Source organism: Argopecten irradians, chromosome 5 (assembly GCF_041381155.1).
Source record: "Argopecten irradians isolate NY chromosome 5, Ai_NY, whole genome shotgun sequence".
In the NCBI taxonomy this organism is placed as follows: domain Eukaryota; kingdom Metazoa; phylum Mollusca; class Bivalvia; order Pectinida; family Pectinidae; genus Argopecten; species Argopecten irradians.
The window spans coordinates 39,157,256-39,286,239 of record NC_091138.1 but is presented as its reverse complement, the minus strand read 5'-3'; the positions used below and the strand labels follow the sequence as shown (position 1 = coordinate 39,286,239).

Genomic DNA, 128,984 nt, shown 5'->3' with positions numbered 1-128,984 from the left:
GACCCTAGTAGTGCATATTGCATTTTGGGACTGATCGGTCAACAAGATGGCCGCCAGGTAGCCATCTTGGATTTTGATAGTTAAAGTTTGTTACCGCTATTTCTCAGAAAGCACTGAAGGGATCTTTCTCAAATTTCATATGTAGGTTCCCCTAGGACCCTAGTTGTGCATATTGCATTTTGGGACTGATCGGTCAACAAGATGGCCGACCAGCCGCCATCTTGGATTTTGATAGTTAAAGTTTGTTACGGCTAATTCTCAGAAAGTACTGAAGGGATCTTTCTCAAATTTCATATGTAGGTTCCCCTAGGACCCTAGTTGTGCATATTGTATTTTGGGACTGATCGGTCAACAAGATGGCCACCAGGTAGCCATCTTGGATTTTGATAGTTAAAGTTTGTTACCGCTATTTCTCATAAAGTATTGAAGGGATCTTTCTCAAATTTCATATGTAGGTTCCCGTAGGACCCTAGTTGTGCATATTGCATTTTGGGACTGATCGGTCAACAAGATGGCCGACCAGCCGCCATCTTGGATTTTGATAGTTAAAGTTTGTTACCGCTAATTCTCAGAAAGTACTGAAGGGATCTTTCTCAAATTTCATATGTAGGTTCCCCTAGGACCCCAGTTGTGCATATTGCATTTTGGGACTGATCGGTCAACAAGATGGCCGACCGGTGGCCATCTTGGATTTTGATAGTTAAAGTTTGTTACCGCTATTTCTCAGAAAGTATTGAAGGGATTGTTCTCAAATTTCATATGTAGGTTCCTCTTGGACCCTAGTTCTGCATATTACATTTTGGGACTGATCGGTCAACAAGATGGCCGACAAGCAGCCATCTTGGATTTTGATAGTTAAAGTTTGTTACGGCTATTTCTCAGAAAGTATTGAAGGGATTGTTCTCAAATTTCATATGTAGGTTCCCCTAGGACCCTAGTAGTGCATATTGCATTTTGGGACTGATCAGTCAACAAGATGGCCGCCAGGTAGCCATCTTGGATTTTGATAGTTAAAGTTTGTTACCGCTATTTCTCAAAAAGCACTAAAGGGATCTTTCTCAAATTTCATATGTAGGTTCCCCTAGGACCCCAGTTGTGCATATTGCATTTTGGGACTGATCGGTCAACAAGATGGCCGCCAGGTAGCCACCTTGGATTTTGAAAGTTAAAGTTTGTTACCGCTATTTCTCAGAAAGCACTGAAGGGATCTTTCTCAAATTTCATATGTAGGTTCCCCTAGGACCCCAGTTGTGCATATTGCATTTTGGGACTGATCGGTCAACAAGATGGCCGACCGGTGGCCATCTTGGATTTTTGATAGTTAAAGTTTGTTACCGCTATTTCTCAGAAAGTATTGAAGGGATTGTTCTCAAATATCATATGTAGGTTCCTCTAGGACCCTAGTTCTGCCTATTGCATTTTGCGACCACCATCTTGGATTTTGATAGTTTAAAGTTTGAAAAGCAGAGAAAAGAGATCCCTCTTTCATTTGTCAGACATAGATCAATCTTTGGTGGGCGCCAAGATCCCTCTGGGATCTCTTGTTTACAGTATACATTTTAATAATTGCTTTATGGTGTCATTATAAAGTTAAGATATACAGCATGATTATCTTAATTGATCTGTGTAGGATGTCATATACTGCCAGCTTGTTAAAAAGAAATGACTTTGATATTGTTCGCAACTATTTTTATAAATCCAAGTTATGTGATTATCTGTGCTTTCCATTTGTGGATTCATACCAATTGTACTAAAGTGATATGGCACCGCCAAATGAACCACGTTAAGATTTTTCCATGAATGCATCACCCACATGAAAAATATGCTTCCAATATAAAAGCTGAGTATTTTCGGTGTTAACAATAAAATGGATATAAAAAACAATACCTAAATAGTTTCAGCACACATTGAAATAAATGATCCATGTAATTATATCGGATATAAATACGCTCTGCCTTGTTTTCAACAAAGAAAACATTCCAGTGAAAAATGCGAAAATCTTTGGTTCGCCATCTTGGATACAAGTAGTACGCTTTTAAAAACGAACCACTTGTACCGGTAGTTCTGCTGGTACGGCTTGTTCCATTTGAGATACAGCAGATTTGTACGAATCTGCAAATAGAATGCACGGGAACATAACCTTGTTGATCACACCATTAGATGGCAGGTGATGAGTGGTAAGAGTTCTTACTTTCATCGGGATGTTGCTTAATGTATACATGACAAAATGATAATTCAAGTACCATAGTTTTATGGTATGGCCTTTCATTCCCTTATTTCTGTTTAATGTTATATTCATTATGAATCACTGGTTACTTTCTTCACAAAAAGTGTAAGTTCAGCATGGGTCATAATTGGGTTTCCAATCTTATTGAATTATTTAAACTTCATTTTTTAAAGCTCTCCTGAAGATATAAATATTCTAGTCAATAGTTGTATTAAAATTCTTTTATACTTTTAAAAGTTGATGGTTTAATGAACAAATAACTTTTAAGTTAATATTTTTGTACATGTTTCGTTCACATTTGAAAGGATTTGTATTCAGGAGAAATCAAACTTGGATAGACTATGATAAATCAATGTCAATTGTGAAGCCAGATTATTCTTCTCAAATGAAGGGTATTTGTGTTAATTCCAAGATCTGGTTTTAATTAGATTGCCAGATGATAGGCACTTCAAAGGTTACAGTGTATCTTATATGTATACATAATAATGGAAGCAGTTTCTCAATACATAATTTTGATTTATGTAAAGGCATGGCAATAATGCAGAGTGGAATTTTATTGCCTTTAAAGTGCATAGTCACTTTTGTTTTGCAGTATATGCTCCGACAATGTTAGAAGTGCATAAAGGGCTATGTATGGTTTGAGCTCTATTTGGCCCCAAACGCATATTTTTTAAACTAAATGTTCACAAATGAAGTTGTATTTGAAATAGTACATACCTGATATAATTATAATAGTTTTAGTACTCTATGTACATTTCTATTACATATTGCAGCTCTAGTTGCCATTGGTAACGCATCTGAAATAATGCATTAATAAAGTAAAAAGAACACACTCAATCATATATGACCTTCGATAAAGTTCATAGATATTGTGATAGTTTACATTTGATGTACTATTAACTTAAAAAGAACTATTTTAACCTGATAGATATACAAATGTAATTTATGAAATTGGTTGTAAGCAATACAACTTCATTATAAATATTAGTTATTGTGTGACTTTGAATTTGACAGTGAAGGTATTAAATAAAGAATTATCATTTTAAGAGACATAAAGAGTTAAATTTTTTACTGCTTCTGATTTAAATAGCACGAATCATTCCACTATTGTTTTCTTGAACAACTGAAACAGTTTTCTGTGATATACTGTCATGTAGGATGTAGTTTGAATTTATTAGATATTGACAATTATTTAAAAGGAAAAACATTTTCAAGAGACTTATGGTGCAAAAATGTACATAAGACAAAATTACAATTTAAGGATGTATTCTTCTGAGGTTTCAGTCCCGTTGAAGTCTCGTTTCAACATAAATCAAAGAAGTTATGAGATTTTCAAATATAATTTATCAGTATCTGTAGCAAGTTGCCAGATGCAAATTTTGTCAAAAAATTACATTTCTATTTTTAGTAGATTTTTTTATACAGGGATTTTAAGAAATGGCCCATTTAGCGGCCATTTTGAAATTGTGTCTTTTTTCGCTTCAAGTAGAGCCACAGTTTTTTTCCATTTTTTACTGAAATTGTTTTTACTAAAATCATCACTGCGCCAGCATTTTTAGCTGTATTTAGCTAATTTTTGCTGCAAATCGTTACTAGGTTCGTAGTAATTAAGATATTGAGCATTAATATGTGAAACGATACACGTTTGTGAGTTTATTTTTACATTTAATGGTAATTTGGGCACTTTTATTTTTTACTTTAAAATACTGAAAAATAACAAAAATTAAAATGGGGCAAAAAAGTAAGCACACGGACCCCCAATTTTTCTTCCTGATTTAGAAAGAACTACCGTTTCCCTATTGATATGCAAAATAATAACAAAAGTTTAATACCAGAACTTTTCCTATAATGGGTTAAATTTGGCAAAAATGGCTGAAAATGGTGCATTTTGTAGCTCAAAATTAAGGGGTAGGGGTAGCATATGTTGTTATTCTGAGAAAAAATATTAATCTAATTGATCAAAACTGGTATATTTTTAAAGAAGACTACTAGAAAATGAATTCTACAAACATTCATTCATATCAAACATCTCATTAGGAAATTATGGCTTTAATCGCTATCTCATATGGTCAAAACGGCAAAATTCCCATAAAATCCAACATTTTGTCAACTAGGTGTCTTCGAGTGACAAAAGCTCAAAAACGAGCACACGGACATATGTTTTTTCTTCCATTTTCTTTTTATGGTACGAACTCCTTTTTCCAAAAATCTATATGAGAAAAAAAGTTTAATACAAGAAAATTTTGACTTCTCAGAGGTGTACACCCTTAATAGGTAAGGTTGATTAAAGTGATTGGGGCAGCCGCATGGGCATACCAGGCCCCAGTTTCATAAACATTTCTAATAACTTTTAAGGAATTCCTTAACTTAAAATTTCCTATAGGAATGCATTACAGAAGATTTTTGTAATTCTATGGAGAATTTTAAGAGTTACAAAGGGATTCTTTAAAGTTGAGGAGTGATTGTGAAACATAAGCTCGGTAATAACACTTAACAGTTTACAAGTTTAAAACCATTTGTCAATTATGTGATCTTGAAATTAAGTATCATTGCCCTTCATTCAAAGGAGACATATTAGCTGGTGGATGTAACTACAATGAAAACAAAAAGCAAACATTTGATGTAGATGTATTTTATAAATTTCTGTCATTACAGTGTCTTTACATATGGGTGATATCCTCTTCCAAATGTTGAAATGTTTAAGCTGATATAGCATAACCAATCAGATCTTCTATACAGAAACACTAAGGAACACTTTTAATTCTTTTAGTTATTTTTCACTTTAGTGTAGGCAGTCTAATTCAGCACTTATTATCCAGATTGTCTCCCCTTTCCCCTACTTCACCAGCTTCAAGTTCTTTGTTATCTGAAAGAAAGAAATTTCACCAGGTTAGGCATATCCGAGAAAATAATTGGCCTTGCATCCAATTAACAGCTATGGTTATTTAATATGTGCCTAGAATCAATGACTGGAGACATCGTAAATTTCTAGTGTAAACCGTTCCTAAGCAATTTTATCAAAAAAAGATCTCACACACTTGTGACCAAGACATGACGTAGAGGTGTTGCCTACAAGCAATTTTAATTAATATGTTAATTTCCATAATATCATAAAATATGTCTCCAAATGACTTTGTCAAAAACCACAGTAGCTGTAAATTTTATAATCATTTGCTCACAATGTATGAATAATATCATTTTATTGAAAACATGACTATTCACAAAACACATTTTTCCATAGTAAAATGCCTTTGAAAATCATCATTACACAAAAATGGTTGATGTTGAGGGTGATGTATGGTATTACATACCTCCTCAAACTTGTGGATCTGTCTGATAAAGAAATCTCCATAGCGACGGGCTACCTTGGTGTCGGCGATGTGGATCATGTCCTAGAAACGTAAAACAGATTTTACAAAATTGCTTTCCTGAGTAGAAGAGACGGAATAAAAAGTGTTTTCTAGCTTAAAAGGACAAACCCAATTCTTGTTTAGGGGTACTGCCCGTAGACTTTTATATCAAAATTTATTCCAAAGTCATAAAATGGAAATCCAATACTGCACTCGGTGATTTAGATCAAAAGCCTTGGGTCACAGATATGAAATGGACTAGCACAAATATATTAAGTTACATGCATTTGAAAATACTGATTTTTTTAAAGTTACATATAAGCCACCAGCAAACCATACTTAACCAAGGTATATTTAAGGAATTCCTTTCCAGGAAAACTCCCCATATTTATCAATTTTCAAATGATAACCAATACAATATTCATGTTTGTACCTTGTCAATATAGAAGTCCACTTCAGAAGCTGATTGGAACTCCCCATCTAGACCACTTGTTCCTCTTGTCCACACCAAGTTTTTCATCTTGTGCTATAAATATGGTTAAAATCAATTTAGAAAGAACAAATTCCACAACAAAAGTACATTCAAGGCCAGAAATCCCGAAAAACATCAATATTACTTTTTATGGATGCTGTGAAAACATGGCCATTATTACAAATGATTTTAAATCATCAATGACGTCACTTTTTGTCTACAATTACTGCCATTACTGATATAACATTTTAATCCTTCTATTGCAAAAGTGAACTAGCCATACCAAACTACGGGTATTTTTTTGTATTTTCTTCTTATAATCTTCATTTTACTGAAATACATATAAAATTTTAATTTCCTTTGTCTAACAAACCCTACCTTGAAGCACATCAAGTGAGTACGCAGCTCATCTTCAGACTGCAAAGAGGAAAAAAAGGTTTTAGTAAAATATCAAACTTAAATGCTTGAACATAAACAGTAAATGTAACTTATATATAATTAAGAAAAATACATATAACTTTTTCCTCTGTGACTAAAACTCCCACATTTGTAACAATATAAAGCTCATGGGGTAAATCTGTGACATAGTTTGGCTTGATTGGTCTAATGTCCTTGTAACAGCGAGGGCCATTTGAGTACGTTTATTGGTTTATTGTTGAAGAAAAAGCCAGAGTACCCAGAGAAAACTACCGATCAGAAGTTATGATCAGGGCCCGGTACCATTAAGATGGAGGGATTATGGTAATATGTCGGAACATCTTAACCACTTGGCCACTGCGAACCTCTAATCTGATAGAATGACCTTTATATGTACTTACAATACACCCAGTATATCATACATCACACTTTTCAGTTATCATACATAACAGAATGTTCAGCACCTGTCAATCAAACTGCCCTGATAATGCACATCAGTTTACATTTTGCATTGTTAGTCTGTGACATTGAATAAGTAGGTGTATGAGTGATAGAAGGGACCTGGCTTCATTACGACTGGTGATATTGGACAAATTTATATTCTTACCATGTCCATAAAAACAGCTAGTTTTGCCAAAGGTAGAGTGGTGTACAGCTTGAGGTAACTGAAAGAAGAGCAAGAAAAAGACACTCAATATCTATATGGTTATGAATAAACACAAAATTGAAGACTCAAAGTACAAATAACTTACAACTAATATTTAACACTCATTGTGATTTACAGTAAAAGACAAAGAATGCAATAATTACTGCATCATTCGAAGCCAAATAAATATTACATAGGCAGTCTAGTGAAGATCTACATTTGCACATGAAATTTTTGTATATTTATGTATATGATAATCTTTTATCAAATAATATTACAAAACTTATTGGAAATAACATATTTTATAATAAGTGGAATATATTAATGCTTCCTTTATAAGAAAGTCAACAATACATAGTGCACAGAAAAGTGTACTTTACTATACAAAGAATTATGATGAATATAAAGGTACATTGAACCCTCCGTAATCAGTGCACTTGCAGCTCCAGCTCAAATCATTTGGAGAACAAATTTTTTTGGTTTGTTGGATTCCGTTTTCAATAATAAAATCTGTCCTTGATATTTCAATCTGGATTGTAAGTTTTCCAGTTTATCAGTGTCCGTATTATTGTTGGTCCAATGAAAGTCAAATCAACTTGTATAGTGTTTGTCAGCATTAGTATACATAGTGGAGCTGGGGAAAGCTTACCTTCTTATGGTGGGCAGTACTATCTGTTGTCTCACTTCTTCCAAGAAAACCTTCAGTTGAAGCTGGAACGGCTCCTACAATAATTATAATTCAGTTTTCATTAACATCTGTGGAATACCTTTTGAGAAAATCAGTCAACACAGAAATGAGCTTAGATAAAAAGAACTGAGGTAAAGCAATAAGTATTGAAATGACCATGAAGATTTATCAGTTAATTCTACATACAGCAAACCATTAACTTTTTTATAGTGGATTCGCCTTCTAGACGATTGACCCTAGACGGTACATCAATGACAAATAAGGAATGATGTACTTCCTTTACATTTTCTGTATTAAAAATTATTTCAAGTTTGTAGTCTACAGCTCAAATAATTTTAAATATATATTATATATCAATAATTTTGTATTTTCTTTAATAACCTGGACAGACATATCTGCAAATTTATTGGTGTGAGAATTTTCTATCTCACCCTAGATTGAAGACAAGCTACAAGAGATCATTGCACGTGAGCCACATAGTGGTGTACATGATAAGAGAAAAAGAATCATTCAACCTCTTATCCCCCCAGGTGAGCTAAAATTCTTACCCCTCAGGTTGAGATTCTCCTGTCTCACCCCAAAGGGGATGAAAGATTCTATTTCTCTCTTACCCCAGACAGGGATATTCACAGTTTTACCAGTGTGAGATTTTTCTATCTCACCCTAGGGTAAAGACAAGCTACAAGAGATCTTCGCACGTGCTCAACAATGGTATGACATCACGACAACAGTATCATGATGTCGCGGTAATAGTATTATAACGTCACGACAACAATGAAATGTCGTCACGAAGACGGCGACTCATTGAGGTCACGTCATCCTCGCTTGCTTAGGTGACACGTTTATTAGAGACACAAAGTGGTGCACGGGGTAAGAGAAAAAGAATCATTTACCCTCTTTGGGGAGAGACAGGAGATCTAAACCCTCAGGATAAGATTCTTAAGCTGTTAAACACTCCACAAAGCCTAGTGTTCGACAACTTAAGAATCTTACCCCTCGGGTTGAGATTCTCCTGTCTCACCCCAAAGGGGATGAAAGATTCTATTAGTCTATACTGTCAAAACGTTCTCCGGTAAACAATTTACTGTGTACCTTGTGGTTGATTACAGCCATTGCATCATAGTTTGGTGGCACGGGTGACAGGAACTTAGGACAGGCAAAGGAAAAGTTCTGTTGGAACTCATCCTGGTCACTGCAATATAAATTATACCTTGTTTTTCTGATTCAACATCGTAATCTTCTATCCATTCTATTTAGTATGTGGTCTAGAAAGCAGCAATTACAATAAGATTACCATCAAATAAAGGAATGGAATTTGGATCTTGATTTGGTCATTGGTATGACAAACATTATTATCACTTGATTTCAGCAGGGAAAGTAAGAAATTTTCATCAATTACTCAGGATATTTCATCATGGAAATTAAGAAATTTTCATCAATTACTCAGGATATTTCATCAATGCATTGTTAATCATTTCCACATAATATGTACCGGTAGGTGTATACTGTTAAATCTTGTAAAATTGAAATATGAATTGTTTACCCTTTCTGCATGCGTAACATTTTGTCAGCAAATTTCTCCCGGAGCTGTGAGTGGACACTTTCATCAATCCTCATTGGGTGGAGTACCAGGCAGATGGCCAACAAGGTGTACATCTTGTCGTTCATTTTGGAGATCTGTTTATAGTCAAACAATTAAGATAAAGGACTTAAAATACATAATATATATGTGTTACATGAATGTAAAACGCACAAACATTGACACTACTGGTATGTTTGAATGTATGGGGGGAAGGAGATTTTATATAACATTTTGATGAATACAGTAACTCTTGTACAAATAGCAATGTCATGGGGAAGTCCAATATGAGTTTACAAAATGTCCAATTCTATATTGTGAGACTGGCTGACTTTTCATTGAAATTAACTGATCATCAATTTATAAATCACAAACTAACTCATATTTACTTGTACTCTTGTTTTATTCTCATCAAACTTATGTAAACTAGCATATTTTCACATGCCAATAAATTTTTTATTTCTTGATTAACTTCATCAGATTGAAAATATGTTGTTTATCAGATCCATTGTTATGCATGACTACCGTACCTGATCGTACAGCTGGGTGCGGGTCTGGAACATCTGTTTTGTTCTCTGGATGTACAGCAGGATGTTAGACAAAGTTCTTATGGCGTCCTGGTAACGCCTCATCATCAGGTAGGCAAATCCCACGTAATAGAAAGTGGTGATCTGACAGGCCGGTACTCGGGAGTACATGTTCTGAAAAGTGAGAATTACATTATAGAGAGTGGGAACTTAACATGCAGGCACTTGAGATTACAAGTTCTGAAAAGTGATAAGAAATGAATAGTTTATTGTTATTTTTCATTATAGAAATGATTTTTTTTTAATTTCTTATTTAGAATAGTAGACGAAAGGGCAGAATTTACCAATGGGAGCTATCATCCACCTACCTTCTTGTTGAAGTCAATACACTCGAGACACTTGAGGGCCTGGTAGTAGTCACCGAGTAGTGAGTGTAGCCTCAGTAGTCCAATAAGACTGAAGTATCCCAACATTTTATACAGTGAGTGTTGTCCAAACTCGCCAGCCACGCTGTCTGGGTCACCTACAGAGTAACAACGTAAATAGAATTAGATTCAGGATATTCTTAGTATCATGTTCTTTCTTAGCTAAAGAGTGGTTCTTTTTCATTGTTTTATCTAAATTTAAGAGAAATTGAACTCAAAAAGGGTTTTTTTTTTTTAGAAGATCACAACACCAGTTTATCCAGTCAGGGAGATGAAAGTGCTGATTGATATAAAGTATACAAACAACAACCGTTAGATTTTGTATTCAGACAGTTATAATACAGATGAATGAGAGAAAGGTATAATTTATACAGGTTAGATAAACTGAAATACTGTAAACGAGCTTTCTTTTGAGGCTACTAAGTTTTGTGATTTTCATTTTGAAAATATCTTCGAGGAGATTTTTTCCACATATTTAAAACTGAATGAAGATATCTCTGAATTTAATTGTGCAAGAATTCTCTAAGAAATCAATTAGCAGAGATAAACTTTTGCGAATTAAACATGATCGAGAAATTCGCAAAAACAAATCGCAAGCGAAAGTAATAGAGTTACAACGAACGATAAAGAATATTACCTCCACTTGTATAGACCTCCAGTTGTCTGTTGATACTGGACTTCTCCACTAACGAGTGTAGAACGTTCAGCACACTGTGTACATTCCATATCTAAACAAACACACATTTCATTACACATAATCATAAATTATCAATCCAAATATTCATTCATTTGTTCTAGAAGTTGGATATTAAAATTCAACATAAATGTCAATAACATACTTGTTTTAAAATAATTTTTAAGAATTGTCTTGGCTAATCACATAATTAAAATGGCATCAATGGTAAACCAATTATCCCATTCCCATTATTCTGGGCACTAAATCAATAAACACGTACCTTCGGGTTTGCACGAAGATAGGCAATTTCTTCTTCTGATTTTTTGGAGACTTTGCAGCGATAGATGCTGAAACACTGGAACTAAAAGCAAGAAAAAAGATTTTTGTTCAAACAATAAATTCCAATCTCCTTTCGGCCATAACATTTAGGGGATTAATGCAGTGAAATTCAATGCAATATTTTCGCTCAGAGAAAGCTTTTAATCCTGTGTTTTGGACCAAAGAAAGTTCATCAGTCAGCAGAACTTAAATATATCAGATGTATAAATGTCATCATTTCAAAACTTTTTCCTACTGCATAGTGGGATAACATCCAATTTAACTTTCAAGAAACTCTTAGAATGGTTTTTATTTCATTTTCATTTTACTCTTCACATTGAATTTTTTTTCCCATCTAATACCACCATTAGGAACAGCTACTTTATAGTTAATACCACTGCATAATATTATGTTAAAAAGTAATAATGTGATTAATAAATGCTAATCAATTTACCAAAAATTAAAGGGACATGGGCACCTATTGGGTTGAATACAGTACCAAAAATTGAGCAATACAATTTAGGTATGTTAGAGAAAACAAACCTGGTAGATGAATTCATCAATGATATCCCACAACCACTGGTTAGGGAGCTCTAACGGGACAGGACCCTCCGCATCTAGGGTGAAATCAAATTCATTTACATTCACATGCCACTTCTACTATATAAAAATGTGACCATGATAAATTTATATGTCAACTAATCATAGTCAAAATTTCTGTTCAATTTTGCGGAGTATATTGTCGATGATAAACAGTTTTCCTTTAACAATTCGTCGATGATAAACAGTTTTCCTTTAACAATTCAGTGACCTCCAAAGTTATAAATTTAATTGTAAAAATAATACTTCTGTGCCATATTAACTAACACAACACTGAAGTATAAAGAGCTACGGAGATCAGATCCTCAACATCTGTTTTAAAATCATTACAATTAATGTGTATAAGATTGAATAACATAAAAATAGTTATATAATAACAAGCAAATTCGTGGAATTTCCATCCCCCGCGTTCAGAACATATTGTAGGTTAACATTATTGTGGTTAGATTTAAACTTGGTTGAAACATGCCATGGCAATCGAACTTGACCAAGCCCTTAAGGCATTTGACCTTGTTATCACGTTTGAAGAAAATGGGTTACAGTAAACCTTCGGTTAGTTCGAAGAAAATTAAATAAATACTGATGGACCAGTTCGAATCATCCAAAATTAAGCGTCAGGAAAAAATCACGAGTTAGAACTTTCCGAGTTGAAATCGGTAAAAATCAGTTTTGAGTACCGACATACCTGGCATAAGCAATGTAAGGCAGAAAATCAATAGGAAATGTATATAAATTGCTTATTTACCCCAAAGATAATGTTCAATCAATTTCTCGTAAAAATGAGCATTTATTTGTGAAATTATAATTTATTTGAGTAGCAGAAGCCACATGCATGTGTGCACGTGGACCAGGCCCCAAAACAGCACAGTTAATATTTATTACAGTTATTGTACGGAAGTGGCAGAACTTACTTATTTAAGTAAAGGGCCATAACTCTGAAAAATAATGTCTGTTGAGAGTCGTGATCAAACTTGACCAAGTCCTTAAGGCATTTAACCTTGCTACTATGTTTGAAGAAAATTGGTTTACAATTGTTACACTTATTGCACGGAAATGGCAGAAAATGACGTTTTTAGTAATTCAAAGGGCCATAACTCCGTTAAATAAGGTCCATCAACAGTGGCGATCAAACTTTGCCGAGCCCTTAATGTATTTAACCTTGTCACCAAGTTTGAAGAAAATCGGTTTACATTTGTTACAGTTATTGCATGGAAACGAAGTGTTACAGACAGACAGACGAAAAAAAACCATATTAATATCCCTCATTTCGGAGAAAGCGGAGGATAAAGATAATTAACATAATATGTATCCTCACTGAATTATTTCTTTTGAAAAGTTTTTAACTAATTTTTAGATTTTGACGTTTTTCTTGCTCATTTAAACAACTAGTCTCGACAAAGTACAATATTAAACTCTTTCTATCTAAAAACCTACAAAGCTAAAATATCATGTCCAATGAACTTGAATATTGAGATTCTTTAGTTTGAAATATAAACACTGTCTAAAAGATGTTGACATTGCGAGGTTTAGCTGGATTTCTGGTTATAAGTTAAGCCCTGGTGTACTTACTTAAGATGTAGTTAAATAAATTACAATAGTTGTAGTAGGATTCAAATCTTTGTTCCAGTGTTGGCCCATTCTGCAAAATAGAAAGATGTTATATGGGTTTGGTAACATCACCATATGTTTTTATACTTGCAACACAAATTATGTTGAAAATCGTAACTTTCAGTTATACAAATGTACTTTTCAAATAAATATGCGTAGTATAAACTTAGTGCAAACATATATGAAAATAACTGAAAGACAAAGAAATGTCAATAACTTATATCATAACACTTACTGTAACCCTGGCATAAATATGTCGGTAGTACAGTTCTTTGTACAAGATCAGAAAGATGTGATCTGGAAAACAAATCAAAATCAGTGAATTAATATGTTTGTAATATTTCAGAGTATCTGGTTGAATGTTTGATACAGTTTATATCTAATTGATAGCTTGTTATTTAGGCAATTGTGTTAGCACTGCATGTCAGTGCTGAATTAGAATAATAATTCTGATGTTGGGATTTTATTCTGTTTGTACTGTGTCCAATTACTTACATTGACATGACATTCTTGGTGATAACTACATGCACTTTTACAGTTTACAATATGATAGAAAAGAGGCATTAAAATGCTAAATAAGGAATCATGTTTTTTGACATCAAGCATCAATCTCCAACTTTCATTTCAAATTTTTTTTTTACATTTTGTTTTACACTTTTGTTTACTTATGCTGCCTGGTCGTTTGTTTGAAAAGGTGACAATGTACAGATAGTACTAGTCAATGAAAAGTCACATATTAAACATTCACTGGATGTATAACAAATATCATTACATATTACAGCGCCGTGACAATAAGTGTTCCTGTTTACATTCATTCACTCGATAGACACGTTGGCTGGTAGCTGATCTAGTAGGCTGGTAACTGATGCAGTAGATTAGATTTTAGGTGGCATGTAACGAAGGCACTGATTGGCTGAAGCATCGGCAGCCCGACTGATTGCTCCCTGACTGACAAGATCGCCGACAACATTGAGAAGTAGGCGGAGCCAGAGGATCTTTGATGTTCAAACCCGATTCTGTTGTGCAATGTGTTTGATCAGTATCACGTTGTGTATTATTTAATTGTTTACAATGTATACATTCAATCACAGTATTCAAAATTCATTATTATTTTGTTTCACTTATTAAGCGAAAGTTTTGAGGATGTTTTGTTCATAAGTTATTGGTCATTCGGTAGTGTATACATGTATCCACAAGTAAATACGCACAGGCCTCTCATCCAGCTTAACGAAACCGAATGGCTAGTTAGCTTAACCGATCTATATATGATCAACAATGCGTCTGTATCTACTTAAAAACAAAACAAATATCCTTCAAATTGCATCAACATTCACTTGACTAGTATTTCTTTATTTTAGATATTTTAAAAAAACCTTCATATTTCTAGTAAAAATTGCATATGAAACTCCTTATAGATCTAGCGATGCTCATTACGGAGGGAACCGCCATAACATGTCCCGGCTGCAGGCTGTGTGCAAAAAGTCAAAACACACGTGGGATTTGTAACACGAGTCCTAAACTTTCCTAATATTTAGGATTTTCAATAATTAAATAAGTGGTTTGTAATATCATTACAGCAAAACTGACAAGCTACAAGGTTAGTGGCATTTTTAACCGTACTGTTAAATATAATTAGCCATCAGCTTGGATCTGGTGCCGCACAGGCAGTGAGTTTACTCACAATATGATTATTGCAAGCCAACCGTATCTGCTATCTGATTGCTATTTAAAGTTTGTTAATGATCTCAAACACACTTATACTTTATTGTGGCAATTTTAAGTAACTAGATTATAATATTTTCAAATAGTTCTTGATAACTATTCATGTGTAATATCTCCAGACATTGACATGTGTACGGAGTACGGCGGACTGCCAATGTTTTTGACATGTTCTGCAAGATATATTTCACTGTTTCAGTTACGGTGGCCAATAAAAGAAAACAAACACAGTGCAATTATATTATGTTATTTCTTCTTAATACAACACTTCTGTGTGCAAGTTGTCAAGCATTTATTGTGAATGTTTTGCAATGAAATTACCACCTTTATAACATTGAATTTGTGGTTCCCCGTACATCGTTTCCCCCAAAATTTGAATGCTCAAAATATACCGATAGTAGATTTTTTTCCAGCATTTTCAGCCCTAAGAAAAAATACATGTGCAAAGTACACTGGTGTGTAAGTAACATAAGTTTTTACGGTATTTGTAACAATTACGATTGTGTTTGGTACAGCTAATGTAGCCAGAGCGCCCGAGATTTACCTGTGGATTGGCGACAGTACTCGAGTCTATAAATAACTAGCTTCACTCATTCAATACATCGATACAAGTAGAGCGGTAGGGGTTTACATGCGTCGTTCTCAGTTGGGGTAGCACGGCTGTAAATACTGGTGACAAAGCTAAAAAATATACGCCTACAGCTGGAATAGCATCCCCTACTATCATCCAGGTATGTGCCAAAGCCTTGTTTTATTGGAATATATTTTGACAAGACACGATGGTCGGTCGTACATTTTGTACATTGTACCCGATTTGGTTTCCCACACCTTGCGGTAAAGTTATAATTAGTCAGAAGCAGATGATATCTTTTCCGTACAACTTCCGAGCGTCTTTAACAGTAGCTCTTTCCATACGTACTTCACTGAGTAGCGCTGATTCAGAGTCTATACATGAGGTAATTAAAATGTTTTTGTGTAATCTTTTTACATTATGAAGCTTACAATGCTGATCATCTTCAGTACACGTTTCTGATCTTTTGGTAATCGCCGACAGACGTTTCCGACTGTTTAGCTCCGCCCCTACATTGATGCGACAGCCAATGAGAGCCGTGCTTACACAGCTTATTGAATGTCGTTGGCAAACTGACTAGCTACCATGCAAACTGACTAGCTACTAATCAACGGAACCACCTACTAGACTGACCGTCAAACGTACACTTATTGTAACGGCGCTGTAAATCCTATCTGAATTGTCAAAATTATCTTACCATTCCCAACAATGGGGGCCACAACTTCTGCATCAGGCCATGGGGAGTTCTTGAAGAACTTGTCTGTTAGTTTGTTAAACCTGAAACAAAGTCAAAAGAATAACAAAAACGCATTGACATCTCAGAGTTGGCATCTTGGCAAGGCTTTGGAAAATATTAAAGTACAATAGTATTTGAGTAAGTTTGTGTGTTAAAGACTGAGTTTGGCAAGGACCACTAGATTGTCCATATTTCATGAAGTTGAACTTCTCTGTTAGATGTTTTAAAATTTTCCAGACACAAGTTCAGTACTTCATCTATTCTTTTCAAAATTAAGATCATTTTTGTTTCACTTTTACTCAATTTGAAAATATGTCAAGGTAAATTTGAACATGATCCTTAAGCTTGAAAACCTTAAAGAACCCCTTACCCATTCTCATATGCATTTTGTATTTCAAAAATGTTCTGTTCATGGACGCTTTTATGAAAATATTCAAAAAAGCTCTTGATGACATCCGGGATGATGTATGTCTGAGCCTGGTACTGTCTCTCATACTCTAAGTCCTGTCTGGGGTCGCCTGTTCAAATTAAGACAGCATTCCATCATAACATTATTAACATTTAATATGTTTTACGACTGCACACAAAAAAGACAACTATTCTGTCAATGGAGTTTGGCAATTAAAATTAAAAAGATGCATCAGCATCAAATTCTATGAATATAAAGTACAGAACTATACCGAAGTATGGAAACAACATCATTTTCCCTCATTGGATTAAGTTATTCACTTTTTTTAAATTTTGATTTTGTTTTTGCTGGATCCAATGGAGAAAAACGATGTTGTTGTCATGCTTATGGCACGGTAATGATTAATTCATATTGATTTCTAACTAGTAAGCTTATCTATTTCTTGTTTTGTTGTAAATATTCAAATGAACTATTGGTAGCTCTTAATTAACTCTAGATCTGCATCACCATACCAGGTAATTATGAAGATCAGTGGAATCTTTTTACAACATACATGTTTAAATTTATGATCTATATAGCTAGCTTATAATGACGTGATTATTATTGTGACATCACAATTATCATGCCAGCGATCACGGATGATGGCTGTTCAAATGGCTGTTCAATCCATGACAATAACAAATTCAACATGAAGCGCTAACGCCGCTTTATGGATTTTGCCTCTGTCAAGTTAGCATTCATATTGGATATTAATGCCAACTGAAAGACGTTCAATGATTAAATGGTAATACCTACCTGTGTGTTCATATTCACCAGCAGGGTAGGCTGGATAATACTGTTTAAAAGAAAAAAAAAATCATAATATTATGTAAACTTAGGAAACACTTTCTGATTTAATATGATTGAAGCTAGCTAGGGGAAAATGCTTGTCTTTAAGCTTGATGCCACAGAGAATAGCCACTTATTTTGGTCTTCACAAAAAATGAATAATTTATATACTCATAGCCATCCATTTCATCATGCATGCACGTTCTATTGTGTTAACACAGTAGTTTCTGTTCCGCAACCTTAAAATATCCCTCGTCGTCGTCGCCATTTTCTCGTAGTATGCAAATCACCTTCTCAACGGATTGCTGTATTTGGATAGATATAATATTCATTTGTTGAATAGACTGTATAAGCTAAGCCTGACCCTAAGTGGTGCTTCTTGGTGGTCAGACTGAATCGGAGATGACCTGGACTGATACCAAAGGGTGTCGGCTTATTCCACGTTTTGATATAGCAGTGCGCTAAAATACAAGTAAAAGTAAAGGCAGATCAAGCGTTTTGGGGACTTTGCAATTCGTTTTTTTCTATTTACTGGCCGGATTGCTATCAACATGAAGTTTTGTCTGGGTCATGAAAGTTTATGTTCGAAGTTGTAAATATTTGTTTAAGATGGATTTTAAGGCTTATTTTATTTAAAGATGCTCCACCGCCGACAGAGCATAAATGATGTTAATCATTTGAACAATAATTGGTGTTTAATCGTGTATATATATGCCTAATTAACACAAAAAATAATTCAAAATAATTTATTTCGCCTTTGGTGCATGCGCAATCAGTACTTCATTCCATATAAGATATAGTGTCACGGATTTTTTTCGGGATGCAATTAATTATTTTTCATATTTTTAGCTTGAAGTAAAATTAGAAGCTCAAACTTTTCAATGGTGGTAATGGTGTAAAATAAGTAACTTTTGTAACTGAATAAAAATACTAAATCGTCTGCTCCTGTTTTTTAATTTTATAGTGAAAAAATACCATTTGTCAGCGGTGGAGCATTTTTATGGCTTATTTTGTCAAAATACTTGTTAATCTATGAAAAAGAGGTAGGTTTTTGACATTGGTGACTTTTTAAATATGATTTAAACGTATTATATTGTCACAATCGAAACTTTGAGAATGTTTTCAACAGCATCGGGTAAATGGCCTATCGAAAGTTAGAGGTTAGACACGAAGTAATGTTCCAAAAGTGTCTTGTCGTGCTATACCTCTAATAATCCCTATTGAGATAATTCCGAAGAGAGGCATCTATCAAACGTCCGAATATAAAAGAGTCTAAGCTTAGAGGAGGAATCTCAATAGGGATTATACCTCTAACATTGTTGGGGTACAAATTACTATGCTCCCATAGACCATTATTGTTATAATTTCCGGCTATCTTCAAAGATTCAATCATCTTTAACAAACTAAATATCAGTAATTTAATTCACAAATAGCCATATCGGTTCATTGTAACTATTATCTTGCAATATTTTAAATGATTTGTGATGTCCGGAAAGCCGGTTCTAAAAATAGCAATGGCCGATTTCAATGGAGTCCATACGGTGATACTTTGATGGTAAATACTGAAATAATTGCCATCGTATCTATACCAAACAATCACTGAACATGCTAATGATAACTGAATATATATCTTTTATCATTTATAAACGATTTCACTTACATCTGGATTGAATTCTTCGCTCCACATGGCGATTACTCTGTGCCAAGAGCCCGAAGAAAAATTTACCTCCGAGTAAAGAAGAGTTCCGTGTCTTCAGACCACCAAGAGTTGCCTCGCTTTAGTCAATATTGTTGAAATGGTTACACGTCTGCAAAGTTTTTGTCGTCTGAATTTTGAAAAGTTAGAGCTATTATCCGAAAAAAAATCCATTACACTATGCCCTACTTCAGTATCTGATTGCTCAGACAACAAAAGAAAAACTAATCATATTGTATGCATTTTTGTGTTATTTTATTTTAGTAATTAGACATACATATATACACATGATTAAACATCACTTATTGTCCAAATTATGAATATCAAATAATATTTAATAAATTAAAAATCCATGCTCAAATGTAAAGTTTTTGAAATTCAACACATGTACATAGTTAGACAATTATTTTATAATCATGTATCTTAGATCTTATTCTGCATAGAGGACTTTAGATAAGCCTTTTATAAGTCCTGAACCAGATGTGTAGAATAATGGTGGATTACATAATGAAGGTCAACAAAATTGTTCGAATGAATGGCCTTCACCTTTATTTAAGGTCACATGGATAAAATGGCTGAAATAAGATTAAATTCTTATTAACAAGCCAACAAAGATTTGTAACCTATCACAAACATATATATATTTGTTGTATAGCCTATAAAACATATATATATTTGTTGTATAGCCTATAAGCCCTGGTAGGCTAGCTATATAGCAGCAGGTTTGGACAAGTAGGGATTATATATGTGAGTTTTGCATGGTTTCATTTATGGTCATAGATAAGTAAATATGGCTTAAATCATCTGAACAACTTTTTTGTCAATATGCTTAGAAATGAAGTTATCACAGTACCGGTTATATACAAGCATAAAGATGGAGGACTTCCAAGTTTGACATTGACATTGACTTTCATTAATTAAATATTATGAGTTCAAATATGCTATCTTATATTCAAGGTCAAAGAAATGTTGTATGCTGGGATAAAGACTGGCCCTATCAATTCATTCATAGAAAAAGAAATGACCTTGACCTTCATTTGAGTTCATATAAGGGTCAATTATACTTTGGAATCTTTGAAACAATTTGAACATTTTGACAATATCTATTGGGTCAAAAGACAAGCATTAGTCTGTTCAAATGGATGACCTTGACTTTCATTTAAGATCATTAAGGTAAAAAATATGAAATCTTTATATTGAAGGCTATAATTATCTCACGCTGAAGCCAATTATATAACTATTAAGCCTTCTAATACTTCTCCTCAAAATAAAATATGATTGAAAAAAAGTTGTAATGAAATCTGTAAACAACCACAAACATACCTGAGGTACAAATAGTAAACCTATACTGTACATGATAGAGAAAATATTGTATCATTTTTTGCTGTATGATCTGGCATTCAAACCTGACCAACAGCATCAGATAACTGTGTTATCTATCCTACTGATTTTCACTGTTATATTTTTGTTGTAATTCATTTTTTGTTAAATTGTATATCAGGTTTATCTGTCGTCTAGTTCCTCCATCCAAGGACGTATATGAGAAGGATAAGTCACACTGGGTTTTGGGGAAGTCCAAGGCAGGCGCTTTTGTGTTTGTGCACTGACCGTGACGTTGGGCGACGACTGACTTTCCTTTGATATCCGCCGGCGCAGCCTTTGATGTAGCTTGCGGGTGCGAGGGTTACCGTCTTACTTTCTGAAGCGGTGCTGTCATTTCATGAGCTGTCGATTTTTTTTAACGAAAATTTAAGACATATCCCCTAAATATTCCGTCTTTAAAGCAAGTTATAAACGTCGTGAAATTTAATAAACTTTACAATAGTGTTTCGTTTGACTCGATAAGACAAGTATTTGTTGAGAAAAACGGTTTTTATTCCCGGTTCATAGGCGTCTCGTGTGGTGTTTAGTAATGTAAAGAGACAGACACGAATCCTTCTCACTTATAAATCCTTGCTCCATCCTAGGGATAATGTACTGCATATGTGTTTCAGCAACTATACTTTCCAGTAACCTGACTTTGAAAAAGTTTTTGTCGTTTGAAATTTCTGTAAAAGGCTAAAAAGAATTGGAGTATGTATACATTTTGTATCTACAGGTATGCGCTTGTAATATCAGCCAATATCAGTTACTAAAGTCTTGGTGGCCAGGTATGCTGGATCAGATCGCAATTGACTATTTCCTATGCAAATCCAGGAAGATACAAAAATAACAAGTCCAATATTGTGTACTGTCATTATTTAATAAGACAATTAAAGTTTTCACTACACAAGGAAGGAAGGATTCGTAGTTATGGTTTAACAACAATGTAGTACATGTGTATGTCGTGGTCTCGGACAATGAGGACATGAAACCAATGAATAACAAAACAGTCCATAACAAACCCAATCATATTGGAACAAAAACATCACAGAACAGGAGTAAATTACAAATAAAGGATACTTCTTTAGCAATAATTACTGATAATAGGCACCAATATACAAACAAATAGATGCAGGTTCTGTGATCAAAAAATAAAAAGATATTTAGATATCATAAAATAGCCAGATAAATAATTCAAACTCATGCTTTACCTATAATGCCCTTACATTCTCTGTATGCGTGACCTTTATTTTCTATTGAAGAAACCTTAATTTTGGAACTTATTTCAATAAGAAAGGGCCCCCGCTAAAGTAATCCATGCATGCAGCAGTGATTTCCAGACTAGCAACTAGTTAAAAACATAACTTTTAGTGCTACCATTTTAACTTGTATACTAATTTTCATTGAAGTAGGATGAATTTTCAATTTTGACACCTTAATTTAAGTTGTATTTCTTGTAATTTTCACCATTACAAACTGTCATAAAACATACAGTATGTGAATATGGATGCTTTTATACATGTATGTTGGGAAAGATCCATAGAATCACCAATATACATGTACTATTGACATAGTGGAACCTTCCGAGTCGTATCACGTGGCTAACATTAGAAAAACATGTACAGATCTGTACAGTTCTGAGACTTCCAAGCTATTTTAAATGTGTTTACGCTAGAAATCAATATTTAAATGTAATTATTTAATAACTTTACGAATATGAATTTTACAAAAGTCAGGAAATATGGAAAGTTTAAAACTGAGAGAGGCAAAGAAAAATATGTAGAATACTTTACTAAATACTTTTTCTATGCCAAAAATACAGCAAGTCACAGATCATACAATTTTAATTAAGACACCATGCCATTGTGAACCTTTTAGATGTCATGGTGATCATCTTCATATGGATGTCTCAGAATAAATTGAATACTACAAAACTACATACAGCACCGCTAAATACCATCAGCTAGCTATTACCGGTACCATGTGCAGTTTCAAAACAATTTTACTATAGCAATTTGTTTTTGAGAAAAAGTGGAAACCAGTTGTTGACTGAGAGACAGACATGAAGCACATCAGGTACATACCTGTAATTACTAAAAGGCTACCTGCATCTTTGACACAAGACCTAATTATCATTAAATAGCTACTCATCAATCATAAATCACCCATCCATTTATATATAAACACCCATCCACATGTATCCATTCAGACTCACCTTTTATAACAGCTGTACTAAAATGCTCACACGACACATAAAAAGATACATTTGGACTAATTATTAGTCATAGCACAGATATGACTTACCTGGGGGTATTAGTCATTTAACAGATATGACAAAAAAAAACCAAAAAAAAACAACTCATCAATAGAGAGTCAATTAATATACTTATGATCACATGGCACACAAAAACATGTGCTGATCGAGTACTTCAACAAATGAAATTTAGTGATACATGTATACATATGTAATGTGCATGTACCACCATTTGTCTTTTTGCTCATGAAAGTAATGAATCAGTGTATAATCAAAATCATGAAGCGTCTAATTATCTTTGTAAAGACCATTCAGGAAAAAACAATATTCCTATGGAAAGAATGTTTCTTGATCAATTAAAAGGCAAGCATTGTGTTGACAGACCAAAATCTTACACTTAGGTTGAGATATCCTTGTCCACTTGACAAACATATGTACATTTATTATTCTATTAATATTATTTCTTTTATATGTGCATTCTTCAACATCCTGCAGACACATCTAAGTTGCACATTATAATTCATGGAAATGTACATAGTGAAACCTGTGTAATCTGACACCATGGGGAAACAACTCTTGGTCATATTAGACAGGATGTTGGAAAAGTCAGTTGTTCTACTGATGTTTATGAGAATATTGTTGTTTGCTATATTGTTGTTCACAGGAATATAGTACTGTCAGATTTTACAGGATGTCAAAAATGTCAGGTGTTGGATAAGTCAGGTTTCACTTCAGCTGGATTTCTCAGGAGGTCTAATCTGATTCAAACCAGATTTTCCTTTCCACCTCAATACTCTTCTCATTTGATATTTGTTACATGTACTAGGAATAGTTATATATGTGTTTATACAGTATTCATTGGTAATAACAGCACTTAATTGTATCAATCACAAAAATAATATAACTTCATAATATATAATTTAGTACACAATGTGTAAATCAAATACATAACTGCCGTATTGGACCAACTAAGAACCCTCATCCTATAAGTGTCCTTCCCCTTTTAAGGCCTCATTTTCACTGACCTCAAATTTTTAAAACGCAGATAGAAAATATGAAAACCAATAGTTTCTTTATTTGATTTCCTTTACAAATTGATTTATGGCTTTCTCTATGCAATACAAATGTAATTTTATGATCAGAAAGACATTTGGTTCTATTCAGTGTCCCATTCCTATTTCAATTTTTAAGTGCCCCGGGAGCTTATTCGTCGAATACGGTATATACATGTTAAAAAAAAGTATAACACGCGTACTGTAAATTCATTTCTTTGAATGTGACAAACTCATGTTCGATATCAATATTTTTGCTCATATGCAACATCATGTTTTATTTGGTAGATTGCTCCATTTGTACCATTAAAAGTAGATATTGCACACTCGATAAGAAACAGATACCTAGAGATATACATGGTGGATAATTCCATTTTGCTTTGAGTGAGAACAGTGATTAATTAACTGTCCAAGAAACTTACAACATGAAATGTTTGTGAGCGTAATGGGAGATAACTCTGTAAATATCATATAATTGATAACGTAATAACAAGCTGTTCCTAATTTCAAGGGCAGATAACTCTATAACTATAAGCAAAGATGGAATAACTATGCATGGACAAAAACGGAATTCAAAGAAGATTGATTGATTCATTCAATTCACAAAATTTAAGATGTGCATAATGAATTGGCTGTAATGTAAATGTAAAGAATATTCTAGTGTGACAGTTTATTAGCAAATGCTCATGAAAATAAACAAATAAATCACTTTGTCAAATACAGTACTGTACATATGATGTATATATAATTTGTAAATACATATTTGAACACTTAAGAAATAAATATAACTATAACTTCTGAATAGCACACAAACTTAGGCAAGTAGCTCAATATAAACAAAACAATACAATAAAACATCACATCATAAATAATGTCTCAAAATGTCTCATTCAATGTATTCTAGATACAAATAAAAATCTAAGAGGCTCCTACCAAGACTTGGTAGATAAACAAAATTTTACAACGGACCAAAACTGAAACTGCAAGTTTTTAGATAAAAGCTGATTTCTTTTCAATTTTTATTTTTATTTGTTTCCTCTCCTTTTCTATGTTTTAGAGGATCCAGGTAAGGGTGCACATGGTCAGTCTATGTTGCAATGAAATATTTTAATTGTGAAATTAGGATTAACTATGAATAAAGTAACAAGCAAATGATCAATAAATAAGTCTATGTCATAAGCATGATATGCATGACATGTATTGCACTTCACCCTTTCTAAGGAAAATTTGATAAGCATAATGAAACATGGCATGAAAGCACAAAATCAACCCAATTGCATTCTTCAATTTTCTTCTAGTACAATAGGTAGTTTTCTAACAGTAATATATCATTAATACAGACAAGGTCAAAATCAGAGACAGGTCTCCATAATATTTGTATAGCAAATGAGATATACACTGTACAATTTTTTAAAATTATATTGCTGTCAATTTAGGCTGCATCAAAAATGGAAAAAAAATAATCCATATGACATGTACTACAAAGTTTCCATACAATAATGAGTGTGAATTGTAAAGAAAGACTAGACACTACAAAAGTTCAAAGAAAACATCAAATTAACTAAAAAAAACAACCTCACACTAAATGTGTCCAACACCACAAAATATAATTACAGATACCAACAGTACATGTATCTGTTTGCCACTATTCAAATTCTAAACAGCAGTGTTGTGTCTCAATTCTTAAATAAACCGAAAGGCAGTATTCATGGTACATGTATAACACCGTTCTTATTCTTAAGTGGTAGTGAAGTCATGTCCCATTGCACACTAAAGTGGTAGTATAGTCATGTCCCATTGTACACTAAAGTGGTAGTGTAGTGATGTCCCATTGTACACTAAAGTGGTAGTGTAGTCATGTCCCATTGTACACTAAAGTGGTAGTGTAGTCATGTCCCATTGTACACTAAAGTGGTAGTGTAGTCATGTCCCATTGTACACTAAAGTGGTAGTGTAGTCATGTCCCATTGTACACTAAAGTGGTAGTGTAGTCCCATTGTACACTAAAGTGGTAGTGTAGTCATTGTACACTAAAGTGGTAGTGTAGTCATGTCCCATTGTACACTAAAGTGGTAGTGTAGTCATGTCCCATTGTACACTAAAGTGGTAGTGTAGTCATGTCCCATTGTACACTAAAGTGGTAGTGTAGTCATGTCCCATTGTACACTAAAGTGGTAGTGTAGTCATGTCCCATTGTACACTAAAGTGGTAGTGTAGTCATGTCCCATTGTACACTAAAGTGGTAGTGTAGTCATGTCCCATTGTACACTAAAGTGGTAGTGTAGTCATGTCCCATTGTACACTAAAGTGGTAGTGTAGTCATGTCCCATTGTACACTAAAGTGGTAGTGTAGTCATGTCCCATTGTACACTAAAGTGGTAGTGTAGTCATGTCCCATTGTACACTAAAGTGGTAGTGTAGTCATGTCCCATTGTACACTAAAGTGGTAGTGTAGTCATGTCCCATTGTACACTAAAGTGGTAGTGTAGTCATGTCCCATTGTACACTAAAGTGGTAGTGTAGTCATGTCCCATTGTACACTAAAGTGGTAGTGTAGTCATGTCCCATTGTACACTAAAGTGGTAGTGTAGTCATGTCCCATTGTACACTAAAGTGGTAGTGTAGTCATGTCCCATTGTACACTAAAGTGGTAGTGTAGTATGTCCCATTGTACACTAAAGTGGTAGTGTAGTCATGTCCCATTGTACACTAAAGTGGTAGTGTAGTCATGTCCCATTGTACACTAAAGTGGTAGTGTAGTCATGTCCCATTGTACACTAAAGTGGTAGTGTAGTCATGTCCCATTGTACACTAAAGTGGTAGTGTAGTCATGTCCCATTGTACACTAAAGTGGTAGTGTAGTCATGTCCCATTGTACACTAAAGTGGTAGTGTAGTCATGTCCCATTGTACACTAAAGTGGTAGCTGTAGTCATGTCCCATTGTACACTAAAGTGGTAGTGTAGTCATTGTACACTAAAGTGGTAGTGTAGTCATGTCCCATTGTACACTAAAGTGGTAGTGTAGTCATGTCCCATTGTACACTAAAGTGGTAGTGTAGTCATGTCCCATTGTACACTAAAGTGGTAGTGTAGTCATGTCCCATTGTACACTAAAGTGGTAGTGTAGTCATTGTACACTAAAGTGTAGTACACCCCCTAAAGTGGTAGTGTAGTCATGTCCCATTGTACACTAAAGTGGTAGTGTAGTCATGTCCCATTGTACACTAAAGTGGTAGTGTAGTCATGTCCCATTGTACACTAAAGTGGTAGTGTAGTCATGTCCCATTGTACACTAAAGTGGTAGTGTAGTCATGTCCCATTGTACACTAAAGTGGTAGTGTAGTCATGTCCCATTGTACACTAAAGTGGTAGTGTAGTCATGTCCCATTGTACACTAAAGTGGTAGTGTAGTCATGTCCCATTGTACACTAAAGTGGTAGTGTAGTCATGTCCCATTGTACACTAAAGTGGTAGTGTAGTCATGTCCCATGTCACTAAAGTGGTAGTGTAGTCATGTCCCATTGTACACTAAAGTGTGGTAGTGTAGTCATGTCCCATTGTACACTAAAGTGGTAGTGTAGTCATGTCCCATTGTACACTAAAGTGGTAGTGTAGTCATGTCCCATTGTACACTAAAGTGGTAGTGTAGTCATGTCCCATTGTACACTAAAGTGGTAGTGTAGTCATGTCCCATTGTACACTAAAGTGGTAGTGTAGTCATGTCCCATTGTACACTAAAGTGGTAGTGTAGTCATGTCCCATTGTACACTAAAGTGGTAGTGTAGTCATGTCCCATTGTACACTAAAGTGGTAGTGTAGTCATGTCCCATTGTACACTAAAGTGGTAGTGTAGTCATGTCCCATTGTACACTAAAGTGGTAGTGTAGTCATGTCCCATTGTACACTAAAGTGGTAGTGTAGTCATGTCCCATTGTACACTAAAGTGGTAGTGTAGTCATGTCCCATTGTACACTAAAGTGGTAGTGTAGTCATGTCCCATTGTACACTAAAGTGGTAGTGTAGTCATGTCCCATTGTACACTAAAGTGGTAGTGTAGTCATGTCCCATTGTACACTAAAGTGGTAGTGTAGTCATGTCCCATTGTACACTAAAGTGGTAGTGTAGTCATGTCCCATTGTACACTAAAGTGGTAGTGTAGTCATGTCCCATTGTACACTAAAGTGGTAGTGTAGTCATGTCCCATTGTACACTAAAGTGGTAGTGTAGTCATGTCCCATTGTACACTAAAGTGGTAGTGTAGTCATGTCCCATTGTACACTAAAGTGGTAGTGTAGTCATGTCCCATTGTACACTAAAGTGGTAGTGTAGTCATGTCCCATTGTACACTAAAGTGGTAGTGTAGTCATGTCCCATTGTACACTAAAGTGGTAGTGTAGTCATGTCCCATTGTACACTAAAGTGGTAGTGTAGTCATGTCCCATTGTACACTAAAGTGGTAGTGTAGTCATGTCCCATTGTACACTAAAGTGGTAGTGTAGTCATGTCCCATTGTACACTAAAGTGGTAGTGTAGTCATGTCCCATTGTACACTAAAGTGGTAGTGTAGTAGTCATGTCCCATTGTACACTAAAGTGGTAGTGTAGTCATGTCCCATTGTACACTAAAGTGGTAGTGTAGTCATGTCCCATTGTACACTAAAGTGGTAGTGTAGTCATGTCCCATTGTACACTAAAGTGGTAGTGTAGTCATGTCCCATTGTACACTAAAGTGGTAGAGTGTATGTCATGTCCCATTGTACACTAAAGTGGTAGTGTAGTCATGTCCCATTGTACACTAAAGTGGTAGTGTAGTCATGTCCCATTGTACACTAAAGTGGTAGTGTAGTCATGTCCCATTGTACACTAAAGTGGTAGTGTAGTCATGTCCCATTGTACACTAAAGTGGTAGTGTAGTCATGTCCCATTGTACACTAAAGTGGTAGTGTAGTCATGTCCCATTGTACACTAAAGTGGTAGTGTAGTCATGTCCCATTGTACACTAAAGTGGTAGTGTAGTCATGTCCCATTGTACACTAAAGTGGTAGTGTAGTCATGTCCCATTGTACACTAAAGTGGTAGTGTAGTCATGTCCCATTGTACACTAAAGTGGTAGTGTAGTCATGTCCCATTGACATTGTACACTAAAGTGGTAGTGTAGTCATGTCCCATTGTACACTAAAGTGGTAGTGTAGTCATGTCCCATTGTACACTAAAGTGGTAGTGTAGTCATGTCCCATTGTACACTAAAGTGGTAGTGTAGTCATGTCCCATTGTACACTAAAGTGGTAGTGTAGTCATGTCCCATTGTACACTAAAGTGGTAGTGTAGTCATGTCCCATTGTACACTAAAGTGGTAGTGTAGTGTCATGTCCCATTGTACACTAAAGTGGTAGTGTAGTCATGTCCCATTGTACACTAAAGTGGTAGTGTAGTCATGTCCCATTGTACACTAAAGTGGTAGTGTAGTCATGTCCCATTGTACACTAAAGTGGTAGTGTAGTCATGTCCCATTGTACACTAAAGTGGTAGTGTAGTCATGTCCCATTGTACACTAAAGTGGTAGTGTAGTCATGTCCCATTGTACACTAAAGTGGTAGTGTAGTCATGTCCCATTGTACACTAAAGTGGTAGTGTAGTCATGTCCCATTGTACACTAAATTAGTACCATTGTACACTAAAGTGGTAGTGTAGTCATGTCCCATTGTACACTAAAGTGGTAGTGTAGTCATGTCCCATTGTACACTAAAGTGGTAGTGTAGTCATGTCCCATTGTACACTAAAGTGGTAGTGTAGTCATGTCCCATTGTACACTAAAGTGGTAGTGTAGTCATGTCCCATTGTACACTAAAGTGGTAGTGTAGTCATGTCCCATTGTACACTAAAGTGGTAGTGTAGTCATGTCCCATTGTACACTAAAGTGGTAGTGTAGTCATGTCCCATTGTACACTAAAGTGGTAGTGTAGTCATGTCCCATTGTACACTAAAGTGGTAGTGTAGTCATGTCCCATTGTACACTAAAGTGGTAGTGTAGTCATGTCCCATTGTACATAAAGTGGTAGTGTAGTCATGTCCCATTGTACACTAAAGTGGTAGTGTAGTATGTCCCATGTCCTAAAGTGGTAGTGTAGTCATTCCCATTGTACACTAAAGTGGTAGTGTAGTCATGTCCCATTGTACACTAAAGTGGTAGTGTAGTCATGTCCCATTGTACACTAAAGTGGTAGTGTAGTATGTCCCATTGTACACTAAAGTGGTAGTGTAGTCATGTCCCATTGTACACTAAAGTGGTAGTGTAGTCATGTCCCATTGTACACTAAAGTGGTAGTGTAGTCATGTCCCATTGTACACTAAAGTGGTAGTGTAGTCATGTCCATTGTACACTAAAGTGGTATGTAGTCTGTCCCATTGTACACTAAAGTGGTAGTGTAGTCATGTCCCATTGTACACTAAAGTGGTAGTGTAGTCATGTCCCATTGTACACTAAAGTGGTAGTGTAGTCATGTCCCATTGTACACTAAAGTGGTAGTGTAGTCATGTCCCATTGTACACTAAAGTGGTAGTGTAGTCATGTCCCATTGTACACTAAAGTGGTAGTGTAGTCATGTCCCATTGTACACTAAAGTGGTAGTGTAGTCATGTCCCATTGTACACTAAAGTGGTAGTGTAGTCATGTCCCATTGTACACTAAAGTGGTAGTGTAGTCATGTCCCATTGTACACTAAAGTGGTAGTGTAGTCATGTCCCATTGTACACTAAAGTGGTAGTGTAGTCATGTCCCATTGTACACTAAAGTGGTAGTGTAGTCATGTCCCATTGTACACTAAAGTGGTAGTAATGTAGTCATGTCCCATTGCACACTAAAGTGGTACTTTCTGGTGTAAAATAGTTCTTATCATCAAAAGAGAAGGATTACTGTGGTTCTAATCCTTCGTTTTGCTGCACAAGTTGTAAATACCTCCTTCAGTCTTTATCAATAGAACTCCCAGTCCTTAGCAAACCATGACAGGATGTATGTATCTTTTTCCTGCGGCTGTAGCTGTTTGAACTCTACAGGGTCCGGGTAGGTATCAGTACCCTCCTCACTATTGATAACAGACTTGAAGTTAATGAGAGGCATATAGCCCTTACCCACGGTCACCATGCCAGATATACCCTCACCCTCCGAGTCACTGCTGTCGTTACGTCCGTGATATAACGGCAAAATGAGCTTCACAAAAAAGTCCTGGTTGTTATGACAACGGAATATAGAGTATGGCAGTAGAGTAGTGGCGTTGGCAACAATGATGCAGCCCCAGGTGGTTCCAGCGTAAAGATACTTGTCTAGGATGCTGAGGGCTGTCACCAGGTATCGACTCACTGTAACACACAATATACTGGTCAACTAAGACTTCCGTACCACAGTAATTCAATTTGCTCATATGTCAATATGTTTCAAGGTAAAACCATTGCTTTAAAACTAATGATCAGTTAAAATGATTTTGTAATGTCAGTGTGGTTATAAATGATATTAATGAGATGGAAATATAATAGAATTCACTACACTTACCTCCGGATCCCTCTGTAGAGTGGACAAATTGACCTTGACCTTCTGTAGCCGGGACAAGATGGCTACAGTCGAGCTGACACTCGGTCTGCCTACTCCATGTATTCCACTTATGTATAACGGTACCTAAGTCACAGAAAAAATAACTCATTATTTATCTGGTCAATCTATTCATGTTAACTATTCACATTTAAGTAAGTTTGGTCATGCTGACTTACACCATACTCTATGGAAGAAAAACACGGTCACACCACTGGACTTGATGAGCAAGGCATAGAGCAAAACATATGTAAATCAACACAAGGGACAAAACAAAAAATGGTCTCTAGAGCCAAGTGATTATAAACAAGTCATTTGTGCTGAAACGGCCAAGAATACATCAAGAAAATGGTCTTATTAAGCAGATTGTCTTTTTACAGAGGCATTAGCTAAGGCAGGTTATGTCTCAACTTACCAGGGAAGACATACGACCACACAGCATCGTTCCTGTGATCTGTGACGTCATGTACCCATTGTACACTAAAGTGGTAGTGTAGTCATGTCCCATTGTACACTAAAGTGTAGATAGGTCATTTTTACACTCCTTTGATTAGTCATGTACATTGTACACTAAAGTGGTACTACACTAAAGTGTTAGTGCAATAGTCCATGTCCCATTGTACACTAAAGTGGTAGTGTAGTCAGGATCATGTCCATTGTACTACAGTCATGTCCCATTGTACACTAAATAGGTAGTAGTAGTCATTGTCCCATTGTCCCATTGTACACAAAACTAAAGTGACTTTGTAGTGTAGTCATGTCCCATTGTACACTAAAGTGGTAGTGTAGTAGAAGTCATGTAATTGTATGTTTCGGTCGACCTAAAAAATGTACACTAAAGTGGTAGTGTAGTCATGTCCCATTGTACACTAAAGTCCCATTGTAAAGTGTAAGTAAGTCATGTACCATTGTACACTAAAGTGGTAACAACACTTTGTCCCAGTGTGTCAGTCATGTCCCATTGTACACTAAAGAAGTTAGTGTAGTCAAGATCCCATTGTACACTAAAGTGTAGTTTCGGATGTCCCATTGTACACTAAAGTGGTTGTGTCCCATGTACACTAAAGTGTCATTTCATGTCCCAATTGTACACTAAATGGTAAGTCCCATTGTACACTAAAGTGGTAGTGTGTTTTCAAGATCCCATTGTACACTAAAGTGGATTTGTAGTCATGTCCCATTGTAACAAAGTTTGTGGACCATGTATCATATCATGCAATTGTCCAAATTGCATGGTAAAGTGTGAATGTAGTGTCAAATGTGTTTTCAGATGGCCCTGTGGCGGCCATCTTGGATTTCGGATCAACCCGAAAAATAACAAACTTTGTAGGTAGTCATGTCCCATTTTGCAAGTTTACACGTACAAAAGTGAGAAGAAGTTCAAAATGTGTTTTTCAAGAGTGGTGTGCGGTCATGTCCCATTGTACACTAACAACACTTTGTGGACCATGTGGATCATATTTCATGCAAGTTTCACTAAAATGGTGGTAGAACATGAGAAGAAGTCAAAATGTGTCCCATTGTACGGCCATCTTGGATTTCGAATGTCCCGAAATTGTAACAACCACTTTGTCGGGACCATGTCAGGATCATTTCATGCAAGTTTCAGCCAAATCGCACACTAAAGTGAACTTGAGAAGAAGTTCAAAATGTGTTTTCAAGATGTGGCGTCCCTGTGGCGGCCATGTGGATTTCGGATCGACCCAAAAAATAACAACACTTTGTCTACCAAGATCATTTCATGCAAGTTTCAGCCAAATCCATTGTACACTTAGAAGAAGTTCAAAATGTCCCATTTTCAAATGGCGGCTAGTGTAGCCATCCCATTGGATTTCTAATCGTGGAAAAATAACAACATTGTCGGGACCATGTCAGGATCATTTCATGTCCCAAGTTTCACTAAATCGCAGTAGAACTGTGAGAAGAAGTTAAAATGTAGTTAGTCATGTCCCTGTGGCGGCCATCCTGGATTTATCGACCCAAAAGTGTAACAACACTTTTGTCATGGGAGTCATGTCAGGATCATTTCATGCAAGTTTCAGCCAAATCGCACTGGTAGAACATTGAGAAGAATGTTCAAAATGTGGTTTAGTCATGTCCCAGCTGTGGCGGCCATCTTGGATTTGAATCGACCCGAAAAATAACTAAACTTTGTAGGGAGTCATGTCCATTGTCATTTCATGCAAGTTTCAGCCAAATCGCACCCATTGTACACTTGAGAAGAAGTTCAAAATGTGTTTCAAGATGGCGGCTGTGTACACCATCTTGGAGTTTCATGACCCAAATTGTAACAACACTTTGTCGGGATGTCATGTCAGATCATTTCATGCAAGTTTCAGCCAAATCGCATTGGTAGAACAGAAGAAGTTCAAAATGTGTTTTCAAGATGGCGGCTGTGGCGGCCATCATTCTAAATGACCCATTGTACACAAAGTCCGGACCATGTCAGGATCATTTCATTGCAAGTTTCAGCCAAATCGCACCCGTAGAACTTGAGAAAAGTTCAAAATGTGTTTTCAAGATGGCGGCATGTGCGGCCATCTTGGATTTCGAATCGACCCGAAAAATAACAACACTTTGTCGGGACCATGTCAGGATCATTTCATGCAAGTTTCAGCCAAATAGAACTTGAAGTTCAAAATGTGTACACAAAAGTGGTAGTGTAGCGGCCATCTTGGATTTGAATCACCTGAAAAATAACAACACTTTGTACACTAAATGGTCAGGTCATTTCATGTCCCATTTCACTAAAGTGGTAGTGGTAGAACTTGTCCCATTGTTCAAAATGTGTTTTTCAAGATGGCTGTGGCGGCCATCATTTGATCGACCCGAAAAATAACAACACTTTGTCGGGACATGTCAGGATCATTTCATGCAAGTTTCAGCCAAATCGCACTAGAACTTGAGAGTGAAGTCAAAATGTTTTTTCAAGATGGCGGTAATGTCTTGGATTTGATCGACCCATTGTAAAATATAACAAACTTTGTCGGGACCATGTCATGTCATTTCATGCAAGTTACAGCCAAAGCATTGGTAGAACTTACGAAGAAGTTCAAAATGTGTTTTCAAGATGGCGGCTGTGGCGGCCATCTTGGATTTCGATCGACCCGAAAAATAACAACACTTTGTCGGGACCATGTCAGGATCATTTCATGCCAATTTACAGCCAAATCGCACTGGTAGAACTTGAGAAGAAGTTCAAAATGTGTTTTCAAGGATGGTCGGCTGTGGCGGCCATCTTGGATTTCGGATCACACCCAAAAAATAACAAACCACTTTGGTCTAGGGACATGTCATGGATCATTTCATGTAAAGTTTCAGCTAAATGGGCACTGGTATGTAGACTTGAGAAGAAGTTCAAAATGTGAAAAGTTAACATGTCCTCGTGAGCGACGGCGCACGGCCTGACGACGACGGAAGAAACATGTTGATCTTTCAGGGTCAGATGACCATTACAAGAGGTCCCATTGGGCACTTAGGACGGTCATCTGACTACCTTGGCAATAGTAAAACAAATTATATATGGGGTCACTTTGTCAGGACCAATGTCCTGGATCATTTTTCAATTTCTTTCAACAAATTTTATTTTCAAACAAAGAGGCAATGCCTTAACTTAGTGGATAATTAATTGAATTTAGTGTCATTGTAGCCATCTTCGATTTTGGATCGACCCAAAAAATAACAAGACTTTGTCACGAACATGTCGGGATCATTTCATGCAAGTTTCAGCCAAATCGCATCAGTAGAACTTGAGAAGTTCAAAATGTGTTTTCAAGATGGCGGCGGTGCAGCGGCCATCTTGGATTTCGGATCGACCTAAAAAATAACACTTTGTCGGGACCATGTCAGGATCATTTCATGCAAGTTTCAGCCAAATCGCACTGGTAGAACTTGAGAGAGAAGTTCAAAAATGTGTTTTCAAGATGGCGGCTGTGGCGGCCATCTTGGATTTCAGATCGACCTGAAAAATAACGACAACACTTTGTCGGGACCATGTCAGGATCATTTCACCCTGCAAGTTTCAGCCAAATCGCACTGGTAAAACTCAACTTTAGAAGAAGTTCAAAATGTGTTTTCAAGATGGCGGCTGTTGCGGCCATCTTGGATTTCGGATCGACCCGAAAAATAACAACACTTTGTCGGGACCATGTCAGGTTCATTTCAATGCAAGTTTCAGCCAAATCGCAGCGGTAGAACTTGAGAAGAAGTTCAAAATGTGTTTTCAAGATGGCGGCTGTGGCAGCCATCTTGGATTTCGGATCGACCCAAAAAATAACAACACTTTGTCGGGACCATGTCAAGATCATTTCATGCAAGTTTCAGCCAAATTGCACTGGTAGAACTTGAGAACAGAAGTTCAAAATGTGTTTTCAGGATGGCGGCTGTGGCGGCCATCTTGGATTTTGGATCGACCCGAAAAATAACAACATTTTGTCGGGACCATGTCAGGATCATTTCATGCAAGTTTTAGCCAAATCGCACCAGTAGAACTTGAGAAGAAGTTCAAAATGTGTTATCAAGATGGCGGCTGTGGCGGCCATCTTGGATTTCAGATCGACCCGAAAAATAACAACACTTTGTCGGGACCATGTCAGGATCATTTCATGCAAGTTTCAGCCAAATCGCACTTGTAGAACTTGAGAAGAAGTTCAAAATGTGTTTTCAAATGGCGGCTGTGGGGGCCATCTTGGATTTCGGATTGACCCGAAAAATAACATACTTTGTCGGGACCATGTCAGGATCATTTCATGCAAGTTTCAGCCCAAATCGCACGTAGAACTTGAGAAGAAGTTCAAAATGTGTTTTCAAGATGGCGGCTGTGGCGGCCATCTTGGATTTCAGATCGACCCAAAGAATAACAACACTTTGTCGGGACCATGTCAGGATCATTTCATGCAAGTTTCAGCCAAATCGCATTGGTAGAACTTGAGAAGAAGTTCAAAATGTGTTTTCAAGATGGCGGCTGTGGCGGCCATCTTGGATTTCGGATCGACCCGAAAAATAACAACACTTTGTCGGGACCATGTCAGGATCATTTCATGCAAGTTTCAGCCAAATCGCACGGGTAGAACTTGAGAAGAAGTTCAAAATGTGTTTTCAAGATGGCGGCTGTGGCGGCCATCTTGGATTTCGAATCGACCGAAAAATAACAAACACTTTGTCGGACCATGTCAGGATGATTTCATGCAAGTTTCAGCCAATCCGCACTGGTAGAACTTGAGAAGAAGTTCAAATGTGTTTTCAAGATGGCGGCAGTGGCGGCCATCTTGGATTTCGGAATCGACCTGAAAAATAACAACACTTTGTCGGGACCATGTCAGGATCATTTCATGCAAGTTTCAGCCAAATCGCACTGGTAGAACTTGAGAAGAAGTTCAAAATGTGTTTTCAAGATGGCGGCTGTGGCGGCCATCTTGGATTTCGGATCGACCCGAAAAAGTAACAAACACTTTGTCGGGACCATGTCAGGATCATTTCATGCAAGTTTCAGCCAAATCGCACAGTAGAACTTGAGAAGAAGTTCAAAATGTGTTTTCAAGATGGCGGGCTGTGGCGGCCATCTTGGATTTCGGATCGACCCAAAAAATAACAACACTTTGTCGGGACCATGTCAGGATCATTTCATGCAAGTTTCAGCCAAATCGCATTGGTAGAACTTGAGAAGAAGTTCAAAATGTGTTTTCAAGATGGCGGCTGTGGCGGCATCTTGGATTTCGGGGATCGACCCGAAAAATAACAACACTTTGTCGGGACCATGTCAGGATCATTTCATGCAAGTTTCAGCCAAATCGCACCGGTAGAACTTGAGAAGAAGTTCAAAATGTGTTTTCAAGATGGCGGCTGTGGCGGCCATCTTGGATTTCGGATCGACCCAAAAAATAACAACACTTTGTCGGGACCATGTCAGGATCATTTCATGTAAGTTTCAGCTAAATGGCACTGGTAGAACTTGAGAAGAAGCTCAAAATGTGAAAAGTTAACGCACGGCGGACGCGCGGACGGCGGACGTCGGCGGACGGCGGACGGCGGACGACGACGGACGAAACATGATGACTATAGGTCATCCTGACCCTTCGGGTCAGATGACCTAAAAATCCATGACTTCTCTATACAGTTATGATGGCTTGCAATAACCTCTATAGCTATTTTGTATTGTTAAATCATTATTGAGATATCCTTTTGAAGCAATACTGTAATGCGACTTATTTTCACGTTTAGATAACTGACAAATTTTTCGGGACAATTTTCAATTTTATGTTTTACAGTTTAACAAGAGGCCCATGGGCCTTAACGGTAACCTGAGTTTGGATACAGAATGAAACAAAGACATATAAACACTAATTATTGGCCTATCAGGCCCTTGAATTCAGTGATTTCATAAATTTGACTTTTTTATCTATGAAGATTATTTGGTTCCATCAAATCTGTGAATTCAGAAGAAATTTTTTTAAAATTTTAGCTATTTTGACCCCTTTTGGCCCCGCCCCTCTGGCCCCTTGGGGTCACCTAGGACCAATATTGATAAGATGTTAAAACACTATCTCTGGCTAATAATTCTAACCCAGTTTGACTCATATCCTATGAAAACTAAGCAAATATTGTTCATAAATATGTTTTTCCTATATAAACTTTAGTAAAAATTTGACCCCCTCCCCAAGGGAGGAAAATTCTGAGATCCCAGGGCCATGCAAATTCACAATCTTGTAAAGAAGACCTTAAAACATTTCAATATATATATGAAGAGTATCTGGTTCTATCAAAATCTGTGATTCAAAAAGAAGATTTTTGAAGTTTTAGCCATTTTGACCCCCTTTTGGCCCGTCCCTCTGGCCCTAATTCTAACAAATTTGACACATTTCCTATGAAAACTAAGCAAAATAAATGTTCATCAATGTGTTTTTTCCTTTATAAACTATTAAATAGTGAAAACTTAACCCCCTCCCCAGGGAGAAATTGAGACCCAAGGGTCATATAATTCACAAATTTTGTAAAGGACCTTAAGACCTTTCAATCTATGAAGTGTATTTGATTCTACCAGTTCCAGAATTTCAGAAAAGATTTTTTAAGTTTTAGACTCATTTGACCCCTTTTGGCACACGCCCCTAAGGCCCACTGGGGTCATGTCATGGAAAATTTGTTGATAGGATTCAATGGCCATTTCATAGGGATAATTCTGACAAAGTTTGACTAATTTCCTATTACAAATGACCGAATAATGCTCAAAAATGTGTTTTCCCTATATAAACTATAGTAAACTTAACCCCCTCCCCAGGGGGAAACCTGAGACCCCAGGGTCATATAATTCACAACTTTTGTAGAAGGTCTTGAGACCTTTCTATCCATGAAAAGTGTTTGAATCTACAACATCTGTTAGTGGAGAAGAAGATTTTTGAAATTTTAGTCAATTTTACCCCTTTTGGCCCCTTTCACAGCCCCCTGCGGGGTGGGGGGTCATATAGTTCACAATGTTGATTGTTGGCCTTATACTTTAGAAGGTTTGTGCAAAATTTCATTGAAATTGCTTCAGCAGTTTTGGAGAAGAAGTCGAAAAATTTAATTGTTTATCGCTTCGCACGACATGATTAACGACGGACAAAAGGCGATTAGAATTGATCTCCATGAGACTTCGTCTAAGGTGACCTAAAAACTCATTTATAAATGACTTTTTTAAACATTAATTGTAATGCAAAAATTTCCTTTGGTTTTCAGTAAATAGAGTTGTATGTAAAGTATAAGAACAAGTACCAGATGATACCCTGAGAGGGATCTTGGCAGCCCACCAAAGAATGATCTATGTCTGACAATGGAAAAGAGGGGATCTTTTCTCTGCTTTTCAAATCTTTTGCAAACATACTACATATAAAATTTGAGACAGAACGCTTCAGTACTTTCTGAGAAATAGCAGTAACAAACTTCAACTCTATCAAAAAATTCCAGATGGCTCCTTGGCGGCCAGTGGCCATCTTGTAAATCGATCCGGTCCCAAATCGACAATTATATGCACAACTAGGGCCATAGAGGAACCTATATATGAAATTTGAGACAGATTCATTTCAATACTTTCTGAGAAATAGTGATAACAAACTTTTAACATCAAATTCCAAGATGGCAGCCTGGCGGCCATTTTGTTGGACCGTTCGAGATCCAAAAAAAAACGCATTATGCACAAACAAGAGCCCTAGGGAAAACCTACATATGAAATCATGAGAAAGATCCCTTCAGTACTTTGTGAGAAATAGCGTAACAAAACTTTAACTATCAAATTCCAAGATGGCTAGCCTGGCGGCCATTTTGTTGACCGTATCGATCCAAAAACGCATTTATGCACAACAAGAGCCCTAGGGAAACCTACATATGAAATATGAGAAAGATCCCTTCAGTACTTGTGAGAAATAGCGATATTAATCTTTAACTATCAAATCCAAGATGGCTGCCTGGTGGCCATTTTGTTGACCGATCGATTCCAAGAAAAAAAATGGCATTATGCCACAACTAGGGCCCTATGGGAACCTACATATTTGAAATTTGAGAAAGATCCCTTCATTTACTTTCTGAGAAATAGCGATAACAAACTTTAAGTATTAAAATCCAAGATGGCTGCCTGGCGGCCATCTTGTTAACCGATTGTCCCAAAATGCAATATGCACAACTAGGGCCCTAGGGGAACCGCTACATATGAAATTTGAGAAAGATCCCTTTAGTACTTTCTGAGAAATAGCGATAACAAACTTTAAGTATTTAAATCCAAGATGGCCTGCCTGGCGGCCATCCTTGTTTGAACCGATTGGTCCCAAAATGCAATATGCTCAACTAGGGCCATAGGGGAACCTACATATGGAAATTTGAGAAGAAAGAATCCTTCAGTACTTTATGAGAAATAGCGATAACAAACTTTAAGTATCAAAATCCAAGATGGCTGCCTGGCGGCCATCTTGTTAACCGATTGGTCCCAAATGCAATATGCACAACTAGGGCCTCTAGGGGAACCTACCATAATGAAATTTGAGAAAGATCTCTTCAGTACTTTCTGAGAAATAGCGATAAACAAACTTTAAGTATCAAAAATCCAAGATGGCTGCCTGGCTGGCCATTCTTGTTAACCGATTGGTCCCAAATATGCAATATGCACAACTAGGGCCCTAGGGGAACCTACATTATGAAATTTGAGAAAGAATCCCTTCAAGTGCTTTCTGAGAAAAATAGCGATAACAAGAATTGTTAACGGACCGACGGACGGAAGGAAGGGACGGAAAGACGGACGGACCACGGGACAAAAAGCGATTTGAATAGCCCACCAAATCTGATGGATGGTGGGCGAATAATGGACTTACTTTGTACCAGACTGTACAACTGAAGCACACAGGGCACGGTTCTGTAACTTCACAGTAACATGAGTATATTTTTTCCTGTCGTCTCGATGTATCGGAAACTTTACAACAGTCAGATTTTTCTTTGTCTTTGATGTGAACACAAATATCACACGACCTCCATTCCACCCAGGCAAGTATCGTCCACTGAGTGACTGGTCTACATCGATCAGGTCAAGCTGGACAATATCCACTTCCTTAGTGGTCAGACAACTAAAACAAGGACAATCCAAAGATTTCATACATGTTCTCAGTTCATGCATTCATTTTTTTTTTTCAGTACAGATAAAAAAACTTGATCCTTTTTGAGGACATTTCTTGATATGAAAATTCCAAGGTTATACTGTACTTGAGATATCAAAATGTTTTAAGCTCATTTATTCATTAGCAATATTTCCTTTCTTTCTGTGTATGTATAAAAAAAACTTTTGATGAAATACCTTTTGTATATTTTTCTTGATATCATAAGAAAGCACCACATTTCTATCATTATTACACATATATGAACAAACATTGTCCATTTCACCACAAAATTCTCTGGCCTACATTCTCTGCCATTTTTGATAACCTACACTCAATAACCTGTCCTGCCTCCAATTACTTACTCGTACATGTGGACTTTGTGTTGATTATCTACAACCCAGACCATTTCCTCCACGGCCACCAGTCTCTGTACCTGAACTCCAGTGTCACACAGATGGGTCTATAACATGTAGATAGCTCTTAATACCTAATTTACTTATAAAGTGGGACAGGAAGAACATGTCTATAATTCACCTTTATTTCAGGGGTCAGAGCCAAAATTTATACAAGTTTTTTCCCCAAAACTGAAATGAAAAGTTGGCCAAATTTGGTTACAGGGTCAAATGCAAAACATAACAGTAGCTTTTGTTAGGATTTACCTCAATTACACCCGCCTTTTCCTAAATCTCAAAGCAAAAATTTTTACAAGTTTGTTCCCCTTCACAACTTTTAAAATGTTCTTGTTTACATCAATACAGTCCGTGCTAAAAAAGTAGCGATTTATAGGATTTACCTATATTTATCAACTGCCCCCTGCCCCCGGGGGGTCTGTCAAAAAAATGTTATCTTGTCTAAAGTTCCCCTACCAGTTTTGAGAAGAAGTCAAATTTTACATTTTGACGTCCTTGATCAAGAAACGTTACAACAGATGCATTACAACTCTGGACATACTCCTACATTCCGTGCCCCCTCCTGACCCACATGAGCCAAAATTTATACGGTCCAAGTTTCAGAGGAAAAAGAGTGGCCAAATTTGTTCAAGTACAAGGATTTTGTGGCAAATTTGTTTACAAGACCATGCAGAACTAATGGACAAGTAGCGTTTTAAGTACATTTACTTTTCTACCTATTGGGACCCCTCCTGCCCCCGGGGTGATCAGGCCATAATTAATACAAGTTCTTTCCCCTTAAATGTTTTATAAATTTGGTTTACAATCCAAAACTGACAAGTAGCATGTTTACCTATATTTACCCTATTTATGAAAACTGCCCAATCATAGTTTTTCCAATTGCAGTTCTTCGGATAGATGTATGTGGCCAAATTTGGTTACAACCTTGCACACAGATGAATCCTCTCCATCCTTTTCCCGCAAAATCAACTTAGTTTTGTTCAGTCAAGCCACAAATTTAACAAGTTTAGTGTTCCCCTTACTAAAAGGCTGTTTCCAAAAGTCTCTGTACATGAACTCCAGTGTCACACAGATGGGTCTATAACATGTAGATTGCTCATAATACCTAATTTACTTATAAAGTGGGACAGGAAGAACATGTCTATAATAATATATACGCCCACAATTTCATGACGGACACATACAAAATTTTCAATTTCATTGCAAATGTTTCAAAAGGGTCATTAACACAGTTGTCGATGTCTTGAAGTCTTCACTGGGGTTGGAATGGGAAAACTGGGTCTTGTTGTAAGTATTAAACCAATTCTTACACTAACTCTTACTGCAGTTTATGAATTTGGTCCTGAACATAACTTAATTGGACCAGGCTCTTCAGCCAATTTATCTGGAGTTTGAAAGTACATGAAAACAATTACTGATATAATAACATCCTAATCTTTATTTTACAGGAGAAGGATAACTGACATGTGGTGTACCTTGACAGTGCTCCCCAGTAGATCTGTGTCGTAGCTGTACACATCCAGACAGGAGTTACCGTTGGTAACCGTCGTACTCAGCCACACCTGGGTATGTCTCGGCAGCTTACGTATCTCTTCTGTGTCATCTAAACAGACGTAGGATCAGCCAATTATCATTTTAGATCTATGATGAATTTCTTGTGATTTTCTGAATATTGATCACATTCTTTCAGATATTTTTATGCACATTAAGCCCCTATCAATGAAAGAGATGCATTATTTAATTTTCTCAGGCAAATGTTAAAACTGCAACATTAAAACTTAATCTGGTTTTCAATTACACCCCCTTCCCCAATCCCTCCTAAATCTAAAAGTAAATTTTTACATAAGAAGATCCTCTGACACAATCTTTTAATATGATGACTGACTATGTTTACATGAATCAAAAGGGGCTAATATTATGGATTAGGTGATTTGTGTGTTGTGCAATAAGGGGTTTATTTGATCCACACCCATATGATCTAAGAAACTTGTAATTAAAATATCTGTAATCAGTAAAGAATCCCTACCATTCATATAAGCCTCCTCCTCATTGTAAGGTCCCACAGCTACAGAGCAGCCTGCCAGTACACCCATGTCTGTATCCATGGAGATGGCGTCCATCAGATGTGTAAACTGTGGACAACCTGCTACCTGTCGTATCCGTGCCGCAGACGGACGCTCAGCAGGGAAATGAGACCAACACATACACATAAGGTCCAGGAAGTGGGCAGGATACTGCTTCTCCTGGGAGAGGAAGAAAGTATAATTTAATTTTCATGCAGTAAAACCTGCCTTAGTGATCTACCTCTGTTTAAAGACCACTTGCTTAATAAGACCACATTTTTTGAAGTCACAAATGGAAAATTATAAAATTCTGACCTGCGTATAAAGACCATCTGGCCGTGAAGACCATTTTTCTTTTTCCCTATGTGGTCTTTATAAACAGGTTTGACTACACTCAAAATTGAAGAAAGAAGCATGTTTAAATTAGCTAGGTACTACTATATACTTACATTTGAATATTTTTGAATATGTTAGGGATGTATGAACACTTTCAATCATGAAAGTTAAAGTTCTTGCAGTTCTTGGATCTAGCTTTGTTCTGAAAGCAGCAACTTACCTTAGGTGAGATACTGGGTCGGCCATTCTGGCAGATAAACAGCGTTGGATTGGTGACATCCTCGAGTGGCTTGGAGCAAGTCACCAGTTCATACATAAACATACCAAAGGAGAATATATCCACCTGTGATCAAAGACCGATACAGATAACAAATCTGAGAAATATCAAAGTCATAAGATGTATGGTTATTAATATTGTTGAACAACTTTCTTTTGCATCTGCTAAATTCACAGGTTTCTGCAGATTAATTTTCACAGAATAATAATTTATCATAATTTTGATTCATTTCATGTATAATTCATAGTGTTTCCAGTCATATAAATTTGGTAATTATTTATTCGTGGAGGTTAACTCTTCACTTTGGGTTGCACACAAAAGGAACTTAGTTTAACAGTATTTGTTTTTAATTATTACAATTAATTGTATGTATGGAACAGTCCCTTTTCCATTATGAATCTTCATTATCGACTATTTTTTCAAAACAGATTTAGTTTTAATAATAGCGATGATGCAGATTTGGCGAAGCAGAAAACTGTAAGATAGAGTGAAGAATGTACTGGTATAAGAGACTCACCAGTTCAGTGTAGGTATGTTTGCCAGCATATTGTAGTATTTCCGGAGCTATGAAGGGTGGAGTGCCCCCGAACCCCTTGGTGCCTGATGGTAAGGCAGACCGGCTGATGCCGTAGTCGGCCAGTTTTATGAAGACCATTCCTGTGTCACCAGAATTATCCATGGCCGGAATCTTCCAGACCAACACATTATCAGCCTTTAGGTCTCGGTAGATCACCGAACCAAAGTGTAGGTAAGCCAAGGCATCAGAGACCTGCAACAGATTCAGAGTAATACTAAAACAGAATTTTAATTTCAAATATTAACGTAAATGTTGAACTAGAAATAGTCTAACAAATACATAAATACCCTGGCCTCCATGAAATTAGAAAATGACACCACAGGACAGGAAAAGATGGGACAGAGCGGACAAGGGTAACACTAACTGTGTTTGAAATCTAGCAAAGATTTCTGCCTATTATGAATAGTTTACCTGAACTTGACCTCTTCACCTGTACAATAGCTTGATTACCTGTATTATGGTTTGTTTGATGGTAGCCACAGACAGTCTCTGCCCCCCACTCTTGAGTTTGTCGAGGATGCCCCTCAGTGAGCCGTGTGGGGCGAGCTCCAGGATGAGCCCTAATGGAGTAATGGAGAGCCCTATAAGGGGCACCATGTGATGATGTTGGATGTCTTGAAGGATGGACACTTCCTGTCGGGCCGTCAGGTAGGCGTCACATGCTCGCTGCATGTACAGGTGATCCTTCTGTAACAAAGGACATTTACACTTTATGATTGTGTATCCAAGGTCAAGGTCATGAAATAAATTTATGTGCTTGGCTATTATACATTTCATCCCATTTATAATCCTGCAATCAATGTCAAGGTTATAATATGATGTACATAACACATCTGTTATCAAGTTCAATCTGAAATCATTATTTTCCAGCTAAGATGTTTCAATAATTATGTCCAAATATGGATATGCATGTCAGTCAAGATCATGACAAATTGACTTTTCTATAGGCATATGATAAGAAATCTTATTATCAAAAGATTTCTACCACCATTTTGAGAAAAGTTAATGCACTTTCACCTTTTAAGCAACTTTTTAACATGTACTTTTCATGTCAATAAAACAAGAAAAGTAATGGATGGTTTATACTGATACAAACCAACACACCTTCCGGTTGTCCTTATTGGAACCAAACAGAATCTTTACCGCTACATCACGTTTCGGCTCATCTATCTACAGACAAAACAGACAATACAGACATTACACATTAGCTTTCTCCTCCCTGTATAATTATACAAATGATGTTTAACTGTAAACTTATTACTTTTGGAAACTTAAAATTAAATTTGATTAAAACGTCAGAAAACTTCAAATATCAACAGGTTTTATGTGTAATTTCAAGTTACTTCACACTATTATAAGGATCAACTCACCCTTGTCAGTGTTCCAGCATAAACATCTCCGAATCCTCCACGCCCAAGTGTTCTGTCGAGAGTCAGGTGATCGGAGGAACCAATCAAAAGTTGACTGTCTAAATCACCAAATACCTGCAAAGTATTCTCATGTTTTTTAATAACCGTACAATAATAGTTTTGACAACGACATGATCAAATAGATCAAATTACAAATTTTTGCGTAGTGATACATTCTACACTGGTTGGCACGAAAGCCCTAACCTGTCTATAAAGGCAACCTGTCTATTGTGACCGTTTTTTCTGTCTCCCCTTCAGTGGTCGTTATAGACAGGTTTGACTGTATATAGCTTGTATCAAAGGTAAAGTTTAACTCTATGAAACCGATAATTTATGAAAATTCTGCAGGTATTGCTCATGTAGAAATACAGAAATGAAAAATCTTTACCACATCTGGTGCTATGTGTAGGATCCTACATGAGCCATCGGCAGACATCATATATGTTGGTGACACGCTGCCATGGCGATCACAGATCTCATCGTAACCACAAAGATAGTTAACAATGCTTCGTTCCACTACAAAGCAGTTCAGGACATTGTTCTTGTCTTCACCTGCTTCATCACTAGTAGTAAACAAGTTACAAAGAAAGTGAAATAAGCAACAGGTGTCAAGGAAACCAGCAATTGTTAGGCATAAAACTAAGTATCTTTCTAAGACTTACATTATGTATCTGGTAATAAAAAATTGTTTGAAGATTTGGCATATTCGAGCACTATACTTGCATTTTCAATTTAAACTAAACTGAGAGCCTATTTGCTTAGCATCCCAGAAGCAAAATATAAGGTTTCTGTCAATCTTGCTTATCAAAAGGAATCTTTAAGCAAATCTGAAACCTTGGTTCTCTAATTATGTCATTAGACACTTGGCATTAACAAACTTGATACATGTACTGAATTACCCTAGCATGCTGCAGACCCAATATCAAGTCTACCAACCTTTTATAAATTTAGAAAGTTATCCCTAAGTACTTACCCTGTTTGGGGTACTGGCTGTTCATCCTCTGTATAGGACGGCATCTCCTGAGAACTAGAGATTGAGCTTTGTACATCTGTCAGTGAAATGTACTGCCAGTTTTTTTTATTGTCTGCTTTCCTCTCCCCCTCCACAGCTTGCTGTAGACAGTGTGGACATGGTACGATACGAGTTATAAGGTAACGCCCGTAACAGTTCTGGTTAAAACGTCCCTCCCCTAGGTCTGGGTACCAGTCGTGTAATAAGTTGTCTATGTGGGCAGTGATCTTGGCCATGAAGCAGGCCTTGGCTCCCTCGTCCAGATAGACCTGTTCCCTGTGTGATATCACTAGGCTCTCCTGTGACGGACCGTGCTGGGCAAGGTGGAAGACCAGAGAATCACAGGGGAAAGAGATCTCTAGTATAACGCTGTTTATCATATCAATCTTGGTCCAATCATCCTCCATAAAACACTTGAATGAGTATCTGTTGTAGTGGCACATATCAGCCGATGTTCCAAGCACCTCTTTGATACAGAATAGTGCTGTATCGTAGTACAGAAGCTTCATGCCCGTTTGCCACGGCTGCCATTTTGGAATCTTTGTCCTGAGAGCGGTGCAGGCAGTAAGAATATCTTGGGGTATATTCACTAACTTCTCCACAATGCTGTGCAGGGTGCTATCTGCCATGATACGAGTGATTAGTCGTGGCCAGAACCCACTCGGGAAGTAGGTCATCACGTACAGCCGACACAGGGAAAACATACTGTTACTAGTGGCCTCAGTCTTAAACAGTACAAAATTACTAGAGTCTAGAGAGCCTTGTTGTTTTAGGGATGAGAAGGGAGTTGTTTGGTTACTGCCTGGTTTCATTCTGAAGGAGGCACCAAATGGAAAATGGGAAAACGTCTGTACTTCATTTGAGTCACATGGTTTTGACAGAGATATCTGGAATAAAAATCAATTCTGTTAAAAAGGTCCTCATTCACTTTCTGAGATCACATAGAATATCTAATTCATATTCTACAGCTTTCATAATCCTATCCCATTCCATGGCTTATTACTACCTTATTACTCTCAACCATCTGAAGGTACCAGATTCAGGTGAACATGAACATTTACCCTGTTATGATATCTTAACATACATGTTCATGCCAGATTGACAAATACCCATCCCATATCTAAAACAAAACTCCTTTTCCAAAATAAAACAAAACCTAACTGTCATTTCTTTATTTGAACAATTAGACTAAGTAATTCTAGCAAATCTTACCTCACCAAGTAAATTAAACACAAATCCCAGTTCCATCTTTTTTCAAAAATTCTACAAACACATCTACACTTCTATACCCTTTTTCCACTGAAAAATCCATTAATTTTTACATGAAACCAACCTTGCACTGCTAGCTAGCACCTCCTTGAGATTATACCTAGACTTGTGTATTCCTTACCCTGACGTCAGTGTTGCTACGGATGCTGGAAGCTAACTCCTGTTCTGTGGGGAGGAGAGATGGTAACAGTAGTCTATTGCGGTCAAATTCTAAAGCCACCTCAAACTTGCCCAACAGTCCACAGATATACTGCTCAATACTCTCCGGCTGGAAGGTAGACTCCTTAAATAACATCCGTAGATTCTCCGCTTTCATCACACCTGTTTAGGTAAAAAATCCAAGTATAACTGATGGACAAGAAAATGTAAAATGTGTTTGACTGTCCATTTTTACATAAGTTGTTGACCTATGCATGTTTGTCCGTTTTTACATAAGTTGTTGACTGGTGTATGCATGACCGTTTTTACAGAAGTTGTTGACCTTTGTATAACTAATTGAGCGTTTTTACAGAAGTTGTTGACCTGTGTATAACTGACCATTTTTACAGAAGTTGTTGACCTGTGTATAACTGACCATTTTTACAGAAGTTGTTGACCGGTGTATAACTGACCATTTTTACAGAAGTTGTTGACATGTGTATAACTGACCGTTTTTACAGAAGTTGTTGACCGGTGTATAACTGACCGTTTTTACAGAAGTTGTTGACTCGTGTATGGCTGACTGTTTTTACAGAAGTTGTTGACATGTGTATAACTGAATGTTTTTACAGAAGTTGTTGACTGTATAACTGACCATTTTTACAGAAGTTGTTGACCTGTGTATAACTGACCATTTTTTTACAGAAGTTGTTGACCTGTGTATAACTGACCATTTTTACAGAAGTTGTTGACATGTGTATAACTGAGCGTTTTTACAGAAGTTGTTGACTGTGTATGACTGTTTTTACAGAAGTTGTTGACATGTGTATAACTGAGCGTTTTTACAGAAGTTGTTGACCGGTGTATACATAGAACTGACCGTTTTTACAGAAGTTGTTGACCGGTGTATAACTGAGCGTTTTTCGCGTTTTGTGACTGTTATATAACTGACTTTTACAGAAGTTGTTGACATGTTATAACTGACCGTTTTTACAGAAGTTGTTGACATGTGTATAACTGACCGTTTTTACAGAAGTTGTTGACATGTGTATAACTGACCGTTTTTACAGAAGTTGTTGACATGTGTATAACTGACCATTTTTACAGAAGTTGTTGACATGTGTATAACTGACCGTTTTTACAGAAGTTGTTGACCGGTGTATAACTGACCGTTTTTACAGAAGTTGTTGACATGTGTATAACTGACCGTTTTTACAGAAGTTGTTGACAGAAGTTGTTGACATGTGTATAACTGACCGTTTTTACAGAAGTTGTTGACCGGTGTATAACTGACCGTTTTTACAGAAGTTGTTGACATGTGTATAACTGAGCGTTTTTACAGAAGTTGTTGACATGTGTATAACTGACCGTTTTTACAGAAGTTGTTGACATGTGTATACTGACCGTTTTTACAGAAGTTGTTGACATGTGTATAACTGACCGTTTTTAACAGAAGTTGTTGACATGTGTATAACTGACCGTTTTTACAGAAGTTGTTGACATGTGTATATGACATTTTTACAGAATGTTGACCATGTTTAAACTTTTTTACAGAAGTTGTTGACCTGGCCCACAGCCACCACCTGGGCTAGCTGGTCACACAGCCACTGGGGGTTGAGGAAGTACAGGTCCTTCAGGCCGATGTCAGCATAGTGGAACAGGATACCTGTAATATGTAGAGGAACAATGATAAATGGTTAACATGGAAGTGTGACCTTGAAAGGAGGTCAAGGTCATTCCATTGAATAAACTATTTATTTTATTGTATGGGAATCAATATATGTCACTATAATTCTGTCACTGTGATTTCAATTATGTGAAGATGTTGCTTTAAGATGATTAACCCATTGGACTACTGTGATCTTGGAAATATGTGAAAGTAATTTATCTGAGCGTACTAGTACATCATAACCCAAAGACAAACGATAATTACCTCAATATGTGTTAATTACATATGGTTGCCTTACAAGACTATTTTTATCACAGGTGACCCGGAAACCACTTGCAATAGTTTTTATGTGAAGATTTGATTTTTTTATGTTGAATCAATTATTAAGTGACACGAAAATACATGGTTTTGTTAATTAATGGTGTTTAATTATAAGATCTGTGACTAATTAACGTACCATTCTCATGAAGAAACCTAGTGCCTTGTTCCACATCCTCCACATCCCTGAACAGTGCTCCAGCCTTATCAAGCATCTTGTGCATTGTCTTAAGTCTGTTAATTGAGAAGTGATTCCTAATTAGTTAACATTTGTATTTCAAAAACATGTGTAATATTATAATCAACATGCTAAAAAGCAAAAATTGTTAGTGACAATATATGTTTATATACAAACATTCAGAAATTCCAATGGTATTTTATATCCGACTTTGAAGAAAAAAAACAACATCAAAAAACACAAAAAACAACAACATTATATTAACAGGTGATTTATGGTGTTTAAATCTAAGTTAGGAATCAGATTAGTAAATGAACATACAAAAACTAATAGAATGACAAAAACATTTACCTATCAAATGAGGTAATACTTCTGTATGTTAAGATTTATTGAATGAATGATGCAAATATACATGTATATTATTGTTCATTAAAGAAGCATTGTGAAAAAATATCTACGGAGGAGTATAGCTGGTTCATTCCATATATAGGCAAATTATTTTGGGATTTGCATTACAAAATAATGTAATTTCAACAAATTCCAATTTCACTTCCAGGTATCATGATTACATCTAATTTTCATAGATATTTTGTTTTTAGCATATTCGACCCAATAAGCTTCCCTGTCGCTCTTAGGGATCAACCTTCATTCTTTTTGATTTTGAGGCCTCATTTTGACTCACCTTGAATTAAACGCAGACAGAAAATATAAATGGTTTCTGTATTCAATTTTTTTGGCAAATTGATTTATGGCTTGCTTTGTATAATAATTTTATCAAATGCTTAACTGGTTCTATTAAGCGCTTATTAAGTCGAATATGGTAAGTACATATAAGTGTTCCATAAAAATTTAAACAGAAGCTGTCATGAAAATACCCAGCTTTACTGTACGTTATGTGAGTTAGTAAGAGATGTTAAGATGAAGAGGTGAAGCCGCTACAGTGTTGGATACACTGTGAGGGATTGGACAGTCTAGCATGCATGTGAAAAATTGTTATTTTTACTTTGACTCCAAAATTATGTTTAGTAAAACTCATGAAATTCAATAGTAATGTTCCAGTTTCGTACAAAGGTTTTCTCATGGTCCAAAACTACTTTGAATCAGTTTTCACAGATACTAATAACAGTAGATATCTTAACTACTAAAGCCACAGCTGTCGAGATTTTTTAAGATCAATAAGCAGTTAAACATGTTAGAATTAATTTCAATGATGTGGTTAGTTAGTCCCATCACTGTTATTAGTCACTTAAGAAAAGAAAATCATTGCATGATGAATATATAGTGGTATGTTTTTGGTGACTTTAACTGTCCGATTTTCCCCTGTGAAAAAAAAAACTCCTGTAAAACCCATCTATATACAAGTGTACACTTTATTATAAACATGCCTTCACTCTATCTACATTAGGCCTACAGGGATATATGTTATGTATCATAATTGTGTAACCAATATCCATCTACAGTCATGCCAGTAATAATATACAGCAAATCATACACCTTCATGGCATAAATTGGATAGGTTTTTAAAAAATATCTATGGTATGTATAGAAAGGTCAGGCATAAATATCTTCAATGAATAATTATGACTTCAATAGAGAAACACCGTTCAAAATCAGATCATTTCCTTCAAGAATTTCCCCTTAATGGTGCTCCAAAACATTTCTCCATGTTTATCATATGGCACTCTGAAAGCTATGATGGCATTTGTCCATGTGTCTCTAATCTAAGGGAAATGATGGATATTTCTAAACCAAACAAGCACCACCTCAATATCAGGCTACTAATAAAGATTGGGAGTGAAAAGTAATGAAGAAAACATGCAGAAAGGTGAATTAATGAAGTCTGTGTAACACTTAAAGCTTACTTCTAACAATGAATTCATTTTACAACTGCTGGTATTATATTACCAAGTAAGTAACAACAATTTGTTATGGAACTTTAAAGAAACAAACACCCCTCCCTATATAAAATTATAAAGGTCTGATTTTGAGGAAAAACTGTACAGAAACACACACCCCTCCCTATATAAAGGTCTGATTTTGAGGTAGAACTGTAAAGAAACAGACCCTCCCTCTCTACAATGTATATCAAGGTCTGATTTTGAGGTGAAACTGTAAAGAAACATATCTTCCTCCATATATCGAGGTCTGATTTTGAGGTGGACTGTTAAAGAAACACACACTCCCTTCCTATATCAAGGTCTGATTTTGAGGTGGAATGATAAAGAAACACACACTCCCTTCCTATATCAAGGTCTGATTTTGAGGTGGAACTGTAAAGAAACACACACCCCTCCCTATATAAAGGTCTGATTTTGAGGTGGAACTGTACAGAAACACACACCCCTCCCTTTATAAAGGTCTGATTTTGAGGTAGCCCTGTAAAGAAACAGACCCTCCCTCCCTATATCAAGGTCTGATTTTGAGGTGGAATGATAAAGAAACACACACTCCCTTCCTATATCAAGGTCTGATTTTGAGGTGGAACTATACAGAAACACACATCCCTCCCTATATCAAGGTCTGATTTTGAGGTAGAACTGTACAGAAACACACACCTCTCCCTATATCAAGGTCTGATTTTGAGGTAGAACTGTACAGAAACACACACCCCTCACTATATCAAGGTCTGATTTTGAGGTAGAAACACACATCCCTCCCTATATCAAGGTCTGATTTTGATGTAGAACTGTACAGAAACACACACTCCCTCCCTATATCAAGGTTTGATTTTGAGGTAGAACTATACAGAAACACACACCCCTCCCTATATCAAGGTCTGATTTTGAGGTAGAACTATACAGAAACACACACCCCTCCCTATATCAAGGTCTGATTTTGAGGTAGAACTGTACAGAAACACACACCCCTCCCTATATAAAGGTCTGATTTTGAGGTAGAACTGTACAGAAACACACACCCCTCCCTATATAAAGGTTTGATTTTGAGGTGGAACTGTACAGAAACACACACCCTTCCCTATATAAAGGTCTGATTTTGAGGTAGAACTATACAGAAACACACACACCCTTCCCTATATCAAGGTCTGATTTTGAGGTAGAACTGAACAGAAACACACACCCTTCCCTATACCAAGGTCTGATTTTGAGGTAGAACTGTACAGAAACACACACCCCTCCCTATATAAAGGTCTGATTTTGAGGTAGAACTGTACAGAAACACACACCCTTCCCTATATCAAGGTCTGATTTTGAGGTAGAACTATACAGAAACACACACCCCTCCCTATATCAAGGTCTGGTTTTGAGGTGGTGCTGAAGCCAACAGAAATACATTGTATTGATAGTTGTAATGATGATGCAGATGTGCTTCCTTCTTACTTAGCCTCATCTCCAGTCAGGTTGAAGATTTTGTGCATCACCATGGCGCTGGAAAGGGGATAACTTTTATCTTAAATACGTTGTTCAGGACAATTGATGTTCTTATTCTGATGTTTTGAAGCAGAACTTATTTTTTATTTGCATAATACAGAGTTATCTGCCCTTGCGGGTAGGTATAGATTGTGACGTCATGTGTCTGTGAACAGAGAAAATGACATGAATTTCGCTTACTTAATAATGACGTCACAATTGATATATACCTGCAAGGGAGGTAACTCTGTAATAGGCAAAATGGAATAAGTAAATGAAACTTTCTGTAAAAACATTTTCTTAATATTCTCTGTATTTTCTGATTCAATCAAACATCACCTTTTTGGATAACAAGTCAAATATTGGTACATTATATTCCCATTTTTTAGTACACATGTATTGGAAAAAATTAGAAGTTAGACGCAAATATAGGCAAAGCATATGGTAAATTGAACATAAAGTTGAAATTAATAAAACAGCATGCATTTAAATGCAATGAAATCTAAAATGTAAATAACTGAATTTGAAAATAAAATAAAATTTGACATGCAATAAACAAAATTATACAAAATAAAAGCATTATCAATTAGTGTTGTATCAACTATATAACTGACATAATCTACTTGATATAAGATCTAGAGTACAAAAACAAGAGTACGAATGTAGTCAAACCTCATTATCTTTAAGTTTAGCTATTACTACTTGCCAGACAAATATGCAAAATTTAATCCCCGCCAAAAAAGTGTTTGTTGACAGTATTCTGAGATTACTTTGAAGGATTGGTATGGAGTTTAGACAGGATTAGCTAGCCAGTCTTTGATCAAGAGGTTAAATTGCCTTTTTTAAACTACTGAAAATTTAACAAAACCATAGTAAAAAGTGTATATTCGTTTAGTGTTACCATGGATACATACAGGTAGGAATCCTTATCCAGGACTGGGTCCTTCTTCTCTCTCTCCCGCTCCACGGCTAGTTCCTGCACAATCTCCTTCAGTAAGAGGTATTTCTTTGGGATCTTGTGGCGGAGAAGTTTCTCCTGACGTCTCCCTATAACCATTGATTGATAATGGTGCAAAATTACTCTCATTTTCCTTTGGGATCAAACAACAATTTGAAGATTGAATAGATATTTCATCAAGCTAAAAGTTTGTGTTGCATATTACACATACAATGTCTTCATTTCATAGATTGAAATAAAAAAAAAAAATTCAATATTTTCATAAGAAGACCAAATAAAGATTCAAAATACATATTTCGCATTATGAATTGGCTGATACAATAGGCTTAAAATCCATTTTTCAATTTGAATGATACTATCATTGTGTATGATGCCATAAATAAACACGGTGAATTTTGTCCATTTGGTTTGTTAAGTACAGTAAAACCCCTATAACTCGAACAGCAGGGGACCAGGCGCCGATTTCTCGAAACAAAAGTGCAGACTTAAGTCAAAACTTAAGTTTTTCTCCTTATGTAACTTATATGAAAACTAAAGACTTAAGTCAGTTTGGGACTTAAGTTTGGTTCGAGAAATCGGGGCCAGGTCAATAGTTCGAGGAATACAGGGTATTCGACTCATCCGAGGTTGGTCATGATCTACAGTCGAAATGTCCGGTCTCAAGCTATGATAAATAATGCACGACAATGACATTTTAATTACTCTATCTTTCAGCATTTTGGATTTCTTTATTTAAGTGTTTTATTGATAGCTATATCAAGCTGAAAAAAAATGTATAACATCAATTTAGCGTTTGAAAAAGCTAACAAGAAAGCCCTAAATCAAATGTCATTCACAGCAGAGTAAGCGATCTTCATCTAGGTCAATGTACAATCCATATTGATCAACAAGGAGTACATTTTCTATTGTTTAATTATCACAAATCATTTAAAACATTTACAAAATACAACCTCACAATAAAGTTATTAACCAGCATATTTACGAACATTAGAAATGATATCTATAGATGTCTATTCAGTAAAAGCGTAACATTGGGTTACATGTGTTACAAAATACAATTTACGGGAAAAGATACGGAACGTACTGATAAAATGTACTTTGCATATATATATCGTTTGATATTGTTTACATATTTTGATAAAAACATTGTTGTCAGCCTGTCGAATGAAACAACAAAGAAATTTAAAAAAATAAACTTTTATAATTAGGCAGACGTCAGTAATATCTTCCGCTTCTTTTGTCATTTCACAATGCGTACTTTCTATTAACAACTTTCGATTTTCGTATTTACATCGAAGATTATTACGAAAGAAACATCAATAACTTAATGCCTTTTCTGAAATATTCAAATAAAGTTAGCATCAAACAACGACTTGTGATCGTGTAGGTTGGTAATAATGACACCGTTAATCCCTTAATTTACCTAAACGCTTACACTCCAACTGTATAAACACAAAATCGTGAGCAATTATCCATGTCAGTCGGTGCAGTCAGGTGTGACACAGGTAAAAAAAATCTCAAGGGCCGAACACCTGTTCGACGAATACATGGGTAAATACTATGTATTTGATGAAACGGGGACATTTTTCTGTTCGAGGAATAAGGGGTAATCGACGAATAGCTGTTCGAGCTGTCCGGGGTTTTGTTACATAGATTATATAGGGAGACGGTCAGGACCGTACGACCAGTTCGACAAATAGGGGGTATTAGAGGAATCCGGGTTTGAGTTAGAGGGGTTTTACTGTAATTTGTTTTGATATCCTGTCCCATTAACATCCAGTACATGTCGTTTAGAATGTGTTTATTTAAAATGGTGAAGGAAAGTCAGAGAAAAATTCACCAACACCTTAGCGATGCAAACTTACGTGGATGTTTCAGTTCAAACACAGTGTTATAGATACAGTCGATGAGTTTGTTGACATCCCGACGACTCCGGGTGTTGATGTTGATACGGTCGATAATGTTTGGAAGTCCACATTTGTCGGGCTCCTCCACGTGACAAAACTGTTGATCTATAAGTTTGTTCAGATCCTCCTCCCAGTTCTCTGTAAAGTTCTTCTTGGTGGCACGAGCCTCCAGCACGTCCTTGTGTGTACCAATGATGATCACAGGCGACCCTGGAGCCCTCGCCTTTAACAATTCATACATCATAGAAGACAATAGGTAAAATTGCATTTTTTCATATAAATCAATCATCTTTTTCCTAAAACTTAAAATTTCAGAAAAATACAACATATATATGCTTCATTCTTAACTCCAACACTACTAGAAGTACAATCTACAAAATATTAATGAAGTTGAATTAAAATTCCAATTGAAACCATGAAACCATGCCATGAAAATAAATTTGAATGTTTTCATGGGAAGATGGAAAAAAAAGTGGCATGTTTTTAGATGAACCCATGAATAACCCATGTAACATAAATTCAAATCTGATATTTGTCTGATGCACTCATGAAACAATTTTAATGTAATGATTTTAAGGTGTACCTATTTTTAATTGCAATGATATTTCAAATATATATGTAAAATTGATAGCCCTGAATACATGATATTTTCATGGGTTTTCATGGATTATTTGTGGATGTTTTATGGAGTTTTTATGGGGTTTCTGTTCATGGGTTTTTCATGGCCAGTCATTCGATTGTGATGTTACCTACCTGTATGTTGACCAGCCACTGCCACATACTCTGTACTCCCTTCTCTCCATCGGTCAGTTTCCACATGACCAGATACAGTGATCGTGCCGACAGAAAATACTGATGGGTAGCATAGTATTCTTTCTACAAAGTACAATCAACACAGATACCATGACAACAGAAAAATACTGATGGGTAGCATAATACTCTTTCTACAAAGTACAATCAACACAGATACCATGGCAACAGAAAAATACTTGTAGATAGTATAATATTCTTTCTACAAAACAGTCAACACAGTTACTATGTGATTTGATAAAACTGATAAAATACATAAAATAAGACAGCATTGTAGTTTTTTTTCATACATAAAGGACATATTCCTCGAAGTATAAACAATATGCTTTTACAATAATTCTGAAACATCTGTTAAATATGTGGTACATGTTTTACAGTTGATGATGTTTACCTACTGTTGATAATATTTACCGACAGTTGATGATATTTACCTACAGTTGGTGATATTTACCTACAGTTGATGATATTTACCTACAGTTGATATTTACCTACATTTACCTACAGTTGATGATATTTACCTACAATTGATGATATTTACCTACAGTTGATGATATTTACCTACAGTTGATGATATTTACCTGTCCTCCAAAGTCCCACGTCCTGAAGGTGATGGGGCCATGCTCCCTATTCTCTCCAATAACCACCTCATGTATATCAATGCCCACAGTAGATAGAGGTGTGTCATCGTCATTAGGGAGGGCTTTCTTATCTCTTCGCTCTATCCAGTGCTGTCAAAATATATAAAGAATAGTCAATCATCAATGGTGATAACTACCAAGATTCTGAACTCATTCAAATCTTGTCTGAACACAGCCTGGAAACAACACCCTTAAAATGAAGCCCATCATGCTACAATACAGGAACCATCAGAGTAGTCATACCGGTACATCCAGTATTAGAAGATGATACATCAATAGCAGTCACAGACTAATGGTATAACATGTACGCTCCCACATATTATGTCTTATACAAGTGGACTACTTGTGTTACTGATTTCATACAAATAAACTTCCTAAGTAAAACATGTTAATAACAAACTAACTTTCAATGATATACAATATGCAAAACCTACTGTACTTAAAATGCATTATTTTGACCTCACCTGTATATCTTACTGCTCTCACATATCATGCCTTACTGCTCTCACATGTCATTTCTTACTGCTCTCACATGTCATGTCTTACTGCTCTCACATGTCATGTCTTACTGCTCTCACATGTCATGTCTTACTGCTCTCACATGTCATGTCTTACTGGTCTCACATATCATGTCTTACTGCTCTCACATGTCATGTCTTACTGCTCTCACATGTCATGTCTTACTGCTCTCACTTGTCATGTCTTACTGCTCTCACATGACATGTCTTACTGCTATCACATGTCATGTCTTACTGTCCTCACATGTCATGCCTTACTGCTCTCACAATACATGTCTTACTGCTCTCACATTACATGTCTTACTGCTTTCACATGTCATGTCTTACTGCTCTCACATGTCATGTCTTACTGCTCTCACATGTCATGTCTTACTGCTCTCACATGTCATGTCTTACTGCTCTCACATGTCATGTCTTACCGCTCTCACATGTCATGTCTTACTGCTCTCACATTACATGTCTTACTGTCCTCACATGTCATGTCTTACTGCTCTCACATGTCATGTCTTACTGTCCTCACATGTCATGTCTTACTGCTCTCACATGTCATGTCTTACTGCTCTCACATGTCATGTCTTACTGCTATCACATGTCATGTCTTACTGTCCTCACATGTCATGCCTTACTGCTCTCACATGTCATGTCTTACTGCTCTCACATGTCATGTCTTACTGCTCTCACATGTCATGTCTTACTGCTCTCACATGTCATGTCTTACTGCTCTCACATGTCATGTCTTACTGCTCTCACATGTCATGTCTTACTGCTCTCACATGTCATGTCTTACTGCTCTCACATGTCATGTCTTACTGCTCTCACATGTCATGTCTTACTGCTCTCACATGTCATGTCTTACTGCTCTCACATGTCATGTCTTACTGCTCTCACATGTCATGTCTTACTGCTCTCACAGGTATGTCTTACTGCTCTCACATGTCATGTCTTACTGCTCTCACATGTCATGTCTTACTGCTCTCACATGTCATGTCTTACTGCTCTCACATGTCATGTCTTACTGCTCTCACATGTCATGTCTCACTGCTGTCACATGTCATGTCTTACAGCTCTCACAGGTATGTCTTACTGCTCTCACATTACATGTCTTACTGCTCTCACATTACATGTCTTACTGCTCTCACATGTCATGTCTTACTGCTATCACATGTCATGTCTTACTGCTCTCACATGTCATGTCTTACTGCTCTCACATGTCATGTCTTACTGCTCTCACATGTCATGTCTTACTGCTCTCACAGGTATGTCTTACTGCTCTCACATGTCATGTCTTACTGCTCTCACATGTCATGTCTTACTGCTCTCACATGACATGTCTTACTGCTCTCACATGTCATGTCTTAACTGCTCTCACATGTCATGTCTTAACTGCTCTCACATGTCATGTCTTACTGCTCTCACATGTCATGTCTTACTGCTCTCACATGTCATGTCTTACCGCTCTCACATGTCATGTCTTACTGCTCTCACATTACATGTCTTACTGGTCTCACATGTCATGTCTTACTGTTCTCACATGTCATGTCTTACTGGTCTCACATGTCATGTCTTACTGTTCTCACATGTCATGTCTTACCGCTCTCACATGTCATGTCTTACTGCTCTCACATTACATGTCTTACCGCTCTCACATGTCATGTCTTACTGCTATCACATGTCATGTCTTACTGTCCTCACATGTCATGTCTTACTGGTCTCACATGTCATGTCTTACTGCTCTCACATGTCATGTCTTTCTACTCTCACATATCATGTCTTACTGCTCTCACATGTCAATTCTAACTGCTCTCACATGTCATGTCTTACTGCTCTCACAGGTATGTCTTACTGCTCTCACATGTCATGTCTTCTGCTCTCACATGACATGTCTTACTGCTCTCACATGTCATGTCTTACTGCTCTCACATGTCATATTTTACTGCTCTCACATGTCATGTCTTACTGCTCTCACATGTCATGTCTTACTGCTCTCACAGGTATATATGTCTTACTGCTCTCACATATCATGCCTTACTGCTCTCACATGTTTTGTCTTACTGCTCTTACATGTCATGTCTTACTGCTCTCACATTACATGTCTTACTGCTCTCACATGTCATGTCTTACCGCTCTCACATATCATGCCTTACTGCTCTCACATTACATGTCTTACTGTCCTCACATGTCATGTCTTACCGCTCTCACATGTCATGTCTTACTGCTCTCACATTACATGTCTTACTGCTCTCACATGTCATGTCTTACTGCTCTCACATGTCATGTCTTACTGCTCTCACATGTCATGTCTTACTGCTCTCACATGTCATGTCTTACTGCTCTCACATGTCATGTCTTACTGCTCTCACATGTCATGTCTTACCGCTCTCACATGTCATGTCTTACTGCTCTCACATGTCATGTCTTACTGCTCTCACATGTCATGTCTTACTGCTATCACATGTCATGTCTTACTGCTGTCACATGTCATGTCTTACTGCTCTCACATGTCATGTCTTACTGTCCTCACATGTCATGTCTTACTGTCCTCACATGTCATGCCTTACTGCTCTCACATGTCTTGTCTTACTGCTCTCAAATGACATGTCTTACTGCTCTCACATGTCATGTCTTAACTGCTCTCACATGCCATGTCTTACTGCTTTCACATGTCATGTCTTACTGCTTTCACATGTCATGTCTTTCTACTCTCACATGTCATGTCTTACTGCTCTCACATATCATGCCTTACTGCTCTCACAGGTATGTCTTACTATTCTCACATGTCATGTCTTACTGCTCTCACAGGACATGTCTTACTGCTCTCACATGTCATGTCTTACTGCTCTCAAATGTCATGTCTTACTACTCTCACATGTCATGTCTTACTGGTCTCACAGATATGTCTTACTGCTCTCACATGTCATGTCTTACTGCTCTCACATGTCAATTCTAACTGCTCTCACATGTCATGTCTTACTGCTCTCACATGTATGTCTTACTGCTCTCACATGTCATGTCTACTGCTCTCACATGACATGTCTTACTGCTCTCACATGTCATGTCTTACTGCTCTCACATGTCATGTTTTACTGCTCTCACATGTCATGTCTTACTGCTCTCACATGTCATGTCTTACTGCTCTCACAGGTATATATGTCTTACTGCTCTCACATATCATGCCTTACTGCTCTCACATGTTTTGTCTTACTGCTCTTACCTGTCATGTCTTACTGCTCTCACATTACATGTTTTACTGCTCTCACATGTCATGTCTTACTGCTCTCACATGTCATGTCTTACCGCTCTCACATATCATGCCTTACTGCTCTCACATTACATGTCTTACTGTCCTCACATGTCATGTCTTACCGCTCTCACATGTCATGTCTTACTGCTCTCACATTACATGTCTTACTGCTCTCACATGTCATGTCTTACTGCTCTCACATGTCATGTCTTACTGCTCTCACATGTCATGTCTTACTGCTCTCACATGTCATGTCTTACTGCTCTCACATGTCATGTCTTACTGCTCTCACATGTCATGTCTTACTGCTCTCACATGTCATGTCTTACTGCTTTCATATGCCATGTCTTTCTACTCTCACATGTCATGTCTTACTGCTCTCACATATCATGCTTTACTGCTCTCACAGGTATGTCTTACTATTCTCACATGTCATGTCTTACTGCTCTCACATGACATGTCTTACTGCTCTCAGATGTCATGTCTTACTGCTCTCAAATGTCATGTCTTACTACTCTCACATGTCATGTCTTACTGGTCTCACAGATATGTCTCACTGCTCTCACATGTCATGTCTTACTGCTCTCACATGTCAATTCTAACTGCTCTCACATGTCATGTCTTACTGCTCTCACAGGTATGTCTTACTGCTCTCACATGTCATGTCTTACCGCTCTCACATGTCATGTCTTACTGCTCTCACATGTCATGTCTTACTGCTCTCACATTACATGTTTTACTGCTCTCACATGTCATGTCTTACCGCTCTCACATGTCATGTCTTACTGCTTTCACATGTCATGTCTTTCTACTTTCACATGTCATGTCTTACTGCTCTCACATGTCATGTCTTACTGCTCTCACATGTCATGTCTTACTGTCCTCACATGTCATGCCTTACTACTCTCACATGTCTTGTCTTACTGCTCTCACATGTCATGTCTTACTTCTCTCACATGTCATGTCTTACTGCTCTCACATGTCATGTCTTACTGCTTTCACATGTCATGTCTTACTGCTTTCATATGCCATGTCTTTCTACTCTCACATGTCATGTCTTACTGCTCTCACATATCATGCTTTACTGCTCTCACAGGTATGTCTTACTATTCTCACATGTCATGTCTTACTGCTCTCACATGACATGTCTTACTGCTCTCAGATGTCATGTCTTACTGCTCTCAAATGTCATGTCTTACTGCTCTCACATATATGTCTTACTGCTCTCACATGTCATGTTTTACCCCTCTCACATGTCATGTCTTACTGCTCTCACATGTCATGTCTTACTGCTCTCACAGGTATGTCTTACTGCTCTCACATGTCATGTCTACTGCTCTCACATGACATGTCTTACTGCTCTCACATGTCATGTCTTACTGCTCTCACATGTCATGTTTCACTGCTCTCACATGTCATGTCTTACTGCTCTCACATGTCATGTCTTACTGCTCTCACAGGTATATATGTCTTACTGCTCTCACATATCATGCCTTACTGCTCTCACATGTTTTGTCTTACTGCTCTTACCTGTCATGTCTTACTGCTCTCACATTACATGTTTTACTGCTCTCACATGTCATGTCTTACTGCTCTCACATGTCATGTCTTACCGCTCTCACATATCATGCCTTACTGCTCTCACATTACATGTCTTACTGTCCTCACATGTCATGTCTTACCGCTCTCACATGTCATGTCTTACTGCTCTCACATTACATGTCTTACTGCTCTCACATGTCATGTCTTACTGCTCTCACATGTCATGTCTTACTGCTCTCACATTACATGTCTTACTGCTCTCACATTACATGTCTTACTGCTCTCACATGTCATGTCTTACCGCTCTCACATGTCATGTCTTACTGCTCTCACATGTCATGTCTTACTGCTCTCACATGTCATGTCTTACTGCTATCACATGTCATGTCTTACTGTCCTCACATGTCATGCCTTACTGCTCTCACATGTCATGTCTTACTGCTCTCACATGTCATGTCTTACCGCTCTCACATGTCATGTCTTACTGCTCTCACATGTCATGTCTTACTGTCCTCACATGTCATGCCTTACTGCTCTCACATGTCATGTCTTACTGCTCTCACATGTCATGTCTTACTGCTCTCACATGTCATGTCTTACTGCTCTCACATGTCATGTCTTACTGCTCTCACATGTCATGTCTTACTGCTCTCACATGTCATGTCTTACTGCTCTCACATGTCATGTCTTACTGCTCTCACATGTCATGTCTTACTGCTCTCACATGTCATGTCTTACTGCTCTCACATGTCATGTCTTACTGCTCTCACATGTCATGTCTTACTGCTCTCACTTGTCATGTCTTACTGGTCTCACATGTCATGTCTTACTGGTCTCATTTGTCATGTCTTACTGCTCTCTCACATGTCATGTCTTACTGCTCTCACATGTCATGTCTTACCGCTCTCACATGTCATGTCTTACTGCTCTCACATGTCATGTCTTACTGCTCTCACATGTCATGTCTTACTGCTCTCACATGTCATGTCTTACTGCTCTCACATGTCATGTCTTACTGCTCTCACATGTCATGTCTTACTGCTCTCACATGTCATGTCTTACTGCTCTCACATGTCATGTCTTACTGCTCTCACATGTCATGTCTTACTGCTCTCACATGTCATGTCTTACTGCTCTCACATGTCATGTCTTACTGCTCTCACATGACATGTCTTACTGCTCTCACATGTCATGTCTTACTGCTCTCACATGTCATGTCTTACTGCTCTCACATGTCATGTCTTACTGCTCTCACATGTCATGTCTTACTGCTCTCACATGTCATGTCTTACTGTCCTCACATGTCATGTCTTACTGCTCTCACATTACATGTCTTACTGCTCTCACATGTCATGTCTTACTGCTTTCACATGTCATGTCTTACTGCTCTCACATGTCATGTCTTACTGCTTTCACATGTCATGTCTTACTGCTCTCACATGTCATGTCTTACTGCTCTCACATGTCATGTCTTACTGCTCTCACATGTCATGTCTTACTGCTTTCACATGTCATGTCTTACTGCTCTCACATGTCATGTCTTACTGCTTTCACATGTCATGTCTTACCGCTCTCACATGTCATGTCTTACTGCTTTCACATGTCATGTCTTACTGCTCTCACATGTCATGTCTTACTGCTTTCACATGTCATGTCTTACTGCTCTCACATGTCATGTCTTACTGCTCTCACATGTCATGTCTTACTGCTCTCACATGTCATATCTTACTGCTCTCACATATCATGTCCTACTGCTATCACATATTATGTCTTACACTAAGTGGGCTACCAGTGTTATCAATTTAACACTAATATCTTACTACCATCAAATATGCTTTACTTCCTTCAAACATACCACCGTGGTCTCAAACATACTACTGTTCCCTCAAACATACCACCGTGGCCTCAAAAATACCACTGCGCCCTCAAACATACTACTTAGCCCTTAAACATACCACTGTGCACTCAAACATACTACTTTGCCCTTAAACATACCACCGTGCCCTCAAACATACCACTGTGCCCTCAAACATACCACTGTGCCCTCAAACATACCACTGTGCCCTTAAACATACCACCGTGCCCTCTATTAATGCCATCATGTGTTACAACTCCCTTATTTATCAAATTACCCTCACAGGCTAAAATATTGTCAGAATGTCTGCATATATCGGAAGACAGTTTAAGTTGATTCAAATCATTCATTAAAGGTTTAATAAACACAATTTTGGTAACATACTAAGTGTATACTTACAGTGGGGATGGGAATCCCCTTAGGAGTTTTCCTGTTTTTCCTGATCTGCCTCAGTAGAGATGTCTTGCCTATTTCATGGATACCCACAAACATCAGATTCATACAGTTGTACTCTACTGCTCTGTATAATAGCAAAACAATTGCATTTATACTACTGGTATAAGCAACATTCATGTCATTCAGAAATAGTCTCCAAGTAATGGACTTGTTCAGACAATTCGAAATTTCCAAATACATATGTATGAAATAGCATTACAAGGCCAATGGAATCTCAAGATTAACTTGGAGCGTAAAGGCCATCATATCACAAATGTTAAATGTGTGGTTAGCACAAAGTTATCAAGTATTACATTATAAATGTAGATTATTATTGCTAAATTACTTAATGCTGTAGATACAAGGATGATTACATCACCTGCCATTATAAAATTATATTCAACCTATGTCAATAATACAGAAGTTATTCAAGAGAACAACATATCTTTTCTCTGACTAAAGCAGTGAAATTGTTCGAAAATATGTGAGAAATACATACTCCTCCAGTATGGAATGAAGGAAGCCGAGGATGTCGCGAGGGGTCTTGGATGTTCTTATCACATCCTGAATGGGACCTTGTAGAGGGCAAAGTTCGAGCTCCAGAGTAATCAGGTTTTTTAAACATCCCAGCTCTGGAGGAAGCTATCAAATCAAAACACAAAATATAAGTTACACAAGGACTTTAGCTGGGTCATGTGACTAAATTCCATGCCAAATTTGTTTGAGACTCCTAATTGACCGCAATTAGGGCTGAAAAAGGCAACCACCTTGAAGGCAACCAAGTGCTTGCCGAAAGTCATGAATAAATACTAGATTTCTTGTTGAGAAATAAGGTTTATTATAACAGTTATAAAATTTCATTTATTAAAGTTTCAGCTTTTACAGCACCAAATCTGTTTCATAAGACTAGTGTTGTATTAACTGCTCTGCTATCCTCTTGGGTATCACCAATATGTTGCATTGGTGTGCTCTGCCATAAAAGTATTGAGACTTTATGCAGTGTCCCATTGATAGTGTGATAATCTTTATAGATTTTAAAACCTATTTTCATTGATCATTTATTGGCATAGACCTATTGAATTGCATAACAACAAGTCATTATAGATTTACTTATTTTTTAATAGGGGTGACTATCGCCTACACTTTTAACAATTGCAATACTAATGTTATCAGGGAAAACACTACCCCAATAGTTTAACTAATGCAAACTACAATCGCAATGGTATTGTGATAATATAGTAATCTGAATTCAAGTCGATGAATTGGCCAACATGTTGCCTATATAGTGCAGTGTTAGTTTAGAGTTACTCCCCTTTACTTACTAGCGTCAGTAGCAATTCAAAGACAATGCCAATATTGATCTATTGTTATTGTATCAAACATCTGTGAATACATGATTCTGTAAGTCAAAGCTACAGAAAAATAGGACTATTGAAACTATTGATAGGTTGGCATACAATTGGCAATTGATATTGACTTGTTGAATTTACCATAGATTGATTGAGTTGAAAGGCATACAATAACAATATATTGATAGTCCAACTTCCCCTACCCCTACTAACATAGAGCAATCATTACAGGTTTACTTACCTCTGATACCATGGACCTGTTTAGAGACAGTCGTTTGAGGTTTTTAAGATTGCCGATCTCCGACGGAAGGTCATGGAGGCTTTTGTTGAAGCTCAGATCAAGACTTGTCAAATTTGGGAAGATGAGGCGACGGGTAACCTCGTCTGCTACTCCTGGTAATACACTGAATGACCCCATCTGGAATGTAACAAGAAATAATCATATTATGTGAGAAAACAAACATGATTTAGATATTTTTACAAAAACTGCATGTACTAGTAATTGTCAATGTTCATGCTTGCAATAGCTTTTTAGCTTCTCCCATCTTTTAAGATAATTGCAGATCTCTGACACAACATTCTGATTGATGAGCTAGGTCAGTAATTTGAAGAATTAAAACCATAAATGTGAAATTCTTACACTAGCTGTGGAGCCTAGAGAGGAAGAAGAACTTGTCCTTCGAGGAATGAAGTCCTGCTGATTTTTACACACGATCATCTTCTTCAGGAACTTGTTGTTGCTGAGGTTGAGAGTGTCTAGTCGCTCCAGGAGGGTATGGCCCTGATGGGGACACATAGGGAGGTAGGAGGAGCCAGAAAAGGAGCCAGGTTTGGGGGACATCTTCTGTCTGTACAATAGAGACAAGTCTAAGTTAATGGTCACAAGGTCATGAAACAGTTTTAAGCCTATGGTTTTGGCTCAGCTAATCACAACACAGATTACATCTTCTGACATAGAGAGTTACATCATGTTTGATTGGTTAAACAAATCAAGTTTAAAATTCTTTCATGATCCTAGAACCAGATGTGTAAGATACATGTACTTTTGATATCTATGAAAAAGTCTACAAATATGCCAACCATAATTTGGTCATTTCAAAAATTAGAATTAAACTGTGGTTTTGGCAATAGAAATTGCAAATTACAGGAAAAGCACAATGAAAATAATTTTTTTCTAGTTGCAATCAGTCTATTCACAGGGCCTCGTTACTAATGATGATATATATAAGATAGGTCACGTCTATTTATAATGTATGTAAATAGACGTGACCTATCTTATATATATCATCATTAGTAATGAGGCCCTGTGGTCTATTGTTGTCAACAAAATTACAAGAAAAAAATATCTTTACAGGAAGAATGTTGGATTATTCAATGATTTAAAAATTAAGATTCTGTGAAAAACCAAAGTGATTGCAACAAAATTATGAATAAGAAATCTTTAATTGCTCTTTCTTGACCTTTATACAATGATCAATGTGCTAACATTCTGTAGCCAATTAAACATATAAACTTCATCCTTATCCACTAAAGGATTTTTAAAAACTGCTGCATCATACTCACAATCTACTGCGGTAACACATACTGGTCTCGGCGTCAGGCTCCCTGGCCCAGGGGGTTAGGTTTACTATAAGGTTCCCACTCAGGTCCAAGGTCTTTAGGTGCTGTGGGTACATTCCAACCCTGAACACACTATTTATCTTGTTATGGGACAAGTTTAAGTTCTCCATGTGTGGAGAAACACAACAGAGCCAGCGAGGTACTTCAGTCAGTAAATTATGTGAAAGGTCAAGGTCCTTCAGTCCAACATGATCTTTACCGGGATGATTCGAAAGGTCAAAGTCTGTCTCCTTGGTGTCAAGGTGACTACACCAGTAGTTGACATGCTTGACCTGATTTTCAGGGGTTCCCATTATCATAGAGCTCTCAAACTCCTTTATTACACTTCCATCGAACGCCTCTGTACTTGAGATGCGCATCGACATTACTTTTGGCTCTGGCAGACAGGTGAGCTTGTTGTCAGACAGGTTGACAACGACTAATGATGGACAGCACCAGATATCTGTAGGTACCTCCTTGATCAGGTTATTGGCAACAGATAGATATTTTAATGATGTAAAACTAAAGAGGTATGCAGGCAAGGCTTCTAATCTATTGTTATCAATCCTCAACTCCTCCAAACAGCTACAACTAATATCCATATTGTCCTTGGACGGAAATTTACACAGATGATTTTTTGATAAGTTTAAAGTGTACAAAGAAGGCAGCTTGAATAGCACTGTGGGGATAACCTTCCCAAGTTTGTTGTTAGAAATGTCTACTCTTGTTATGGCAAATAGAGCAAGAGAGCTGATAGTTTTCATTGTCAGGTTGTGGTGATAGGCACAGCTCATGAGCCAGTCTTCTTCCACTGTGTGTAGTACCTTCAGGTTTTGCCATCGTAGGTAGACTGCCGTCACAGGAAACATCTTCTTATAATTAACATGGATGGATGAGAATTGGTAATTCTCTTCTGGCTGCCCACAAAGAGACTCGAGGTAAGCTGCCTTCATTGCTCCCTTGTTGATAGTATGATCTGCTGAAGTTTCCTTCGTACTTTTATATTTAAGAAGAATAGGCATCAGATTCTGCCTGTCATGGACAACGTCAGAAAATATAGAGTTATCTTTGTCCTCAGCCCCGTAACGCAGTAATTTATCCAGAGTGAGGCTGTCCCTGTTGTCACAAGCAACCGTGAGCGCCGACACAACGTGGCCATTGCTTTTGTAGGAACTATTTGGGTCAGCTTTATTCTGTAACAGTAAGTCAATCAATCGATGGTTTCTTTTCTTGATAGCTGCATGAAGTGGAATAAACCTATTGCTGCTATCCACATTCACCTTGAAGGGTTTACAGTGACTGAATGACCCCGCATCTGGTGTTTGGGGTTCGGTAGTATCACCCATCTGACTCCCTGAAGTCTTCTGACCAAATATGGGTGGACCAGAACTGGTGGCAGGTATCTCAAAATTTAACATGCACTCTACCAGGGATGTATCCCCTTCTAAACAGGCGATATAGAAGGGAGTGTGTCCAAACACATTAGGGGAATTCACATCAAAAGGAAAGGAGTAAACGTAGTTCCTTGCCCCTAGATCCACACTGAATTCTGTCATCATGCTTTCCTGGTATGGGTACTCCAGTAGTTGTTTCACCACTGCAATATGGCCACCCTGGACAGCTTTGTGTAGAGGAAGATTCTCATCAGCTGACTTGGATTTCACTATATCTATACATTGCTGAAAAGAGAATGCATAGTCACTCAGATAGAAACCTCCAAGCTTCACAAAATAAACTGTAGGAATTTCTTTCAAAAGTCAATCATCTATTTCAATTAATAATAAGTTAAAAGAAAAGATTATGAGTAATTTGTTCACTTCTAACTCAGATGGAAGAGCACCTGGATACAATTGATACATGTACTGATTTCAATGGTTACGCATCTGTAGAAATTGAGTAGTTATCTTATTGTCACTGTTTCTATGGTTATTTACCTGTACAAGGAGGGTTAGTATCTTGTTGTCACTGTTTCTATGGTTATTTACCTGTACAAGGAGGGTTAGTATCTTGTTGTCACTGTTTCTATGGTTATTTACCTGTACAAGGAGGGTTAGTATCTTGTTGTCACTGTTTCTATGGTTATTTACCTGTAGGAGGAGGGTTAGTATCTTGTTGTCACTGTTTCCATGGTTATTTACCTGTAGGAGGAGGGTTAGTATCTTGTTGTCACTGTTTCTATGGTTATTTACCTGTAGGAGGAGGGTTAGTATCTTGCTGTCCCCTGTTTCCATGGTTACAAACCTGTAGGAGGGTTAGTATCTTGTTGTCACTGTTTCCATGGTTATTTACCTGTAGGAGGAGGGTTAGTATCTTGTTGTCACGATTTCCATGGTAACCTACATTTAGGGGGAGTGGGAGTATCTTGTTTTTTACTGTTTCCATGGTTACTTCCATGGTCACTTACCTGTAAGAGAAGGGTAAATATCTTGTTGTTACTGTTTCCATGGTTACATACCTGTAGGAGGAGGGTTAGTATCTTGCTGTCCCCTGTTTCCATGGTTACAAACCTGTAGGAGGAGGTTAGTATCTTGCTGTCCCGTGGTTTCCATGATTACTTATATAATTACATGTAGGAGAAGGGTTAGTATCTTTGTCTGTCCCCTGTTTCCATGGTTACTTACCTGTAGGAGGAGGTAGGTATTTTGTCTGTTTCCATGGTTTACTTACTGTAGAGAGGGTATCTTGCTTGTGTTCCATGGTTACTTACCTGTAGGAGGAGGAGTATCTTGCTGTCCCTGTTTCCATGATTACTTATGTAGGAGGAAGGCAAGTATTTGCTGTCCCTGTTTCCATGTTACTTACCTGTGGAGGAGGGTTAGTATCTTCTGTCCCTTTCCTGTATGGTTTATTTGTTTCCATGGTTACTTACCTTTAAGAGGAGGGTTAGTATTTTGCTGTCCCTTGTTTCCATGATTACTTACCTGTAGGAGGAAGGCAAGTATCTTGCTGTCCCTGGTTTCCATGGTTACTTACCTGTAGGAGGAGGGTTAGTATCTTGCTGTCCCCTTGCTGACAGATGATATGGGCTGGTCCCTCTCCTGTATCTCCGAACACCCGGGGATCAGCTCCCCACTCCAGTAGGAGGGACACCATATCAATGTTACCCTGGCGACAGGCCCTGTTGTATAGCCCATGTAGTTAGTAACAGTACCTTACTTTGTAAAATATAATTCAACATTAAAAGTCCTGATAATGTTAAAACATCAAAAAAAGATCAATGATAAGGGCCTCATCACATCAATAGTGTTTTGAAATTTCATTGAAATCTAATGATTCTAGAAGTGAAGAGCTGAATCAGACTCTAAAATAATAACACTCGACATCATATCAGACTGTGAGATCATACTTACAATAAAATATAGACTGGGCCATGAGGTTGTTTTTACTTACAGACAGGGCTGAGAGCCCATCTACAATATCTACTGTCAGAGACAGGGCCGTAATGCCATCCTCAATTATGACTGTCAGAGACAGGGTTATGAGGCCATCCTCAATTATTACTGTCAGAGACAGGGCCATGAGGCCATCCTCAATTATTACTGTCAGAGACAGGGCCATGAGGCCATCCTCAATTATTACTGTCAGAGACAGGGCCATGAGGCCAACCTCAATTATTACTGTCAGAGACAGGGCCATGAGGCCAGGCCGTTATCAATTATTACTGTCAGAGGGCAGGGCCATGAGGCCATCTCAATTATTACTGTCATTAGACAGGGCCATGAGGCCATCCTCAATTATTACTGTCAGAGACAGGGCCATGAGGCCATCCTCAATGATTACTGTCAGAGACAGGGCCATGAGGCCAACCTCAATTATTACTGTCAAGACAGGGCCATGAGGCCATCCTCAATTATTACTGTCATTAGACAGGGAGGCCATGTCAGACAGGGCCATGAGGCCATCTCAATTATTACTGTCAGAGACAGGGCCATGAGGCCATCCTCAATTATTACTGTCAGAGACAGGGCCATGAGGCCATCCTCAATTATTACTGTCAGAGACAGGGCCATGAGGCCATCCTCAATTATTACTGTCAGAGAGAGGGCCATGAGGCCAACCTCAATTATTACTGTCAGAGACAGGGCCATGAGGCCATCCTCAATTATTACTGTCATTAGACAGGGCCATGAGGCCATCCTCAATTATTACTGTCAGAGACAGGGCCATGAGGCCATCCTCAATTATTACTGTCAGAGACAGGGCCATGAGGCCATCCTCAATTATTACTGTCAGAGACAGGACCATGAAGCCATCCTCAATTATTACTGTCATTAGACAGGACCATGAAGCCATCCTCAATTATTACTGTCATTAGACAGGGCCATGAGGCCATCCTCAATTATTACTGTCAGAGAAAGGGCCATGAGGCCAACCCCAATAATTACTGTCAGAGACAGGGCCATGAGGCCATCCTCAATTATTACTGTCAGAGACAGGGCCATGAGGCCATCCTCAATTATTACTGTCAGAGACAGGGCCATGAGGCCATCCTCAATTATTACTGTCAGAGACAGGGCCATGAGGCCATCTCAATTATTACTGTCAGAGACAGGGCCATGAGGCCATCCTCAATTATTACTGTCAGAGACAGGGCCATGAGGCCATTCTCAATTATTACTGTCAGACAGGGCCATGATGAGGCCATCCTCAATTATTACTGTCAGAGACAGGGCCATGAGGCCATCCTCAATTATTACTGTCAGAGACAGGGCCATGAGGCCATCCTCAATTATTACTGTCAGAGACAGGGCCATGAGGCCATCCTCAATTATTACTGTCAGAGACAGGGCCATGAGGCCATCCTCAATGATTACTGTCAGAGACAGGGCCATGAGGCCATCCTCAATTATTACTGTCAGAGACAGGGCCATGAGGCCAGGCCGTTATCAATTATTACTGTCAGACAGAGGGCCGTGAGGCTGGCCATGAGGCCATTCTCAATTATTACTGTCAGAGACAGGGCCATGAGGCCATCCTCAATTATTACTGTCAGAGACAGGGCCATGAGGCCATTCTCAATTATTACTGTCAGAGACAGGGCCATGAGGCCATCCTCAATTATTACTGTCAGAGACAGGGCCATGAGGCCATTCTCAATTATTACTGTCATTAGACAGGGCCATGAGGCCATCCTCAATTATTACTGTCAGAGACAGGGCCATGAGGCCATCCTCAATTATTACTGTCAGAGACAGGGCCATGAGGCCATCCTCAATTATTACTGTCAGAGACAGGGCCATGAGGCCATCCTCAATTATTACTGTCAGAGACAGGGCCATGAGGCCATCCTCAATTATTACTGTCAGAGACAGGGCCATGAGGCCATCCTCAATTATTACTGTCAGAGACAGGGCCATGAGGCCATCCTCAATTATTACTGTCAGAGACAGGGCCATGAGGCCATCCTCAATTATTACTGTCATTAGACAGGGCCATGAGGCCATCCTCAATTATTACTGTCAGAGACAGGGCCATGAGGCCATCCTCAATTATTACTGTCAGAGACAGGGCCATGAGGCCATCCTCAATTATTACTGTCAGAGACAGGGCCATGAGGCCATCCTCAATTATTACTGTCAGAGACAGGGCCATGAGGCCATCCTCAATTATTGTCACTGTCAATTATTACTGTCAGAGGGGCCATGAGGCCATCCTCAATTATTACTGTCAGAGACAGGGCCATGAGGCCATCCTCAATTATTACTGTCAGAGACAGGGCCATGAGGCCATCCTCAATTATTACTGTCAGAGACAGGGCCATGAGGCCATCCTCAATTATTACTGTCAGAGACAGGGCCATGAGGCCATCCTCAATTATTACTGTCAGAGGGCCATGGGCCATGTCAGAGACAGGCATGAGGCCATCAAATTATTACTGTCAGAGACAGGGCCATGAGGCCATCCTCAATTATTACTGTCAGAGACAGGGCCATGAGGCCATCTCAATTATTACTGTCAGAGACAGGGCCATGAGGCCATCCTCAATTATTACTGTCAGAGACAGGGCCATGAGGCCATCCTCAATTATTACTGTCAGAGACAGGGCCATGAAGCCATCCTCAATTATTACTGTCAGAGACAGGGCCATGAGGCCATCCTCAATTATTACTGTCAGAGACAGGGCCATGAGGCCATCCTCAATTATTACTGTCAGAGACAGGGCCATGAGGCCATCCTCAATTATTACTGTCAGAGACAGGGCCATGAGGCCATCCTCAATTATTACTGTCAGAGACAGGGCCATGAGGCCATCCTCAATTATTACTGTCAGAGACAGGGCCATGAGGCCATCCTCAATTATTACTGTCAGAGACAGGGCCATGAGGCCATCCTCAATTATTACTGTCAGAGACAGGGCCATGAGGCCATCCTCAATTATTACTGTCAGAGACAGGGCCATGAGGCCATCCTCAATTATTACTGTCAGAGACAGGGCCATGAGGCCATCCTCAATTATTACTGTCAGAGACAGGGCCATGAAGGCCATCCTCAATTATTACTGTCAGAGACAGGGCCATGAGGCCATCCTCAATTATTACTGTCAGAGACAGGGCCATGAGGCCATCCTCAATTATTACTGTCAGAGACAGGGCCATGAGGCCATCCTCAATTATTACTGTCAGAGACAGGGCCATGAGGCCATCCTCAATTATTACTGTCAGAGACAGGGCCATGAGGCCATCCTCAATTATTACTGTCAGAGACAGGGCCATGAGGCCATCCTCAATTATTACTGTCAGAGACAGGGCCATGAGGCCATCCTCAATTATTACTGTCAGAGACAGGGCCATGAGGCCATCCTCAATTATTACTGTCAGAGACAGGGCCATGAGGCCATCCTCAATTATTACTGTCAGAGACAGGGCCATGAGGCCATCCTCAATTATTACTGTCAGAGACAGGGCCATGAGGCCATCCTCAATTATTACTGTCAGAGACAGGGCCATGAGGCCATCCTCAATTATTACTGTCAGAGACAGGGCCATGAGGCCAGGCCTCAATTATTACTGTCAGAGACAGGGCCATGAGGCCATCCTCAATTATTACTGTCAGAGACAGGGCCATGAGGCCATCCTCAATTATTACTGTCAGAGACAGGGCCATGAGGCCATCCTCAATTATTACTGTCAGAGACAGGGCCATGAGGCCATCCTCAATTATTACTGTCAGAGACAGGGCCATGAGGCCATCCTCAATTATTACTGTCAGAGACAGGGCCATGAGGCCATCCTCAATTATTACTGTCAGAGACAGGGCCATGAGGCCATCCTCAATTATTACTGTCAGAGACAGGGCCATGAGGCCATCCTCAATTATTACTGTCAGAGACAGGGCCATGAGGCCATCCTCAATTATTACTGTCAGAGACAGGGCCATGAGGCCATCCTCAATTATTACTGTCAGAGACAGGGCCATGAGGCCATCCTCAATTATTACTGTCAGAGACAGGGCCATGAGGCCATCCTCAATTATTACTGTCAGAGACAGGGCCATGAGGCCAGGCTCCTCAATTATTACTGTCAGAGACAGGGCCATGAGGCCATCCTCAATTATTACTGTCAGAGACAGGGCCATGAGGCCATCCTATCCATTATTACTGAGGCCACCTCAATTATTACTGTCAGAGACAGGGTTATGAGGCCATCCTCAATTATTACTGTCAGAGACAGGGCCATGAGGCCATCCTCAATTATTACTGTCAGAGACAGGGCCATGAGGCCATTCTCAATTATTACTGTCATTAGACAGGGCCATGAGGCCATCCTCAATTATTACTGTCAGAGACAGGGCCATGAGGCCATCCTCAATTATTACTGTCAGAGACAGGGCCATGAGGCCATCCTCAATTTCTACTGTCAGAGACAGGGCCATGAGGCCATCCTCAATTATTACTGTCAGAGACAGGGCCATGAGGCCATCCTCAATTATTACTGTCAGAGACAGGGCCATGAGGCCATCCTCAATTATTACTGTCAGAGACAGGGCCATGAGGCCATCCTCAATTATTACTGTCAGAGACAGGGCCATGAGGCCATCCTCAATTATTACTGTCAGAGACAGGGCCATGAGGCCATCCTCAATTATTACTGTCAGAGACAGGGCCATGAGGCCATCCTCAATTATTACTGTCAGAGACAGGGCCATGAGGCCATCCTCAATTATTACTGTCAGAGACAGGGCCATGAGGCCATCCTCAATTATTACTGTCAGAGACAGGGCCATGAGGCCATCCTCAATTATTACTGTCAGAGACAGGGCCATGAGGCCATCCTCAATTATTACTGTCAGAGACAGGGCCATGAGGCCATCCTCAATTATTACTGTCAAGAGACAGGGCCATGAGGCCATCCTCAATTATTACTGTCAGAGACAGGGCCATGAGGCCATCCTCAATTATTACTGTCAGAGACAGGGCCATGAGGCCATCCTCAATTATTACTGTCAGAGACAGGGGCCATGAGGCCATCCTCAATTATTACTATGTCAGAGAGGCCTGAGCCATCTCAATAGTCAGAGACAGGGCCATGAGGCCATCCTCAATTATTACTGTCAGAGACAGGGCCATGAGGCCATCCTCAATTATTACTGTCAGAGACAGGGCCATGAGGCCATCCTCAATTATTACTGTCAGAGACAGGGCCATGAGGCCATCCTCAATTATTACTGTCAGACAGGGCCATGAGGCCATCCTCAATTATTACTGTCAGAGACAGGGCCATGAGGCCATCCTCAATTATTACTGTCAGAGACAGGGCCATGAGGCCATCCTCAATTATTACTGTCAGAGACAGGGCCATGAGGCCATCCTCAATTACTACTGTGAGAGACAGGGCCATGAAGCCATCCTCAATGATTACTGTCAGAGATAGGGCTATAAGGCCATCCATACAATAAGTTATTATAGACACAGGGCCATGTGGTCATTTTTACTTACAGACACAGGGCTGTGAGGCCATCCTCAGTTATCTTGTCATTGACCAAGCGTTTAGAAGACTCCGCTACACACAGAGCTGACTTAATGGCATTGACCTCCTCCTTCTCACAGGCATTTATGAAATCTGTGATATGATAAATATTGAAGCTGTCTTTAAAAAGATACAACATTTATGAAGGTTTCACATTCTATATTCAATATAAAATTACCTAACTGTTGGTAATTAGGCCTTACACAAAATTGAAAGCAAACCAAAAATAGTTTTAAAGGTATGAATTAATAATGACTATTGTATAATAGTTTTAAAAGTTCAAATGTATTACTTTGCATACATTCAGGGGTATTATTCATACAATGTATTAGGCCACAGGTATCCATTACATTACAGATTCTTACCTTTTCTGTGAATCTCTGCTAGCTTTTCTCTTCGATCTGAAAAAAGGTGGACAAAGGTTTCAAACAACCACTAAACTTATACATGTATTATAAAACACTATGTATGTCACTTACAACCTATAGCCAGTTCTGTATCTATGTGAGGTGTATATGTGGCTTATAGATGCAAAGAACAAATCATCATGAAGGAGGATATGCCATCTGTCCATAGAATACTAAAATTAGTATTCAAAGTTTGCTTTATAGTATTTGTCTCTTTGACAGATCTCAATCTACTTCTAAAAATAGCGAGAGACATTTTTTCATTTAGCTTAAAATTTCCAATAAAAACTTTGAATCTAATGGGCAGTTTATTTGTATGACTCACAGATTATTTTAAAACACACGATTAGAAATGTTATACCTTATTTGACCCAATAAATATCCCCTCCCCTTTTCAAAGCCTCAATTTAGTACATCAAATTAAAATGCAGACAACATAAATAAGGAAACCATATATAAGTTTGTTTTTTTTGGGTTTTTTTTTTTTAAATTGATTAGTGGCTTACATTATGAAATATCTTTGAGAAAGATTAGTCTCAATTAAATCTATTCAGTGCTTTTTCATTTCCCTCACCCCAAGTTTTTAAGTGCCTTGCATTTGGGCACTTCTTGGGTCACATATAGTATATCATGTATCAGTCAGTACAAAAGAAACAAGAGGCCCAGAGGGCCTGTATCGCTCACCTGGTTTATTTAGTAATTATCATAAAACAAGAGATCCCAGAGGGATCTTGGCGCCCACTAAGGAATGGTCTATGTCTGACATTGAAAAGAGGGAACTTTTCTCTGCTTTTCAAACTTTTTAAAACATACTGCATATAAAGTTTAAGACAGATTGCTTCAGTACTTTGTGAGAAATAGCAGTAACAAACTTCAATTATCAAAATCCAAGATGCCAGGCTCTCGGCCATCTTGTTCACCGATCAATCCCAAAATGCAATATGCATAACTAGCTACATGTATAGGGCCTAAGGAAAACCTGCATATATTTCAACAAAATAGCCTGCATATATTTCTACAAAATAGCGGTAACAAACTTCAATTATCAAAATCAAACATGGCAGCCAGACGGCCATCTTGTTCACTGATCTGTCCAAAAATGTAACATGCACAAATAAGGTCTAAGGGGGACCTGCATATGAAATTTGAGAAAGATCACTTCAGTACTTTCTGAGGAATAGTGGTAACAAACTAACTATCAAAATCCAAAATGGCTGCCTGGCGGCCATATTATTAACCAATTAGTCCAAAATGCAATATGCACAACCAGGTGCCTAGGAGAACCTGCATATGACATTTGAGAAAGATCCCTTTAGAAATTTCTGAGGAATAGCAGTAACAAACTTTAATTCTCAAAATCCAAAATGGCTGCCGGCAGCCATCTTGTTGACCGATTGTTCCCAAAATGCAATATGCACAACTAGGGCCCTAGGGAAACCTACAAATTAGATTTGAAAAAGATCCCTTTATTACTTTCTGAGAAATAGCGGTAACAAGAATTGTTAACGGACGGACAGACAGACCATGGACTAAAGGCAATTTGAATAGCCCACCATCTGATGATGGTGGGCTAGAAACTATTGAAAAATGGCCCCATCATTTGTACAATTTTGAATCCCCAAACAATAAGGATGCTACCAATGCAATATGAGTGTTATCCAATGCTTAGTTTTTGAGAAGAAGTCAATTTAATGGGAATAGTCAAATCGACACTTTTGACCTCACCCCTCAGGCTCCCAGTTGTCAGCCCCACACTTTGTACAATTTTAAATCCTCGACCCATAAGGAAGTTAACAATGCAATACGAGTGCATTCTAATGCTTAGTTTCAGAGGAGATATCATTTATTATACAATGTAATAAAGAAATAGCCAAATTGACACTGTTGGCCACGCCCCTCAGGCCCCCGGGGGATCAGCCCCACAATATGTACAATTTTGAAACCTCACCTCATAAGGATGCTACCATTACAATACGGGTGTTATCCAATGCTTAGATCGAGAAAAGAAGTCTTTTAAATGGAAATAGCCAAATTGATCCCTTTGGACCCCACCCCTCAGGCCTCCGGGGGGTCAGCCCTATCATTTGTACAATTTTGAATCCCCATTCTATAAGAATTCTACCATTGCATTATATGTGCAATCCCATGCTTAGTTGCAGAGAAGAAGTCATTTATATGGATATAGCCAAATTGACCCCTTTTGACCTCGCCCTTCAGCTCCCCGGAGGGGTCAGCCCCATCATTTGTACAGTTTTGAATCCCCACCTTATAAGGATGCTACCATTGCAATATGAGTGTTATCCAATGCTTAGATCCAGGAAAGAAGTCGTTTATATGGAAATAGCCAAATTGATCCCTTTTGACCCCGCCCCTCAGGCCTCCGGGGGGTCAGCCCTATCATTTGCACAATTTTGAATCCCCACCCTATAAGGATGCTACCATGGCATTATGGGTGCTCTCCCATGCTTAGTTTCAGAGAAAAAGTTGTTTATATGGGAATAGCCAAATTGACCCCTTTTGACCCCACCCCTCAGGCCCACAGGGGGTCAGCCCCATCATTTGTACAATTTTGAATCCCCACCCTATAAGAATGCTACCATTGCATTATGGGTAATATCCCATACTAAGTTTCAAAGAAGAAGTCGTTTATATGGAAATAGTCAAATTGACCACTTTTGATCCCACCCCTCAGGCCCCCGGGGGGTCAGCCCCACCATCTGTACAATTTTCAGTCAGTACCCCATAAGGATGCTACCAGTCAAATTTTGTTGAAGTCGATTGTTGACGGACCAACAGACGACAGACGACGGATGCAACAGTATCGCATAAGCTTTCACCTTGGTCCTTTGGACCAGGTGAGTTAAAAAAAAAATAGTTTTGTTTTGTTATACATTTCATTCAGCAACTCTATTGACTATTAGCGATTTAAAGGAGTTTACCTCCTATTATCCCCTATTGGGCCCCGCCCGCTACCCTGCGGGGGGGGGGGGGGGGGGGGGGGGGGGGGGGGGGGGGGCCCTGGGGGGCCAGAGCCAAAATATATACAATTTACTTGTTCACCCCTCCCCCAAGTATGTTAGAGTGGCCATATTTGGTTACAAATCCAAGCAGAACTCTTATGACTAGTGAGCGAATCAAAGGATATTACCTCTATTCCTCTATTGGCCCAGCTGCTCCATGCCCCCAGGGTTGTCGAGCAAAAATTAATACAAGTTCGTTCCCTTCCACCCAGGGTGTTTGTGGCCAAATTTAGTTACAATACGTGCAGATCTCTATGACAAGTAGCGATTTAAAGGATTTACCTCAAGTAGCGATTTATAGATTTACCTCTATTTCCCCTATTGGGCCCCGCCCCTCCTGCCCCCAGGGGACCAGAGCCAAAATTTATACAAGTTCTGATCCCCTTCCCCCAAGGATGTTTGTGGCCAAATTTGGTAACATTCCATTCAGAACTCTATGACTAGTAGCGATTTAAAGGATTTACCTCTATTTCCCCTATTGGGCCCCGCCCCTCCTGCCCCCGGGGGGTCAGAGCCAAAATTTATACAAGTTCTGTTCCCCTTCCCCCAAGGATGTTTGTGGCTAATTTTGGTTACAATCCATGCAGAACTCTAGGACAAGTAGCGATTTAATGAATTTACCTCTACCTTGGTCCTTTGGACCAGGTGAGTTAAAAAAAAATTAGTTTTGTCTCTTTCATTTGACTTTACCATTTTCTCTCTCCAGACAACGTATGAAGTCAGCGCGCTCTATGTTCCTAGCTAAGGAAAGGGGAGACAACCCTAACACATCCAATGCATACAAATCGGCACCATTGTGTACCAGTAGTTCCACTATCTCCTTTTTACCATCCAGCAGGGCACAGTGCAGGGGTGTCTGTAATAAGTATGTTTAGAAACAAGATGTACATTTGATGGAGAGGAAAAAAAAGTCTTATCTTTTCTATTCAGACAAACTGGTACAGACTGTATCCATGAATACAGTTACAAAAAACTCTTAAATAGCTACTTTATATATACATTGACAATTAAAAACAAACTTACTCTTAAGTTGAGCATTTCTCCAGCAGGAATATTGGGGTCAGCTGCAAATAAAAAATAAAACAAAACACATTAATAAATCGTTATTAAATAACATGTAGGTACTTAGATGTTGATAGTGTAGGTGTTCTGGATCATAAATGAAATATGAAGGAGACAATTAAATGCACATTTGGAAACGATGTCTTTTCTGGAGAATTTGTTTTGTGGTACTACCACACACTTTTGTGGTACTACCACACAAGAAGTTTAGGTTTAGGCATAAAAAGCACATTTTGGTTAACATTGTATCACAGAATTAACTAAATAAGACACTCCCAAAATATTACCATAAGAAATAATTATATCTGAGGTCTTTAATTCTATATGTTAACAATATTCTCTTAAATTGTACATGATGTTAACTACAGTCTCAGGAAAACACATTCCTCCATATTCCAGGAGAAGGCGTAGACACTTGATGCTATTATTGGACACAGCTGTGTAGGTGGCAGTACGGTGGCATCGGTCTGTCGTATTGATATGACTACGACAGTCACCCTCCAGGAGACACCTAAGTAGCTCATCGTTATCAAACAATGCTGCCTGTATCAACTCTTCACCAGCGAAGTCCTCCATGACACAGTGATCGACGGCTGTATATAGCTACATCTGTAACAAAACACTCACTGTGTATATACCGACTCGGATTGTACATGTATATGGAAACCTGCATATAAACCTAATGTAACTACTTAGATCTAGATATGATACTTCTTATTTATAAATTGTACACGAGTATCATAATCAAGCGTAATATGGTTATCTCCCCTTGAGTGATGATTTCCTGAACTGCTTGAGGTAGAAGGAAACCTTTTCGTACTAAAAATAAATATGAAGATGCATTTATTATGAAACTTGACGTTCCACTACACACAATATTTCCTAAAAAGTTTATCATTAATTTCCTTTGATACTGCTGACTGATATCAACATTTATTTTGTATGTATAAATGTAAGTCTCCTTTCATTTTCACTTATGTGTAACTAAATTGGAAATCCAAAGGATATGTATAGCTTCATCAATCATCATATGTTCTAATTAAAGTTCAAAACCCAATTCCAGTCAAGTTGTTATAACTTTCTCTGCTATTTAATGTAATATAATCTGTCACTTGGCAATGTTGCACTTATAGTCATTTTCATTTAATGTCTGACAATTCCACAGAGTATTGTCACTGTTACTTTAACTATAGACTGACCACCAGACCCTAAGTTATTGATTAGACTTTCTCAGCAAAGTTCTACTAAAGTTTACTAGATTATCTCCCCCTAGTTTAAAACTAGAATCAGGCATGTAGTAGAGACGAAAATAGTCAAGCCAAATTTTAGTGGTTTTTTTTTAATATTCTAGAGACTGGTGGCCAGTCTACTTTAACTACTACAATGGTTAAAGTGTCTGTCTATATACATGTAAGCTTTGAGATACTTGAATTTTGTGTGTGTGTTGGTTTTTTTTTTTGGCAACTCAAAATTTTATTATACATGTATATATACACAGTACATGCATAATTACCACTGGTAGATAGAGTATGTAGTAATTGTATAAATAGTACTTACCAAATAGAGGATGATAGTCACTTTTTTTATCCAATGTGACTTTTATTCTGATCTATGTCATGAATTGTTTAATCATATGCAAAATCTCAACAGAAATTTTAACACTTTAAGTAACATCGATAAATTACTATTAATAATGAACTATGCAAATTGTAGACTTTTACCTTCAGTCATTTTTAATATGTTAAGTCGCAGAAAGGCATGTATTTTATGAATTTGATTACAGTATAACTTTGAAATTATATATATGATAATATTATTGGATTATAAATGGCCACATTATACTGACAGTTTCTTTTTATAATAATGTTGATACTTACAGCAATATTGGCATATTGTCTTATTTAATGTACTTTTTAAAATCAGTGTCTCATAAGTCTTTGCAGGCTGGACATTTTAGATTATTATTTATGTACATATTTAAAGTACTGCTGTTTAAAATGTGTGACGAACACTATAATAAAATATATCTTATCTGTTAAACAAGAGGCCCAGAGCGCTGTAATGCCAAGTAATGTTCTGAATACAGGTTCATTGTTTCTTTTCTGAAGGAATTTGAATATTTACCTCTAATTTCCCTATTGGGCCCGCCCATCCTGCCCCCAGGGGGGTCAGAGCCAAAATTTATACACCTTCTGTTTCCCTTCCCCCAATTAGGATGTTTGTGGCCAAATTTGGTCTAAATCCATGCAGAACTCTGAGACAAGTAGCAATTTATATGATTTAATTACCTCAATTTCCCCTATTTGGCCCCGTCCCTCCTATCCCTGGGGTCAAAGTCAAAATTTATACAAGTTCTGTTCCCTTTCCCCAAGGATGTCTATTGCCAAATTTGGTTACAATGAATACAATCTATCTAGAACTCTAGGACAAGGAGCAATTTATAGGATTTGATCAAGTTCTGTTCCCCTTCCACCAAGGATGTTTATGGTCAAATTTGGTCACAAAACATACAGAACTCTAGGACAAGTAGTGATTTATAGGATTTACCTCCATTTCCCCTATTGGGCCCCCGGGGGGTCAGAGCCAAAATTTATACAAGTTTTGTTGCCCTTCCACCAAGGATGCATATTGCCAAATTTGGTTAAATCCATGCAGAACTCTATATGACTAGTAGCGATTTAAAGGAAATGTTGACGGACGGAAGACAGACGCCGCGCCATGATAAGCTAAAAAAACTAAAAAATATATCTGCACTTGGTCATAATAATAACTGTTGCGGTATAGCATAATAAGACACTTTTGAAACTTGTATTGTGCAGCGTCTAACACGGTTAGAAAAAAACTAATGAAGCAGCAATTCATCTTTTAACAAATGGCCTTATAAGCTTTCAAAAGCAGATGCCTTACTGCAAAAAAGACTCGCTACCACTCAATCTTTCCCAGCACTATTCAAGACTGAAATGCATTTCCTCCAGACCTTGTATCATCAAAATCTATAAACTGATTTAAATCATTTTTCTCCTTTCCCTGAACATTAACACACCTATCCAGTATCTATTGACATGATTTTCAATACAATTACGTACATATATATGTAGGTTGATAACTAGCTAGGTAGATGTTGATGTACATGAAGATGTAAGCATGTTATTAAATTCACAATATTATCAAGAAAAGAAATACACATTCCACCACGACAGAGATCTAGATAGCACACTAACTAAATCTCCTATCACGATGAACATCACATGCTAGATGCTATCTTATCACCACAAACAGGATGGAGTCCTAAATTGGACTATAACTTAACTATTGCTTGTATCTATAGGCTAATAACTTGCTTCGTCTGTTTTACCTGAAAATCATTTAGTTTGCAGCCACTGTAAATCATCCCTTGAAAGCGCGTAAAAGAATATTTCAACAAACGATATCGGAAAAAGACTGATCGTCAAATCATGCTTGACGTGAAGTGGAGTAAATTGAGCATAGTTAGAATTTACACTTTTCTAGAGTATGTAGCTAGGCCTATCATGTGATAAAAATTAAAATGAAAGCGGATCTAAAATAAAACTCAGTTGACAGATCACGGTTAGCACTTCCGGGTCAACATACCACGCAGTCTCGATCATCAACACGCTTTATGGTTTGGCGCGCGAAAATTATGAAAAGGTAGGCTACTTTGGTGCCATTTACATTTGTGTCAATCGCAATGTCATTCTAGTCCAATTTCTAGCTTTAAGATCGTTAATTGCATCTTACTATCACTGCCGTTATAATCAATCTAGTCGTGTGAACAAAAATCTTCGTAATTTTTATTTTTCCATATATATTCTATGTACTATATATTTTTACATTTTTTCTTAGATTTTTCCTGATCTCATCTAGGCGCGGATTTTAATCAAAATTAGCATACTTGTAGAAAATTATCTACACTTTCAGCTAATAATATTTAAATAATTTTCCTTAATGTACTTTTTGAGAAAACCGTATTTCATTAGGCCTACCACGCAAAAACAAAGGAGGAAATGACGTCATACATGTAAGTGTAAGTAATTCACAAAAAAGATACATATTTTGAAAACAAAACTATCAGAAAATTATACAAATATTATGAGCTGAAAGTGTAGATAAATTCTTTTAAGATACTAACTTTTGGCATGTTACTGAATGTCTTGTACCGTGTGTTCCATTTGCAGACTTGTAGGCATACAGCAGTTGTATCGATACCACTATGTACAGTAACGTGCCAAAAGTCTTCGTTTGTGATTCAAGAAGGATTTGTTTTCTCCGTAATTCTGACATTTTTTAAAGTAATGACTGGTCCATGGAAATCCAAGTTATACCTAAGTATCACGACGTGCTGTATTCTATTGCATTTTTGTTGTATTTACTCCATCTAAATTGTAAAAGACTACATGTATATATGATCTCTGCAACACAGTTGACTAAACGTGCGCGCTAGCGCATTATGAGATGATTGTCTGCAAAGCTCTGGCATCTAGATAGACCATAGATGCCATAGGAAGATAGTTTAATACTTTTATTTACATTATCAACTCATTTAAGGGATTCTGCGGTAACATTGTTTAAGCTAGACCAGGAAAACAGTTTACAAACGACGATTTAATCCAGAAGATGGAACAGCCATTTTGACGGTGTTCAGTTGACGTCACCACGTCAACATTAGTGACGTCATAAAGGTCACGTTTTGGGTGTCAGTTATGCCGTCATATACTTGACTTTGCCTATCTGTCATAATGTCAAAGTCTGGTGTCAGGACCAGAGTATCTCGGGCTAAGTAAAACGTAATAGACCGATGAACATAAATTAAAGGTTAGCTACGCAAAGACAGTTTTTTGATGTTGCTTTGGATTGAAACGCGCATTCCCTGATGATTGTAGGCCGGGATCTAGGGGGGGGGGGGGGGGGGGGGTCCACGTGCGCCCCCCCCCCCCCCCCCCCCACAACTTAACGAACCAATGTTTTTCTGAAGTCTTATGACCCACTGGTAACGAAATCGAGAGGTAACATTGTATAAACTGGGATGAACTTCCGGTTATGACGTCATCAAGATGGCTGCCATCTCAAATTTCACTAAAAATTTGAAAAATAGTCATAACATTGACATTTTTCAACCGAAGAAGACAAACGAGGCATCAAAATGACCACATTAGAACAAAAAATACATATCAGGACCATATAATCCAATATATATGTAGTTTCTAGGTAGGAAATTGAAAAAAATCGGATTTTAAGCTAAAAAATGATAATCTTTTAGCAATTTTTTCATATTTGGCTTGACGCAGCAAAAATGTTTACCAACAGCAAACTATTATTCGTAAACAGTTATTTGACTTCTAATCACTCAGTAAAACAATAAAATATATAGAGATACAAAAAGGAATTATTGTTATACCATCATTAAGTTTACAAAACATCACCCGGTGCGTATACTTGGTACATGTATATGCTATTTTTCTGGACACTACAGTTTCCTGGTGTATTAAAAGTTCCTTAAATAAGTTTGATAAAATTTGACAAATTCCAAGTTTTGTATATGACTATTGGCGACAATTTATATTTGGCTCAGTGTTTAGGAAACAGTTATAAATGTAAAACAATAAAATATATAGAGATTACCTAAAAAGGAATTATGTGATATACCATTTAAGTTTACAAAAATCACCGGTTGCGTTATACTGAATATTTGTTTTTATGGACATAGGGTGTAATAAAGTTCCTTTAAATAAGTTTGACTATTGGCGATTTATAAGTAGGAAAACATGAATGTAAAGTTGACAGTTCTAGGTTAGGACAAGTCACAGTTTCGTTTTTTTTCCTATGCATAGTATAAGCAAAATGTCAGATGGTTACCACAATGTCACATATTTCTTTCACTGGTTCTCAATTATAACCATTAACATTGTGCGTGCTTTCCCGCCTCACTGCACTATCCTCTGACGTGACTCGGCATGTCTGGTAGCTGGTAAATGCTGTCCGAATCAGAGTAATCGAGATATCAGTATCCAATTCGTCGAGCGTCGTCTTCGATGTCGATGAGCTGATGTGACACTACATTACCAGTGGTGTTCTAGCCTGTCATCTTTCATGACCGATCCATGGCCAGAGTTTATATCAGGAACAACAGGTTCAGGGATGTAGGATCTCCTACAGATTCTAACATATCGTATATGCTGTTTGCAGACTTCTCAGAAAGTTACACCATTCAAGCACCATTCATCAACCTTGTGGACATTCGTGCGACTATAGATGGCACAGGTGATGTCCTCGAGGTCTTTAATGAGGTTATAAATGTTAAATGTTTTTCATTGGTCAGACTTTCCCTAGTCCCTTGAAGGTACTGGTTGTGTCGCATCTGGTGTATGGGTGGATACACCATTGAAGACTCTCCAGAAAAAAGTTTTCTGTAGTGCTCTCCAGACTTGGCAAAGAGAGGAATTTCACTGTAGACCTCATTTATGACCTCAAAGAATTCACCTGTGCCTTCTATGGTCACTGAGGGTTCACAAGAATGAGGAATTGTGTTTCATACGAATTAAGGAGAAGCAACTCAACCCTTCGCAGGATGTGGCTCTGGTGTCTTTTCCAACCTACCGGAGAAGTCTGGAACATCATAAAGTGTATACGATATGTGAATCACTAGGTTAAAAACAGGATGAGCTCCCACATCCGCGATCCCGATGTTCTTGATGTTACCTCTGGCCATGGACGGTTGACAAGTTAGAACCACGATGGTAAACCGATAATGTAATGTCACATCAGCTCATCAGATCATCGACATTCTGGCGAGAAAGCACGCACAACGATAATGCTTATCATTAAGAACTATTGAAAGAAATATGTGATATTGCAGTAACCATCTGACATTTCCTTACGTTATACACAGAAAAATAAAGTTAACAGTGGATGTGCTATTTCTAAAAGAAACAAATTTCGGAAATTTCGAACATGAAAATGGATTATGTTAGGGAATCGTCATGTCCCACTTAGATATTAAGCCAACTTAAAATTTAAATGTGTTAAGATATGAATCGTCAATTGCCAATGTTATCTTCAGGAAATTCTAAGACATCCGGAAACAGTAGTGTCAGCGGTTTGGAAAAAACAGCAATCATATACCCTGTATACGCACCCGGTGATGTTTTGTAAACCAAATGATGGTGTAACAATAATTTTCTTTTGCATTTCTATATATTTTTGTTGTTGTTGTTTTTTACTAATTGATAAGAGGTCAAATAGCTGATTACGAATAATAGTTTCTTGTTGGGAAACAATTATAGCTGCGTCAAGCCAAATATGAAAAATTTGCTAAAATATTACCATTTTTGAGCTTAAAATCTTATTTTTTCATTTCCTGCGTACACATCACTATTTGTAATGGATTATTTGGTCCTTATATGAATTTTTTGTTCTATAATGATCATTTTAATACCTCATTTGTCTATTTCGGTTGAAAAATGCTAATGTTATGACTATTTTTCAATTGTTAGTGAAATTCGAAATGGCGGCCATCTTGATGACGTCATAACCGGAGCAATATACAATGTTAGCATGTTTTTTTTGTTGGTGTTGTTTTTACTGATTGATAAGAGGTCAAATAACTTATTAGAAATATTTGTTTGCTGTTGGAAAACATTTTTGATGCGTCAAGCCAAATATGAAAACTTTGATTAAAAATAACTATTTTTGAGCTCAAAATCCGAATTTTCATTTCCTGCGTAGAAATAACTACATATATTGGATAATATGGTCCTGATATGTATTTTTGTTCTATTGGGGTCATTTTGATGCCTCGTTTGTCTTCTTCGGTTGAAAAATGTCAATGTTATGACTATTTTTTTAATTTTTAGTGAAATTCGAGATGGCAGCCATCTTAATGACGTCATAACCGGAAATTCATCCCAGTTTATACAATGTTACTTCTCGATTTCGTTATCAGTGGGTCATAAGGCTTCAGAAAAAGATTAATTCGTTAAGTTGTGGGGGGGGGGGGGGGTGCACGTGAACCTCCCCTAGATCCCGGCCTATTGCGTATTCTAGAAAAACCCTCCTCCGGCCATCTTCTTCTTGGTCACTCATTCCATTTTTTTCTTAATTTACTTTCTTCTTTCTTACGTCTCCCTTGACACCGCCTTTAAAAGTGGTAGTTTCTGCTCCCGCTTAGCGCTCACCATACAGGGAATAGAACGACTGGTTCGCCCGTCGTCAGTATAATGTGACCGTGTGGGGTGTGTTGCTTTGTGTCTTCGACAGCATGCTTTAGTGATATATCACTATAAAAAGGGCAAGAATTCCACTATTCAAGAAAACACAACACGAACATACCACAGCCTCCCAAAACACACACCGCACACTACACACACACTACATACACGGAAGGCCGTACTTACATGAACATTGTTATTAATAGGACGTTCGTTAATCAAACAAGCAAACAATTTCAACAAAGCCACTATTGCATGATATCATAAAAAACGTCAAAAAGTTGAAGCGGCCCACGCTCGGATTTCTTTTAGATTATTTTGTGACCCCCGGGTTCTTTTTATATATCTACATACATGCATTAAAGTACGAAAGCCGATTGCGTTCATTTTGGTAGAAGAAAAATGAGAAAAAATATCGCGATTATTACGCGAAACATTGGCGTTATGACGCGAAACGCGAACCTTTCGCGTTTTTACGCGAAAACTTTTTCGTTATTACGCGAAACTTTCGCGATATAACGCGAAAACTACTATATATAATTACATTGTTTGATCCCTCGGAAGCCACATTTTGATTCCGAAAGCCAAATTTAAAATGGACGAGCAAGAACTTTGTCATCTATACACATGAAGTTGTCCGGAATGCTGAAGTTCATTCAAAATAAATGTTGAAACATCGTTTAAATCTGAAAACTGTTTCCATCTTGTTAATTCCAATCGATTTAGATACCGCTTTACAGTTTATTTGCTTTTAATAACTTCATGCGTTAAGCTACAATATACTCCCGTTCTCACGTGCATCCACATAACTTTCATGTTCATTTAAGAATAGGTTCTGATTACCATTTTACACATAATTTATAAAAAGCAAATTCTCTCGTTGCTTGTATCTATACTGTTGCTAAAATAACTCACATGAGTATCCGTACTTCCTAACAAATCCATTGATGTACAATGAATGTTATTTAAACGTTCGCGTTTCTGCTTATGACATTTTATTGTCGGAAATCCAAATGTACGTATAAGACAAAAATTTCCACTAATCCCATAGTTATGGGGAGGTCGATGTACATCATTATGGACTCGGATCATTTTTAGAAACATCAGTTTAAAGGGACATAAACCTAAATTAACCATGTAAATTTGAGTAAAATGCTTATTTAAGACGTGTCAGATACCTTACTAAGTAATATATATCAGTTATTGTGCAAATGTGTCAAATAAAATAATTTTAATGGAAATTCCATCTTGCTGTATTTTTAACCGGCCCGGTCGAATTTTGTAACGAAAGTATAGTAGTGCTGAACTTTAGTGACCTCCCACAATGCACTGCACAGTCTATTTTTATCATTTTTGAGGTAGGTATTCCCCACGTTTTCCTGTCGTTTTAGATAACCAATCATTGTAATAAAATATTCAATAAACATCTCAAAACCATATCTAAGCATACAGAACAATTTATTTAAGGTTCATGTCCCTTTAATATAAGTGTTGTGACGTCATAATCGAATCGATATTGGAATTTTAAATTCCACTATCCAAAACATTGAGTTCATCAGGGTAGTGTCTTATGGTCATACTTTTTCTTACTAACAAGCACCTCAAATAATTCTTATCTATATAGTTAAACAAAATCAATCTATCTATCTTCAATTGTCTAATTACTGTATCGGCTTGCTCACCTATCACGGTAGCTACTGAACCGCGACATTAGTTGATAGGTCACGGCCGATACTAACACTTGTTGTATTTTTTCTGTCATATAATGAGTTTTGGCAGTACTGCCGAAATCATTTCCAGCTCTTAATTGTACTTGTAAAATTAAAACCTTTCCCTTGAATGTATTGTTATTCTCAAAATTCTGGTAACTTTTCTTGTTGAATCATATATCAAAAGCTCTTCTTGATTCGTGAGTATGAAACACACGGCACATATAACTTTAAATGACACATAATAAACCGACTCATACCAAATGAGCCCTTCCCTTTTCGCTGAGTATGATGCAAATTCACACTTTGAATTGCGTTTTGTTGTTTTGTCAAAACATGGTGTTTTTTTTTTCAAATCAGAATCTGCGAAAATGTGAAAAATACTTTAATGTTGATAACAAGTTTAGTCCACCACTAAAATATTTACATCAGCAATCGCTTTCGTAACACACTCACACAAGTAGGTACTGATATTTATACCGGGTGTATACTAATATAAAATAGCTTACCGGTTAGGTTATAGATTGTTCGTTCGTTCTACAAAAAAGTTTCTCCTTGATTTGGCGTGGGAACATCACAAAACACACCAACTGATTTCTCTTCCCACGATTTCGCACAAGATTCAGATCTATGGGGCAAAGCTAAAGGTATATACGTACCTATGATGTATGAAATGGCGCGTGACTGTGACATATCAATGATCCATGGTAGTTTATTTAAGTAGCTCGAACACATTGGTTGTTGACAGTACTAGTACTTTGTCACATTTAACTGAACATTAGTGAAATTAGCAAGTCGTTAAATGTAAGCAAAGTATCCCTGACAATTACCGAACATTTCACTGTAGTATGAATACAGTCCGATGGCTCATGATGTCCCTATAAGACGACTAAATTGTTTCTATAAAACACTGTATTGTGCTAACACATTCTTACAGGATTTTGCTGCCATCCATCCTAAAATGGGCTGCACACCTTGTCAGCATCCTGCACATTAGCGGTGGAAACATTTTTATATGTTACAATTCCGTGTCATACATTCCGTGTCACTGTATATACCATAATCGTGTCATTAAACAAATAAGTTGTTCCTATCTTGGTAGGCAAAGTATCCATACAACTGACGGCGTTCGCATTAGGAGATATAATGAAACGTGTGTACTTTAAGTTGCGATCCTATATTTTTTATAAGCGATATGCGAAGTGTTTGTGTTTGTTAAATACTGATATTCACTTCCTATCAACGAAGTTGACTTCGTCCCTACTGGGACTCTCCCTACTGGCTTTTATCACATATGGAGATCTGTAGCATAATTTACATTTTAAACTAAAAAAGACGCCTTTGTGAATATTTTTATATGCTTTGCGAGAACACAAAGAAATATGTGCCGTGCTCCACATGAGATGCTCGTATGCAGCATACATTGTACGTAGCAGGGAATTAGAAAAGTTGGTGAAAAGTGTTACTTCCTTATCTTACACCACGTCTTGCAGCCATCGTTCGTGAACAATGGCGCAATTAGTCAAAACAGGTGTATACAACCCTTCATAAGATTTAATTTTGCCATGAACTGGTTATAGTCTTTTTCATGTAAATTCTGAATCCGTTCACTACCTGTAAACAGGCACTGCACCTAATGCTGTTTTTCAGTTCGATTGCCGTGTCAAACTGTATCGCACGGTCGTTCTTTCCTTGTGCAGAAAAACTTTTAGTGCGCTGTGTTACTTCCGTTTTGTTGGTGTTCTATTCGGTTCGGTGTGTGGTCTGTTTACAGGTTTCGAGTATCTTTGATATTTCTTATATGATGTCATCACGATTCCAATGTTGCATTAGTCTTATGTCCGTCAATTTCGACCTGTTTCACATCCAAACTCTGCAGCCAGATTTGCCTCTGTCCAAACACATGTAAACAATACATATTACATACACTATAATCATTATTATGAAAATAAAGTTGTTTTTTTTGACACTACTAAACACTATTATGTTATTAAAAATGTGCGAGCGTTATTTTCTTTGTAGATCCAGTCTGCTGAGATCGACCACATGTTTCGTTTATAAAAAATTATTGACATTTTCTCTTGGTTTCACAACTCTCTTGTTACTTCTAGATTGTTGCGTTATTTTTTTTTATTTTTACAATTAAAAATACTACCAGTGCTGCATCTTTATAAAAGGTGGTAAAATTAGAAAGTTTAAAAACTCAGACAGACGGAGAAAAATATGTATAACACTTAAACAGTTTTCACTATGACAAAAAGTGCGAAAGTTATAGACCATACCAGTTTAATGGATGTCGTGATAAAGGGGAGTATTGTCTTGAACATTTAGCAATCTATTTCGTCGACACGGTTAGTATTACTTCTTTGTTTCTTCTTTTAAGTATAAAGAAAATGGGGGTTTTTTCTCCGAAAAAAATGGTTTTGTAGTTACTTGTATATATTCATTTAGATATTATGTGTATTATTATTCATAATACTAGCATATCTGGTACTACAAAATTTGTTAAATGTAACCTACATCTTTCAGAGTAACCATGAATATGTACGCTAAACAACTATTTTGGACGAGAGAGAGAGAGAGAGAGGGAGAGAGAGAGAGAGAGAGAGAGAGAGGGGGGAGATACAGGGAGAGATAGAGAGGGGGGGAGATACAGGGAGAGATACAGGGAGAGAGAGAGAGAGTCACGTTTTGGATGTTAGCACATTGTAAATGTTGATACTTTGAAAACTTTATAAAACTGTCAAATTAAAAAGATATACACGTATATGTATGCATGCTTTGTATAGCATTTTACTACCATTATATAAATCCACCCACCTCATCAAACTTGACTCCCCCATACAGACGTTTCCGTACTGCCCGAGGGAGGCAGGGAAAACAGTGGTCAAAGAAAGGCAGTATGTAACGGACATCCACATCGGCAGGGTCCGGTCGTCCTGATCAACATAAAAAAACTTGTATGTTGATAAAAGAATTGATCAATTAAAAAGGAGTGATTCGCAAAAACAAGAAGCTGGCAGGCTGTCACTCATTAAATCTAAAATCCATACTAAGTTGTTTTCTACATAACCATTACTCATTGGAGGTTTTTGTGGTAATGGCTATTTGCAAAGAGGGGTGCATTACATTGTGTGTGTTATTTCAAGATACATTATGACTTTGTGCTCTTTGTAGCCACGTACCAGTTAGAACAGACACGAAAGACCCCACAACGATTGTCGTCAACATACATAGTGGAATCAGCCAAAAGTAGGATATGGAGTAGAGAACGTCGATTCCCTCGCTGCAATAGAAATTAAAAGGTTACACGCTTTGAAATTTCACACCAAAGATACAGTATTATCCATAAGGCCTTGTTGACTTGTTGGATCATAGATTCAATGTACGATTACATTTCTGAATATTAACAGTACTTTTGTTCTTGGTCTGGTTGGAAGAAGGTAGAGGTGGTGTCAGGTGGTAGCGTTGTGGTGTTGCCTAGCAAAAGACTCTGGTTATAGCTCAAACACTGGTCCATGGAGACTGGAGGTAAGGTCTGTGCTCTGATGCGAGTCGGAGAGAAACTCTGTCCGAGGGCGATCCACATCACCAGTCCCATTCCCGTCACTCCTCCCGTTATGACCCCCTTTGATTAAAAATAAGAACCATTCATTATCAACTGTTTGAGATGCATTTATCGACCAGCGAAACCCTGTCCGAGGGTGATCCCCATCATCAGTCATATACCACTCAGTTTCCCCGTAATTAACACCTGGAAATGAAATGCATCTCACTGTAGTGTTGCTGAACTAAGACCGAGTATACAAAAGGAAAATAGTCCCACATTTGATTTCAATTGTCTTGTCGTGATATGGTTTCATAAATCTTATGACATTATATTCTTTTTTTGAAAACCCAATGATACACTTTTCATAATGTTCGAAAATTTGTTCATATGTTTAAAGATACAATCATATTGGCCAAGAAGAAATTTAAAAAACTCGAGATATTAGTAATATTTGTTTCTCGATGAATGCAAGTTTCCCCTGCAAAAAGAGATTACCTTACTGTTTGCCCAGGGGCAATAGGCCGCAAAGAAGAACATCCCAGCAGAAGCTCCACCAAAACTGGACAGCATGCTGTAAACAATCTGACACAAAATATAAAAATTGACCATGATGTAAAATTGATAATTTGTTGTGTCACTGTTCACTGTGAATATCTAATTTTCATTTAAGATTACTAGTGGGCTCGTGCATTTTCCCTAGTAGTTATTGTGCAGCATACATGTACAGCACAAGCCTCAGATAATGAACCTCAATACCTACCTCTGATAGAGGACCATCTATTTTTGCAATCAGGAAGGACACACCTATTCCAACCACACCGTATACTGGTACTGAAATGAAATGCCGCAGTTGTCAAAATTACTTTATTTTTCAAGCTTAAAAGTGAATACCATTGTCTTCTTATCGATAGCGAACAGCAAAACATTGATCGTCAAATGACATTTTATGAAGTGTTATTTCAAGTGTTATTGTGTATGTCAATCTCTTCCGGAATTAATCGCATTCCCCAACTTCAGATGACCGCAATGAACCATGAAAGTGATGGAGCGTAAGTATCTGGGGAAAAAAACATCAAAGTTTTTTGTATACGATAATGGATTGCGATAATAATGTGAAATTTAGTCTAAAACACTGCTTCATACTAAGTAAATACAAAGAGAACAATACCAGATTTTTTAAATAGTTTTTCCTTTTATATACCTATATAAAACGTATTTTACGTAAATCCAAATCACTTGCCCATTTACGCTAATTTCACACGAGTTGTTTTATTTTGAATTCTTATTTACATGTAAAATGTTAAGTCATACCACATAGTTTTGCTATAAGAGTTGCCTTTGCCTCGCTGATATCCTTGACCAGTGGTCGGACAATGTCAACTAACGTCTGTGCCGATAGACTGCTCAGTAATGATGTGATGGCACTGTGAAAATTCATAATCCGACAAGACTGACTTCTTATTTTCTTAGCATATGGATCATTCACAATGATTTCGGTATGTGACAGTTTCCAATGAGAACAAAAACATGAGATGTATGGAAAATGGTTAATTAATTTTCATTAACATTACATCTACATTTCATAGTTCCTGATTCAAATTTAAATTCGTGATAATCTGATATAAAATGTTAACCATTTTGACGTGGTTTTAACTACAGTACCTGAGCGAAGCACTTAAAACTGCGGCCATAAATATCCCCGCCATGCCCGGCATATCCCGGAACAGCACAACCACGAGATAGGGCAGAATCTGTACATGAAAATGAAATGTTTTATTTTAAACAGTATTTTATTCATATATTGATACATATGATACAGTAAATAAACACATTTCGGGATCGGAAAACAAGCTTAGTTTTACATACAAAACATTCAGCATGGAGCCAAGACAATATTTAATGTTACTTTTAAGAATATACCTGGTTTGGGTTGTCAATAACTTTTGACTTCAAAGGATCACATTTGGTTTTGTAGAAGAAAGCGTAGGCGAAAATCCCCACACTGCAGGAGAGTAGGAAGTTGACGACCGTGGTCACCGCCGATACCATTACCACTCTGGAAGGACATCTAAACTTATTGACGAAAGAACTTTAATATGGTTAGTTCCTTTTTCGCCACAAAGTTGAATTTATTGATGAAATTTTTGTATTTGGAATAATGAGTTGGTTTTATCATTAAGAGCTATACGTGTAGCTGCTAAAGTAATCCTTCTAAAACTGTATAAATCATGAAAATGTGAGAAATTAGTCAATATTGACAATATCTATCATAAATCATCTTCGATAAAAATAATTAATTGCATCCATGATTTCTCCTTATATGGTTTATTGTTTGTATTTTACATGTATATTTTACTAGAATATAATTCGTTCAAGATCGCGCTCTATTATGTCTACCAGGTACAAAATAGGCCAAAAACAACCATATATTCTTATACCTATTGAATATGGCTACATCGGAAACTAAATACAATACAGTAATAGAAAAGTTAAAGATGCTCCACCGCTGACAAATGGTATTTTTTCACTATCAAAAACAGGAGCAGACGATTTGGTATTTTTCTTCAGTTACAAAAGTTATTTACTTCACACCATTACCACCATTGAATAGTTTGAGCTTCTAATTTTACTTAAGTTTAAAATATAAAAAATAATTAATTGCATCCCGAAAAAATTCCCTGGCACTATATCTTATATGGAATGAATTACTGGTTGCGCATGCACCAAAAGCAAAACAAAATATTTTATATTTTGATTTGTGTTAATTAGATATACATATACACGATTAAACACCAATTATTGTTCAAATGATGAGTATCATTTATACTCTGTCGGCGGTGGAGCATCTTTAATTTAACGACGTTATTTCTAAATACTTAATTAAAATTCAAAACTATACCTAGTAATTTCTTCTTAGAATAACGTTTTGAGTATCGTATTCCCTAACAATCGTGACTTACTTTCGGGCATCCTTCCTAGTAGGGACTGAACAGATCCTCTGGGTGGTAGTCTGCATAGGAAGTTGACAAGTAAGGGAGATAAATGATCCTATAATGAGCGTCCAGTAGGAGTGACGTACTGTAGGGTTAGGGCTCGTGCTGAAATACGTCATATGTCACGTTTGAGTGAATTAGAGATAAAATGTCTTGCATTTCTTTCAGTCAATAACGGGCATTAGGGTAAAATTGGGTAAAATAAGATCAATATTAATAGATATACATGTAGCTTACTTACAATGGTAATCCCAGTCGATTTCCTTCGTACGCTGTCTTCCACACAGACTGTATACTACCCACCTCAATCGTACTCTACGAAAATACATGTAGGTTTTAACGATTTTGGATAGACATGTAGAGATTTACAAATCATGTAGTCTTATTTGATATGTTTATACGTAAAATATTTGTTTATTTATTTGATTGGTTAATTTAAATTAACATCTCATTAACAACAGGGTCGTTTAAGGATTGCCTTCCTTATAAGAGGTGTGCTGAGCGTGTGAAATACGCGCTGTGTGTTATGTGAGACTGCGGTATATTCGTACTGTATCTTCTTGTAATATAGTTTTATAGCACATGCCGCCAAGGACTATTACAAGACATGACACAAATATACCGCAGCCTCCCAAAACATATAAACATCCATGACACGCATTGCATACAGGGAGGCCGTCCTTTAATAATCTAAGCTGGTAACAGCACGTACAGCGTAATAAATCGACCAATCAACAGTGTTTCTATAAGGAACAGTATTGGCTTTCGGTTTCAGAATGTATTGAAGACACACCTGTATTATAATACTAAATATTCCAGCAAAGACAACCAGGAACTGGAACACATTACTCCACACGACCGCCTTCATACCTCCCTGCAAATATAATATGAATACCCGATTATAGAAAGTAATCCATATATGGTAAAATAATTTAATATATCAGTATAAAATACAATATCATATACAATGTATAAACGAAAACCTAAATCCGAAATTGCATTGTGAAAACTTTAAAGTATTATTTTCCACATTTGTTATAAATGTTCATTATTGATCATGTAAAGTTATGTAAATATTGATTATTATTTCGATATTCATGTACAACTACCTATGGTATATACATATAACTGTGGAATAATAGACCGGTACTTACCGTTGCTGTTCCAATGGTGGCTGCAATGGTGACCGCTAATACAGAGGCCCACATAGGAAAACCTGTAACTAATGCCAAGAAACAAAACCAATTACTTTACAATATAAACATAATCACTGCGTCCGCTAGGGATCGAACTTGGGAGCTATGGATTACTAGTTTGACTCTAAAGCTTAAAAGAATTTTTCGCTAACCGAGAAGGTAATATATATCACTTAACACATTGCAATAATCTGAAGGCGACTAAACTTCGAGTATTTTTCTACTCTTTGTTAAACATTTGCAATTGTGCGCTTATCCTAGTGATCAAGATTTGGTCATTTGTGACAAGACATCAAATTTGCTTCAATAAAATGCTCTTACAAGGGAGATTTGACGCCTAATATAATGTTATCGCGTTATAAATTAAACGATGTTTTTCACAAGAAGCCATTTAATTAAGTCCTTTAACACAGATTATCTCACAACTTCCTACACACTCGCACATACATAACGTTTATCGGAAGGCCGTCTTAGATGATCTCAGATGTTGATGAGATCTTTAAGCAAATGTCCAAGAAACATAATAACATACCTGTTTCAATAGCTATCCCAGGTCCAAACAGAACAATACCCATATAGACAATCTGAGAAGAAAATTGATGTCGCATTTTCATTGTGGAAAATAACATCAAAGCTGACAATGCAAATTAAAAAAAAACCCATTCAATTGAGTTATTCAAATCTCAAATACATGGTTTCAACTTAACTTGCATCATCAGCTTTAATATCTTAGAAGACGCTTGATTACAATGCGCAGCAGACGGTACCTACAACTTTTATGTTTATCGCGAACTTTATATCCACAATATTTGCTCATTAAGCCATATTTGATTTAAGGGTTAATTAAACCATCCTTTTAAGACTATAGAACAAAAATGATTTGCTTCAAAAATGTTATCAATCGATTGGTTGTTATCGTTCATATCACAGCAAACCAAACACAATATATGTGAAATGATGTAACTTACATTGAATACAATGCCTATACTGCTTGCCACTATTCGAGGTCCAATGGTTTGGAACCTAAGCTGGAAATACTAAATAAAAATGAAATGTCAAATATGTCATCAGATACGTCACAATTAATACATAAACGTAATCCTCGATTGTTTCCATTGTGAAAGGGACAAAAACTCAGGGTGTTTTGGTCTTCCTATTGACTTTGGAGAACAGCAGGTGAAAAAACCAAACTCTATTCTATTATATACTTTATTTTGATTATTCATTGACAATTGAAAAACTACCTCCTCTTCCAATGTTAATTTCTGATTTTTGCATCAGGAGGAACATTAATTGAATGGATATACCTACCTCGTACACACTGGTGATTTTTAGGGGATGGATGAGAGGAATGATGGAACACATGGCGAACAAATTGGAGAGAAACAATCCTATTGCTTGCCACATGAAGGGTATCCCATACACATAGATCTCTGCTGGGTTGCCTAGTAACATGATGGAGGACTGGAAAGAGACTGTCATTGACATGGCCACTGGTAGGATGTTGAGCTTCCTGTCGGCCAGTATATACTGTTTGATGGTGTCCTGTTTAGGTTTACAGCAGGCCTGGTATACACCTATTCCTACAGATACCAGGAGGATTGACACAAACACCACGTAGTCTAACGCTACAAAACCCTGGATCTCGGATTCAGACATCATGGCTGTCAATTAAAACAAATCATACTTCAAAAATGAATTCAAATACAACGTTAACATTTAGTGAAGGGTGATATACGAAAAATACTGCCCTTTTTAGTAAAACAAAAACCTATGTAACCTCACACACAGTTAAAGGATTTGTGCAGCCAAAATTTTTTTTTGATAATACGTCAGGATATTGCTTTGAATGAATGAAAAATCAAGTCCCACCCAACGAATTGCCTAGCTTTAAGTGCTATTGGTTGGTTTTGGTTGTGATTTACGGGTAGTGTCGACTACGGTTCAGAGATAATGAGCTAGGCGGTCATGTGGTCTTGTGATGTCACAGTAGTCCGCGGCTACACAAGGTAAGCCTAGTACTATCTATCTATACAGCACATATACGTATCTACAATTTGAGTTTTTCGAGTAAATGGTTATTCTAGCTTTTTGACGTAGATATTTTCAGTTTCAAAACATTCCATTTACACCATTTCAAACATTCAAGCAAGCATATATCTAACTTTAGATTAGATAAACAGTCAAATTTGATAGCGATATCACAATGGTGTTCGGATCAGTCTGGACTGAGATTTAGATAGCATATTATGTAAATTTCTGTGTAATAAAAAACCAGTATAATGTAACACTATCTAAAATCACAAAACTAAGCATGAATATATCTAGAATGCGTGTTTCTATTTCAAACTTCTGTCATAACGATGCAAACACGGCACAGTTTTTGAGTAAAAATAAAATGTGGACGGTTGTCAGTTATGTGATATTGGAAAAATTAACAGTACCGATCTTATACCGAAAATAATATGTATATCTATATTGTTGCCTTTGAAACTTTATCCATAACGTTTACTAAAAAGCAGAAATACATCAATGATATTTCTGATGTATGTTTTTAAATTACAGTATATATGTAGATTTTTTTAAAAAAATCATTATTTCAAAATTATGCTAATATATCCTTAAAATAGCCTATTCATTGTTGATCTTTTTGTATATCATACCGATCGAGATTTAAATAGTGTGATAGATGAACATACTTAGTGATATTCAAATAAGTATATTTAGTGTGGTAATGCTGTAGCCCTTCTTGTATGACTATACAAATGTACATGTAGATTCGAAACGGTGAAAATACATGCTTAGAATTCTTACTAATGATTCCGTTATTACAGCACTTGACTGGAATAATTTTTAAGGTTAAAACTTTACTTGAAATAGTTCTTAGAACCATTTTGTTTTTTAATAAGTCAACTTCCATTATTGTTTTACCTGTGTACGACATATATATATACGTAATATATATTCCTAGGTATGATCAGAGATATTTTATTTCCATTTTCTTTTACATCTTCATTTTAAAATGGAGGTGACAATAAAAAACCTAGAGCATAGATGTACGGGGTTTCCATAATTCAAATCACAATCCACTTAACGGATGTCCTAACCTGATTGACAGTAAGACAATACCAAATACCCGATAATTACAGGTGAGTTCGCTGAATGGCGTTGTGTACAGGTAAACAACATCTTGGTCCAGGTATTACATAACCATCAAACCAAAGGCATGGCTAATTATATATCTATATCTGTGTATCTATTCGTATATCGATTAAAAATTGAAAGCGACCGCACTGTCTAAAAAATAGTTAGTTTTGCTTAATTTCAATATTCTGATCTTTTATAACATCAAAAACAAATTCTTTCTACTACACATTGAAACATATTACAGAATTGTAATAAATGTATCTCAATGTATTCGGTTAGCAACACACAACACAATGTTTGTAATGATCAATCATCGGTGTCAGGGTGTGTACGGAAGTCAAGCATCATATCATCGATGCTTTAATCAAGGATATTTTTACTTGTTACGTAACATTTCATTTTACAGTCACAAACTTTGCAATTCACAATGCATCAAAAACTACAGGAAAATATTATCTAATTAAAGCTAATTCGTTGCTGAACTCCTCTACAAAAAAAAATCCGAATTTTTTATTTCTGTGCGGATTTTCTTTCATAATTACACGAAGATACCTGCTATTAGAGCATAAAGTAGAGTATTTGAAACATCGAATTTCACTCTTTTAGTTATTTACATTCGAGCCAAAGTTATTGTACGATTAACTTCATTCAAAAGTTATCATTAAAAATCGTTGATCGTCTTTTCCTGTAACCGTTGATGTATAGCTATAAGCCACGGACTATTATGACGTCACACGGTTTAGAGCTAGAAAATATGCATAATCGGGTGGTCAGAAAATTTGACCTCGATATTGACGGCTTACAGGTTATTCCGGTCGCGCGCGGCACGGAGAGGTTTCTACACGTGCTAATAAAGCCATTTCCAGCATAAACTGAAATTATCATTTATGACTGCACAAATCCTTTAAGAAGTAATTTAAACCAAAAGGGGTAAGAGGTAAAGCATTTGGTACAATTTATACATATATATTCTTTACCAATATCAAACGATCCTAAACTTAAATCGTCGTCCATGCATTATTACACTTTTCAAAATAATAGATCATTTTGCTGACTGATTACATGCATTTAAACGCAACAAACAGCAAATGTGCCCTTTCAAATATGTGTATGTTAATCCTAGTCCATGAAGTTATCTGGGATGTTTCGATTCTACTGTATACCAGCTGGTGCAAACCATAGTTGCGATATAAAATTCTCCATCGCTGACAAATAGTATTTGTTGTCGATAAAATACAGGAGCAAGCGAATTAGTAATTTTCTTCAGTTTCAAAAGTTTCTTGTATAATTAAAGTGCTAAATTAAGGTTTCACGATCACAATGAGAACACATCCAAAAGGATATTTTGAATATTTTCAAAAGAGCACTAGTTTAAACAGAGTCTTAAACCTTAAAGATAAATTCAGCATTTAACCCCCTTTTCATAATGTATTTATTCACTTCCGTTCAGAATATACTCTTATATGATAATATATAAGAGTATATTTTGAACGGAAGTGAATTAATGCGTTATGATTAAAGTTTCAGACCCTGTTTAAACTAGTGATTATTTGTATGCCTATATATCACTTCTTAGGTGTACTTAAACATAATTACTAAAAGGTATCTATGCATCCGTCCTAACCTTAGATATCATTGTTGACTCGTAGTTGTGTTGTATGTAAGTTCTGGTAAAATATGCAAACAATTTGCATGATCGTTAGTCAGGGTTCAGTTCATGTTTCTCTCACCAAATATTTGCAACACTGTAAGCAGCGCTGGTTTGACCGGATTCGATTTTACAAAAGCATATATACATATCAAATCCTTATTGCCCTTTTCATTCAAATGCATGAATACCCGATAATTATGAGAGTGACATTAGATATAGAAAATGGTGTTAGAGCCCTTTTGCGAAAGGGTGATTTATTGAAATGTGTCATTTCCATTGCTTCCTTTTCGTTTTCTATAGAATTTTCATGTTTACATTATTTGATTGTGTCATTATATTAATTATATATGTCATTTTTACTATCTCAATAAAATGCCCTCGGACGTCAGAGAAGACACGCCCAATAAGATCTTTGTGTTCACTTTTGAAATATCAGGGACTACATAGGATGTATTTCTGTCAATTTGGAACCTACGTATTATGGTATAAAGGGCATTGACAATTGTTAATGTTTTTATTTCTATTAAATGCTTTCTTTTCATACTGGAAACGACATTATAATTATTCGGTGAAATCACTACCTGTCTATACATATTGACGAACACTGATGTGCATATTGATTAGTTTTCATTCAGTTTTCCTGTGGACCTAGTTACCTACCTACCTAAATGGGCATTTTAGAACTTTATGTTCGAATTGGTGTTAAATTGAAAGTTTATGTTCTCTTTTTCGTTTGTTGTATCTATCCAGTTTACGCTCGTCAATTTTCAAAACAACCATTGAAATGTATGTGATATTGAGTACCAATGTACGAGCGTTTTTGTATATAGCACCTTCTTTAACCGAAATATCACAAAGGCATATATGTTTACTTATTTTAATCTATTTTCTGTTCAGGCGACTAGTGTAATAAAGCGGATTAATGATTATTTTTTGTATTTGCTCCAAGTTCATTTAAGTTAATGTATTAATCCAACATTAAATAATCATATGTCTGAATACATCGAAATTGATTAGCTTTTATACATATTATTCACCCAAGTTCATTTGAGTTATGTATTATTCTAACTTTAATCAATCATATGAATGGATACATCGAAATGGCGTCGTCACTATGACTAGATATTATTATAATAATTCAAAAGATTGTTTACCCTATACCACAGCCCGTAATTTTAGTGACCAATTAATTCTTTTTCTATGAAATTGCAAATGGTTTATGACAATTTGACCGATTTTTTTATAGCTATAAAACACCCACCTTGCATATTGATTTCTGTGCCATTCATAGTAATACAATATCGACATTTTTTTTGTAGAATGAAGTCAAATAAAAAAAACCTTTTAAAATCTCATTTTAAAATGACATTTATGAAATGTTAAATCGCTTGAGTAAACTCTAAAGAATATTAGAGCCTATTGCATTCTAGATGACTATCTATTCGACAAGCAAGGATTAAAGTTGCGAGATTAATTGAAATATATATATTTTTTAAAATCAAAAGCTAACGTTTTATGACGTGATTTCTTTTAGATGTCAAATATCACAGACTTGTTTATAAATTTGCATTGAGAAAACATTTCAAATTCGAGAATGTAGGATAAAAGATCTAATTAAACAATACAGTAGCTGGATTTGCCCTTAAATACCGTAATAATTCTGATGAAAACTCCATAAGCTTCATTTTGATAGCTGTTTCTTATGTGGTTATTGACAGGATTTACTTAAGATGATTACATTCGATGGTCACTCCTACAAGGCGACAAAGTTACAATGCATCATCTGTATGGGCTGGCACACTTTTCATTTAAAGAAAACTTTAGTTTATTAATTTGTAAAATTGTATGAACATTTCTATCTATAAATCATGTCAAGAAGCGATGAATACCAAATTCCTGACGTAATGCAATTGTTTGACTGAATAGCGGCTAAATTTCATTGTCACTCTGTTTACGTTTCTACTCAGATCAGCGACATATTTCAAACGTTACAGCCATTATGAAGATCTACGAGTAAATAATTATCACAAAGTTGTTACATTAATTCAACACACATTTTGATCCTCAGGAATCAAAGCGAAATTGCAAATTTGCAATGAATGTGTTGTCCCCTTCACATAAAGTTTATTGTATTTTATGAATGTTCTACACACTAAACATTATACTACTTATGAATTCATCTTTGCTTAATTTTGTTCAAATATGCAGTTTTGACAAAAAATACATATACAGATATATATAAACAGAACACGTAAATGTGTTTGTCTAAAAATAGCCTATGTGCCCGTACGTACCCGGATAATAAGCGGGTAAATCTGTCCGACATTGCGGGGAAATTTTAGATTAAATTTATATGTCATATGTTTTACAATATTCATCCCAATAAAACATGTTCTACTTTCTAAAATAAAAACGTACCTCTTTAATGGAACTATATACTCCATTCCGAGGCCTGAAACACGTATTTGTACACAAAAAACTACAGAAGTATCAATAAGTAGAGAATACCCCTTAGGTGCCTCTAAATCGAGCGCGGGAGCTCGCATCGCTCTTACCTGTGTAAAGTGTATTGTATGGTCTCGTTCAAAAATGTATTTTCAAAAAGTTTATATGTATCCCACTAATTTGCTTTTCATGCTTAACTCGCCTACTGTAATATTTTTCGTAATAGTCACTTGAAAAACGACGAAAATAGGATGACATTGCATTAGCGCTGTCTGTCAACATCTGTCAGTTGCCAAAAATAACCGGGGTCAAAATTATACAAAACGGTCCTCTTGTGAACTTACCGTTAATGGAACCCCCTGGTATCCCCCGTCGCTGCTACAGACATGGTTAACTACGGCACTTTTAATTAAGTACATGTAGTATCGTCATAATGTTATCACCTCTAACATTTGACAAATTTTCTAAATTTTGCACAATTGAAAATATTACAAAAACATAATGGTACTTTAAATGCAAAAAAGTAGGATTCAAAATGGCACTAATTTTCATAAATCCACGAATTAAAGTGTACCGCAAAATTATTCCCAGCGAATTTGACCGACATTGCATCTGCGAAATATGGACATATCTACGTGAGGATGCATTATGATATAAGAACATACATAGCAATAAAAAAAGAAAAATAAATATGTAAAGAAGTTTTTCTCGCCTTTTTACATAAGACATAATTTCTTAGACATTGCCAGCTCGATGATAAGTCGCTTGCTGAGACCGTCGCTTATCGGATAGTACTGTCTTTAAATTATCATTCTTAATTACTAGGTGGTAGGATACCAGAATGTTGACTAAAGTGAGGAAACTACAGAGTCATATAAACAGAGCGTCAAGTTTCAGAACTTTGAAGAACTGTCATGACCATCCAGAATTCCTCGGTGAAATATTACCTCGATAATGCAGTAGTGATGTTGGTTTCGATTTATTCATTTAAAATTACTATATAAAATTAGTCAGTACATTGAGTTACAAAATTTTAAATGGTAAAAACGACGTGCAAGAATAACGATAAAAGATAATGATTTTTTTTTCGTTTTCAATTTCCTTAATTGTTGAAATTAGGCAGCAGAACAGCAAAATAGGCACAACTGATTATTAAAAGATGCAAAATGTTTTAGATTAAAATGTTCTGTTAAAGTACAATGATAAATGGGAATTGTACTGTATTTTAATACTATAATAATTTTGTTTGAAAGTAACTTTACCTGAGGGTTATTGATCTTTAATAGTACTACTCCCTGTATGACGATGTTCGTATCCAGATATCCTTACACGTATATCGGAATGAGTCTCATCCAATGAAACGCTTTCCAAGTTAAGGTTAAGAGTAAGCTCACTCTCCCTTCGCCACAAAATGTATATCAATGGTTCCGATTGGCCAAGCAATGGTTACGGACATTTGTTGTGTTTGTTTGTTTGTTTGACTATATAAACGCCCTATGAACATCCAGGGCCATATAACGACAGCTTGCACATTCTTACCGACTGATACTTAATCGATTTGAGAATTGGTATTTGGAAAACGCCATTATCAACAAAACCCATAATACGCCTTTTTGGCTTATTGTTTTTTCATTCATGTTGTCCATATAAAATACAAACTAAAAAGCTGAAACTAAATAATTAGTTTAAGGTGATCTTAAATATTGTACATTTGTTTTTACCATAAACACTAAGTACAATGACTTGAACAGGTTATATTTTAAGTGACAATCATTCAAAGCACAATCACGTTTTTATAAATTTTTTTATTGTATTTTATCTATTCTATGTCCAGGTAAGTTGTAAGAAACGTACCCACTGCAATTACACGATCGTTAACGGCGACGAAATCTGGGATATTTTAATTTTTTCTTAATAACTTTGATGCCGCCTATCTTTCTGCCTCAAATTGAACATTCGTCCTGTTAGAAAGGCTCTGAGTGACACTGTAGTACTATGTATATAAATATAGTGTTTTCTCCTCCTGCCTAATGCCCAGCATTCAGAGAATGGAATGACTGGTGTGTCGCAACTTTGACCTTCGGTTGAGCAGTTGCCTCTGTGACGTAGGCTCTTGATTATGTCCCCTGGCTGAGACACGCAATAGTATATAAAAGTGGTAGTTTCTTCGTTTGGTTTGGTGTATTATCTTTACGACAAATTAAAGATGCTCCACGGCCGAAAGAGCATAAATGATACATTTTATCATTTATGATATCATAAATGATATTGGATGATACAATAACTGATGTTTAATCGTGTATATGTGTGTCTGATTAACACAATATAAACGTATGCATATATAATTTGTTTTGTTTTTGGTGCATGCGTAATCAGTGTTTTATTCCACATAGGGCCTAATGGCATGGAGTTTCTTTCGGGAAGCAATTAATTAGTTTTGATATTCTTATACTGAAGTAAAATAGGAAGCTCAAACTCAAAGTTTTCAGTGAAAATAATAATGCTGTAAAGAAGCGTTTGTAACTTATTCGACTTGCCCTATTTTTCGATATAGATACAATATAATCCAGTGATGTAGTATACATGTATATAACAACCAGTGTCATGCAAGCACGGCCTACCATGCGAAGTGCGTATTTTGAGAGACTGGGATTCGGGACCCTTACCTAAAGTCTCCCTTGCCACCACCTCACTGATCGCCTTAGTCGCCCTTGTGAGGAAGGATCTGGGATCTGTCGTCTAGTTGAGACACACCAAAGTCTATAACAGTGGTAGTTTCTGCTCCTGCTTGTTAGCGCTCAGCATACAGAGAGTGGGACGACTGGTTCGCCCGTTTTCGGTATAATGTGGCCGGTTGGGGTGTTTTGCTTAGTGTCTTCGGTGATATAGCACTTTTGGGCAAGAATTCCACTATACAAGAAACCACAACACGAATATACCACAGTCTCCCAAAACACGCACCAAGAACTTCTCACACGCAACACACCGTACACAAGGGTAGTCACCCTTTAAATGACCCTGGATGTTAATAGGACGTTAGTTTAGTCATAAATAAACCCCTTCTTTCATTTATTCCAAACAAAAATAAAGAGTGGGGATATAAACCAATACAATCAGCGGTTGATCCCGTGTGATGTATTGCGATAAAATGATAGGCAATAATCGATTTCAGCATTGTCGGATTCATTACGTTTGTGATGTTTAAATATAAAGAACGATTTTGCCACCATCGAGACCTTTGCTTATTTAACTTTCCTTACTCAAAAATTGTCTATTTGAACGTGGGAATTAAATGACTTCAGATTTGCATCGTAAAGATTATCAGAAAGTTTGAAAGCTGACCAAGCGACAACATCTACAGACCAATATATCCATATGTACAGTACAAAGTGGGCAATCAAGTATGAGACGGGATATGTTGGAAATATCTTCATCAAATAATACCCATAATTCCGTTGATGCACAACATGTGGATAACCGTGCGAATTGCTTGGAGAATATCAAAAGATTAAAAGTTACATCTTGAATCCCTAGGTTTCAGTAACCAATGACTCGTAGCTTTAGAGATTGTGATGACTGTTATAAACGAAGTAGCAGAAAATGAATATGATTTTACAAAAAGAAGAAAACGGGTGGTGGTATAGATTAAGCTCATTTTTATCGTTATTTCAACCACCATTTCACTATCACAGGAAGATGCGGCACTTGTATACCGTAGCCTCCTATCATAATAACATATTCACACCGCAACATATTTCGCACAAGAGAGACCGTCCTGAAATGACACTAGCTGTTGATAGAATGTTTGTACGGTAAACAAAACCAACCGGGATTAAAATAGATAACTATCAATACATTGAAAGAGAGGTCGTAAAAGTCAGTCTGGAGTAATGATATCATGTGAACATATTATAGTTTTAGGATACTATTCAGTTACTAGGAAAAAATATGCAAACAGCACTTAATCTTCATCATCATCATCTTAAACTATACTGGTATAATCATTGTTTAACACTCATTTAATGGAATGTAGCAATATAATTTATTGTAAATGTGTCACTGAACAAGTAAATACAAAGTGGCTGTAACAATTTAAACAGTTGTGTTAACATCAAGTAAGATATGTTAATGCCCCGTTCTCCAGGATGTGGGGAGTGTTGAATCCCGTTTTCGCCGAGTGAAATGTTCTAAAAATGCACATTTAAAAGAAAAAAAGGGTGCTCCTGCACATTTTTGTACTTCATTTTTGAAAATTTTCCGCTGCGCGACGGGTTTCCTAAAACGTTCAAACACATAATGTTCAAACCTTTAGTAATGATAATTCAATACACACAAACTAGACTAAAAATGTCCATCAAGGGATTATACTATTTCAAAAATGCTTCTTAAATGATTAATTTGTTCATATGTCTTAGCAAGACATTCAAATCATTTTTATTTTAAGTTACACAACAATGTGCCGATGGTGTGAATCCGGTATGTTCAGATCGACTTGGGTTGCATAATGGTATGACGACACTCACAATTATCATTTCTAAATGCAATTAACTTTAGATCGAAAAATTTACCGTGTTAAGAACGCTTGAAAATCATCAAAATACATTATAAAACTCGTCTCAGTCATTCCAAAACGTAATATTTTTTCTCAGCAAACAACAAAATCACGCGCTTTCGGCGCTCGCAAATTCATCAAAATACATCGTAAAACTCATCTCAGCAATTCCAAATCGTTTCCAAAAGTTTTTCCCGGAGGAGACCCCAGGACCCCCAAAACAACAAAATCTCACGCCTTTGGTGCTTGCAAATTCATCAAAATACATCGTAAAACTCATCTCAGCCATTCTAAATCATAAAAAATGTTCCCAGGGAGATCCCCGGACCTACCCCCCTCTCAATCACCAAAATCTCGCGCCTTCGGTGTTCGCAAATTCAACCAAATGCATCGCAAAACTCATCTCAGCCATTCTAAATCGTATTTTTTTCCCGGTGGAGATACCCGGACCCCATCCCCCCACCCCCTTCGTCTATCGCAAAATCAACAAAATGCATCGTTGTGGTCATCACAGTCATTTTCCAGGGGATACCCCTGGACCCCCCCAAACTCGCACGCTAATTGCGTATTTATTGATATCCTGCTAGCTGTGCCACTGACTATAGATGTGTACAAGGATTATGTGTAATGATATATATATTATATATATATATATTAATATTATATTAAGTATCTCCTTTGGGTGCAGTGCGCGTGAGGGGGGGGACGGGGGGGGTTACGAAATATTTAGGACCATTGCCCCCTCTCCCCCCCCCCCCATTACCTTTCAACTTCCTACGCCATTGTTGTATATGCATTGATAATGTCATGCATGAACGTTTATTCAAGTATTGGTGCATACTTCAAAATCACTATACATAACAGAATGAGAAATCACAATAACTACAGATAAGTCGAGTAAATATTTTGGTGTTCTCCGGAGTCCGTATTTCGGCTATGCACTAAATCTCTATTTGCTTGCTTAAGTGTTTTATCCATTAAAATTTCAACTTGTCTAGTGTCGTCAACATCACTGGTATTGTCCCGAGCCGACACGTGTGTAGAAGACGAACCACCACCGGGGTGTTCCCCTGTCAATGAAGTGGGTCGATTTGACTCCGATTGTCGTTTCCGTATATTCTCAGAATTTCGGTCTTGGTGGCTTTTATTAGTATGAGTATTTGAGTTACAATTGTCTTGTCCCGGTATTGAGCTTAATGTTGTATTAACGGTGTACCCTTCATTTTCAACTTGCTTTAGTTCCAAACTCTTCAGCCAGGTTTTTCTCTGTCGGAAACAGAAAAATACATTTATATTTAATTGCAGAAAAACAGGAAAAATACGTGTTCCTGTCGAGTGACCCTACTAAGAATCAAGAGTGACCTTACTTAGAATAAGAGACTCTACAGATTGGGTCAAAAAGCAGACACCGTCAGCTGACTGCAAAGACACTTTTAGTTATATCATAAATCAAATATACACAATTTTAAATAAAATGATGCTGAATATTTGAAAATATATCATACCGTGTACAACAAAGTATTTAAACTTTTGGTGCAATCAGAAAATTAATCTATTATCATCTAAAATTAGACATGTTTTAGATGTTTCAGACTTCATTGCCCCACGTTGAGTTCTCCAGGCGTTTTTCCAGTGATTAACGTGCATATCAGATAATACCTTTGACATTTGTCAAGTAGACTAAACATCTTATACAGAAATGAAGGAGCATAAGGTGTTAATAACCTCAGACTACACCCTCGGTCATATTAAATTTTACCAGGGCGGTATAACACTCCGTCGTACCCGGGAACCAATTATACTAACGGTACGATAAACATCTCAACTCAACTCGTATTCCGAATTTGCATATTACAGATTATCTGCACTTGTGGGTAGGTATTGATTGTGACGTCATGTGTTTGGTAGCGTAACGTCATACGATTCGGAAAAAACGACGTGAATTGCGCTCACGAAATAATGACGTTACAATCGATACCTACCCGCATGGGAGCTAACTCTGTAATATGCACAGACGGGATAGCACCATATGGACCCCAACAAAGGTCCATAGTTGATAATCATCAAAGTTGTAATCATGATATAGGACAATAAATCAAATGATCTTGTCATGTAATGGTTAAGTTACTAACCTCGTGAAACTTGACCCCGCCATACAGACGTGTTCGTACTGTCCGAGGGAGGCAGGGAAAACAGTGGTCAAAGAAAGGCAGTATGTAACGGACATCAACATCGGCAGGGTCCGGTCGTCCTGGTTGGTTAACACGGAAACGAAAACGATTTTATAATAAAAACACCCTATTTTATTCAGTTAATCATTAAAACAAAGTGCTTGTCCTTGTTCAGAATGGCTCTCACACAATTCTTTAGAACTTATAACTTTAACATTCAATCAAAATAAAAGCTGACCAAAATATAGGAAGAAATTAATTTAAAAAACAACTACACTCGATATGGAAGTTTGTATAATTATTTTTACTCACTCGCACCATAAGACACATTTGTGCTGTCCTAATTCAAAGACAAGACTACCACTTTTTTGAATATCAAAGGGTTAATGTGCATAATCACTTTACGTACCTGTCAGTATGGATACCAAGGATCCGATAATAATAGTGAACAACATACACAAGGGCACCAGCCAATAGTATGATATTGAGTACAGGATGTCTATCCCTTCACTGCGATAAAAAAATGTGAATAGAAGAATGATCAGAAAGATGTTGAACATGTACGAAAATTAAGTTTATTTTTGATATTTCAAATACTTTAACGTTAAAAGTTTGTAATCATGTTAACATGACATAATTGTAAACGTTTTTTGTTTTGTAAATTTATCATAGGGAATATACATATATTTTTGTATATACATATATTTTTAAGAATTCTTCAACAAGGACACTATCAGCTATACTTTTGTTCTATTTCCCGACTGACGAAGACAGGAGTAGTTGGTTGTGTGAGAGTTGTGGCGTTGCCTAGCAAAAGACTCTGGTTATGACCCCAGCACTGGTCCGTGGAGACTGGAGGTAAGGTCTGTGCTCTGAGGCGTGTCGGGGAGAAACTCTGTCCGAGGGCAATCCACATCACCAGTCCCATTCCTGTCAGTCCTCCCGTAATTACCCCCTTTGTAAAAAGATATAAACTGTTTGAGAGTATCATCTGTGTAACCTATCGGTAAGCAAATGTACATGTATATCTTATTTTGATAAACTGTTTTGCTGAACAGGTATTGTTAAAAGGCTTACTAGTTAGGAGCTGATTGGTCAGGGCTCTTTTCCCGTGTATTCTGACAGGAGTTCAATACAAAGTGGATTTTTATTTTTACCTTCTTTGGATTAACCAGATTTTCTTTTTCATTACGATGTCGGTACCGACATTAGCTTTTGACTCTTTTGAATGTAGATTAAGTGTGAAATTTACGAGATATCCCATTTACCTTACTGTTAGCCCAGGGACAGTAGGCGGCAAAGAAGAACATTCCGGCTGAAGCTCCACCAAAACTGGACAGCAAGCAGTATACAATCTTATCAAAAAGACATAAAACTAAATATATCAATGTGAAGATATTTCAATTTAAACTTTTGTTTTTCATATTAATCCAACCATAAAATACGTAAATTCTTTTTCAAAGTTAAAATTCCATGTTTGAAAGAATAGTAGTTAATAAAAGAAACAGAGACATCATCACAATGCTCGTGCTGTGGTGTTCGTTTCAGTTACAATTGACCATGTTAGCCAATGAAATCACATATCTTTACATACCTCTGACAGCGGGCCTTCTATTTCAGCAATTACAAATGAAATACCTATTCCTATGATTCCATATGCTGGTACTGAAAAAATTATATATGTATCCTTACAAGTGTCAAAACATTTATCATCTTATTGATTTTCACTCCAAAAAAGTAAAGGTAGGTTTATAAGGGCGCAGCCCTTCGTGTCCGAAGGACACGAAGTGCGAAGCACTTCTAAGGTAACACAATCTTCAAAATTCAATCCTACACATTGACAGCTTCAGTTTGCGGCCGCCATTTTTTTACCCACTGTAAAAAATATCATCAGCGTAAATGCAATACTAAGTCAGCTAATTATATAATTAAGCGATTCAAACGCTTTTAAGATCCGACGAACATTATCTTCATTCGACAGAAGCTCAGTGCTGTTGCTCTTTATTTGCAAGCGTTCAAGTAATAAACTACCGTCCAATATAATCACCTGACCGAAAACAGCATATCTGTTACGGAAATAAAAGTTTCTTTCTTCTCTTATGTAGGTTTCCTGCTCAAATGGGGGTTTTGGGACAAAGATAGAGTGTGAATATATGGATAAAAAATAAACCAAAAATTCGGCTCCGTTTTTTCCATTAATTGAACTTTTTAACATTGCATAATTAATGCTTACTGAAACATCTGGCGGCGCCCTTTAAGGCCTTGCCTTCAGTCATACTATTTATTTTTTACTATTTTTTAGTGTCACGTCATCATTGTCAACGTCATCAATAATCAAATGACATCAGTTTATGTTGTGATCGCCGCTTGACGTCCAAAACTGCTGTTGGAAAGCTTAAGCGTCATGGTCGTTGTGTCAAAATACGTGACGTTTTCATACATGTTAAATTGACCTTTCGTGCTAATAATACATCTTGAAGGACAAGAATTTTACTGATAAGTTTCTTAGATTTAACGTGTATGAAATGAACTTGATCTTGATGGTATTATGGCTTGATGATTATCTGGCGGGAAATTGACGATGCCGCTTCGTGCGAATGCTTTTACATGTATACATGCAGTCCGACATAAAGTTTTATTTTCTGGAACCACCGATGAAGATTTGAACTCAATAAGACGTTAAATGAGTATCGTTTAACCCGAAAGATGTTCCCAATTAGAAGAAGTTGATATCGATGGATTCTTTATCTAACGATTACTTTTTAACATTAATTAGTGCCTTTTTGCTGATAAAATTTTTACTACACCTTATTTGCATATTTCGTTAAAAACCCGTTACCATATCCCTGCCGTATTTCTATCGGCTAAAAACGAATATGATTGTGGTAGAAACTGGTCGTAACTTATTTTTCAAAAGTTCAAAAAAGTCACTCGCTAAAGCTCGTGTCTTTTGTAACTTTTAAAAAATAACTCACTCGTGAGGAACAAATTCAATATTCAACAACCAATCATTGTGTAACCTGTATTTAAATGGTGTAAATATCTACTATATCAATCTGCCAATGATTATCAGGGTGATAATGATAAGTAGGAAATTACCATGTATTTTTAAAGATATTTACTTACGAAATAGTCTATGGTTTTAGGCAGAAATGCAATACACATTGAAATACGTACCGCAAAGTTTTGCTATAAGAGTTGGCTTTAGCTTCACTGATATCCTTGACCAGTGGTCGGATAATGTCCACTACTGTCTGCGCTGATAGACTGCTCAACAGTGACGTAATAGCACTGTAATGATAAATTAATGAATAAACTTGATTCACTGAGGATGGATTTCATGTTAAGCACGGTAAAGCATGTATGATACATGCAATGTTTTATTTACAATTTGCATTTCTGTAATTAATTACTATAAACAGACTTTTTTTCGCGGATACATAATTTCGCGATTTCTATTTTAAAACAAGTTCGCAGAGATTCAATTTCGCGTACATGTATATCACACAAAGTGAACTAAAATAACTTCAAATATAGGTGAGCTAGACATTACTTTGCAGAGATTAACTTTCACAAATTTACTTTGATATATCTTCTTTTTTCAGTTTATTTAGATTCCAGTCTGGTCAATGTAATCCATGCATTCCCGTAGACAATAACACCACATCAAACGTATCGAGTGAATGTATTACCTGAGGGAAGCACTGAAGACAGCGGCGACAAATACTCCAGCCATTCCAGGAATGTCACGGAACAATACCACAACCAGGTAGGGTAGGATCTGACGAGCATGAAGAGAAAACAAGAAGGAGAAAATACAAATTTAAAAACTATCGCCAAATTGCATTTTGTGTTTAATAATGACTTGACACTTTTACTGTTTAATAAAAAAGAGATATGCAATATATTTAGTGTGTTAAAAATACGTCATTACGTTAGAGTACCTCAAGAAACTAAATTCTCAATATTAATTTTGCCATACTTGGCATTAGCCTTTGACAGAGGTGTAGGAGAGTGTAAGGAAAGACAACTCTATCTAAAGTATACACGGAGATCTACAGGACGTACAGATATAGATGCATGTTTAATTTCTAAGTTCGGCCTACCTGGTTTGAATTTTCGATAGCTTTTGACTCCAAAGGATCACATCTGGTTTTGTAGAAGAAAGCGTAGGCGAAAATCCCCACACTGCAGGAGAGTAGGAAGTTGACGACCGTCGTCACTGCCGATACCATTACCACTCTGGAAGGACAGAACCAAAATATTTCGAAATGTTTTACCTACATGGAAATTAACTTTGTTAAAATAACCACGCGTGTTATTCGAAGACCTTGTTATTCCGCATTTCCAAATTCACATCACTTGTACTCGAATGATCGGATTTTACAATGGCCTCATTGATATCATACTATTGGAGCGCGCTACATTTTAAAACTTTAGACAATGAGCGTGAGCAAAATTATGACAAGGAAAACAAGCGATACGTTCTTACTTTCGTGCGTCCCTCTGTGTAGGAACTGAACAAATCCTCTGAGTGGTTGCCTGGGTAGGTAAGAGGTAGGCCAGAGAGACAGACGACCCTATGATCAGTGTCCAGTACGAGTGTCGTACAGTTGGGTTGGGGCTCGAGCTGAAAGTGTCATTATAAGTTAAACTGCTTCACCACTGACAAACGTTATTTTTTTACTATCAAAAACATGAGCAGACGATTTAGTATTTTTCTTCAGGTTAAAAAAGTTACTTACTTACACCATAACCACCATTGAAAAGTTTGAGCTTCTAATTTTAAAGTTAAAAATATAAAAAAAAAAGAATTAATTGCATCCCAAAAAGATTCCATGTCACTATATCCTATATGGAATGAAATACTGATTGCTTATGCACCAAAGGCAAAATTAAATATTTTATTACATTTTTTGTGCTAATTATATATATATATATATATATATACACACACGATTAAACACCAATTACTGTTCGAGTGATGAATATCATTTATGCTCTGTCGGCGGTGGAGCATCTTTAACAAACCTGTTTTCACATGTATCCGATTGTCACATGAAAGTATTAGTAACTAATAAGCTCTACTTTACAATTCTCGTATTTGGGAATTGTAAAATAAATACATACGTTTTAATAATACCTATATAACATACGTACAATGGATACCGTAGGCGCCTTCCTTCATACGCTATATCAAACACTGACTGAAAACTTCCCACCTCTATCGTACTCTGTAGATATAATAAAAGCTGTTTTATTGATTACACAAGGTGAAGGTAATCAGGAGATCTATGAATATATGAATATATGGTTAAGCATACAATAGACAGATGAAAAACAAGGGAAGTATTGAATGAACAAAACGTTTCTAACATCAACGCATCTTTAATTTTAAATACATGATATTAATGCAGAAATACACTGAATACATTATTATATACATATATAAGATATGATGAGGTTTACCTGTATTATAATACTGAATATTCCAGCAAAGACAACCAGGAACTGGAACACATTACTCCACACGACCGCCTTCATACCTCCCTGTAAAACATAAACTTAAGTCTCATTCATTTTCATATCTTGCATTATCAAAATATATCTTCCTATATTTTTTTCAATAAAATAGTAATACTTACATTCCAAACAATTTAATGGTATATCCTGTGGTACAAATCTATGCCACATATCTCCGCAAAACAGAATTCCAACGTACATGTACATTCCTTTTTTAAAGGAACTCTCACATCTGCCTACATGTAATTGGAAATTCAAATCATTTCGCGTTGCAATTGTTTTCTGGTTAATTTGTATGAATAAAATGCGAACACAAGTTTGCCAGATGTAAAAGGACAGCGTCTATAATTCAATTTGGTTGAGCATTTCCATAGTCATTATATTGTCATCTTAATATAGACGTTTTCATGCAATAGTCTGGAAAAAATATCTCTAAACATAAAAATAGTGATTCACAATATTAAAATACATTTTTTCTCACTGCAAATATATATATATCTCATTTGCAATCGATATCGCATGAACTGTTTTAGCGTTTTCTATACAGCAAAATACAAAGAAAGTGATTCAGGATATCAAAATTCACCTGTCTTAATAACATGAGTTCTCTTTAGCTCTATAGACAGGAAGTCAGAATTTTTCTTTCTTTCTAATTTGCTTTCATTTTCCTACCGTCTCATTGTCTGAATTTGAGCGTTCATCCCTCTAAGGAAGGCTCTGAATTCTCTCCCCTGGCTGAGACACACCTAAGTCTATAAAAGTAATAGTTTCTGCTCCTGTTTCGCAGGGCATAAGGGTGTTGGACGACATGTTTACATGTTGTCTGTATAATGTGTGCGGGTGGGATGTGTTTGTTTGGTGTGTTTGGAGGCATGCTTCAGTGAGATAACACTATAAAAAGCAAGTTTGCACTATTGCAAGAAACACAGCACCACACCATCCCCATACATACAATTTTTAACACATCGAATACAGTAGACACTGTCCTTAAATAAACTTAGCTGTTAATTGTTAAGCAAATCATACAAATTATTTAGAAACAACATCCTACGCACATTTTAACGTGTTACACACCGTAATGAACAAAGATGTTCAAATTTCTGTATAACTATATCTAAGCCCATCAATGTTGTTCTGTATGTTACACAATGTTCTGTATGTTACACAATGACAACGGCTGAAAAGGTTAAAGCGTTTGGACATTTTGTGGGGACCACGATAATCAAAATATTCATATTGTTGATGTTATTAATATAGGAAAAAGATTATTGGTAAAACAGAGTTAGGTGAGATACATAACATATGCTGCTATCACTAAGTCATAATGATGGAAGGATATCGATACTAGCGTGCGCATTTATGATCGGAAGCTTTCAGGGACCATCCGGCGACCGTGGATTTAATGATGGACCCGGTAGTTATACGAAGACATCAAAATAGATAAAGGCTTGATCATATTTCTAAATCTAATGTAGGCAAAATCTCAATGACCCAAGTTTCATTACATATTATGGCAATAAAAAATCAGAGTAGAAATATTTGACAGTGTCTGTCAACAGCCGCAATATGCTGACGTATCGCAGGGTACTAGTTACATATCATGCCAGTAACGTTATTGTATTTGGTATAAAAGTTCACCTGATTTTGAACATATTCGTAGTCAAAGCTGATACAAAAATACCATAATCAACTCTTCATTCTCTGATATTTACAAGAACAGATAAGTACAACGTATTGCGCGTAGTATTGTGAGTATATGGGATGTCAAACGTTTCTCAATAACTTACTATATTTATAGTTTATGGCGCATCAAACGTTGTTAAATTCTGATATATTATTGTATTTTTGAATGCTATATTGTACAATTTGACATTTTGGGATATTTGTGATGTATAGTCTTGTATTCTTATTGTATATTTGTCATTCATATCGTATCTTGCTAATCATATTCCATCGTTTAATATTAATTTTTATGTTGTATATTCGTCATTTCATATTATTCATTCACATGGTATCATTGTATGCATCACGAAGGAGACAACATAGATTATACAATATAAGTAACACGAATACGAATAATATACCAACGTTTGACACGTCATAATACTCGATGTATTTTATCCAAAATTGTATATTTAATATTTCTATTTTAATTTTGTATGATTTGTATTTATATTCAATACTTTAGTATTTGTATTAAAACCATACATACTTAACTGATCAAAAAGTAATTTCTATTTGATAATTAATGTTAGTAAATATCCCATTTGTTATCTAGTATGTCGAATTTATATTCTAAGACTTTAGTGGTTTCTAAAAAAGTTTATTTTGAAATATTGTATGTTCAATATTAATCATATTGCATAATTTGATTCGTCCCATATATCAAGTTAAATAATATAATTACAAATAATTATATTTAAAATATATATATTTGGAATGATTGAATATCAATAAAATTATACTATATAAATGTTCGATTCATAATATTTATGTCCTTTTAAACAACTAGGTCCATTCAAGCTTAAAGACGGTCTACCGAGTTAGTAGTGTATTGCGTGTGGGAAGTGTGAGGTACGTCTTTTGTGAGATAGTGGAATATGCATTGCATGTAAATATCCAGTTCGTAAATGATATAACGCTTGGCATGCTATATGTGTATGTTTCGGAATGCTGCGGTATATTCCTGTTACGTCTCCTTGTTATAGTAGGACTCTTGCCATTTTAACAGTGCTATCTCACTGAAGCATGCCGCCAAAGATACATAGCAGCACATCCCATCCGGTAACGTTACTACTGACAACGACAAACCAGTCGTCCCACTCCATTTTGTTGTGCGCTAAGTAGGAGCAGAAGCTACCAGTTTTATTTACTATGATATGTCTCGGTCATAGGACAGAATCCAGAGCCTTTCTCATAGGGACGAGCACTCAATTCATAGTCAAATTTAAGACATTGTCAAGGGAGACATTATTATAGCAAAAAAGTCAATTAGGGAAAATAGAAAAGATAAGATCATAATTGTAGTCACCTTTTACGATGATGCAATCGAGACATCATGTACAATTACGGCCTACTTGCAGAGCAGTCAAATAATGTAAGAAAAGTCTAATGTTTTTTTTTTAATTCCAAATTTAGCCACCTTGTACGATCATACAGGGCAGTGATATGAACTAAATTGACATGAGTCAAATAAAACACATTTTTAATTTTCTTCTGACCATAAGCTGTCAAATAATATGTTAAGTAAGTTAACGTATTGTACGTACCGTTGCCGTGCCGATAATGGCCGTGATTGCTACTGCTAACACCGAGGCCCACATTGGAAAATCTGTTACTATTGAAAAGAAAACAAGATGCTATACAATATAAAACCAAATCTGAGTGCACCATGAATCTTCATTTTACACTGGGTTAGTGAGTATTTGATGGTAGTAGATAAGAAATTTTGATCAGATAACGATTACAATACAATTGCCTATATTCTGCTTATTAGAAACAGTCTTTCATATTTATGATATTGTCCATGTTACTGCCAACTCTTAAAGTTATATGTGACGTATTTTTCATTCTCACGAATCAAGATGAGCTTTTAATATGTTATTTATTACCAAAAGTTACCAACATTTTGAGAATTACAGTATTTTATTCAATGCTTACGCTTTAATTTTACTAATACATATCAGAGCTGAAAATGATTTTTGGCTGTCAGAAAACAATATGTTGTAACATCATTAACATACAAATTTGCATTGCAATATTGTTTGCCTGCTTGACAGCAACATATTGTCACACTTCTTCTTTCGAGTTATTTATTATTGCACTTATGTATATAATGAATACATATTATGAATACATATTATGAATATTTGAATATTAGGCTGTATATATAACTGAACTGTCACAAACCTGCTTCGATTGCGATTCCAGGTCCAAACAGGACGATCCCCATATACACAACCTGAAAAGATAATCCCCATTGGTTACTTTGTAATCTACCTAGTCTACTTAATCAAATACATTCTCTTTTTGTCATTACGTTATATAAATAATTTAATTTTGAATTATTGAAATCTTATACACAATGTTACAATGTAAATATTTATTTTACACCAATACTTACATTAAACAAAATCCCCATACTCGTTGCTACTACCCGAGGTGCTTATTTACTTTGGAAGCGGAGCTGAAAATACTGATTAAAGAAATTAATTAGAGACATGATAAAATCTTCTAACCAATACAGTTTAAAACACTCACATATTGATCGTTGCAACAAACGTAGCAGGGGTAACATTGTGATTCTAGAAAATGAAGTATTTATATAATATTATCTTAATCTGGATCAGAAATATCACACCATTCATGTTCGGAACGCATCCCAACGATGATGCAGGTGAAGAGGACAACTCATCATTTAGCCCCTTAGCCCCTTGAGGTGAGGACTATGTGAGATCTCGTTATAAACACTCGGCCAACCTCTATGTTTGACAATTTAAGAATAGTACCTCTTGGGTTGTGATTCCTTGTCTCACCCCCGAGGAGGTGAAACGATTGTATCTAATTTTATATCATACAATGTTGTGTCGTTTAATGAACAACCTGTCCGAAAGGTAAAATCGCTTGCACAATGTGTTATTAATTGATCTGACTCGGAACCATTTACAGTGAGTACCTTGCTGAAGAAAAAATTTGTATTAACAATACATGTAAAAACAATACAATTTCGTAAGCTAATACTGTTAAATCGCAAGGCCCAAGGAAATGCGCGTTGCCCTTTACTCCCAAAGGAAACGCTTAATGGGGTTTGTAAAAATAAAAACCACTTTATTGTTCCAAAATTTAGTCGCTTCTTATGGACTCCTTACGTACTTACCTCGTACACACTGGTGATTTTTGAGCGGATGGATAAGTGGAACAATGGAGCATAAGGCCAAATAGATTAGATAATACCAGTCCAATAGCGTTGCCACATTTGAAGGGTATCCCATACACATAGATCTCTGCTGGGTTGGCCTAGTAACATGATGGAGGACTGGAAGGAGACTGTCATTGACATGGCCACTGGTAATCGATGTTGAGCTTCCTGTCGGCCAGTATAATACTGTTTGATGGTGTCCTTTTTAGGTTTACAGCAGGCCTGGTATACGCCTATTCCTACAGATACCAGGAGGATTGACACAAACACCACGTAGTCTAACGCTACAAAACCCTCGGATCGTCAGTTTCAAGACATCATGGCTACAATATGAAAAAAATTGAGTATTCGCAAAAGATATTTGATCAACACCACCAACTTACGTCCAATAAATAAATTTTGTCAAAAGAAAACAACGATTTTCTCCACGATTTAATATCGCAGTAAAACACAAAATTCAAAGTATCCTGTGATTGCAAATATGCCTTGATTTTGCGGCGTTTAATTTTATTCTTTTGTCGTTATTGTTGTTATTTAATACGCGAAATCTGTCGCACGCAAAATACATGTATTTACACAAACACGTTTGCAGCGACATAGTTTTATAACAATTACACACACTCTTGTGTTAATAGAATGGCATCACAAATAATCTAATATACGTAACGATATGACTGAATAATATTCAGATGATTTGTTTATAGTTATGTAAAGTTATTCTCAACTATCAAGAAGATGTTTTAATATTTTATTCATCACTAAAATTTCCTAAAATTTAAAGAATTAAAATACTTACTATTCATAGGCTTTAATTTGTACAAATATGAGCTGAAAATGATTTAGCAATACCGCCAAAGCATAATATTTACATCTACAGTGAAGTGAAATGAGTACATACGGTCACCCTATGAAGCTAAGTTGTGGTCTACATTTCACATTTTACGTTGCTATTAGTAATTGTACATTTATTTCTGTAGGTTTTGTTTCCATCTTAACATACATAAGGCATACAAAACAATTTCACAGTGCATAAATTCTGTGTTGTATCTAATATTTATAAGACATCATAGTATCGGGTATTACATATTTGTCCGTCCATTTGCATCATTTTCACGACTTAAATAATCAAACCTGAAAAAATAGCATGCCCATAATAATTTTGGCATATATAGCTTTTAACTTATTGGTTTTTTTATCTCAATGTAAAAATACGCTGTAATTTATTGTTCAAATAATTGTTTTCAATGTGATAAAGATAACGGTGACTGTTATTCCAAATGTCGTGGTGATTTCATCGATATAATTAAAAATAATATTTTGTGACCAGAATTATTTTACATCAGTATCAAGAACTTGCAATGATAAGAAAGTGGTCTTGGAATATTAATCTTCCAAAGTAATAATCCTTGTCTTACCTTTGAGTGTCCCTGATCAAAGATCAGGAATGAAATAAAGATAGTATCAGTAATCATATGCAGATCTCGAATATATTTACACTGACATTAGTAAATGTTAATATATATCAATACTGCATTAATTAAGGCATGCTATTTGTGTCAGGTCTCCGAGTACCAATACGTATGGCCCAAATAGACGACAGCTGTGACGAACGTTGACATATTTGATTTTGATTGTATGCCATGTATTTTGATCTGTCACATAACATTGTATCTGCTTTATCACAGAGTTCTGGTAGCTTCCATCAAACCCATATGTATAGAGGGCATATAAAGGCTCTTCCTGCTGCCAGATCTTAGTTACATCTTGATGGGTTAATGATTTTTTTAATGAAACGATAACTTTTTTTGAGGCCCTAATTCTTGAAAACGGTCAACACGGACTTAATTATGCAGTGAGTTCAGTTGACACTTTTTGGTTCGAGAAATCGAGGCATGAACAAGTTTTATACATGTATTAACACCATAAAGGGCAGGTTATACTTTGAGGTATGCAGTGGATGAAACTGATTAAGCAAATCCCGAACAACAACACATCCCAATCATTTGTTACTATGGTGCTACTAGTGAATTTAGTTCATCGAATTTCATGAGACAGAAACAGACGAAATCACCGATATGCAGACTAGCTGCTGATAGATAAGTGATTTTATGTTATGTGTGTATCATTATGTTTATTGATATTCTTTCATGGGGATATTTCTATCAAATCTAAAAAACCCTTATAGCGTCTCTGCATGATACAAATTATGTATTTATGCATCCACTTCTGGACTTCTTCATAGTAAAATTGAAGGAAATTCAAAAATGAAAATACTAACCATTAAAAGGACTGCAAACATACATAAAGCATAAAACAAGGTCTATTGCAGCACAAAAAAAATCTCTGCTGTTGCAAGTGTTTATAAAATATCATACATGTTTTGCCCAAACCTTTTCGCAACTTCATTCATCAATACTTAAAATGGTTTTCAATAGATTACCGAAAAAAAGCATGTCACAGTTTTTGACCGGTTATGGTACACACACCTTTAACCGTTTAATATGATGAAAATAGATTTTGTAGATTTTCGTGTAACGTTTGTAGATACCGTGTCAAGGCGTATCGTATGTCAGGTTTCAGTATTGTGAATGGTGAAAAACTTCAAACCGAACGGGATGTTTATGACGTCAAAGGATATTTTTCTACGGTCATGTGTACTGGTGATGTAAACACGTGACAGAGTTTTGAATAAAATCTTAAATAAAAATTATTTAAGCATTATTCTTAGCATGAAACTTTTTTTTTGAGAAAAAAGAAAGTTAATATTTACATAATGAAGTAAAAATTTACTTCTTCAACACAATAAAGGAAAGATTATACGTTGAGATATGAATTCAGTTGTCATGAATACGGTCATCTACGCACTAAGGATGTATATTACATGCGAATCGTGGTAGAGCCGTGAATCTTACACAAAAGTTACATAAACGGAAGGGCATTCTTCATAGACTCGCTTTTTGACTATGACTTCATGCATCCAAAAGATTTTGAGAACAAAGCTTACAAATTGATTTGAATAAATAAAGTAGGCGTTATTTAAAAAAAAATATTTTTACAATAGCACCAATTCAGCCGTGGCGCATTGGTATCTTAACCAATAGTTTAGTTAGCCAATGACTGTGTCTCTTTTAAAATTTCTCGCAAAAAAACGTTATTCCTCTATGAAGTCATAACACTCGACATGTACAATTCTTTCAGGTTATGCAAAAACAAAGCCCTTCCGTTTATAGGTCACCTGACAATTGGTCATGGTGACCTGTTGCCATAGTCTTTTCTCCGTCGTCGTTCGTCGTCCGTTTATATTTACTCGTGAATATGATTACTTGAGTAAATATGCACTGAACTAATGAAACTTCGTATGAAGACTAAAATTGGAGATATCAGATGAGTTCGAAAATCAGTTTGATTAGGCTATAACTCACGGAGTTATTGCCCTTTGGACTCATGATTATTGGACTTTGTTAACACGACACCATGAGTAAATATGCTCTCAGCTTAAAAGAACATTGTATTTAGACTAATATTGAAAAGATTTCGAAAAAGTTTGAAAATCAGCTTGGTTTATCAGCAACTGAAGGAGTAATTACGCAAACAATTATTACTGGACCTTGTGAACACGATAACTTGATTAAATATGCACTGAGCTTATGAAACTTTGTATTTAGCATTGGGAATATCTCGGACGAGTTTGAAAATCAGCTTAATGCAACTGTAGCTTACAGAGTTATTGCCCTTTGCACTAATATTTGCAAATATACATCCTCCTTGTCAACATTATAACTTGTGTAAATATTCATATTGCATTTTTGAAGACGGTTCAGTCAAAAAGATGGCCGATAGGTCGCCATTTCGAATTTGATAATTGTGTTTGTTACCGCAATTTTCACAGAAAGTACTGAAGGAATCTTTCTAAAATTGCATATGTAGTTTATATTTGTTGAACATTAAAAAAGCAAGAGAAAAGATTCCTCTTTTCATTATCAGACAAAGATCATTCTATGGTTTGCACCCAGTTCCCTCTGTAATCTCTTCTAGTGTGTTTGTAATATATGTATATGGGTACATCAGGTTCACAACAACTACCAAACAAAATACACTGTCTATTTTACAACTGTTTCTCTGTTTCAAATAATATGTTTACGCCATCTGATCATTTTTCCGAATCTTTAGATATTGACCTTGAAATATATAAGTTAGTTTGTTACGTACTTGAATCGGAA

The 128,984-nt window shown here is 36.8% G+C and overlaps 3 protein-coding genes and 1 pseudogene across 3 annotated transcripts; all 4 read right to left on the bottom strand.

Annotated features, from left to right (window-relative positions):
* Nucleotides 1-4,843: 4,843 nt before the first annotated feature.
* Nucleotides 4,844-19,564, bottom strand: LOC138323803 (eukaryotic translation initiation factor 3 subunit L-like). Its single transcript, XM_069268649.1, has 19 exons — nucleotides 19,457-19,564; nucleotides 17,764-17,803; nucleotides 16,930-17,077; nucleotides 16,521-16,600; nucleotides 13,769-13,830; nucleotides 13,495-13,564; nucleotides 11,869-11,942; nucleotides 11,288-11,368; nucleotides 10,969-11,059; nucleotides 10,275-10,429; nucleotides 9,910-10,080; nucleotides 9,344-9,477; nucleotides 8,893-8,992; nucleotides 7,762-7,835; nucleotides 7,074-7,131; nucleotides 6,428-6,466; nucleotides 6,011-6,103; nucleotides 5,539-5,619; nucleotides 4,844-5,093 (listed from the first exon to the last, which is right to left on the bottom strand). The coding sequence occupies exons 1-19, from the start codon at nucleotides 19,481-19,483 to the stop codon at nucleotides 5,064-5,066; spliced, it is 1,608 nt and encodes a 535-aa protein (XP_069124750.1). The 5' UTR covers nucleotides 19,484-19,564; the 3' UTR covers nucleotides 4,844-5,063.
* Nucleotides 19,565-30,851: 11,287 nt separating this feature from the next.
* LOC138324415 (leucine-rich repeat serine/threonine-protein kinase 1-like) lies at nucleotides 30,852-86,244 on the bottom strand. Its single transcript, XM_069269480.1, has 35 exons — nucleotides 86,040-86,244; nucleotides 83,065-83,293; nucleotides 82,646-82,686; nucleotides 82,313-82,478; nucleotides 78,561-78,596; nucleotides 78,165-78,288; nucleotides 72,203-72,347; nucleotides 69,194-70,908; nucleotides 68,271-68,478; nucleotides 67,872-68,048; nucleotides 66,781-66,923; nucleotides 66,246-66,366; nucleotides 58,631-58,780; nucleotides 57,996-58,118; nucleotides 57,201-57,465; nucleotides 55,292-55,424; nucleotides 54,348-54,395; nucleotides 50,971-51,065; nucleotides 50,410-50,510; nucleotides 49,500-49,521; nucleotides 48,828-49,027; nucleotides 47,399-48,324; nucleotides 46,814-46,988; nucleotides 46,387-46,500; nucleotides 46,121-46,186; nucleotides 45,467-45,703; nucleotides 44,957-45,208; nucleotides 44,383-44,505; nucleotides 43,790-44,006; nucleotides 43,239-43,366; nucleotides 41,716-41,813; nucleotides 41,075-41,323; nucleotides 32,158-32,222; nucleotides 31,707-31,829; nucleotides 30,852-31,516 (listed from the first exon to the last, which is right to left on the bottom strand). The coding sequence occupies exons 2-35, from the start codon at nucleotides 83,258-83,260 to the stop codon at nucleotides 31,131-31,133; spliced, it is 7,368 nt and encodes a 2,455-aa protein (XP_069125581.1). The 5' UTR covers nucleotides 83,261-83,293; nucleotides 86,040-86,244; the 3' UTR covers nucleotides 30,852-31,130.
* Nucleotides 86,245-93,632: 7,388 nt separating this feature from the next.
* Nucleotides 93,633-100,369, bottom strand: LOC138324567 (sodium-coupled monocarboxylate transporter 1-like). The gene is made up of 13 exons (XM_069269617.1): nucleotides 100,316-100,369; nucleotides 99,955-100,035; nucleotides 99,403-99,476; nucleotides 99,129-99,266; nucleotides 98,089-98,224; nucleotides 97,831-97,919; nucleotides 97,480-97,592; nucleotides 96,929-96,999; nucleotides 96,664-96,750; nucleotides 96,035-96,246; nucleotides 95,804-95,904; nucleotides 95,439-95,557; nucleotides 93,633-94,509 (listed from the first exon to the last, which is right to left on the bottom strand). Exons 1-13 carry the CDS (start codon nucleotides 100,367-100,369, stop codon nucleotides 94,429-94,431), a joined length of 1,356 nt encoding a protein of 451 aa, XP_069125718.1. The 3' UTR covers nucleotides 93,633-94,428.
* A 12,535-nt stretch (nucleotides 100,370-112,904) lies between these two features.
* Nucleotides 112,905-124,092, bottom strand: LOC138324566 (sodium-coupled monocarboxylate transporter 1-like; annotated as a pseudogene).
* Between the last annotated feature and the right edge of the window lie 4,892 nt (nucleotides 124,093-128,984).

Excerpts from the sequence above, each read along its gene's own strand:
- LOC138324567 (XM_069269617.1), bottom strand. The coding sequence starts at position 100,369 with ATGTGGGCCTCTGTATTAGCGGTCACCATTGCAGCCACCATTGGAACA. Across the intron at positions 97,000-97,479 it reads TCTTATAGCAAAACTATGTG|TACCAGTATACGGTGTGGTT; the intron begins GTATGACTTAAC and ends ATTTCATTTCAG. Across the intron at positions 96,247-96,663 it reads GCCCCTGGGCAAACAGTAAG|GGGGTCATAACGGGAGGAGT; the intron begins GTAATCTCTTTT and ends TTTTAATCAAAG.
- LOC138323803 (XM_069268649.1), bottom strand. The coding sequence starts at position 19,483 with ATGTGGAGCGAAGAATTCAATCCAGAT. Across the intron at positions 17,804-19,456 it reads GCGAAGAATTCAATCCAGAT|TATTATCCAGCCTACCCTGC; the intron begins GTAAGTGAAATC and ends TCTTTTAAACAG. Across the intron at positions 13,831-16,520 it reads GGCCCCCATTGTTGGGAATG|ATCACATCTTTCTGATCTTG; the intron begins GTAAGATAATTT and ends TTTGTTTTCCAG.
- LOC138324415 (XM_069269480.1), bottom strand. The coding sequence starts at position 83,260 with ATGGAGGACTTCGCTGGTGAAGAGTTGATACAGGCAGCATTGTTTGAT. Across the intron at positions 68,479-69,193 it reads ATGTGTTACCGCAGTAGATT|ACAGAAGATGTCCCCCAAAC; the intron begins GTGAGTATGATG and ends TCTATTGTACAG. Across the intron at positions 41,324-41,715 it reads CACAAAGTCCACATGTACGA|TTGTCTGACCACTAAGGAAG; the intron begins GTAAGTAATTGG and ends TCCTTGTTTTAG.